We start from the raw sequence: 139,279 nt of genomic DNA, 5'->3' as shown, positions 1-139,279 counted from the left end.
AAGCAATTTTTCTTTCTGATTGATGATCTGGGCAGTGCTGATGGCCCAGTGCAATGGAAGGGCAAGCAGCGAGCCTTCCACTCGCTTCTGGCTCTGGCCTGGGCTTCCAGTGCAAGTAAGGTGTGAGCAGAGTAGGGGGGAGCTCTACAGAGACACCCAAGCACAGGCTGGGTCCAAAAGGCCATGGCGGCAGGGTATGACCAGCCTGGGGGAGGCAAAGCAAAGGGGGGCGTTTAATTACACCTTTGTCAACTTAAAAGGGGAGCAGGAGGCAGGCTCTTCCCTGCGGCATCCCTTGCAAAGCCATTCCTGCGCTGCCTTTCCTGGTAGGAGCCGGCTGGCAGGGGTGGCAGCAGCAGGCTGCTTTCCCCAGCCATTTTCTTCCACTGGCAAATGCTCCCAGCAAACGCTCGCTGCACATTTGTGCCTGGTCAGAATGCTGGGAACAGGTGACACTGCCGGGGGGGTGTTCTGCAGTCTGCTCCCCCTGGGCCAGCGGGCTCTGCCTGGCACTCAGCATCTGAGGGTGCCTGTGCCATAGGCAGCACCAGCCAGATGCTCAGGCTGGCCAAGGTGTCCTTCTGTCGTGGCTCCAGAGACACAGCTCAGAGCTGGCTCCTCATGAAGCACGCTGCCAGTGAGTGTCCCTTCCTTTGCCCTGCCAGGTGGCACCCATGCTGCTTGGGCATCCCTTGCTGCGCCCCCCCCCCCCCCCCCCCCGCCCCGGGACACGGGGCCCTGGATCTGGGAGCCACAGGGATGGGATGTGGGAGACAGGGCACCTCCTGGGGCATGGGGGATGGCCCAGGGTCAGTGGGCAAGTGGAAGCTTTTAGGGGTTTCTGAGAGAGGCTGGGGAGGTGAGGGGGACCCAGAAACCATAGGGGTGCCCCTGGGGTGCTCCCAGGATGGTGTTCAGGCAGCATCTGGGGCAGGGGCGGGTGGTCTTGGCTGGCAGCAGAAGGGGCTGGGCTGGGAGAGGGATTGGGGGTGGGGTGGGGGGATTAGTGGGTGCAGGAGGACTGGGCCAGGGTGAGGTGACCTGGGCAGAGCAAAGGCACCAAGGGAGGGCACAGGGGACCAGAGGGATGTAGGGGGCACTGGGCAAATGCCAGGGGACTGGTGTGGGGCAGGGGGCACTGGGGCAGGGGCAAGGGGCACCAGGGAAGGTGCAGAGGGGACTGGCATGGGTCAAGGGACACTGGGGCAGGTGCAGGGGCACCAGGGTGATACAGGTGACAACAGGGAAGGTGCAGGGAGGACCAGGACAGGGGTCTGGCATGGGGCAGGGGGGACCAGGGCAGGGGTCTGGCATGGGCAGGGGACACTGGAGCAGGAGCAGGGGGACTGAGGTGGGGCAGGGGACACCAGGGGGGTGCAGGTGACCCGAGGTGAAGAGGGATGCAGGAGGTGAGCAGGGTGGTGTTGGGTCCTGGGGCAGTGGTGGGTGTGGGGTGGGACATTACCAGGGGCCAGGACAGTATTGGGGGGGCCAGGGCAGTACCAGGGGCCTGGGACATCGTGGGGGTGCCGGGGCACCATGGGGAGGCTGGGGCAGTACCGGGCCGTGGCATCGCGGGGGGGGGGGGGGGGGGGGGGAGGGGGCGGCGGTACCGGGGACCCGGGGCAGTACGTGGACTGGGGGCGGTACCGGAGGGGCCGGGGCAGTACCGGAGGGGAGGGGCCGGGGCAGTACCGGGGCCGGGGCATCATGGGGGCGCTGGGGCAGTACCGGGGGGCCGGGGCGAGTACCGAGGGGCCGGGGCAGTACGGGGGGCCGGGGCAGTACCGGGGAAGCCCGGGCAGTACCGGGGCCCGGCGCATTACCGGGGGCCGTGGCAGTACCGGAGGGGCAGGGGCAGTACCGGGGGGCCGGGACAGTACCGGGGCCCGGGGCTGTACAGGGGACCCGGGACATCATGGGGGACCCGGGGCTAGTACCGGGGGCCGAGGCAGTACCGGGCCCGGTGGGGCGGGGAGCGGCGGGCGGGGCCGGTGGCGCGGGGCGTGGGGGGCCGGCCCGGCGCGGCCCCACGTGCGCGTGACGCGGGCGGGGGCCGGGAGCGCGGGGAGCGGCGGGGAGCGGCGGGGACGGCGGGGAGCGGCGGGCACGGCGCGGGGCCATGCAGCCCCCGGCAGCCTCCCCCGGCCCCGCCGCCCCGGCGGGCGCCGAGCTGCTGCGGTGGCAGTGGCGGGAGGTGCAAGCGCCCTGCCTGGTGGCCGCCTGGATCCTGGTGGCCAGCCTGGCCAAGATCGGTGAGTGTCCCCTGCACCGTCCCCCGTCCCCCCCGCGGTCCCCCCGGCGCTCCGGGAGCAGCTGCGCCCATCCCCGGGGCCGGCAGGCTGGGCTGCGGCGTCCCCGGCGGGCGCAGGGGCATCGGAGGCGAGGGATGGCACTGCACACCGGGACACGGGTCACGGGGACAGATGGCCAGAACCTGGCTGGTCACCACCCTTAGCGGGGCTGCGGTGGCCAGGCACGACCCACGCCACATCCTCTGGCCCCGGCCGCGGGATGATGAGCAATGACAAGGTGGAAGGACAAGGCGGGGGCCCGGGCCCGTTTTCCCTGCGACGGCCGGGTGGGTGGGCGCGGGGCAGGGAGGGTCGGGGGGAGCAGAGGAGCTGAGCAGAGGTGCCCAGCAGGGTGCCCCGTGCCCCGGCAGCTGGCACAGCACATGCGTCAGCAGGGCTGGAAGCTGTTTGATCCCCCCAGCCCCGGGAAGGGCTCCGTGGTGCCGGTGTTGGGCAAGACGTGTCCCCGGCAGCCAGGGGACGGGCCTGCGCCCGCGGTCCCCTTGGGTGGGTCACTCCAGATGTGCACGGCCTGGGGCTGTCGTGCTCCCCAGCACAGGGCCACGCAGCCGGGGGGAGGCTCCGCCGCGAGAGGCTGCGTGGGAAGGTGCAAGGAGGATGTGTGCGAGCTGCCGCAGGGCTCTGCTCCCCGCTGGCACCTTGGGTGCTGGGGAGGGGGCACCCACGCATGGGTGCTGAGCAGGGTCGCCGGGGGGTTGCTCCCCCACAGTGCCCCTGCCTGCCGTTGTGGGCTCAGGGGACGAGATGGTGACCTTGAGGCAGCTTTCCTCCTTGGGGGCCCCACTGTGGGCACAGCCCTGGTGGCAGGGGTGCGGGCACCCTCATGGTTTAGAGCTGGCTCAAGAAATGTGGGTTTGGAGTTAGGCAGGGGAGTCTCCAAGCAGCTGGGGACCAGCAGCTCTTGGTACACAGGGAACAGCTACAGCCGTGACCACCAGCTGGCCTCTGCTTGTCCCAGGCATCTTGGAAACCACCACCACGGACTTCATGCTCCTGTCTTCCTTGCCTTCTCGCAAGGGACACCTAAAGCATCACGAGGAATGAATTAAAGAGTGTCGTGAGCTTAAAAATACAGCCCTCTGTCTGCAGCTGTGCCACCTCCAGCTGCCGAGTGCATCCCTCCTACCTGCAGAAGATCAGAGAGACGATTCCTTTCCCTGGCTCTTATTTTCTTCTTTCAAACGCCTCCCCAGAGCTGCTCCCTGCACGGGTTCCCCTTGACGCACTGCCCTCACCGCCTTTCCCTCTGCCCTGGCAGTGCCAGCAGGTGTGGTGGGGCCTGAGCTGGGCTCATTCCCAAGCCCCCAGCCCCACCACACTCTTCCAGGCCTGAGGTGAGATGATGGCCATTCTCCCTCTCCATTTGGGAGACACAACCCTGATGGCTGGGAGCTCTGGGCTGCCTGGCTTAGTGCATCCGATGGGTCCGATGGATACTCGGATCCCAGAGTGACACCCAGACCTGGGGCAGGGCTGCGGGAGCCCACTGGCAGGGATGTCCCTGGAGGTGGCACGTGCGGTCCCCAGGGTGCATGGGAGCCCACAGAGGAGCTGGAGCTGGGGCGGAGGATGCTGGGGTGCGGAAGGGGCAGCGCTGGCCGCGGCAGCCATGGACGCCGAGCGTAGGCTGGCGCAGAGGAGTTGTTGCAGTTGTGGCGCTGGGCTGCCAGCTCACAGCCCTGTGACTGCAGGGGAGGAAGCAGCCCCACGCCTGGGTGATGGGGAAATGACACTGCGGGCTCTGTTCTCGGAGGCGGTCATGATGCCGGGGTGCCCTGAGCCAGCAAACACCCGGGGCGGAGAAAGGCTGGCTTGGGTGTTGCCTTCCTGCACAGCAAGGCACCATCCGGGCTTTGCTGCTTTTTCCGTACTTGGTCAGAGCGCAGACCTGCTTGGACGGGATGTGGGGAAGAGGGAAGTGACGAGCATTGCCCCAAACATACTCCTCATCCACAGCTGCCCTGTGGGCAGGGGTTTGCCAGCAGGCAAATGTTTTTCCACCCAGTGGCATCCCCATGGGTGGCAACCCTCTCTTGTTACACCATCACCTCTGTCCCCAGCTGCCTGGGTCTCGGTTTAGGTGGTTTGCCATTTCCCAAGCACCAGAGGAGTGGAGCAGGTTTTGGCCCTGAATCCTCCCAATGGCAAATCCTGTATTATGGATGCCTTGAATGTGGATTATGGTTCTGAAGTTAACTCACATGTGGCTAAGTTACTGTTGCTGTGGGAACCTTTAATGCTGAAATCCTTGACTAGCGCGTGTAAAATTAGAGCTTGTTCCACCCGTCCCCGCTGGCTGCTCCCAGCAGCACAGAGCAGCTCCTGTGCTGTCATTTGCTTGGGAGGGTGGCAGCATCCACCCTCAGCCAAGGGAGTTTTGGGCAAGCAGGGTCTTTCCCATCGATGCTGCTCCCTTCTTTGCCCAAGTTTTTGGTTCAAGGGAATGAGTGATGGATGACAGCCAGAAGCAATGTCCTCATGTGCCCATAGCATGTCTGTGGATTGTCCTGGGTCTCTCCAGCTGGCCAGGACATATCTCCGCAGCACAGGGAGTGCAGATGGGTTGCCAGAGCAGGGACTGGGGATCTTGGCAATGCTCCCGAGTGTGCAGAAAGGGGCTAGATGCCTCATTCCCTTTTTGAAAACTTCAGAGCTTTGTTCCCGTGGGAGGGAAGTGGTTTCGCCGCCTGCCGCAGGCGCTGCGCGAGTGCTGTTCACCCACCGGCGCTGCCTTCACCAGGCTCAGGTGGGGCGAATGGGGCTCTGCTGTGGCTTTTGTGATCATTTAGCAGGAATTTGGCTGGGCTGGAGTTCAGCCAGCCCTTCTCCAGGCTGTGGGTTTGCTTGGAGGGCTGTAGTGTCTGTATTGCCACTGTCTCCGTGGCTGAACTGCAGCCCCTGGCAGTGAACGGAGGCAGCTGGGGGCGAGGGTGGATGCCCTGGGCTCTGTGGCTGGGCCGCTTGGTCACAGAGCTACAGCAGAGGGATGGCCCTGGGTGCTCTGCGGCTCTTCCCCCTGGAGGTGGTCGGTGATGGAGTTGCAGATCATGCCACCCCCGCGCTTGCCACTCTGCCCTTGCCAGCTGCAGCTTTGTTGCCGGTGCGTTATGGCAGGGGAGCAGTGCTGGCGCTCACCAGGATGGCGTGGACAGGGCTTACGGTGCCAAGGAGCAGCGCAGGTCACTGTGAAGGTCTCAACGAGAGGAAGAGGAGTCCTTAGCCTGTGTGGTTGGTGGTGGGCTCGAAGATGTGTCTAGTTAGGGACCAGATCTTTGACACTGAATTATCTTCTCTAATTCAGTGCTCAGCTGCAGCAAAGGAAAGCAAATCAGCTAAGAGGTGTTAGGAAAGGAGAAAGCAAGAACATCATGAGGCCACGATCTCAGTTCCCAGGGTGTCCGCATCTCAGGGGCACTGGGACCTGTTCCAGAAAGGACAAAGGACTGGGACAGGTTCAGAGGAGAGCAAGGGCATAGAGACATGGAAACCAATGAATGCAGCACTGCCCATTCCTGGGCTCCTCTCCAGGTCTATGCCACTGGAGACAGGACCCTGGGCTAGGCAGACCTTATGGTCTGTCCATGGGGGTTCTTAAGGAGCGAAGAAGCCGAGTGACCCAGGGTTGATGTGTGACCACAGCACAGCTTTCCTTCTGGTGGGATGACTTGGCACAAGCAATGGGCACCTTTAATCCAGCTAAAGGGCTTCAGGGACTGGGTTTGTTGGTGTTGGCAGCAGGGCTGGGCTTGCAGCCAAGTGGTGGCTCAGAGGCTGCCCTGATGTTCCTTGTACCTGCTGGGTGCTCAAGGACAGAGGTGTCTCTGGGAATACCTGGAAGGACCCACTCCCCAGGAGAAGGTTTCTTCGTGTGATGGCCAAGTCATACTACAGACCTGGGTGGGATGTCACAAGTGAAGGCAGCAGAACTCAGTGATGGGGGGGTGGGCAAAACTGCTGTGACCAACAGCCTTTCTCCAAGCACTGCCCTTTTGGGGTAGCGAAAATACAGCACCCTACACGAGGGAGGAGAAATCTGCAGGGATGGGGCATTGCTCACCTGGAAGCTGGAATGATTTGGGATTACAGAGAACACCCTGGCCTTGGGGACAAGGCTGCCTGGAGGAGCATATCCCCTGTGCTGGCTGGTGTGACATCCTGCTGGCTTGTGCCTGAGCTGCATGCTCACTGCCACATTGCTGATGGGTGAATACCAGGGCATACTCTGCTTGCTTTAAAAAAAGATATCCTGTTCCATGGCAGTTTAAGATTTGGTCCAAATCTTGCATGGAGTAAACTGATTATTCAAAGCACCTCTAAATCCATAGCTCTCGTGTGTCTGGTTTTTGCATGCAGGTAGGTTAGCCTGTGCTGAGGAAGCTTGTGCTCTGGCATGGAGACTGGCTTGTGCTGCAGTGGTTTGCATGCTGCTCCGTCTGCTTGCTCAGACGGCTGCAAACAAGGTCACCTCATCACCAGGGCTGAGCATCCTCGTCTCTGAGTGGGGTGACATGTCCCAGTGAACCAGGATGCCTTCGCTCGAACAGCAGCCAGCACTGCTTGTGACACTGTGGACGTGCTCGCTGGCTGCTTTTACACTTTTAAGTGCAGATACCAGAGGCCAAGAAAAGCAAAATGCCTGGCTGCTTGGCTTATTAGAGAGTGGATGAGGAGCAGAGGGAGGTCCCAAAGAGTCAGGGACCTGAAATCCTGGCCTGGGAGTTAGCTGGAAGGTCTTCTGTGCACACATGGCCACGAAGCAGCCTTAGGTGCTCCCTTGTCTTCCCCAGGGTCCACCATGCATCAGCCAACTCTTCTGTGGAGGCTGTGAATCTGGGATACCCTGTCCATGTGCCTGTTTGGCTGATGATCTCATTCTTCTTTTTCTTCTAGTTTTCCACCTGTCAAGGAAGGTGACATCCATTGTCCCAGAGAGCTGCCTTCTCATCCTGCTGGGCCTGGGCCTGGGTGGCATCGTGTTGGCCGTGGCAAAGAAAGCTGAGTACCAGCTGGAGCCCAACATGTTCTTCCTCTTCCTTCTGCCCCCCATCGTCCTAGACTCGGGCTATTTCATGCCCAGCCGGCTGTTCTTCGACAACATTGGTGCCATTCTCACCTATGCAGTGGTGGGCACGCTCTGGAACTCCTTCACCACTGGCACTGCGCTCTGGGGGCTGCATCGGGCCGGGCTCATGGGTGGGTGCACAGGACCACCCAGCTTGGACCACATCCCTAAAAGATGGGTTGGAGGTGCAAAGCATCCCCACATTCAGAGCCCACTGCCTGGCCCTGTCATGGATTCCCAGGAATTATAGCAGGAATGAGGTCCTGGCATCCTGGGAATGGTTCTCTGGCAGGACTGTCAAGTGTGCAGGACAAATGGGTCCTCTTGGCACTGGGCTGACTCATGTCTTTGCTATTTTTGTCGCCGACCTTGGCTAGCTTTGCTGGCTTGCTGCTGTGTTCCCTGTCCTCTGCTGGAGCCACTGGCCCTGGCCAGCGTTCTGAGCTCTCTTGAGCTCTGAGGAATTGCTTGATGCCAGGGATTGAGGTGCGGCTGCTGAGCCTCCTTTGGTACATACCTGCCAGCAGGGCAGCGATGCACCTGGGTGCCAAGAGGGACACGCAGGCTGTGCTCCCCTCATGTTGCAGCAAGGATGTGCTGAGCCCTGCTTCGCCTGGGGGACCCCAGAGGTCTGGGGGCACTCTCAGGCTCAGCCTGCTGCACTCCAACCTGGGATGCTGCAGCCAAGTCGCTGGGAGCAGATGAGGGACAGGCTTGTTTCAGCCTGGTGAGAGGAGCTCTGGGGCAGATGGTCTGCTTGAACTTGGTCCTTCTGTCCTAGCAGATCCAGGCGTCGAAGCTGGGCTGATGGATTTCCTGCTCTTCGGCAGCCTCATCTCCGCTGTGGATCCTGTGGCAGTGCTGGCTGTCTTCGAAGAGGTCCATGTAAATGAGACCCTCTTCATTATCGTGTTTGGCGAGTCTCTCCTGAATGATGCTGTCACTGTGGTGAGTTGCAGTTTGGGGGACCCTAATGTAGAGCCTGACATGGGCCAGGGGGCTGGAGTCCCCCAGGATGGGCAGAGGACGCAGGTGACATCCCCAAGCTGGGGGCAGACCCATGCCATGCTCTCTTGGTCTTTCCTCTCCTGGCCCTGGGGGACTGTGCCGGCTGGGATGAGCAGGTGACACAACCTGGCAGATTTGCGGCAAGTGATGCCTCTTCTGCAGGGTCCCTCGGGCCTGCAGGGGCTGCCCCTCTCAAGGCAGGGCAACACTCTGCCTTCCCCAAAGGATTTGCCTTGCCTGCAGGTGCTGTACAAGGTCTTCAACTCTTTTGTGGAGCTGGGCCCAGCGCACATCCATGCCACAGACTATGTGAAGGGGGTAGGTGAGTATGTGCCCCACCAGCCCCTCCGCCTTTTCCTCCGGTGTGGAAGTGGGCGGGGCACACATGGGTGCTGTCATACTGTGGGGTGGGCATTGAGCACCACGGCTCTGTCATCTCCATCCCAGTGGTCATGTGCTGGCTGTCGTCATAGGATGGCTCAGTGGGAACACAGGTGGGAGCACAGGGCTCGGCCAGCCCGGTGTGGTATGGCTGTGGGGCACAGGAGCTGGGCTCGCTTGCTTGTGGTGCAAATGAATCTTCTCCCCGCACCAGCATCCTTCTTCCTGGTGAGCCTGGGGGGCACAGCTGTGGGGCTGCTCTTCGCCTTCCTCCTGGCCCTGATCACGCGGTTCACCAAGCGTGTGCGCATCATCGAGCCACTCTTTGTCTTCCTCCTGGCCTACGTTGCATACCTTGCTGCCGAGATGGTCTCGCTTTCCTCCATCCTGGCGTGAGTACCAGAGTGTCCCTTGGGGGGTCTAGGAAATGGGGAGTGCAGTGCTGAGCAGCAAGAGGCAGCAAGCAGATCCACTCCTCATCCCACCATAGGGTCATGCCAGCTCCTTCTGCCCCTCTGCAGAGTCACCTTTTGTGGGATCTGCTGCAAGAAGTATGTGGAAGCCAATATCTCCCAGAAATCCCGCACCACGGTCAAGTACACCATGAAGACACTGGCTAGCAGCTCAGAGACCATTATCTTCATGTTTCTGGGCATCTCGGCTGTGGACACCTCCAAGTGGGCATGGGACACAGCACTGGTGCTGGGTACCCTGTTCTTTATCCTGCTCTTCAGAGCTGTGGGTCAGTCTGCCTTGCTGTACTTCTGGCTGATAGTACCCAGCCCTTTTCAGGCCAAAAAGTGGTATCCCCCAAGAAAGGCTGGGGCATGAGGCCAGCCACAGCTCCTGGCTGGTGTTTTGTCCCATGTCCAGGAGCAGGTAGGGCTCTGCCAGCATTCCGTCCTCTCCTCCTTCTTTGCTAGGTGTTGTCCTCCAGACCTACGTGCTCAACCGCTTCCGCCTCATCCCCCTGGACAGGATCGATCAGGTGGTCATGTCATATGGTGGCCTCCGCGGAGCCGTGGCTTTCGCCCTGGTCATCCTTCTGGACAGGACAAAGGTGAAAGCCAAGGACTACTTTGTGGCAACGACCATCGTGGTGGTGTTCTTCACTGTCATTGTGCAGGTGAGGATGGCCAGTGTGCCCTCCTCCTGTGCCACCTTCTGGCCCCAGAGCTGGCCTGGGGTGCAAGTACCTTTTTGCCAGTGACCTTTGGTCCTCAGTGCATCCTGGCACCCCATCCATCACCAGACTGGTGTGTAGGACCACTGCAGTGACTGTTGTGATGATGGGACTGTGGCCCATGTTGTTTCCCCATTGGCCCCTTGTTCTGGGATGGGCTCCAAGAGCAGCGATGGCATGTGCCTGGCCAGGCCATTCTCTTTACACAGCTGCTGATGGCCCCCGGCTCTGGGTCTCCTGCACCCCAGGAAGGGGAGCCCATGGGGTGGATAGGTGCGAGCCTAGGGGAAGGGGGACTGGGAGGGTACAACATGGTCACTGCCTGCCAGGACGCAGGACCATTGCCCAGGTCCTGACTGCAGGGGGTCGGGTTGGTAGGGGCATGCACGGTTGGCACAGCTGCTGTCCCCGGTCACTTCGTGCTGCTTTTGCTCCCCGTGCCCCAGCCATGCACCCTCTCGCCCTCCCAGTCTTTCCCTTGCCTTCTCCTGCTGTTCCAGGGCCTCACCATCAAACCCCTGGTGACATGGCTGAAGGTGAAACGCAGTGACCATCACAAGCCCACGCTGAATGAGGAGCTGCATGAGCACGTAGGTGCTGGTGCTGGAACTGGGGGCTGGGTAAGGGTGATGCACAGCCTTGGCACCCCTGGGGCACCCACAGCCTTGCTACTGCTCTCACCCTCTTCTCCTCGCTCAAGGCCTTTGACCACATCCTGGCAGCGGTGGAGGACATCGTGGGGCACCATGGCTACCATTACTGGCGGGACAAGTGAGTGTCTTAGCCAGGATCCTCTGCCAGCCATCAGGTGGATGGGGGACACATGCCAGCCATGGGGATATTGCAGGGTCCCCGCTGGATGACACCCCTGCTGCAGGCAGAGCAGCAGGACCAGGAAGGCTGTATGTCTGTGTGTCAGTCCATCTGGAAGGGGACCATCTGGCTGCTGTTGCGCAGCGGACCAAGGTCCCAAAAGCATCCCAGAGAGAGGTTGGGCAGGTGTGGTTGGGGGTGCTGGGGGAGCTGTCATTGCTTGCCCATGCCAGCACTGCTGGAGGGCTGTGGCATGTCCATGGTGGTGTTGATGGCTCTGTGTCTCCCCATGGATGGAGCTGCTCCGAGCGCTGAGGGGGGAACAGCCCTGTTAAAGCCTGGGCAGTGTTTATCTGCAGCACGGTGACAGGAAAAGGATGCAAAGAGCCTGTTTCCTGGAGGGGAAGCACTCCAGCGGGGCAGCCACACCGGTCCCAGTCCCGCTCCCATCCCATCACCTCCAACAGACCCGCTGGTCTCTGGCTTCCCCTTGGGCAGAGACAAAGGGTCATTGTGTCCCTCCTACTGTCCCTGGCAGCGTCTCCCTGAGGAACAGCCAGGTCCTGCATGCCCAGCCCGCTTCCGCCGTGCTTTGGACACTCAGCCTTGCGTGGGTCCCTGGCCACGGTACCCTGTTGGGAGTTAAACCACCTGTGTTTTCGTCTCGTGGCAGGTGGGAACAGTTCGACAAGAAGTACCTGAGCCAGGTCCTGATGCGGAAATCTGCCTACAGGCTGCGGGACGAGATCTGGGATGTCTACTACAAGCTGAACATCCGTGATGCTATCAGCTTCGTTGACCAGGTAGGGGCACATGGTGGGGACTGGGTGGCAGGATGGCCCTGACAGGAGCTGGCTGGCTGGGGTGGTGGCCCCCCACCATGTATGGCCACACATGTACCCTCTGGCCAGGCAGTGGGGACCCCCCAGCCCAGCTGGGTTCTGGTCGCCCTGATGCCAGCCTTGCCCTTCCACATCCCAGGGTGGCCATGTGCTCTCGGCTGCCAAGCTGGCGCTGCCTTCCATGCCCAGCCGCACATCCATGTCAGAGTCATCGGTCACAAACCTCCTGTGAGTACAAGCGTTCCTCCGAGCCCCTGGGCAGACCTCACTGGACTCCCCATGGCTGCCCTTTTCCCTGGGGGTGGGTTGTGCTGGGGCTGGCAGGGGGCTGGCAGGATGCAGGCATGGGGTTCAGCCCCACCATCTCCATCTCCTCGCCAGGAGGGAGAGCGGGAGCGGCGCATGCCTGGACCTGCAGGTGATCGACACGGTGCGGAGCCGCCGGGACAAGGAGGATGCTGCCATGCACCATGTGCTGCGAGGGAGCCTCTACAAGCCCCGCCGGCGGGTGAGCCCTCCCTGGCCGTGGTGTGCGGCTGACCCCGAGGGTAGCAGCACTTGCAAGAGGATGCTCTGTGGGGCCAGCTGCTCACCCTGTGTCTCTTTGCCTCTCCCTCGGCCAGTACAAGGCCAGCTACAGCCGTCACTTCATCTCTCCAGATACACAAGAGCGCCAAGATAAAGAAGTCTTCCGGCAGAACATGAAGAGGCGTCTGGAGACCTTCAAGTCAACAAAGCACAATGTCTGCTCCTCCAAGAACAAGGCCAGGCTGAAAGAAAAGGGCAGGAAAAAGGCAAGCGTTCCCCAGCCTCCTGCTCCTTTCCTAGTTCTGAGATTTGGCCTCCCACAGGATGCAGGCAGTGAGGTCCTGTGGGGTGTAGGTGAGGTGCTGCAGGGCATTGGCAGCTCCAGAGCCAGCGGGGAAAGCAGCTCATCTCGTCACAGTTCTGTGTATGCCCTGTGAGCATGCAGGTGTCGCATGCCCTTGTGTGCCCCCCATGCCAGCACTGCTGTGGGGTGGTTCTTCCCTGGGCAAAGCAGTCCCAAGCCCCAGAGGACCCCCACGTTTGTTTTCCAAGAGCACTCAGCATAATGCAGGTCCAGGTTCAGAAGCATGGCATTGAGCCTTAAATTGAGCCTTAAGTGTCTTCTCTCATTTGGAGGCTTTTGCATGGCAGTGGAGCTCTTTGTTGTAGGGCCATGAAAGCACGATGCCTAAGGACTAGGAACCACTGACTGCCAGCTGCCATCTAGCTGGGGTGGGAATCTGTGTCCCTGGGGTCACCCTGGCTTGCAGGTCCCCTGGGTTGGGGTTAGGGGTTTGCATGGGGCAGGTCCCAGCTGGTCCCTCTTCCTTCACAGAAGAACATCTCTTTAACCAAAGAGACACCCAATGGGAAGACGCACAGAAACATCCCCTGGCAGGAGGCGGGTAAGGCCGGTGGCAGGTGACTTTTTCAGGTCCTGGCAAGGTGGGATGGGAGCAGTGTGTCTTCCCACTGCCAGCTGAGTGGCATGTCAGCACCCGGGTTGTGCTAGCACCAAGTCCTTCTTCCATGGGTGCAGTCCTTCCCCCACAGGGTAGCCCATCCTTCAAACCAACTCCATCCATCTGGCTGCAGCTCCTGTCCTGGTGATGGTCAGTTCAGAGGAGGAGGAGAGCGATAGCTCGGAGACAGAGAGAGAGGATGACGAAGGGATTGTGTTCATCGCTCGAGCCACCGATGAGGTTCTGCAGGGAAAGACAGCTCCTGGTAGGCACCAATGGTCCCATGCAAGGGCAGCTGCCATTGGGTAGCTTGTCCTTCCTCCACCTGGGGAGCCAAGTTGCCTTGGCCTGGGCAAAGCCAAAGTCAGCAGAGCATGAATGGGAGAATCACTGCTCTCTGTGGCTCTGGAGGCAGGGCAGAGCCTCCCCAGTGGCTCCTGCTTCCCTGGGCTAGCTGGCCATTCGATAGTGGTTGGTTCTGCAATGTTTGCAGGGCCCAGGAAGAGAGCAAGAGCTGTGCAAGATGCCTCTCACTGTCCCTTCTTCTGCATCCCCAGGCAGCCTGGACGTCTGCCCCAGCCCCTGCATCATCCCACCATCGCCCACCTTGGCAGAGAAGGAGCTTCCATGGAAAGGAGACCAGGCTGATCTGGCTGTTTATGTCTCCTCGGAGACCACCAAAATCGTGCCAGTGGATATGCAGAAGGCGTGGAACCAAAGCATCTCCTCCCTGGAGAGCATCGCTTCCCCCCCAGGCATCGAGAGCGGACCTCAGCACCGGAGATTTGCCTGCCCTGTGCTGGAGGAGCAACCCCAGTCTGCGAGCCAGGCGATGCCAGAGCAGAGCTCCTGCTTCCAGTTCCCCAGCCACATCTCTAAGAGCGGCCGGTCGCAGAGTGACAGCGGCCCCGATGGTGCTGAGCAGCAGGAGCTGCAGCCTTTGATGGCCACAGAGGAGCAGGGCAGGGTGCTGCCCCCCACCGCAGAGCCCAGGTGGCTGATGTTCAACAGAGCGAGCCACCTCTGAGGCACACTGTGGATGGGGAAGGGGCTAGGGGCTGCGACCGAACTGTGACCTGCTGACCGCTCTGCTGTCTTGCATTGTAAAGCTTGTGTGTGTCTCCATAAACGCCAGGAGCAACAGGAGAACCCAGTAGTCCTCCTGGAGCTGCACTCCAAGGTGGGCTTTGGCTATGCACCTAGTGATGCAAAACTGGTTGATAGTTGGACTTTGTGCTGCAGCAGCAGGTACCAGCCCCATCCACCCACGGAAGCACAGACCCAAACTTCGTTCTTCCTCTGTGGTCCCTACACATTTCTGAAGCTGGGAGACCAGAAATGTTCCTCCCAGGGCTGGGATCCCAATCAGACTTGATCCCATCAGGGCTGTGCTGCCCTGAGGTGCAGGGGTGCTGGCTAATGGGCTGTGGCTCGTGAGTGTAGGAGCATGAGCTGATCTCCAGCCTTGCTGTGAGTAGGAGACCTCCGGGGAGAGGGCTGGGAGTGGCATCCAGTGCATGAGAGCCCATCCACACCCACCGGCCGAGCCGTTGACTTCAAGGCTACAGTGCTAGTTCCTCACAGCATGCACAGAGCTCAGCCAGGAGGCCCCCTGCCACGGCAGCTCTGCGTTCCCCAGGTTATGGAAGTACCACAGAGGCAAGGCCGTGACCTTCTCAGGACTGGGAGCAGCGCTCCTGGGGTTTGGCTCCACCAGGAGCCAGACTGGTGAACCTGTACGCACAGGGACTGCTCTAGCAGCCAACCTGCTGTGCCAGCCTCACACCTGTTGTCTGGATGTGTTCCTGATTAGCTGAGGTGTTCAGCTTTCTGGCTTTGCTAGGAGGTGGCTGCCCTGCACAGCACCCTTGGCATTCATCCTGCCCATATCCCAGTCCCTCCAGTTGCCTGGGGCCCATTGGCTGGGAGGGCTGGTCATGGTGCAAGGAGTGGAGCGAGCAGCAGGTATGAATGTACATCAGGAACAGAGGTGATGGGTGAGAGCTGAGTGCATCTTCAAAGGTCTGTCCCCATCACCTGCCTCCCAGCCACCCCTGGTCCCTCCTGAGAGGGTGGTGGGACCCAGTGACAATGGCCCACACAGTGAATTTGTCCTGCTATGACCCCAAGGGCCAAGAATTGCTCCCTGAGAACGGCTCAGTACACAAGAGCTCAGCATGGCAGCTGGCCACTGGCAATGCAGGAGGGTTGGGGATGCTCCTCTTAGGGAGGAATGGGGACTCAGTGTATTAATCCCCCAAAGCAGGTAAATAACTGTTCCAGCTATGTGGGCATGGTGAGACAGCAGGTGTCAAGGGGACACTTACATGCACCAGGTGAGTGAGCCCATTGTGGGGCCAGTGAGCTGGTGGCACCCCCGGTACTGTCAGCCAGGCTCTGCAAAGGCCGTTCTGCTCTGTAACTGTTTCACCAGATGAGCATGAGACTTTTAAAAGGTTTTTATATAGTTTTGCATTTCTGGTATGCCTTATTCTGGATTTGATTTCTGATATTGGGCCATACTAAATCTCTAGCTGGGTCAGTGTTTTCCTTAGCCTTGGGCACCACAAATGACTCAAGACTTAATATCTTATTTGCAAGAATATTGTTTTAATGTGAAAATATATGCAGAGTATTTTGTAATGTTCAATAAATCGGAGTTGGAGCAGGTGTTGCAGTCTGGTCTGCTTCTGGGAACCTCTGCAGCTCCTGGTTCTTGCAGCTCCTGGTTGGTTCTCCCTCACAGGCACCACGTCCCTGTGCCTCTCTTCTTCTCCACCCAAGGCCACAGCCCCCCCTCTCAGACTCAACGTGCCTAACTGGATTTCCTAGTTTCGATAATATTTGTGGAAAATATGAAATTCTTTCCAAAGAGAAGCTTGCCTGCAGCCATCATTAGGCCATGCCACAGGGAGCAGCCAGCAGAGGCCAGCAGGGATCTGAGACCTGGCTGCCCGGTGTCGTGGCTGCCTGCAAGGCAGCAGAGTGCTGGGAGCCTAGATCTTCCCGTGGCCCTGCTTCCTCTCTCTTTGCCAAAAATATGGTTCAAAAAGGTCTGTTTCAGGGTCTTCTGGATCACAGGAATCTCCTTGCATCTGTGTGTACTGGCTTTGCTCTTCCTTCAGTCTGCTGGCCCCACTCCTAAAGGAGACTCAGTGTGGTTCCCTTGACTCACAAGATGGATGTTTGGCTTGTATTCAACCTGGCATCTACCACCACCCCTAGGTCCTTTTTGGCAGGTCTCTATACAGCTCCTAGCCTTGAGTCCCAGTGGAAGCTCTTGTTCCTCCCGGCACTCCCCATCTGCCCTACGTCCTACCAGCTAGCAATGCTGTCCAAGCCATGCTCTGTGTGCCGGACCTCAGTGCCAGCATCTCCTGCAGACACAATCACCTTGGCAGTGCAGCAGGTCATGTGGGCCAGGTTGTCTTCCTGGAAGTGGTGGATCTGTGTAATACAGATCCTCAGAGGAGGAAAAGCAAATGTCTCTGCTTTGGGAAGCGCTGGGGCTAGTTGCTGCTCTCACATGGCTCTCTAAGCTTAGCAGCTAATGTGTGTGCAGGCTCTTCATGCCACCAGCGAGCAGCTTGGAGCCTCCTCTTCACACCCTGGACCCCAGCCATGTTGTGGCCATGGATGGTGGCTCCTACTCCACCTTTCCCCACAGGGTTTTATCAGTATTTATTCTCGTACTCTCTGTATTTCACTTTACAGGGAGAGATAGCAGGCAGCATCCTGCCTGCACAGGACTGCTCTGATCCTTCCAGCACAGCAGAGAGCTGTCTTTTTCAGCCTAAAAATACTAAAGTGCTTCAGTGTAAAAACACAAGAACTGAGCCAAACCATGAACACATGTGCCTAAACCTCTGCTTCTCCAGGGCAGAGTAAGGCACAACCAAAGGAGCTGCTTGTCAGGCTGTAACCCAGAACGTACAACCCTCTGACTGTTATTATAAGCAACCCCATCCCAGGAGCTGCCTGACTAGCGCAGACCCATCATTTTGCACGCAGGCTTCTCCTTAGAAAAGCCTGCCATTAGATCTGCATGTTTTTTCCACAGTGATTTACTTTTTCCAGTGCTCAGCTCCTCCAGTCTCTTCATGGTACCAGAACTTGTGAAGTCAGCAGGGATGTAAGCAGCTCTGGTTACAGGGCATCAGCTGGATGGAAGAGCCAAGCTGTGGGCGATGAGTTGGTGTTGGCCATCTCCAAAGTCAGCTAAGTAGCAGTGTTGCACAGTCATCTTAAAATGACCACCTTGCCATTGGACAATGCATGTTGGAACATCATGTAAATTCTAGGCTGGAAGGGGCTCAGGAGGTCTACAGTCCAACCCTAGCTCCATGTGGGGCTGGTGGCAAAGCTAGAGCAAGGTAGCTCAGATCCCTGTCCTGTTGGGTATGGAGGGTCCCCAAGGATGGACGTGTCACCACCTCCCTGTTCCAGAGCTGCACCACAACTGCACTAGTCTTGCGCAGAATGATTTTCTCCTTATGCCCAGCAAGCATGTCCCCTGGTGCAGTTTGTCCCTGTTGCCTCTTGTTCTTCCAAGTGTGTCTCTCAGAACAATTGGGCTCTGGTTTCTCTGTGACCCCTCATAGGTAGCTCCCTTCTTTGCCTTGTCTTCCTAAAGTTGGTTCTCTCTGACATATACATATGCATATACATATTTCTGGGGAGCCCCAGATTGGAGCTAGTACCCAGCTGTGTCTCACAGGTACAAAGCCAAGAGGAATAATAATTCCCTTGAACCTGTCAGCTTCATGTTCTCCACTGCAGCAAAGGTGCTGTTGACTCACAGGCAACCTTGTGTGATTTTTCATTCTGCTCTATTTCTAGGGCATTTCTGATGTCCTCGTGTGATGTTTTCACGATGGCCTTATACAGGCACAAGCAGTGGGAAGCTAGTGAATGGGGTCTCAGCTTCTCACCTCTCACGTGGCCCCAGCAAGTGCAAAGCACGGCAGAGGCTTTGGCCATGCTCACATTTGCATACAGAAAGCAGGAAGGCAAATGCAGGAGAATTCAGGAGGGGTGGTCACTCTGTATCTGGTACACACATTTTGGAGGCATGGTCTGTTCTTTGCTCCTTCCTGCTCCTGTCCATCTGTTCAGGTACCCATCTCACTTGGATACAAATGCCTTCCCACCATTTGCAGCCATCCCTGCTTTCGCTGGAAGCCTCCTCTGCCTGCTGGTGAAGGGAATGATTCATTTTCACTCTGGCATTACCTCTGAAGGTGTGGATGCCAGCCCTGGCCCAGGTCTGCCCCACTGCGCTGGCTGATGAAGTCACAGAGAAATTGCTCAGCTGAGCTGTCTGGGGCCATAGAGCGGGTGGCTGGTGATGGAGCCGGGATCAGTCGGCAGCTAGGGTGGATAATGAGGAACAGATTTGCGCTGGGCAGTGGTTCCCATGCTACGTTCCAGGGCAGAGTGGCTGGGATGGGAGAGCCTTTGTGCTTTGCGCTGCGTCCCTCCGGTGCGTGTCGAGCCAGTCTCTTGGCTCAGCTGTGTCTCCTTGCCGTTCACTGGTGGTGAGTGTCCCTGGGCCCCCCCCAGAGCCGGGGACCCTCTCCAGTGGCTGTGCCACCCGCCAGGCTGCAGGGCTGGCCAGGAGGCTTTCCCCACACCCCGGCTGCACAGCGGAACAAGCTGCAGCGTGGACTGGCTGGGAACAGACCAGAGCAGTGGGATCTTTAGGTCAGCAGCAGCTGGGTGGGGTGATCCACACCCCCCTTCGTGGTTCAGATTTTCCTGCTTTTGCCTGGAAGAGCAAACGTGGCTGTGGGACTCCATGCTCTGGAGGACTGTATGGCCAGACTGCAGCTCCCGGGGATGGATGTCAACATAGTGAGAGCTTTGATTTTACAAGTACCCCAGATCCTAGAGTTGTGATCTTCCCTGCAGCCGAACAGAATGATTCATCACAGCCACAGGGAAGGCAAAGATCCCTGAAGAAGCTGCCTGGGCTCCTCTCACCTCACCTTCTCCTGGCATCTGCTGCCACGCAGCCAGGCTGCCCTAAAGGTAAATGTAACCTGTGGCGGGTTAGTTGGAGAGGGAGGATGCTGAGGACACTCTGGGGAGGTAGCCACCAGTCCAGTTGGTCTGGTCTACACAAGACCACAGGTTGTCCTGAGCCTGTGGGCAGCCCAAAAAGAAGGACTTGGAAAGGCCGTGGGGTACTGGTAGAGACCAGACTGTGGAAGGTGTTTGTGCTTTCCTCTCTCGCAGTGATGCGGGGCAATTCGCTGCCTTGTGCACAAGCTTAGCCTCCTGGAGCCCAGCTAAGCCCATACTGTTGGAGATCCCGCTAAAGCTTTGCTTTGGCTCCTTGGCTGCCTGGGGGGAAGCTGTTTTCTGGGCTGTGCACACACTTGGGGCCTCGCCGTGCGTGGGTCCCCAGCAGCTTTGGTGCTCTCAGGCTCTCACAGGCAGATGGATGGATCATGGGGTGAGAGCTGCTGTGAGAGCCCTCCCCTAGGCATGGCTGGCGCCAGGACCACCTGAGCATCACTCTTTCAGGGATCACCCCCTCAGGATTTCTCCTGGACACTTAAGGTCTGGCCTGCTTTCTCAGAAAGCCCCATCTCCCAGGGCCAGGGTGTTCTCTTGTTTACCACATACGTGCACGTAGATACACATATTTTCAGCAGACACCCCCACCCTCTCCTGTTTATGCATAAAGCTGGCAAAGGCCTCAGAAAGGTACTCCAGAAAGATGGGGGGGGATAGGAAAACAACTGGGGCCAAGAACTACGATGCTTGCACAGGCTGTGGCGCGGGGCTGGCTGAAGGGAGCCGGCCAGCTTCACCTGGCGTTTGCTGGGCGAGCAGGCTGGCCGGGCTAATGCCACAGGGCAAATCCATGCCCCCTGCCAGGCTTGCGCTGACCTTTGTGTTCTCCTGCTGGGGAGCAGACAGAATTGTTTTGTTTGATTTCCACCAACACCACCCCCACACCCCCCCTTAGCAAAAATAGCTTTTGAAGCAAACAGGAAATTACAGACTAAAGAGTGCAATAGTGAGAAAATTCTAGCAGCTGCCTGGTTGTGCTGGCATTTGTCCACAAATCCTGCTCCAGGTGAGGTGTCGCTTGACCGCAGGCAACCAAATTGCCCCGGAGGGCCAGCAGGCGGGGGGACCGTGCCCCCCTCGGCCTCGGGTAGCCCCGGGCCGGCTGCCTTGGGAGCGGGGCAGGGGGCGCACACACCGCGGAGGCTGCCGCTCGCAGGCTTTGCGGGGCGGAGGGGCCGCCGTGCCCGTGCCGCTGCGGGGCTGCACCCGGCGGAGCCCCGGCCCGGCCGCCCGTTACCCCGGGCCGTGCCTGAGGCAGCGGGGAGCCCGCACGGCGCCACCGCCAGGTGTCGCCCTGCGCCGAGGCCTCGCCCCGGGCCGGTGGGGCTGGCACCGCGAGCGGCGCCAAGGGCCCCGCGTTTCCACGAAGGGGTGGTCCTAAGGGGAATAAAATAATATATATCTATATATACATATATAGATATATATGGTAGTTTGTGGTGCCGGTGTGGCAGGGGAGCTGCTCACCCCATGCACGGCTGCGCTGTGCAGGCTGGTGCTCCCAGTGAGCCTCCGGCCAGAGCTTCCCCCCCCCAGGTGCCTTCATCTCACCCAGCAGCAGGGGCTGCCTTGGCCGGGGCAAAGAATGACCCAAACCCCAAAGTTTTTTTTAAAGAAACAAAGGAACCCTACAGCAAACCCCACGCAGCTGGCCCTGTGTGGGCTCGGAGGCGGTGAGGGGGCTGCGGCCGGGGCTCAGGGGGCTGGTTCTGCTGGGCGCTGGATGCCCTGTGCCGCCAGGAACACCTGGGGTCGGGTGCCTGGTGAGGATACTCCGGGGACAGCTGGAATATCAACTCTACGACTCTTGACCTGCTCATCCCACTTACTTCCAAGCTCCTTTGGAGGCACGTGGCCCCAAACAACAGGGACAATATGGGTCCTACATGGATGCTAGAGAGGTCTAAGCCTCCCGGTCCTTTCCCACGGCTGCCCTGCAGCTGGCCTGACCCTGCCGCTCCTTGGTCTGGGGGCAAGATCCCCCTGCAAGGAGGAGGAGAACACAGCAGTGATGGAAGAAGGCCAAGCGAGAGCAAGGCAGCAGACACCGATGACAGGAGGCATGAGCCCTCTGCCCTCACCTGCCTGAAGAGGAAACTGCTCATCTCCTTTAGGAGACACATTGTTATTGCTGCTGGTGGGATTAAATCATGCTATTTCCTGCTGGTGCTCTCCAGCCCTGGTGCCGTGGAGAGGAGGTGCCCATCCCAGCTGGCACCACGCTCACAGTGTGCCTGTTGGGTACTCCTGCTTGGTGCAGGGTCCTCTCCCTCCAACCTGCACTGGGAACAAAGGGTCCCTGGTACCGGACCCATGATCCACACCACACCACCTCCTCCAGGAACCCGCTGTGCTGTGTCGCACCCTCTCTGTGTTCCTGCCTGGCACCCTTGCTGTAGACATTCCCTGAGGTTCACTCCTCTAATTGCCAGCTATGGATGTTGTGTGGCAGACTGCTCCTATCGTCATCAAACCAGCCCTTCCCAGCAGCATCTGAGAATGCTTCCCATCACCTCCTGTGCTCTGGATCTGCAGTCAGCAGACTTGGCTTCAGATGCCCCTGGGGAGAAGACCCTGACCCCAAACTGCTGTTTGTCTGCTGCAGAGTGACTGGAACCTCAGCCTGGAGCCTTGCAGAACTGCTTTGTTGAGACTGAGATGGAGGAACCAGACCTTTCCCCACTGTTACCAGCAGGGCAAGGCTAGAGGGGGGCAAAGCCAGTCTTTCCTGTACCAGGGGAGACCATCACTCAGCTCTAAGCAGGTTGCCATTCCCCTGCTAGAACTACCAGCAGGATTAAGAGTACTTTGACAAGTACCTGGAGGACCCACAGTGAGACTGCCCAAGTTCAGTGGGAAACACAGCCCAGCTGTTACATGCAATGTGAGATCTGGTCCCAGGGAACACCCACACAGCTGTAAAAAGCACTGATTGCATGCCTGCAGCTGGAGCTGCACCTTGGGGCTATTGCTCTGCCCCAGTGAGTGCTGAGTTAACCCAGCTGCTTCTCTGTCTGCCTGATCTGGAGGAGCAAACTTCAGGCAGGTGAGAGCTTTCCTTCTCTCTGGAGAGACTCTGCCATGGGAGAATGGTTTGCAGGATCTGCTGGGATCTGCTGGGCACAGGCTCTGCAAGTGCTGGCTGTAAGTGTGGGGTTTGAGAGGGGCTGGGTGGGGGCTTGGCAAACATGCACCCAAGTGCAATAGCAGTCCTGGGGGTTGGAGCTCCTGGAGCAGAGTGAAGGAGGTGCTGGGGCCCCTGGCTCCTACCCCTAGGTGCTGGTCCTGGCTCTGCGGGCTGTGGGGCAGAAACTGCAGCCGGTGGTCCAAGGGGAGGTCCTTATTCCCCTGGAGCAGGGCGGTTAGAACTCTCAGCCCTCCCCCCTAGCAGGACATAGTTGGATTTAACCTGCTTTTGGGAAGAGAAGAGATGGTCTCCAGCTCAGAAGTGTGTCCCAGCCCTTGTCTGGTAATGGCTGGCACTTAATACCTACTCGAGGTGTCCACTGAGGGCTGTATCTGCTTCTTTTGCTGTGGGCTGGGCAAGTGTCTTGTGGGTGCTGGCTGCTCAAGTGTGAGCTGGGCACAGAGCAGTGACACAAATGGGGGGCTCCTGGTGGTGCAGAGGCATGGAGGGAGGGTGTCTGTCTGTCATCGCAACCATGCTCTGTCAAGCAGGCCTGGAGAGAAGAGAGGGCCCTGGTAGTTGCAACTGAGGATGGTATTTGCCGCAGCTGTAAGACCCTGTTCTCCTTGTCTCCTATGTCTGTGGGAGAGGAGCTGGGGAGGTGGCTGCCAGGCTGGGGCAGGAAGGGTGTAGGTGCCCACTGGCACGTCTAGCTTGGAGGTGAGTGTGCTGTCTTGGAGAGCATGGTAAACGTGCTGCAGGGACTAAATAGCATGCAGCATCACTGCCAGTGGGGAAGGTAAACAGGTGAATGACTTATGCCATTAAATATGTGGGAACTGGAAAGAGACAGGTCGGTTTTAGGCTGCTCTTCAGAGAAAGACAATCTGGTCTTCTGTTCAGAGACAGTGGTGAGTTTTGAAGCAGCAGTCCTGAAACCACAGCTGGATTTCTAAGGCAAGAGCACTTTGTCTTCAGGAAAGGCAGGCAGTGCCTAAACTCCAGGGAGACAAACAAGCAGCTCCTCTTAAAGGATTTAAGCTCTCTTAACTGGGTCTGCATCCACAGAGGCATGCCCCTGCCTGGCTCTGTGTCCTACAGGTCTCTGTTCCAGGCTCTCAGCGGGTTTGATGTCTTCTCTCCAGAATGGTTGCATCCTGCCAACCAGTGCACCTGCCTAGTGCTTGGAGCACTGGGATGCTGAGGCCCACACCCAAGCAGGGGAGTCCACTGCAGGGGGGAAACATCTCGGGGTGTGTGTGTGCTGTAGAGAAAATGTGCCTATTGGGAGGGTGCCTGATGGGGGCAGGAGACCTGGTTTCCGTCCAAGCCCTGCTCCTACCTGTACTGGCTGCATTCATAACTTTCACATAAGGAGAAGTCTCTGGAGGAGGCTTTTGTAGGGGTGTTAACCCGGGAGTGGTGTGCAGCGTGGCTGCTTCACAAGGCCTGGGGGGGGGCAGGGCAGGGCACCTGTGTCCCCCCAGAACAGCCTAGTTACAGAAGCCCAAAGCTGCTCAGCCTGAGACAAGTGTCTTGGGTGTATGCAGAAGCAGGTCTTCATCCTAGTGCTGGGCTGTTGCTGAGCCACGACCCTGGACACTTGGAGATGCCTGGAGCAGGCACTAGACTAGCAAGTGCTCTGCATGTATTGAGTCTAGCTGGCTTGTCTGGGAAGACACTGTGTGGCACAACCTTTGAAGACACTATGTGTCATCAAGGTGTGCCTTCACATCTGTGCAGAGAGGCTGTAAGGCTGGCATTCCTCCGACTGGACTGTTTCCCTGTGGGACTACACATGATAAGCTTGCCACATGCAAGTTCCCCGCCCCCCCCCCCCCCCAGCCCATGGTATTAGGGAGCCCAAGGTTGGGCTCTTTTTAACCCCAACACATGGGTATTCTGAGAGCACTAAGTGGGACCTTCCTGACTTCTGTACCTATAAAACATCTCCTGCAAAGCCTCCTGATAGTTAACTGCACACCAGGTTTGCACGTGGCCTTGAAACAACATCTTGAAGTGTAGCTGGAGACCTAGTAATTGAGTTGCTTCTGTTCCTTCAAATGGTGAGCGTGACCAGCTGTTGTTATGTAGTCTCTCTTCCAGTCCTTCTGGGAAATCACACCACGATTATATTTCTGGCTTAAGAAATTTTTTCCCTAATCAGACTGGGCCTCACAAAGAGGTTGCCACTTAGTGGTAATTACTTGCTTTAGAAGCCGAATGTCTCCTGAGGATTGCAAATAGGGGATTATCAAATTAATTAGTTAAACCAAGATGTGCTTTTGTAAAGCCACGGCCTGCTTTCCTTGTGATCTGAAATGACGGTTTCAATATTATTAAACTGCATACAACCCACTCTTGCCTCCCTAATGGGAAGAGAACTAACTTTCCTGAAACATTGTTGGTGCAAAGGGCTGCTTGCAGCTCCACTTGCTGCAGCACTTGTTGCTTTTCTTTGGCAAAGCCTGTTTCAAGCAAACATCACTGGTCTTAAGCACCTGCTTGTGCTGAGTGGGGTCTAACGCTGCTTCTTGGTGGCTTCCCATGTTTTCATAGACTGCCAAGTGGGAGGGTAATGAGGTTCACAGTGGCTATATTGGTGAGATTATAATCTATCTTTCCTGAACCTGTACTTTCGGGGCACAGCTTAACCCATGGGACGTCTGCATAGCCATGTGTGTGGACATGGGAGCTGGTGGAGAGCCCCAGTCTGGTGATGAGGAGATGCCTAGAAGTGAATTCGGAGGCATCCATCGATCAGTGGGTTAGCAGGGGCTGTGTGCTCTGGAGTGCTGCTCTGCCACACCCAGGCTCTCCCTTCCCTCCACAGTCCCTATGGCCACAGGAGCTTCCCAGTGCTGTGCTGAGGACCACACCAGTGATAGTGCTAAGCTAACATGGAGCGCATAAGGGTGTTTTCCTAAGAGCTCTTGGCACTGTAGCGCAGTCGTGTAGCTAGCATGCATATTGCACAACTTCCCCCAGGTCAAAAGATGTCTTTATCTGACATCTAAAACATCTGTCTTGTGTTTCTTCCAGCACAGCTGAGTCCTATTTGTGAAAGTATTGAGCTTTCCCTGGTTTGCACAACAGAACTCTGCTAGTCTTGACTCCAAGGCAGAGGTCCTTTGTCTGCCTTCTACCTCTCTCTGCCCGCACCCTCTCCCAGCTCTTGCGAGGCTCTAGGTTACCATACTGCTTCAGCAGGCACTTGAGAAATACTGCAGCTCCAGAAACCAGATTCAGCAAAGGGGAAGGGGACAGGGGCAAAGAGCTGAGGGGCTGAAGTTACAACCCTGAAGTTTTCAGAACAGTTTGTGTACTGACCCCTCTCCCATCTTATCCTCTTTCAACTCTAGGGAGGCTTCACAGCCTTCAGACTTTGGCTCTGCATCCTTCCTGATGTCAGCGTTTGTTGCCTTTTGCCATATTTCACCTCTGGGACGGGTTGTGCTTAGCAGTTCTCAGCTGCCACCACAGGCAGGTGCCAGAGCGGTTCCCTCGGTGTAAAACTGCCCATCAGTCCACGCAGAGGAGCTGGGTCTGCTGGATGGGGAGCTGGAGCACCCAGATCTCTACCAGCAGAGCTGGATGATGGCAGTCTTTTGCAGTGGCTTCAGCAATTAAACCAACCCTGAGGAAAGCACAGGCCTCATAAAGAGCGAGGAGCTGCTCCTGCGAGAAGACAGTGTGAGACTGTGCTGGGGAACAAGCGCAGCATTGTTGTCAGCCTCAGTCAAGAGGGGCTTTTTAACACCCACTGAAGTGCTGGCTACAGCTGTCTCCCATGTGCCTGTGTGGGAAATGGATCTACAATGCAGGACAGAAGGAAAAGGCCACTTAAAAAATTTTTTTTTTCTTTGAAAGCTATGTTAAGATCCAGCCATGATAAACAGCAGTGCGATGTTCCCCTCAGCACAGTGCTGTGGCACAGGCAATCATGTCACTGCCTCTGACTGGGACAGGGCTGAGCTGAACTCGGGCTCTTCAGCCCGGAAATACTTAATGGGGGATGCGCTCCTGAGCTTTCAGCACAGATAGAAAAGGGGGGAGGTGCGAGGTTGGGCTCTAAGATGCTTTTGTGTCAGACAACCCATTCCCCCTCTGCTTCCAAAAATGTATACCTACAGCCACTGACTTGCCTGCATCATCTTGTGTGATGGTGGCTTGGGAACTTGTGGAGAGCTTTCAGTTGTCATCTCCACAACTGAGCTGGCTGCTGCACTGCAAAAAGCCTGTGTTATGTAGTTTGGGTAGGACCTGGATAGCGAGTGTTGGCTGTAAGGTGTGGGGAGCACTTGGCTCTGTCCCTGGTCACAGAGATGGAAAATGTGTTTGTACAGTGCCCTCATCATCTGTTTATGGGGATGCTGCAAATTCCTACACCAGCTCCTGAAAGTGCTGCTCTTCTCTTTCTGGCCCTCAAAGAGCTGGAATTAGGTGGCTTGGCAATGTCTTACCTGCTGACTCGGAACTAAAGGAGATGGCAACCTTGTGCTCCCAGGCCTGTGCAAGCCACCTGAAGGGGTGAGGAAAGCCAAACGCTTCTCTCGCCCTGGAGCTGCTACCAGAGGTCTGGGCGCAGGAGACCTGGCTGGTTCAGTAACAGCATGGGAGCAAGTTCTCTGCTCCAATCCCTGTATCCCTATGGGCTCTCAGGTTGCCCCAACCCTACCTGGGTCTGCATGGCCTGGGGAGCACGCGTCTCTGCTCCAAAAGGTTTGGTAGCTCCCGGCTTGTGCAGTAGCCCTACGGCAGCAGCCTGTGGGACCCCTGCAGCCCCACAGCAGGCTTTCAATCAGACTGTACACAACTGTCTGGGGCTTTGGCCTGCTGCTGGAGTAGCCCTGAAGAGCGTCATCTCAGTACACAGGCTGCTGGCAGCCAGACTGCTTGGAAGGCTTCAGATCTCTACTCAGAGGCTGGACCCCCTTCAGACCTCAGGGTAAGTGCAGAGACTTGTTTGCTGAATAAAAATAGTCATGTGCAAGGATTTGGGTTAGCCCTAGGCAGCTGTGGCCTCCTGAAAGGAAACCTGCTGCAGTTGAAGAAACAGCAGGCAGATTTCCGTAAACACCTGGACATGAGAGGTGTGGTGAATCCCTTCTACCTCCTTTTACCCTGTGGTGGGGGGCCACGTCTCCAACAGAAATAGCTCAGCACCTCTGGTAGCGCGCAGCTGGCCGCAAAAAGCCTTGTGCTGTGTGCCTGCTGGCGGGCCATTGCTCTTGGTGCTCCCTTTCTTGAAGGGTGGCAGTCCATAGGGAGACTCCCAGCACCTGCCCGAGGATGTTGTAAAGATGTAGCCATGTGTGTGGGCTGGGAGATGTGTTTAGGAAACAGATGAAGGGCGCTACTTTGCAAGTGTAGCCTTGTGCAGATGGTGAAATCTCTGGTCTGAGACTCTGCTGGGAGGGTAGGCCAAGTTCTTCATCTTCCTGCTGTGAATATGAGGGGGAAAGAAAGGCTCTCCTGCATCCACAGACAAGATCACATATTCTTTTAGTTGTTGCAGTTGACAGCAACTAGGTAGAGTCTGTGCTGCATTGCTAATACCCTTTGCATTGGCAGGGATGCTCTCCTTCCCAGATTGGGATTACCAGATGATCTCACCTGACATGGGCTGGAGGTTCTCACTGCTATGGTGCACTGCAGGCAGTGCCCTGCTGCGGCAGGGAGAAGGTGACTAGCTGTTAGAGGCTGTGGGGGAGCCTCAGCAAGCAATGGCTCTTGGAAAGACAAGCACAGAACAGTGAGGCAGCAGCTCAGCCCTGGCGCACTGTCAATGTCTCATCCCTTTTACGAGGGGCATCTCTTTCTGCTTAAGGGAAGCAAACTGCAGCCCTGCAGGAACTGCCATCCATCCTGCTGCCCATATGAAACACAACAGCACGTCAAGCAGCTGGTGTATCGAATGGCTGGCTTTGGAACTGCTCAGCCCCTTGTTTGCTGGTTATGTCTGAACACATGCCAAGAGGCCATCGTGTGCAATGGGTTTTAGGACCAACTGTTGGCAGTTCTCCCTGGGAGATGATTATCTGAAGGTGTTCTTGAGCTGGACCGGCCCATGTGGGCCCTGCTGCTGGCCCTGTGGAGCAGGGCTTGGGTAGGCTGCAGGGGCCTGCCCCTTGAGCCAAGGGAGAAGAGGTGCTTGGTAGTGGTCGCGCCAGCTTCAGCAGGCAAGTACCCTGCACTCCTCTGCTGACCTTGTGCATGTGGGGGATGTCTTCCTCCTGTTCCAGATCCTCATGTCCTGCCTGAGTCACCCTTCCTCTTGGGATGGACTTGTTTGTGTGGCCTCTCCCAAAAGGGGGCACAGCCAAGTGCCAGCACCATGTCGTCTTTGATGGAGGGTGAGACCCCACCAAGGCTGCTGAGACCACATGCTGCTTGGCCAAGGCTGGGGAGGCAGCTCGTGGTCCCAGCCCCTACTGCCAGGCCCTGCACCTCATGCCCAGGGCTGCGAGGCTTCGCCTGTGTGTCGCTTCCCGCCCCGCTTCCGTTACATAGAGCCTTGGTGTGTCAGTAGATCCTGGGATGCCCTGCGGCACCTGCCTCTCCCCTCCTTCTCTGCCTTTGTGGCTCTGCCCTTTCCTGTTGTCACTTCTGTAGGCTGCTGCCCGCCTGTTTGGTGACCTTCCTCCACTACTCCCACTGCTTGGGCAGTATTTTGGCCCCTGGCCATCTCAAACAATTAATGGAGGGGTGGAGAAATTTGCCATGTTAAATTACTTCCTCCTTTGGGAGGGGTTGAGGTCTCCACATCTCTCGCCTGATACCAATGCAGTTTGTTGCTGTTGCCTGAAGCAGTCACTGCCTCTCTGTTTTCCTTCCAGAAGTTAGAAAAACAATATTTCAGAGTACTTTTTTTTTTTTTTTTTTTTAATTTCTCAGTGTTTTGCTTAACCTACAGCGCTGCCTCAGGATCTTGCGGAGTGCAGAAACTTCTCTGGACTTAGAGAAAACCAAGCCAAGAGGAGGCGGGTGGAGGATTTTGCTGGAAACCTCTTTGGGAAGCTGGAGACCTTCTCGGGATGCCTGCTGTGGGCTTGTTCTCCTCTAGCAGCTCTTCAGATCTTCCCGGGCAAAGGCAGCTCCCTGCCACGAAGCATCTGCATTAAGCAGGTCTGTGCAGAGGGCCAGGCGCTCTGAGGGACGCAGATAGCTGCGATGCTGTAACAAGCAGCCTGTGATCGTTGCTGGCTCTGCCTGCGTCCGTAAGGTCCCGGCAGGGCTGGGGAACGCAGCACCCTGCACTCACTGTGCCCCTCTGCCGTCCAGCGCTCGAGTTGGCTGTCAGAGAAACCTCCGAGGTCCCCTGCTCAGCCCCGGTAGTGTCATGAGTTAGATTAGTTGGAGCTGTGCTGGGGGCGGTGAGGGCTTGGATTACAGTCCAGGACTCAAAGTGCTTCAGTGGTTCAAGTTGGAGGGGAGAGACGGAGAGGAGACGCCCCATCGCACACATGGAGGAAAAAGAGAAAAACCGCTGCCTTTGGAAGTGAGGGGGAATAAAGGAGGCCAGGAACATGGTAAGGAAATCTCTGCAAAGGGCTCTCACCCTGGGCACGAGCAGGGCTGCGCGGGATGAAGCTACTGTCGGGGCAGCCTGCCTGGAGCCAGCGCACAGTGCTCATGCCGGGACTGGGAACCAGCTTTTCTGGCACTTTGCGTTACTCGGACGGCACTCTGTCCCCTTGGGTACCAGTCCCAGACGGTGGCTGCAGGGACACTCGGCTTTTGTTGGCACAGACCCCCTCCAGGGTGCCTATTGGGGTACAGTCCTGGAGTTAGGAGCTGGGATGGGGCAGGTCAGGCAGGGCCCTGTCTTTTGGGCTGCCTGCATGCTGGGCTTTCCTGCCTTCACTCTCTGCCAGCCCTGCTCTGGGGCTGTGGGCACTGCCCCCTTGCAGAGCCTGGGGAAGGGGAGAGCATCGGCTTCTTGTCTCCCACCCAGGCAGGGATCCTTCCCTTTCAGTTCAAGTTCTGCACATGGGGATTCTTCTTTGGGGAGGGGAGAGACTGGTGAGCCCAGCCGGGCAGCCGAGCACCCTGACTCCCTGGTGCTGCCCTGTGGAGGTGCCTAGCCCTGGGGTGGCAGAGGCTGGGGAGTTTGCTAGTCCTGTGGTGAGATCCCACTGAGAACCAGGCTGGCTTCTGATGGTTTGTTCCTGGGCTCAGGCTGGGATCCCTCTGCCCAGCAGCCCTCAGTCTCCTGGATGTGTCACACTGTGTCATGGGCTCTTTCTCCACAGCAGAGGGAACAAAGTCCATGAGGGGGACAAGCAGCTTGCCTTGCTGTTGTGCCTGGCAGTGACTTGCTCTTTAAAGTTCAGCTTTCGAGCCTGGAGAAGCTTGGCTTTCATTGAAGGATGAATTGCCCTACTTCTGGTTTCTGCAACCTGAGCTAAGCTTATAGACCCTTGTCTCTTCCCCTTTGCCACCCTCCAACTCCTTTGCAGAGGACCCTGTGGCACTCCATCTCCTCATGTGCCCATGTCAGAGCTGTGGTGTACTCCCCTTTCTCATGCTGCTCTGGAGACCTGCAGGCATCTTGCTTCTTCCACTTCTCCACCTCAGTCGGGAGACCTCTTTCCCTTACTCCATGCCTAGTATGTTCCTGGCAATTTTTTGGCTCTGCTGATTATTGTAGGAAGTTGAAATCAAAGGAGAGCACTGTCTGGAGCTGTGCAGGGTGGATGCCATCCCTTGCAGTCCCGTGGGCTGCATTTTGCCATAGGGGCTGGACCAGCAGTTGCAAAGCTCTGCTCCAGGAGGCCTGAGGCAGAGACTGGCTGCTGCTACTCTGCTCCTGCAAGCTGGAAGTGACTTTCTGATTCCCAAGTGCTTCATCCCCAGTTCAGGTCCTCCTTCACCTAGTTCTAATGTGTGATGCAAAAGCTGTGTGCAGCAGTGGCATGGCCAGTCCAGGTGCTGTGGTGGGTTGTGGGCATGCAGGGACCATGCATTGCTGCTAAGGAGGGATATGTGCCTCTCAGGTGCTGAGTTTAGGCTTGGCAGCTGCAAAGAGCAGGAACCAGAGACCAAGCTGCCACAGACCCAGCAATGGGCACTAGCCACACTACGGGTACCTGCGCTCCATGGCAGGTGTCAGTTCTCAATACTGGGCTAGACCAGTCTGCATTTTGGGAGGTACATTTTTGTGAGCAGCTGAGTTGTGACTGTAGCTCCAACCTGTTCTGTTTCACTTGAGTTTTGTGGTGTCCTGGTAAATCAATCAAACCCTGAAAGCAAAAGATTTGCATCTAAGTGAATGTGGGCCACTGTTGGCCTGTATGACACTTCCCCGTGGCCTCTGGCAGTCTGCAGGACTCCCAAAGGCTTGGCTTCTGATGGAGGTCTGGCACTGCGCTACTGCTGGCTGCCCTGTTCTGTGTGAGGCAGGCGGTTCCTCCTCACAGAGTGTCTGCCATGTTTCAGTGTTAGGGACGATATGGTGTGTGTATAGATGCGGAGGGTTGTTGCAGCTGGAGGATGCCTAAAGCACCAAAAGTGTAACATACCCTAGGCCAGAGTAGCCCACTTCCACTAGAAGTGATTTTTGCAGCTGTGAAAACCCCATGGTGCAAGCAAGGCAGGAGCCTGGCTGGGCTCTGCCTACCCTGGTGATCCCATCGCTGCCTTGATGGCTGGGGATCTCCCCTCATTCCCTCCATGGAGGGATTTCTTCCCCATGGGAGGTGGAGTGAGCTTCACCTTGCCTGGTGCCTGATGCTGGCTGGGGCGCAGGAGATGGTCAGGGCATATGGCCAGAACACAGTGTGCCCCACCTGAGGTGCATCCACCCAGGCAGATGCAAGCCCCTGTGCTCTTGGGTGGGTGGGTTGGTTGGAGGCAAAGCAAGCAATAGCCCTGCTCCTTCACGGCACGGTGCACGGGTCTGGTTCCTAGCCTCTATTCCCAGGCTGTGAAGGACAGCTTCCTCTCGAGGAAGTTGCTCAAGCTGCAGCGGCTGGCCAGGGAGCCCAGGGCTGCTTTTTCACCCTTGCTAGGATGATTGCTGCTGCTTTTCAATGGGAGCTGGGGCACTGTGGACCCAGTGTGTGAATTCAGTGAGCGTCCCACAGCTGTGCGCCTGGGCTGCTCCTTTCATATGGTGGCACGCTCCAAGTCTCCAGCCATCATGCAGACATGTAGAGCAGAGCTTGTATGTATCAAAAGGTGTGCAAATGCTGGTGTCTTCTCGCAGAGGAGTTCAGGTGGCACCTCTATGCTGGCAGGAGAGAAGATAGGTTTCAGCAGAAAATACAGTCTTTCTTTTATCCTCTGGTTATGTCTTCTCCTGGGGTGGAAAGGAAATGAGTCTAGGAATCACAAAGAGCTTTAAGCATTGGGGATCTTCTTTCTTTATTTCTGTGCCAAAGCCATGAGCAAGACGTTGGAACACAGACAAAGCCCAGAGATGTAATCCTGAGCACATGGAAGTGGTTTGAAAGCATCTTCTCTGGGGTAACAAGGATGACAACTTGTGCATTTTGCCTAGCATCTTTCAAAAAATGCTGGGCAGGTGAACATGCTGTTCATTGTAGCAATAAAAATAATGGCTAAATGCAGGTGACAGGCCAGCTGTGTCCATCTACCTCTTCCCAGCAATCGCCAAATATGTTCTGGTACCAGGTGGGAACGCAAGACAGCAAGTGCTTACGGTGAGATGCCACAGATGTCCAAGGAGGACTGTACGCTGAGTGTTGGCGCTTATTTTCTGAAAATCAGCATCCTGTAGCATAAGCACCTCTGGCCATGTTGCTGACCATCTACTACGTGCACAGTCAGCCCTGAGGGTATATCTTGCTAGCAGAAGAGATCATAACATGACAGCCTTGTAAGCATCTCGCTGCTGGTCGTTTCAGAAAAGATAGCCACTCAGCATGCCTGCTTCTAAATACTAGAGTACAGTCACAGACGTTCAGTTCCTGGAGCCTAATTTTCTAGCTTCACCTTGAACATAACCTTGTCTGGAGCCAATCTGTGCAAAACTGAACCATCCTACAGGCTGTGGGCACAGCCTAAACCTGAGCATCTGTGCTGAGTGTGGGAGGAAGTCACAGACACACAGGGGCTACAGGTCCCTTTGGTACTAAAGTGCCCAAAATCTCTGCTAAAACAGTCAAGGTGTCTTCTGTAGAAGCTATAAACTCATCTCACCTGTGGGCACTCAATATCAGAGCACCTTTTGTTCCTGTTCCTGGCTGCCTACTCATGATGGAACCCCCCGTCCCTGTCCTGCAGAGCTCAATGTAGCCAAGGTCTGAAAAAGCAAGCAGCAGCACCAGGGCTGGACGTGTTGCTGACTGAAGAGCAATAAAAAGCCAGGGCAGCCTGCTAGGGCAAGCTGCCGCTCCTGTGGTGGGATGCTCTGCGCTTTCTGCACAACTCATGATACCTGGGTTGCAGCTCAGAGAAGTGAGTGGATGTGCCCTTGCTGACTCTGAAGTTTTGACCATGCTAATACCTCTCTGCCACACAGAGGGCCTCATCTCTGTTGGCTGGCCTAGTCTTTCATTAAAAAATTAACAAAAGAAATGAGGCCTTTCTTGTGGTAAGTGCTCCTGGCTGGTTTCATACGTATCCCATTTTTTGCATCACTGGACACCAAGCTGAAACTTCCAAGATCAAAGCAGCACAGAATGAATCTGAAAGGCTTTCTGTCTGCTCAAATTTACCATCCTGCCATCAGGCTGGGATGCCCAGGATGAACCCTTGCTCCAACTGGTGCAACCAGCCATTGATTTGAATGGAATCAAATGGCTCCGCTGAAGAGAAGCAGGGACCAGGTAAAGGCTTGCATCTGCTCCTCCTGGATGCTGATGGGGGAGGTAGAGGGAAGCCTCCATGGGGCCTTGTGGTCACCCCCAGTGTGTTGCGATGCTGTGGCTGGATGGTGGTTTGCGTGGTGTGAAGAAAAGCTGCAGAAGTTCTGGTGATCCGAGCTAGGTGTCCACCTTGAGCTTTTCAGCCTGCGTTAGGTGTGGCATGTTTGCAGGAGAAGGAGTTGTGAGGCTTCCTGAGCAGGTTCCTTCAGGAGGACACCTTCCCTGAGGCTGCCTGTCAAATCTCAGCGGCTCCTGACAAAAACCTAGTGCTGCTGAGCCTCCAACATGGTTAAAGGATGTGGATTATTTGCTGTCTGTTGTCATCTTTCTGAATACATTTACCTTTTGAACAAGGTCCTTCTCATATGCTCAGGAGGCTGGTATGCAGACCCGTTAATGGATCAAGGGGAAAAATGCCTGTGGATGTATTCTCCTTTGTGTTTGGGCTTATAACCACCCACATTTTGGCATACATCCCTTCTGTGCACAAAGATGTCTTTTAGAAATCACTAGTTAAATCTCCACCCTCCTTTGATATGTATGGAAATAATGGGACACGTGAGACTGTTTTCTGTTTGGAAAAAAAACCAACCCTACAAAGAGAGTAGCTTTAAAAGCCTGTATTTACTCCTTTCTAACTCGGGAGTTTAGTAAAAGTAATGCATTGAATTTATAACTGATTTACTTAGCTTTCCAGGAGGCATACATTTAGCACTGTATCTGAATATAGGGGAAATGTTTTCATTCGGCTCTGAAGTCTCAGGCTTGGCTGCTCAGGGGCAGGAGAGCTTGAGCATGGATGTGTCAGTTCCCTAGTGAGCTTGGAGAGCCTTGGAGCAAATCTGGGGCCCTCTGACCAGGAGCACATCTCCCTGTGGGGCACAGACTGATGCTTCTTGTGGCAACCCAGGGCTGAGTTGGCATAGCCACTGTCACCTCTGGGCTGCCTGCTCTGTCCTTCTGGCTGATTCTTCCTCACAGCCTCTTCCTCAGAGGTGGTACCTGATCACTGCTGCCAGCTGCTCTCTCATATCAGAGGTGCATGGGGATGTGCTCCTTCAAGGAAGGTCCCTGCACACTTACTGTTTTCTCACGTGGTCAGCCAGCCCCTCCTAGGAATTGAAGAGTGGCTTCACAGCAGTTTCTGTTCCCTATTGATATAGCAGGACTTTGTATTTCATGAATACATGGTAATACAGTGCATTTAAGGCCAAAAGGAACTACGGATCATCTGTTATGGGATACTGTGTTACCTAGCTCCCACATTGAGTCTGGGAGCTCTTTATCTAAAATATGATCTTTTCTTGGAGGCATCCACCCTCAATTATGGAGGCTGCAAGAAATGGAGAATCCAGCAGTCCCCACAGGAGCCTGTCTAGCAGCTCATGCACCTTGCAGAGGAAGGGATGAGATCTAAATGTGAGCCTAGATGTGTGCAACGCTGGCACATAAGTAATAATCTAAATGCTGACCCTGTGGCAATCGTTTTTGGCACTTGTCAGCTGTCCTGCTGAAGGATTATCATTTTCTCTTTGAGCACAGGAGGCTGCCCATCTGTTGTAAGATGCCCCCAGATGGGTGTCTGAACACAAGGTGTTGGCGATGGCCTAATGCCTCTGACTAAAAGGTGTTAAAATGAGCTGAACTGTTTGGCTAAGACTTTACCCAGGGTATTTTATAGCTGGCTGGTATAAACAAATCTTTCATCTGCCTGGAGTGCGCTGTTATTTGATAGATGTTAGGCACGAATTGTAAGGGGTACAAGATGCTACTGCTCAGGTCAGCTTGCCAGATGCCTGCTGTTGAGAGTGGAGTAAATACAGTAGCTAATAAGGTGAACAAGCTCAAGCAATTTCTTCTGTTGGGTAGCAGAGAGAAAGATTTTAGTACATCTGCAAGAAGAGCCCTGTAAGGAAAGAGTCTGCTGTAATGTCCCAAGACTTGTATAGAAGTGGCCTGGGAAATTCTTGGCTCTATGATATCTAACAGAATTTAGCAAGCCTGTTGTAGGAACGTGACACTTTGAATGCAGAGATCCCTGGCTGGACCATGGCATGTGGCACTACGGCCAGACTGTCAGTGTCCAAGCCAGGGCAGCCTGTGCAGTCTGGTAGTGGGAATGAAGAGGACAGCCCTGCTCGATGAGGGGGAGAGGCATATGCAGCTAATGCTGGGCAGTGAAGCCACAGCTGCCACGTGCTCAGGCTCTTCCAGCATGAGTCTGTTGCTGGGAAAGGTGTTGTAAAAGTACCCAAAGCTTTGCATCACACGGAGTACGACTTTGCTAATGAATTGCATGGTTAGATCTATGCCAATGATATTTTAAAAAAATCTGTGCTTAGACAGTTATTTCAGATTAAGGACTTAATCCCTTGATTAAACTAAACCAAAATAAGCTGGTCTCCAGCTGTAGGATGGTGTTTTATACGCAGCTCTTCTCATCCACTTGCAGGCCCTTGTTTCAGCTGGAAGATGTCTGTTTAAAGACAGGGCTTTGGTCTGTTCTCTCAGCTGCCCTTTAAACACCTCTATCATCTCCTTGATCTATTGCTAATAGAAAGTAACAGGTCTCTGGCAGCAAGGCTCATTTGGTGCTCTGGATAAGACCTGCCTCCTGCTCAGTTCATTGAAAGCTCAGTTGCGAGCAGGACATCCCTGCGAGGAAAGGCTTACCCCCAATCAGTTCTGCTGCTCTCTGGCTATAAAATTACTTTCTTGGATTGTGGGTCAATGTTTCATCCCCGCTTTGGCCTCTTTAATCTGTTCAGCAGTTGTCTGCTGTGTTTCTGTTGTGTTTTCTGATGTGTTGGGTGTTGCACAGGCAAAGGAGAAAGTCACAGGCCCTGCTCCAGAGAAGCTGGAGTATGAAAATCTAAAGGAAAGGGTAGAGAGGAGTAATGTGAATAGAGAGCTCTGGTGGGAAGAGGTGCCAGACTGCTGTGTCTGAAGGCATATGGTACCATTTTCTTTGGGAAGCTGTGTTTGGTCAGGCTTGGTCCCCAAGAAGGTCTGGAGATGGTTGAGCAGCAGAGAGTTTGCTGTGCAAGCCGCCATGCGTGTCCGGCTTCCCTTGGGGGCACATGGAAGTGGAGGGCTGGGGAAAGCTCTCCTTCTCCAGGTGCACAGGCTTTCCTCCCTGAATGACTGTGCCAGGACACATCTTTGGCAAGGGTGAATATTGGGGTTTGGGCATGTTAAGAGCAGGTTTGCTTCTTCTGTCACTGTCATCACCCTGCTGGGCTGCAAGGGTCTGGGACTGGGGGAGCAGGCTCGGGTGACTGTTGCTGGTTGTGTTGCCATATTCCAATGCCTGCACTTGGCCACCTGAAGTGTGGTGCACAGCCAGGGATGTACCTGTACCAGGTTGCCTCTGCCATCTATTTCCTGCCTTTTGCTCCAGCATAAGGACTGTGCTGGCGTAGCTGTGCAGTAGCTCCAACCTTGAAGCTTGCAGGAGGTCATGCTTCGCTTTCAAAGCAATCTGGGATGACCCCCTTGAGTGAAAACAACCCAGCCCTGGGCTGGCAGGGGGATCGATCAGCTTTGGGCCTGCCTTTCACCAGCTGAGCACGCCCAGACCTACGGCATGCGCAGAGGCAGGACCTCAGAGACGAAAAGCAAATACATCATTTTTTCCCTTTGTTTAATTAAATGAGAGATCATGAGTTAATCGCTTCCAAGCGCTTGTTTTCCTGCAGTGCCTGGAATGATAATCCCGCACGCTGCCCAGTAGGAGCTGCTTTGGCTGCAGCAGCCACGTCAACCCAGAAAAGGGCCGGGGGAACAGAGGGAGGCATCTGGAAACGATTCTCTGAGCTCTGTGTGTAGAGCACCACTCCCTGCAAGGCTGTAGGAGCTGGTTTATCCACAGGCTGTGGAGCCGTCCTGCCTGCCCCAGTGGCAGGGGAGCCAAGCCGGGTACAGCTGTGCCCTGTGCAAGGGAACCCACGGCGGCGTGCAGAAGGCAGCTTGCTTTCAGAGGTAGCAAAGCTGGCCTGGGTGAGACGGCAAACATTTTCCTTCCAAGTGGAACTGGGTGCTGTGCTTTACTCCCTGAAAAGCCTAAAATAATAGCTCAAAGAGCAGGTAGAGCCATTCCTGGTTATCTCACAGGAAGGTGGTGTAATTACAGCAGTGGGAATGCCTGCCTATAGCTGCGCCACTTAATAGTACATTATTTTAGCGAAAACATCTAGAGGCAGGCAGGGTGCCGAAGGCAGGCGCCCTCCTCCCAGCCTCCCCTTGAGCCTCAGAGTGAGCAGCAGAGGGGGGAGCTGGCACTTGCTCTGGGAAGATTTTTCTCTCTTGAACTCATTGCCGCTGTGATTAGAGCGGCTCAGGAAATGAGGCTGGGAGGGCCCTCCTCCCTGCAGAAATGGAGTGGGAAATCTCAGATTTTGTCAGAAAAACAACCCTTGTTTTTAGCCAAAGACCTTCTTGAATACAGAAATGTCTCATTTTTAAAGGCAAAGAGGCCTGGCTTTCAGCTTTGTGTCAGAAAGTGGAAAGGCTTCGTGGAAAGCCCAGAGGTCTGTTTTTACTGGAAATGCGGTTTCTCACGTCAGCTGAGAGCTGAGCAGCCTCCAGCCAAGCAGTGCAGCTCAGCACAGCAGCCTTTGCTGGTGGAGGGACCAGCTAACCCGGCCCTGCTCAGCGCCTGCCGTGTGCTCCTTTTTCCCTCAGTCTCAAAGCTGGCTGGGGGCCGTGGGCAGGTGCTGCGCTGTGCTGCCTGGAGCTCTGCCTCTTCCCAGTTTCGCTGCTGTTTCTACTTTCCAGTTCTGGGGTGTGGGAGAGTTGGGTTGTCCCTTCCCTTGTCTCCTCTGTCCTGCCTTCACACTGGCTGTCCGTCAGTGCCTGGGAAAGAGGGGAGAAGGTGGGTGCATGCAGGATGTGGCCAGGCTCCGGGCAGCTGGCAGAAGGAGGGCAAAGCTGCGGGAGCTGCTGGAAGGCTGCCCTGCAGAGCAGGAGCCGAGGCGCTCAGTGACTTAGAGCTGGGCGTACCATGGCACTGCTCGCTGTGCTTGCAGCCTGCCCGCTCTGCTCCACCACCCAGCTATGCTCCTTGCTCTGCCAAGCCATGGCAAGCACTGGATTTCACTGGAGCATGTTGGGATATGTAGTTTCATTCTTCAGCTGCTCAGGTGGCAGTCCTGGTTTCTCAGAGCAAAGCTGCAGGTCCTTTAGCTAAATTCCTGTTGCAGGATGAATCCTCAGCATGTTACATGGGCCCGTCCAACCCACTAGAAATGAGCGCTGTCTGCCATAAGTCATGGTTTAATCAAACAGTTAGTCTGGCCTCACCATGCTAATAGATGTTAGGAGTCTCCAGACAGCACCTGGGCTGTCAGCAGGGAAGATCTGTGCCTCTTCATGGTCTCCTTGACCAAGACTTAGCATTTTATAGACAAAATTCTTAGGCAAGATGCTGACTTCTTATGAAGATGTTGGGGTAAGCTGTAGGGAAAGTGCTGCCAAGGTTTTGTGGGTTGCAGCCCGTCCCCGCACCGACTTGCACTGTCCAGAGCCACTTGGGTTACTGCCCCTGGTGCTTGCTGGGAGAGCACTGGTATTCTGATGCTGCACAAGCTCTGTAACCCTAGCGGTCTCCTCTCTGCTCCCCAAGCAGGCTGACTTCTTGGTCTCCAAACCTGTAGGAGGCTCTCCAGGGTTCAGACTTAATTGGTGAGCAGCAGGTCCCACAGAGGAAGAAGCTGAGTCCCAAGTCAGAAAGAAATGTAGCATGGCAGGAGTTCCCAGTGGCTGAGACTGCTATGTAGCTCTTTCTGTGCCCACAAAGGGAGGCATAAAATTCAATCCATGCACTGACAAAAGCCCAAGAAGCTCCTGGTTACTCCAGATGCCTCTTGGCAGGCTCCCCACCCATCCTGCAGTGGCTGCTTGCGCCAGGAGAGGTGATGTGTCCCCTGAGCAGGGGACTGATCCCGGGCTCCTCTTCCTGCTGCTGCTGGCGAGTCCTGGCTCGGGACTTCTGCCCAGGCCCTTGTAACCTCGTCTGTCCCCAACTCCTGGTTCTTGCTGCAGTCTGTGATGGGGAGAGGGGCTCTTAGGGCTGAGCAGCAGAGCTCTGCCACAACATCCTTTATTGCTCTGTTCATTTCACAGCATCTGTAGTTCCTGTTATATGCAGGGGAGGGAGGGCAGCCCACCCCACCCTGCTCATCTCTGCCCCTGTTCAGATCCAAGCCCAGTGAAGCCCTCCTGGGCTCTCCCTCCTCTCCTGCCTCGCCAGCTGGGACCGTGCTAGGTTGTTGACATCACACCGCTCTGCCCACGAAGTCCATCCCATCCCTATGTGCTGCTTCCCTTGCTGTGCTCCAGCCCCTGCACCGGCAGCTGGTTCCCAGCTGAGGAACAGTGAAAGCCGGTATGGCCGGACATGACCTTAACCTGGGCTTTATTTAGCGCCTTGATTTATGGAGGAGTTATTTTAAAAGCATGTTTCTGTTTCAGGGGGGTGGTGAGTGTGTGGCGGAGTGGTGGCAGGGAGCTGGAGTTCACGGGTCCTCCCATGCTATTGACAAAGCAGCATTTGAGTCCCAAAGATGCCTTTTGCTTGGAGAGATGCTCTTTGGCTTGCTTGGAAAATGCTTCCGTTAGCGTTTGTGCTGTGTGGCTGGAAAGGAGCAAGTGTCCAGGACCCTTCCTGTGAGGGGGATGTGGCAATGCTGTTGGAGGCAGGGAAGCCTGAGATCTGCAGTCCCCGGAGGAGGCTCCTGTGCTGGGCTCTGCCAGCTCTCAGGGGCTGCTATGGGCTGCCTGAAATGGATGTCTGCCAGGGCAGGAGTGCCCTGTCCTTGGATCCTTGCTGGGTTTAGCTTGTTCTCCTCTGCGGGTGCTGTCCTGGGTTGCAAAGGTTTCTCCTCGTTCCTGCTTGAGGATTGTGTCGCTGCCTCTTGAGATAAGAGATGTGGTTTGTAAGTAGGGTGGGCTCTAGACCAGGTTTATCAGGCACTGGAGTGCAGGATGCTATGCCTTTCTCTTGCTGTCTTGAGCTGGTTGGTATGAGCTCCCTGTGCCTCCAAACCATGGTTCCTACATGTGTGTGGCAGCAGGCACTGCCCACAGGCCAGATGTGTGAGGCTGGCCATCTGTGCTCCAGCATTAAACAGCCAGGACCATGCGGCCTCTTGCAGCCCTTGCAGAGGCCCTTTCCTCAGGCCACCTTGCAATCTGAGAAGTTAATTAGTAAAAATAAGCAGTCCCATCCCTAGGATTGTGCATTGGTTTAATGAGTCCATGATCAGAGGAGAATCTGCTGCTGTTGCAGGCTCCAAGCCATGTTTCACCCTCTGTGTTTCAAGGTGACTTCTGAGGCTCAGCCACTCTTCACCATCCACCTGGGCAGGACCTGCCCCTGGGAGATCACCCTGGGTAGGTGGGAGCACTGAAAAGCAGTGTTGCCTTTGTGTTCATCTGCGGCACACAGAGGCTGCAGCCATCCTTGCTCTGCAGCTGCCCAAGGATGCTGGTGTTACAATCACATGCAGCATCAGGGGATGTGGGAATTTGCTCCCTGTTTGGAGCTTTTCATGTGGAATTAGCAGAGACTGGTAAAAACATCTCCTTTTTCTACCAAATGGTGGACATTGAAACCTTCTTTCTGTCCCTTTTACGCCTGCACAGCTATCATGGCTCTGTGGTATAGTCTAGCCAGAGAGAGCTAAAGTCTCTGTGCTAAGGAGTGCCCTGTTAGCACTGAACTTTGCAATGGCTACAGGCTATGGTTATTCTGTATTTTACTAAGGAAAGGATAATATACGACTTGGTTTATTTTAACCATATAAAGGATTTTTGATTCAGTGCCAATGTTAATAATTGTCTTGTGAAGACTTTGCTAAGGCAGCAGGAATGGTGTGAGAACCTTAGAGCGATGCACTGACTCATGTGCAAATATTTTGACTTCTTTGTTTTATTTGCAAGAGTTAACTTAAATTTCATTGGTGGGGAGGATTGATATCTGAAAGAATTTTGCTCAAGCAGGGTACAGGGGCAGAAGATGGCACAGAACCAACCCCGGCTGGTTTTGATGATATTTTGAACCTGTGGGCTGTGGAAGGTCAGAGGAAAACCGTTGTCAAATGCTGCCAGCAGTAAAGCTACTGTGATAGTGGCCAAACACCTGGGTGAAGGCCAGTTTTGTCTGACAAGGCCACCGGCACTTGCTGGGACAGGCTGGTGTCAACAGAGGTTCCTGGAGCTGTGCTCACCTTCAGCTGGCTGCGCTAGGCCTCTGTCATTTCACAAGAGCTCAGGAGAGGAATGATGTACAGTGTTCAGTGCATTATGTCAGTATTTAGCGGTATTAGGTGGATGTCTAACTGACATGCTTTATGCTGGGCTCCATACCCATTTCCCTACCCTTCCCCCTCCATGCCTTTTCTAGCAGGTCCAGGATACCATGTAAAGGGAACATTTCTTATTTAGGCTGTCTTCTTGGGTCTGCACAACTCAGCCCACAGTTCCCATCAGCCTGCTTTCTCTTCTTATGTTTTGAGAACTCGGCAGAGTTCTCTCCTTGTAACCGTGCATGGGGACGGTCTTGTCCAGAACTGTGCAGAGAGCTGCAGGTTCTTGGAGGCTCTTGGAAGTTTTACGTTGACCCCCACGATATCTAGTGGAAGATTTTCTCTGAAGTCCTGTTCCTGCAGCAAAGGAAGTGCCTGGGAGCTTCCATGGTTTTCACTTCAATTAATGGAATAAAAGCTGAGGCTTTAGGTTGTTCTTTTCTGAGTGGAAAGAAGCTTGTTTAAAACAGCCTTCTCCTCCCATTTAGGACTGGGTTAAATGCTTGGTCCCGGCATTCAATGCTTGGAAGCGTGCACACAGGGCTCCTGCTTTTTGAGTCCTTGGGTTAAGAATATGAAAAATAGCTCCTTAATTTCTGTTTATCTGGTTGCATTGACCTTGAGGGGTATTGCAGGAGGCAGCTGGTCTCTTGGAAGAGTTGCGAGCACTTGAGGAGCCTGCTGCCATTTAGTCTTGCTTGTTGCTGACATCAGGGGAAACAGCAAAAAAAGTAACAAAGTGGTGCCGTGCCACGGGCAGTGTGTGGTTTGCCTGTCACCTGCGTCCTGCCAGCTCAGGGCTGCCAGGGATGGTGGAGGCGTTGCCTGGGCATTCTCATCTCTCCTGTGCAATCCTGCAGGCTGTCCTACAGGAATGCTTTACAACAGAGCAGGGAGTTTATATTGTGCTTCAAACACCCAAGCCTCTAAAGGAGGAATTTTAAGATCATTGAGCTGTGAGAGACGGGAAGGGTTCACCTCTGTTCTGGCTGCAGGTTGGTTCAGGCTTCTCTCAGACTGTTGCGTTTTCACAAGCCAGTGGAGGTACCAGGAGCAATGAACATGTGCTCCCTTGGAGTGGAGGAAGCGAAACGGTTTGCTTCCTCCTGATCCCTTCATCCTACTGTTACCCAGTGGCAGTATAAGCTGTTGTGGCCCTGCTTTGCTTAACTTTCTCTCTCAGCCTTGCTGTGGGACTGTGGTATATTTTCAAGCGTGTCCATGCAGCTGTTCCTGTTCTGCAGGAGGCTGTAGGGCTTCTGGGCCAGTGGCTGAAATGCTTTTCTTGTCGCTAGCAAAAGGAGGTGGATTTAGATCAGATGAGGATCTGCCCAGACACCTGAGTAAACTTTCATTGGTTTTGTAGAAAAACTCACTCCCAGTGGCTACCAGTTAGCCAGGGGGGTCCCCTCTAAAATAGAAAGGAAAGAGGGGATCCTGATCCTCTTTCTAGATGTGTACAGATTTATTTTGTTACTATTTTTTGGCAAGCTCTCTTGATTTACACCTATGCAGTAGATCAGAATTTGGCTTCTAGCACTGGAATTGGTCCTGACCTGTGGGCAGGGTCTGGCTGGCAGGTTCTCCTGAATAAAGGTGGAAGCAGGGAAGCCGTTGCCTCTGATACCCAAGCAGGAAACGGGCATCCTACGTACTGATGCGTGTGCTCAGGCACCAAACCCTGTCCACACGCAGGCTGTGGATCCTGTTGTGGGGCATCTCTCACTGTTGAAAATTCCCGGCTCCTGGAGTGAGCCTTTCATGACAGCCAAACAGTTGTGAATAATGAGGAATTGCACTGGTGAGTGGCTTTCACCAGTACCAGACAGCTCTGGCAGCTTATTCTGTGCAGGGACTTCAGAGCACAGCAGGCTGGGGAGCTTCAGCCTGGCTCTTGCCCCTGCAACTCCCCTTAGCCCACTGAGGAGCATAACAGTGGGCTTTAAGGTATCCAGGTGCTGGGTGGCATCTCCAGCCCCGGGTATCCAAAGCACAGGGCCTGCCGATCCGTCCGCCCCACGATACTCCTGCTCGCTCGCACGCGCTCACGTGCCGCGGCGATGGTTTACTGGCAGCCCCACCCAGCGCAGTCGGGACTTGCTGCGTAAGCAAAAGCTGGGAAATCTCGCCACTGTGCACAGCACTCTGCAAGCACTCCACTCGCGTTTTGGAAGAGCCTTTTTGTGTTTACCTGGAATCGCTGGTGCCAAAAGAAGCTAGAAAGGACAGCAGTTTGCTCCTTTGATCTCCTCTCCTCCTGCATTTGGAAGTGGCTGGGCTCCTGGGTTTGGCAGGGCACCGGAGCGTAGTGGCAGGGCACCACTAACGCTTTCTCTCTTGGCAGGACTCGGAGTCGCTGGATGGTTGCATTCAGAGTACGTTATCAGCACTCTACCCTCCATTTGAGGCTACTGCAGCCACTGTTCTGTGCCAAGTTTTTGATGTGGTGGAGAAGACGTACCGTGGGGATGGACTGCGCTACCTCATAGACTTCCTGATTCCAGCCAAGCACATCCTGCAGTGCATTCAGCAGGATGCCTGTGTGAGTACATCATGCTCTCTAAGGCCTATGAAGGCTTTCTCGGAGAGCTTTCCTTCTGCTCTCGTATGTAAAGCGGCTGGCAAAAAGTGCTCGCATCTGTGTGGCAGCCTAGGTGGGAGGGCAGGCAGACAATTGGGAAACAGTTGAGAAATTGTTACTGAAGCTCAACCATGCAGAGATCAGATGTGGAGTGGCACCCTCGCCTTCCATAACCAGGGGGCACCAAACAGAAGGCTTAAGGGATTCAGGGGAAGAGGTTTAGCAAAGTGTTTGCTGGATACGGCTGACTTGGGTGGCTTCTAACTCCAGCCGTTCCCTGGCCCTGTGGATGAATCTGTCAGGTGCCGCCTCTGGCAGGAGGACGTGCGGGGTGAAACGCTGCCAGTCGGTGTTTTTCCCAGAACTCCGGCTCCCCTTTGATGGTTGCTGGAACGGTCGCAAGGCTCAGTAGCCCCAAGGAGTTACGTTACATTTACTGCCAGAACGAGTCCAAGATTAACGTGCTTTACTGTTTGGAGTCTAAAATGTTAGAAACGATGAGTCAAATGCCTCCATCAGAAACTTGGCTCAAAGCCTGCAAGATGAAAAAAAAACCAACCAGCCCCAACAACCTAAAACTAGGGTTCGTTCTAGCCTTTTTGTCTCCGAACCTAGAAGGTGTGTGAGGCCAGGCTTTCAATAGAAGTCCTCATGTTGGAGGGCAAGGGACTTCTAGGATGAGGAAAAGCATTAAACAGAAGCTGAAATAGTCAGTTACTCAGTTGTCTCAAGGAGGTGAAATGCTGGAGGGAAACACCCATCGTACAAAGGATCCACGTAACAACCCCAGGGAGCTGGTCACCTGGCAAGTGTTTTGGTGCAGCTTTTGTCTTGCTGCGCTGTCACCAGCCTCAGCTTGGTGCCAGCTGTGTGTTTGTGAGCCCAGGAGAGTTCCAAGGCTGTGGGTGAGGGTTCTGGGGAGCAGCTCTCATACCCTGAACACTCAGGCGGGAATAACTCCATGGGTGTATGTAGCTGCAGTTTCCAATTCCATGGTGCATAGTGTGCTTTTTCCCCTTTAAAGAAACAAAAAGCTTTTAGTTTGTATGAACTGGTCGTTATCGCAAGAGGTTTCACAGCTTTCCCCAGGCAGCCTCCCACCTCGGAGGAGGCGAGTTAGCCATCTCCCCCCCCATCTCCTGAGCGCCCAGCGCCGCCCCGGCATGCGAGCTGGTGGGGGGAGGGGGCGGCAAGGCACACAGCCTGGCTTGCGAGTTGAGCCTGCCGCTCGGTCGGCGTGGCCCTCTGCCTGCCGGGGAGCTGGCCCACCGTGCTGCTGTCCCAGAGGGGAGGTGTGGGGGCAGGATGCCGGCGAAGTGTGGGGGGCTGCCGCTGCCACCCCAGGGCCCCCGAGGCCACGTGCCCACCAGGGGCCGTGGCTGCCCTCGGCCGAGGCCGCTGTGGGGTGTGGTGGCAGGGAGGGCCTTGTGCTGCCGGCAGCCAATGGGAGGACAGCTGCGGCTGTGACAGCCAATAGGAGTGCGGGGCTGTGTTGTTGGGCTCAGTAGCCTTGGCCGAGCCAGGGGCTGTCAGCAGGAGTTGCTCAGGCGGTGGGCCCTGAGGCGGGAGAGGTGACGGCAGGGGGCCCTGAGGGTCCCTGAGGCGGGAGAGGTGAGGGCAGGGGGCCCTGAAGGAGCTCAGGGGGTGCTGGCAGACCTCCCAGGCAGGCCTGGAGCATGGGCCCAGGTGCCGTGGAGGCAGGAGGGCTGGTGGTGGCAGAGGTGCCCTGTTGGAGGTCGAAAGCAGTGTGGTGGGGCTGTATTACACATGCAGTGCTGTTTGGGAGGGGGGGGCCGGAGTGCAGGGATAGGAGACATGCTCAGAGCCACTCTCCTGTCACAGACCCAGGAATAGGGGAGGCCTCAGGGCCTGCCTGGCACTCCCTGGCCTGCCCAGTAGCCACAAGGTGTGGGGCTGGTGGGGCAGTTGCCTCCAGTGAGGGCTGCCCAGGGCTCAGCATTAGGTGTCAGGAGCTTTTGCTGAAGTGTGAAATGTCTGGGAGAGTGGGCAGCAAGAGGCAAGAGTGCAGGCACAGACCTCTCAAAGAGCACAGCTGAATGCCTTGAGCCTTTCGTCCTTGTTTGTGACCCTTTCTGGCCTTGATTCATGATTTTGCACAGGGAGATCAAGGGAGGCTCTAGGTACCTTGTACGGTCTTGTGGGCCCAGGCTATTCCATATTTTATTTAGAAGTCTGCTTGTTTGAATTTTTATTACTGGAAGTTACTTCTTTCATTTGTTGTGAACTCGTCATCTCCCCTAAACTGTGTGCCCCTTCTTTTGTCTTCACTGTCTGAAATATGTAGGACTGTTTTTTGCTGCTTGTTCTTTAAAAGTTTTGTCAGCCTTTTAGAGAGTCCGAATGAAAGCAGTGTTTCCTCCTTAGTTTATAGTTCAGCTGATCCATGTGAGCTTTTTCTAAACACACTAAAGGGAAAAGTCTGAATGCTGTAGGAAATCTTGAGAGATAGATCTTTTGTCAGCCTCTGCAGTGACAGAAGTGTAAGTAGCTTTGTGAAGTGTTAGACAAGTTCATGGGCTTCAGCTGGGCATATTAAAATTACTGGCCTGTATGTGATTCTTAGGGGCTGGAGAGGGGCATGCCAAGGGGTCTGTCTCTGCTTAGCAATGAGTAAGAAACCATGTTTTTCTTAATATGACATCCTGAGCTAAATGGACTGTTGGTCTGTTCCAGCCAAGCCATCCCCATAGCTCTAGGAGCTACCGCCTTTGTGCCATCTTTGTTGTTGATGCCCAGCTCTTTCCTGAGAGGCAGATTTATTCCTGGCTGCAAATGCTGGGTGTAGAGAATAGACTCCTGTGATGAGCCTGGTTTGGCTCAGCAGAGATTGGACACAAGAAAAGCAAACACTTGAGCCTCAAAGTGAAATGTTAAAACAACTGAAATGAGCCTCTTTATGTAATCTTCTCTGTGAAGGTACTTTTTGGAGCAGGAGCAGCATGAGGATACTCCACTTCTAAAGCTCTAAAATTCTGAAATGTGTAGGCTATTGAAGGAGTTACGTTTCTGTTTGGAGGTTACTCTAGCTCTTGCTGCAGTTTAAACTGTGGGTTTGTAGGGTTTCTCAGGAACTTCATTGCATCCTGCGTTTTAGTTTTGGTGATTCTGTTGCTGAGGTTTCTTCCACTTGTCAGTCAGTAGGCATGCAGGTCATCTAAATGGTGAGGTTGGATTTTGGATTTCTTAATGTATGCATGGCTCCCAAATAAGTTCCTCTGCATCCAGATTAGAAAGAGAAAAGAAAGGGAGGTGGGCCTGCTCTGAGTTCAAGGTTAGAATGTAAAGGTAGTATTAATATGATCTTCAAACAACTGAAAACAAAGTAAGATTCAGTTTAGTAGTAACAGCATGTAGGTACAACAGTAAGGCAGTTGCACTGATTGAACAGAAATAAAACTGCCGTGACTGAAATGGATATAGAATTCACTATGTCGAAGAAAAGGGGCTGGCTGGTCTCCATCCTGGAATATGGAAGAAGTTACTATGTAATGCCAAATGTCTGATAGCAGGGATTTTTATTGAATCTGTTCAGTCAGGGCTAGTAACAAAACACAGAGAACAAGCTGAGTGTACAACAACATGCACTGAGCAAGGACTGAATTAACTGACCCATTAAAAACTGGGTAACGTTTTTTTCATGGGGTTTGCTCCATGGCAGGTAGTATAAGACTGCCCTTTTTCATAAACCAGCTCTCTCTAGAGAGAAAAGTTTCATTGCCTAATCTCTCTTGTAAAGGATTTATTATGGAGCCATATGGAAAATTAATTACTGTGTCAAAGGGATGGAGGTTTATGCAAGTATTGCAAGAAGAGTAACAAACTGGTGAAAGGGTGGATGTTTGTGCTGCAGTGCAAACTGAGTTGGAGGCAGGAGTCCTGAAACACACATTGATTCTCACCCATGACCTTGGCATAAAAAGTAAGAGTACACAAGTGGCAGGTAGGTATTTGGGGTGAAACCAGACTGGGAGACATCAGCAATAACCTAAAGGAGGAGGGTGATAAATATATTATGCAAGATGAGCTCTGAAACTTTGTACTTAAGTTTTTGTAACGGTACACTCAGAGGGCAAGCGTGTGCCTCCATGAAATAATAGGCAGGATTTCTTTCGTGAACTGGGGTTCACCAGTTTGGAAAGAAAAACTAACAGGTGACCGGATTACCATAGGGGAGTGACTAGAAGCCAAGTGTCATCTTAGCTTTAAGAGATGCTTCTAGCACAGTTGGGAAGTATTAGTGCCATTGTACGCAGTGTTTTGCAATGCCTTGCACAATGACAAAATCGGAATAATTAAATGTGGTTTTTCTTTTTTCTTTCTTGTGTGGTTTTTTTTTTGGTTTTTTTTTTTTTAAAAAAAGGCATCACCAAAGAGGTGCTTCAGGCAGGCCTAAGAGATTATCAAGGGAGGCGTGCTACGGTGATGTGACATGGCTTAATAATTTTAAGCAATGGGAACACTTCCAGAGAATTAGCTCCAGGGTTGAGGAGGAGGAATTATTGAACCTGAAGGATAATTTGGGCATTCAAGCCTCTGAACAACTTTGCATCAAGTGCAGTGAGGCTAGGAAACCTGGCTGGGCTGACAATAAAGCTTGATGAACATAGGAAAGAAATTACTTGATGCCATTACTTGTTGTTTCAAGGTGTGTGAGGATCCTGGAGGTTCCTTCCAGTCCTGTGGTTTCTCTACTATATGGCAAAATATTTGAATTAAAGTATTTTTTTCTTTCATCTGTCTGGAGATGCAGAATACAACATTTTTATAATTGCTTTCTTTTGTCAAGACTTCCATGTGGCCACATATTAGAAACAAAATAAAATGTCTGAAGTCTAATGCTGCCAATACTGAAGTCAGATGACAGCTTTCTAAGTATTGCATCAATACAAGTGAATCCTATCTAAACCCTTGTTGTGACCAGGAAAGATGGAATTAATCATGAAACTGATGGCTTATGTCATGGATCAATTTAAATCTTAGTTTACCCAAACATAATCAAGTTCAAATCAGTGATTTTATTTTTTTGAAGTTGTGATGAAGCTGTAAATAATTGAGTCAATTCAGTTCAGCCATGAAACTTCAGTTCTTTTAGTTGATTGGGATTTGTTTGAGACTTGTCCTGAGTGCTGCTGTGTTTTGGGAACAAGGAAATCCCTGGTACGCCAACAGTTCCTTGCAGCTGGCTGATGGCACTTGCTTTTTTTTTCTCTGTGGTTCTGCTATGCTTTCCTCGTTTGCTGCCTCCTTTCTCCTGCTTTGTCTTCGCAGTATCTGCTTCCATTCACTGGTAGGTTGCAGCCATCCCTTACTGCTGCATCCCATGTAACTTGTCTCCACCTGTCTTGCAAAGGCTCGTGTTAGCATGAGATGAGCAATGCTTTTTACCTGGCTCCATGCTCTTCAATTTGGCTTAACCGACATTAGGTGGAACATGCTGTGTATTCCAGCAGAGCATATTAGGGAATAGAAACAAGTCCTCAGACAGACCTTGGCATTGTCATGCTGCCTTCCCTCATCAGCAAAGCTTTTAATTACCTCCCTTCAGCAGACCTCAGTCTAAAGACCCAAGACCAGAGAAAAGACATTTTGCAGTGCCAGGCTGACTAGTGGCATCCCGTGTGATGAGGTTTCTGCACCTCCAGCCTCCTGGCAAGTTGGTATTGAGTGTACCTGGTACAACCTAGAGCTTACTGTGAATGTTCTGGAAATTATGCATATTATTTGCCACCTTCTCTGTTAAGGCTGGGGATGGTTTTCAGTTGAGGACAGTGGGTTTTGTCAGTGCATTGTAAGCAGACTGCTCTCTGCCTGTGTTTCTCTAATGGCACTTGGTTAGGGATGCTGTATGGTCTGAATTTTCACTTTCTGAGTCAGTCCAGTTGGCCCTTATGAGTCAGAAATGAGGTAGAGACAGGGTCTCCCAGCTTGAGCACTGGGACGTGGAAACTCCTGATTTCTCTGTGCTGGGATTCTGGGGCTTAGACATCTGCCTGTCTGCGCTGACCCAGTTTTATTACAGGGCTGAAACTTCTGGCAGCTGGTTGGTTCCTATTCAGAGATGCTGGTAATTTCTGTTGGTAGCTTTTCTTCTTTCTGCTTTTCAAAGAGAAGACCTCAGTATGGAAAACTCCCCTATGCTAATAACCAAAGACCCTAAATTCAACTGTTCTATTGGTACAGCTGTGAAAGAGAGGCATTGATTTCTTTTGTCCAAAAGCTTGAGCTGACATGTGTTCCTGATGTTGAAAACACTTTCTCTTTTCTCCATAGGTTCAGTACTGTGGCTTGCTGTTTCGCCATGAGGGCTGGCCCCTGTGTATTCATGAGAAGATTGTAGTCCAGCTGGCTTCCATTGATTGGCAAATCTTGAAGCCTGGTGACTTCTACCTCCAGGTGGTCCCCTATCTGAAGAAGTCTCCACGAATTGTATTGAAATGTTTGGCAAAAGACAAGCATAATGTAGAGGAAGTCGTGATTCCAGAAGTTTCCTATACCTCTATTTTTACTCTGCAATGGTTGAGTACTTTCAATGGAGAGCGAATGGGTATAGCACTGGAAAATTGTTTACTAACCACTGATGATAAAATATTTCGTGTCCCCTGGGATAAAGTGGTTAATCCTGAATTTATAAATAAACCAAAAATAATTGAAAACAATATAATCTCTCCAGAAATAACAGAGGAACGTTCGGCTTTGTGCCTCCCCATGGACCATGCTGAGCGCAGTTCACCAGAACTAGGATCTCAGTGTCTACAGGAACAAAGTCCAAATCAAGACGTGGTCATTAGCAGCACAGCTCCGCAGTTAAGTGAAGCTCTTGTCAATGGTGTCTGTATAAGTCCTGTGCCTCAAGAGAACTTGAAAAGTGACCTTGAAGGGGAGTACGTTGAGCTGACAGAAGTTTCATTGCCCAGGTTTGGGCCACAGACAGGCTCTTTAACCCAGTCACTAGCTTTAAGTTATCTAACTCAGCCCAGAACACGAGTGAATGCATCTAAAGGCAAGCATAGGTTTATTGTTATTCAAGACAGTACCTACTCCAAGAACTTAGTTCAGTCAGCACTTATGCAGAAGGAGCACTGTCAAGTGGACACTCTGAGGACTTCTTCTCCAGAAGTTCTCAAAAATGTAATTCCGTTGGAAAGCAACAAAATGATGGCACATGAAGAACTGTCTCCAGAAAGTCAGTTGTTACCAGGTGGTCCTGGAAACATGGGGAATAGTTTTTCTGTGGCTGAGTCTGCTGCCTGCAGTGCAGAAGATTTATCTGCAGAGCAGGAGGCCTGCAGTGAACACTTAATCGATTGGCGATATGCACTGTGCAGCTACAGTGACATGTGTGCTGGAGATGGTTTCAGCTGCAAAGCACGAATGCCCAGTGCTCCCCAAAACACAGAAGGAGAAAGTGATGATCCTAGTGGAAAACCTGGTGTTGAAATGTCAGAGCAGAGCCCAGAAACAATTGTACATGCTACTGCTGCTGAAGAGGAGGTTATACTGAGAGTACATGGAGAACCACTGACTGAGGGTCAAAATGAGGTGACACAGATAGGTGCCTCTCCTGTGTCTGTCCTAGGGCCTTCGGGACCACGTTGCACACTGAAGGAAGGTTCTCATGTTTCTTGCCAGAGTGTCAGTGAAAGTGTTGAGCCAGTCCAGGCCATCACATTGCTCATCACACCTGAGAGTTCAGATGTAGGCCTGGAGGGAGGCTTTCCTTTAGGGAACACAGCAGATGTAGGAGCAGTTGGTGCCTGCTGCAGTGATCAGGAAGCAAATCTTAGTTCTCCATTAAATCCTCCAGAACAGAACCAAGGAGAAGTAGGTGAATTCAAGCTGGGAAAAAGGGACAGCCCAGAGGAAGTCAAAGAGGTTGAACAAATACTGACTGTAAATGAGAGTCAGGCTAGTCACAGTCACTGTTCTGCTAAAGCTGCTACAGGTGGACTCTTGTCAGATGGTGAAGAGCAAGAGGTCTCTATCTGTCAGCATAAGAAAGCTGAAGAAGCCATACTGCTCCAAACTGCTCTGTCAGCAGAGGGTGATCAGATGGCAGAACAACTAAATAACAGTGACTCTTTGGGCCCTGATGCACAAGCAGAATGCTCAAGTCAATTCAGAACCCAGAGGTCTGGAGAGACATGTGAGGAACCACAAAGACGGATAGAAAACCAGAGCTATAAAAGTGAAGAGAATTCTTTGCTGAACCCACAGTGTGTTGCAGTACAGGACATGCAGGGAGGGGAGGAGAACCAAGGAAGCTTTTCTCATGGGGAAAAGTCACAGACTGTAGCCTTAAAAACACTGGAATCTATTGAAGAGGAACTGGAGGTTGGACCACTGTCCTCAGGACCCACTGAGGGGCATAAGGAGCCCACCGCTCTGTACTCCCACCAAGAGGCTGCTTCTAGGGCATCATCTCCTAAAGGTACAGCAATTGGATATTTATTTGTGTGTTTATCTGACAACATGGATCACAAGCAAAGCCCTCAGGAGGTACTGCTGACAAGTATGTCTGTTGAGAGGATGAGGGCTGGTAGCACAAACTACAGGAAAGTGATTAAGTTGTCATTTCTGTGGCTTGGAATTAGCTTTCTCTTCGCAGGTGTGTTTATTGGGGTATTTTGTTTAATAGTTCTTTGCAAATTTGCATCAGTACAGAACAAAGTTCCAGTGTAAGAGACTTTCCATTTCAGCTGATCTGATTGCTGGTGACCACCTGTTACATTCACATGCCCATTATGGATGCATGCCGTAGGAATGTGCGAGGAGAGAATGTGTAACTGTACCAGTCTTTCATAGTTGAAAATTGGCTTTAGGAAGCTGTTTGTGGCAAGAGGAAGCAGCGGTGGATGCCACAGTAAAATACTAGTTGTGTAACATGACCTGAAGATCAACAAATATGTGTGCAGGTAAACTGATTCAAGAAGCAAACTGAAGAGTTGAGGGATTCCCCCCCCGCCCCTTCCCTCCCTCTGGCATTCTTTCTTCAGCTTGGTTATGTTTCAAGTAGGAGCTGTTTAACTTGAGTGGGAGAGCACAGAGAAATCAAGCATCTAACTTAAACTCAAATGGTATGTTCAAGCAGGCGTTGACCTGCCTTCTTGATGCCTGAGTTCCTGCACTGGAGCTGTGCTCCTTCAGAAGGAATTGGGCAGGCCATCCAGGCCTCTCTGCCTACTGCACCAGACTGTAGGCAGGCAGAGTATAACTGCATGGACGTGGCATTGACTTTGCCTAGCTCTGCTGAGTCTGGAAAGCTGTATCTAGATATGCAGATCACACCGAGGAGCGTGTGTGTGGTGGGTGTGGGTGAAACGTGCCATTCCAGTTCAACAGCTCTCATTCCCCAAGACCCCTGGCTAGGAAAATTACCTGACTTGATTAGAGTGAGGACTCTGGAAAGGGTCGGTGGTATAGACCCACATTGGTAGAGTGTGTCTGACCCTGTGGAGGAAGAGATCGAGACCTGGTTGTCTTTGGACAGGCTGCCAGTGTAATGCTTGTGCTAGTCCTAACTGGTGTGGGTAAGAGCCTACACCACTGCTGCAGCACGGCTGTTTCGCTGCAAACACAGCCAAAGGGACACAAGTGTCCAGAAGTAAAATTTTACCTGATGCCTTAGTGTTACCTCCTAATGGAGCTAAAGTGGCTGTTGATTAAAATGAAATCTCATTAACAGCTGCAGCAAAACACTTTACTTTTGTAATTGGGCAAGCCCACGGTTGCCAGGTATTTCTGATACTTTTGGAGTGACAAGTATTTCTCTTCTCTGAAATGGAGGGATCAGCTCAAAAGTTTCTGTTTCTGAAGTGTGTGTGTCTGTGAGCATCTGCTCCCATGAGCAGGAAAAAAGAGGTCACCTCGTGCCTGTCCGTAGCTCTCGGGGCATGTATGCCAGTGTGTAACTATGCCATGGGTATCCGTTCCCCTGACCAAGCTGAATCTGGCTTGACTTCATGTTTACACAGGACCGGACCTCAGAAAACCTGGGCTGTATTGAGTGCTGGGTGTATGCTTTCCTCACGACTAGTGGCTGCTTGGTCAGTGTTCCCATCTCCTCTGTCTAAAATTAGCCAGGTCCAGTTTGCATATGAGATAGTCAGTGTGGTGTTCTTGCTGCTCCACAGGATAAGTCTTGGCTGCTGCTGTGGATTTCAGCAATGACGGACCCCTCTGGGGTATGTGTGGAGTTTGTTTTTATGAGAGACAATTTAAATGTTTCTGGGGGGTTTGGCTGCAGTGACATTTGTGGCCCAGTTCTGATGATGTTAAACTTTGGCATTGCAGTTAAAAAACCCCAACCCTGTTACCTCAGAATTTATAAAGCAAAAGAAACAACCTAAATCATCAGGAAAATGCCCCAAACTAACCAACCAAACACTTTAAGGCACAGGGCAGCTCAAATATCTGTTAATGCTGGGAGTATTTCTTAAACACTATAGCTGGAACTATAATAAACTTAATCCATTAAATTACATTTGATTGCTTTGAGATCCAAACAAGCCATCCCCTTATCTAGCCCCATTAAACCCTCAGAGATATAACAAGAAGATAATTCAGAGATAAAATTACAAAGTGAAGCAAATGTCCTACAAATTCTGGTCTTCTAGCTGTCTGTAGACAAGTTAAATTCTCTGTAACTGTGTCTTTTGGGGTCATTTTGCTACTATGATTGGAAGCTGTGGGTATCTTGCCTAAACTATAAATAACAACAAAGCTTAAGCTTTACTGGATCAATTCAGATCTGCAGTTCACACCTCAGCAGTAGTGGGCAGGTGCATGATTTGCGCTTTGAGGTGGAGGAACTTGCTTGTTACGGCAGACGTTGTCGGGTATGTCAAAAGTTACATTCAGAACTGGAACATCTGAGTTTGCTGTGTCTCCAGATTTTTCCTTGTCCCTTAACTCTCTCCCAGTGAGCCTATCTTCCACACAAATACAGTCTAACTTAGAAAGATTTTGAGGTAAATGTGAGCTATTTTGAGTTGGTAGCTAAAAATGTATACTATTCCATTTGCAGATAATGTGGCTGCTGTTTTTCCCTAATGACTAACTGTAAGTGAAAGTGAATTTTGAAACTTTGTGGCTCTGGAAAGAATTCCTGTAGTTTGGGGGTGGAAAGTATCTTGATATTGAAGAAATTGGCTGAAGAGCCACACAGGGGGATATTCAGCAGCACCTGTTAGGGCATTCCATTCCTGCTCTCTGTTACTGTGTGATGTTAGCATAGATGATACTGGTGCCGGGGCAGTTTGCAAAAAAATGCTAATGTCTCTTTGAAATGCACACAAGCAAATCCTCCTCTACCACTTCCTTAACCTGGGGGAAAGGTGGAACCTGCAAACATGGCAAATTCAGATGTCCCAGTTCTTAATTTGCTTTTTGATGTAATCCTCCGCATTGTACAATTTCCGCTTTAGTAAATGCCTCCACCCCAGTTTGCAAATAACAAACAGTGTGCTTGGGCCTGTTTGGAGAGAGGTGGCAGCTGCAGATCTCAACCGAGCCCAGGAAGCTTAGGGAAGAGGTTTGTTTGGGCAAGATCTATGCAGTCTGGAGGCTGCGCAACTCCAGTGAGTTTTCCCTGAGGCTGAAAAGCTCCAGTACCAAGACAGTGTCTGGTGAGCTGAGCAAAATGCTTCTCTTTTCTAGCTTGTGGGAGCTGCTGCCTCATTCATAAGAGATATTCAAAGCAGGGCTGCCATGTACATTTGTCTTTCTCTTACCCAGGTATAGTACCTTCAGTATAGCTATGTTCCCTTTCTTGTCTCCTATAAATGCCACCTTTTGGTCCTCTTTACAGGCTCTCTTCGTTTAATGCAGATTTCTTTAGTATAAACTGCATGGTTCAGCTTACTGCTAGGCCTTACAGCTCCTTGAGAAGATGATTCTGTGTTCTCCTAGAAAGTCTATAAGCCCTTAATGGGAAACCTTTGGAACACAACTTACATGACACTGTGGTCTTCAAGATACCCCATCTATGGGAGATCAGTGCCCCTCTAAAATGCTGCTGCAGGAAGGTCTAGCAGCATTGTCCAAAGTGAATGACCTCTGGCATCACTGGGAAGTGGAGACTGAGGTGGCACTAGGAACAGAACTGGGCTCTGATGTGTCCCAGAACTGCAGATCCCTGAAGCCATCGCAGCCACTTATGTGGCCAAATGCAGTGGATGCCAAGCTGGGTCCCAGGGATGCTCCCTCAAGAGGGGTGTTACCAAGGAGTAATGAGCACCCGCCCCATCATGGCCTTGATGGTGCAGAGCTTTGGAGCCCCTCCTAGTTTCCCCCCTGCTGTCAGGTAATTTTGCACAGTGAGCCATGCTGCTTAGGGCACTTCTCTCACCCACTTTAGCAATTTTGAAAGCAGTTTGGGCTGAGCCTCAACCTGTAAACCTCCTTCACTGCTAAAACTTGTATTGAAAGCCACTTCAAGGACTGCTTTGTTCCTGGTCCTGCTCTTTAATGAAGTATTGGAATCTGTTAGTAAATAAACTGAGTCAAGTGTCAGCATTGTTGATGCAGCAGGAAGGTAGGATGGTTGAAGTCAATTTTAAATAGCAATTAAGATGTCTGACTTCATAGCAAGCAAATAAATACCCTACTCTTATTTTCCTAAAGAAAGGTTGTTGTTTTTTTTTTTGTTGGTAGATACTGAAGTATCAGGATTTGCAGCGAAGTATAGCCTTTTCTTTAGTATATCTTTGTGCCAAACGGTAGGATAGCCAGGCTGTGTGCTTATGATGCTAAAGACGTATTGTTGAAGACATATTGTTGGCTTCTTATTCTTAGAATGTTGGGAAATGGGGAATAATTCTTCTTACACAGTAGGTATATATTTTTTTCTTCTCGCAGCTACTTTCACATGAAAATTGAAACTTGATAAAACTAGAGTTAGTTTCCATGTAGTAGCTAAGATACCAAAATCAGTTAGTTCTAAAATTAAGTAACTTGTACTTTAGAGCTGAGATGTCAGGCAGAGGAAGCATTTTCTCCAGTTCTCAGACAGAGGTGATTGGTGTAATCATCCTGTTCTTCAGGGTTTTAGAATAGGTTTCTGACTTCCACAATAACTGTTAATTAAAAAAGTCTGGACAAGAACAAGGTCTCTTTAGCTAATTTCCAGCTGCTTTGTCAGCCTCGAGTTGACTTCATATTTTCAGGAACTAATCTGAAAGTGGTGTTGGGGGAGTAATTCAGCTCTGATGGAGCAGTTCTCCCTGTCAGAAGCTGGTTTATCACTTCAGCATGCTCAAGCTGCTGGAGCTTAGCCAAGGACTTGCACCGCACCAGATTTTCAGGCTGTGAGCAGACATGTGCTGTTTGATATGTTACCTTTAAAAAATTATTTGACTACAGTAATCCTGATCTGAATTGAGTTTTTGTAACTTGCAAACTTGACAATAAATTGGTTTATTTTCTTGGTATTATAGTACTGTTGATGTTATAACCAGTTCTGGAACATGCACTCTGCTGGCATGAGGGCTGGAGGAGCTGCTGGGGCTGGGGGCACGTCCCTCCACAGGGTCCCACCTGGGACCTTTTGGGTGGAGCTGTGCCTGAGATTCTGGCTGCTGCTTGTCTTACAGGGATGGTGTCAGAGGGGGCAGAGATGAGAAAAGAAGCAACTGGCACAGATGTGTTGAAACCAGTGAGTAAAGTCAGTGCCCTGGAGGTAACCTCAACATCTATTACTCCCCCAACATCCCCGTCTTCTAGGACTGCCTGGGGTGGTCGGTCTGCACGTACCATAGCCAAGGATGTGAACCCCGAAGTGCTCAGGAGCGGAGTTGCCTGCCTGCCTGGTGAGTAGCTGAGCCAGAAACTGCCTGGGAAGCGTGGTTTGTAGGAGGGCAAGGGAGATGGGCCTCTGTTTGCAGCACTGCAGACTGGTGCCAATTGCATTTCTTTAACCCCAGACCTCTCCAGAAGCATCACTTCTTGAATCCTCTAAAGTTGCTGGATGGGAAGGGCAGGAAGTAGAACTTCCTCTCATGAAAGTAATGTTAACTTGTTCTTTGGAGTCTCAAAATGTTAACCAAGCATGTATGAGTCAGAAATGCCAAATCTGTGGGCTCACACCAGTAGTTCAGAAAGAGGAGTGAGGGTGCAGCTAATGATGGGCTGGTGGTCCTGACTTCAGACCTGGACGAAACAGTAGGAACTTGATTCACTTGGTAGGTAATTAAAGGATAGGAGTGTGGAAGATGCTATTTGACAGTGCTCTTGTAAAACCAGTTTTATTTTTGGTAATTAGAAGTTTGGTTGATTAAATGTAGCTGCCTAGATATAATAGATTTTTTGAAAACATTTGATTTCATGACACATAGTGTTGAAAGGAATATCCGAATGAAGTGTGGGTGAACAGCGTGTGGGATGAACAACAGCGTAGCTAAATAGCAGATGACAAAATGCTGTCAAGGGAGGACTTCCCAGAATTGTTCTGCTGAGATCAGTCGTAGGTCAGGTGTTAGTGTTTGCATCTGATATGGCAGCAAGTATCAAATTGCTGCAATGAAACTTCGGTACGGGACACAGGGTGGCAAACAAAGCTGAGGCTGTTGGACAGAGCAGCCGGGATCGCTTGGTGTATAGGACCCGCACAAGAGGTCTTTGTGCTTAACCAAATTCAAATTAAAGCAGAGGAGGCGAGATCTGCCTCTTCGGTGTGAAACAGCCGTTTGGCAGCATCTGCGTAAGCAGCCCCTGTGAGCTTCCTTCCATCCACAGCCCGGGAGAGGGGTGTCCAGAGTGGGGCAGGAAGATAGCTGCGTTCCATCGGCTCAGGAGCCATGTATGAGTTGAAACTTGGCTAGAGAGCAGAGGAGAGGTCAGGCGTACCTGTGCAGTGTGGAGAAGTTGGGAAGAAGAGCAGAAAGGCAGCACAGGGATCTCCTGCTCAGTGCTGGGGCTGCGAGACCGATTTTGACCTCAGGTGTGTAAAGAAGAGATGACTAGCCAGGATAAGAAGGTGATTTTTGCCTCTGCGTATTTGTTGGTGATGCCTCCCAAATAGTTTGGGCTGTTCTGATGCCTCTGTTATAAAAGGAAATGGTGAATATTGGAGGTGGTGCAGAGAAGGGTAATGACACTTCCTTGTACCTGAATTGGATGTCTTGTGGCAAGAGACTGAAAGGTTGTTTATCTCATAAGATGATTGAGAATGAGGTGGAAACAGCTTTGTACAGGGAAAGAGCAAAGGGAAATAAGACTTTTCCATGTGCAGGGAAGAAGGAAAGGGAAATAAAACTTTTCCAGCCTTCTGGAAAAAGGTGAAATGAGAAACCAAGTGCAGGGTGGAGTTATGGTACATTCAGACATGCATTGGGAGGTAAATTGTTAAAACAAATTGCAAAGAAGTATTTCTAATCTTCTGGTCTGCTGATCGGTTTGGACATTTTTATCATGTGTACTACAGCCAAAAAGTTACAGGATTTGAGAAGGGCCTTTCAGACAAGCTCGTAGTCCATGCTATTGTAGAAGCTTGACTATGTGAGCTAATGCTCTAGTTGTTTCCTTTGTCACAAATTCCTGTCATAATGTCCCTGGGACAACATACCTAAGGGAGGAATCATGTTTTCTGTAGAACCAGTATTGGATTTGACTGATATCTCTTCTCTCACATGTATCCTTTTGGATTTTGGTGGGCAGTCTTCACACCTGAGGGAGTGCACTCACCTCTCTGTTAAATGCTTTATGTTAGATGTTGGTAATGATATAATAATTGCATTAGAAATTGTAATTTCTATAATGAATAGTGAATAAGAATGAATTAATGAACTAGTGGCTGATGAAGCTAGGAAGAGATTTTCCTTTCAATTCTGCATTCTGCTCTTGAACCATCTGGTTATGCCACTATTGGAGACCTAGCCCTGGTGGATGGGGTTGCTTTTTTGACCTGGTCAGGCAATTCCCAGGATCCTGTATGGAAGTTCAAGGTTAATCAAGTTCTGGGGATGCCCAGCCTCCCTGATGGACAAAAGATTTTTCTTCAGAGTAAGAAAGTTTTTACTGAGCCTGGTTATTGAGCTAGTAATTGAGTGCCTTGCTTTTTTTATTTTCTGATGATCCCCTTAGTTTATTAGTTGCAGGTCAAACTTTTTCTAATTTCTCTCCTGCTCTTTGATTATAGTGTCCAGAATACAGCATTTCAGGAGTATTGAAACTCCTGAATCACACAGATGGAAGGTTTTTGTCCCTGATGTTAGCAGGAGAAAGCCTGTGTTACAGCCTTGTCACTGGGATGAAGAAAGCCCTGATTCTGAACGATGCCCATCTGTGTCTGTGGCCCTTACTCAAGTCACGTCCCAGTGACAGATTGAGATCACACCAGGGCAGTTTTCTGTGCTTGGGGCTGTCCATCTGTATCTCTTCCACCTGTCAACTCACATGCTTGTCCCTGGGATGGGGAGAGAGGTGGTCCAGGACAGTATGGTCTGTGGTAGCAATGAAGATCAGAAGAGACAGAAAGACAGCTTTCTCTAAGCCTCTGGTTTTGTCTTGTGCTTGGGATTCCACCCCCACCCCACCCACCCCCCACTCCCCATTTGTATGACAGGAAAAGGCTGCTGTTTTTGTGAATTACTTTTCACACAATAAAGGTGTAGTCCTTGCTGCAAGTTACACATCCCTTACCTTCTTGGCGACATGTGCAAGTGCAGAGCACTGGTCACCTGCGCAGGCTCGCTGCAGAGGCACTGCCTGCTTTTGAATGGCAGAGGCAGCTCTGGGTCGCTGAAGTGGTGTGTCCACCTGCTCTTTACCTATCCCTTGCATCTGGAGAGAAGGCTGGACGCAGTTCTGGCATTGGCACTGTTACATCTTTCTCTTCAGAGTTCCTGGTGCATGTTGTGGCTAAAGCCTAAAGCCAGGCTATCATTTAGTTTTGGGAGCTCGTAGAGTGGGCTTGATCCCTGTCATAAGCTGTGTCTTTGGGCTTTTGGAAAGCAGGGGGCAGAGAACTGTCTAACTGAAGCAGAGATGTTTCTCCTTCCTTGACATATCACAACTCAGCTGTGGTGCCCACTGTGTGCCAGCTCTCAAACTAATAAAACCTGGCACCGATTCTGCCCTTGTCAGAGCTGTAGATGGGCAAGAGTGTGCTCCTGGGCCATGTGCTCTGCAGCCTCTGAGGAGGAGCTCTGGGCTTCTGCTCTAGGGCTTTATCCCCAGGAGATGTCTGGTTATGTGCTAGGCTCAGCCTGTGGTGTGTGCCCAGTCTCATTAGGTAGTGCATGTTGTTCTGCAGACCTGTCTGCATTCTCGTCTGTCAGCAATGTGAATATTGTAACATAAGTGGAGGTCAGATTATTTATCTTGAGTTTATGACATTCTTGCTTTTCTCACAAGCCTGGGTTTATCATGAGCCAACTTATGCCGTATTTTATGAAGAATGGGTGTTTGGGTAGAAGAAAACAGTTGAAATTTAACACTACCGTGAGAGAAAGACAAGCAGAGCTCAGCTACTTCACTCTGGCACAGCATTTGGGTACTTGGGAGTATGTTTATAGCCTGCTACAATCTACAACATACGCTCTGTCAAGTTCTGGGGATCATTTCCAGGAAGGTGATGGGGTGGTAGTAGGGCAATATGAGGTATACACACCTGGAACCAGGCTCTGTTGACTTCCTTGTGCGACTTTCACATCCCCCCCCCGCTCTTTCTACAGGTACCAGAGATAAATCAGGACGTGCAGTGGCCATAATAACAACAAGGAACACAGCCTGGTTAAACCCCCACTGCAATACCACTGAGCTCGTACGCCTTCTTCTGTACTTGCATAGCATCCCAAGGTTTGTGACACTCCTGGCCTGACAAGGTGGACAGCTGCTGCCGTGTCCAATTTGCCTTTTGGGGGGGGTGGTGGAAGCTGAGGTGGTGAGTGGAACAGGTTGACTTTTATTGGCCTGGAAACCTGGTGCAAACAGTTCCAAGACTGTACAGATGGGGTCTTCTGCTAGAGTGACCTGGCTTATGTTCAGTAAGGACTTTGGCTGTTCTGTATGTGCCTTGTGCACACGGTGTGATATAATTAGGTATGTACTGAATGTTTTCATGCATTGCTGTGAATCCAAGCCATTCTTGCTGTCCTTCATTAGCTCAGAAAATGGGATTTGGGAGTTGTGATGGGGCAGTCATGCAGCAGGTCCATGATGCAGTGTTGTGACATGATATTTTAGGGCGAGGCCTCCAAACTGAGAGGGAGGGAGGATCTCCAAGGGTTCAGAAAATCTGTCTTAATGCCTGGCTGACAATTGTTTTTGGAGTCTGCAGGCTGGAGTTGGCTGCAGCTACACTTTCTTTCACTGTGACAGACTCTTCCCAGCTCACCTCAGGCTCTACTGAGACTTTGGTTCACTTTTAGACAATTAAGAAGAGGTAAAGCTAACTCTGTAGGTGATTTCTTTTTTTTTTCTTTTTCTTTTTTTTTTTTTTCTTTTTAAGCCTTTAAACCGTAGTTAAAGGGAACAGGCTTAACCCATGAGAAGGCTTCAGCTGCTCACACTTTGTTTCTTATGCTTTTCCCTTCAAATCTGATTGTGGGTGAGATAGGCTTCGGGTCTGATACAGAATGGCTGTTCTTGTGAAGCAATGTGGCTGAGGCCCAGCTTGTCCCTGAATGCAATTAGAAAGGACTGGTTTTCCTGTGTGGATCACCCAGAGCGGGTATCAGCACTTCTGCCATCAGTGAGATGTATCCTAGGAACTGGAGGAAAGGGAAGTTCAGGTGGAAATAGCAAAGGTAAAAACTAAGCAATCCAGATGGTGGCTTCCATGTATGTATTTTAGTTAGGCGAAGGTAGCCAGTTAGTTCCCTGGCCTTACAGAGCTATAATGTACTGTTTTTTTTCACTCTGTCATGACTACGGGTTCTGTTTCCATAGTTTTGTTGATTTTAATTGGTGACAAATGTGACCTCTTTTTCTCTGTTCTTGCAGACCAGAATGTCAGGCTTTGGGTCTGACTGTTCTTGTGGATGCTCGTCGTTGTTCACCAGTTCCTGCTCTCTTCAAGGCATTCAGCATATTGCAGGTGAGCTCTGAGCTTGGGCAAAGGAACACTAGTTGGCTTGTTGTCTTGGTTGAATGTTATATCTCCATCTGCTGCTTATGTCTCCACCTGCCACTTGGATTTCAGTTGGCTTTGAGAGGTGTAGTTATGCACCCAGCCCTGTTTTAGGAGAATGACCTGGACTTGCCAGACCATGGGCAAAGCAAAAACCTGAAGCAAATCTGAGTTAGGGGAGAACACCCCTCCCCACCCCTCCAAATTTGCTTCCATTTCTGTGCTGAGAACAGCCTGTACCCAAGTCTAAAGGCTGTCATGAATTATCAGGCTTGGAGATGTTGTCCATTGCACTGAGGGTTTGTGTGAAATATGCAGGGATTTTTGTCCATGACGGAGAGGGAGGAAGTGAGGCCTCTGCCTGCTATGGAGGGAAGAACACTGCCTGTCATGCCAGGTGGAAGAGCACATGCAGCTGTTGATGTGGCTGTCAGTGAATGATTGGAATCAGACATGCTGTAACTCTATATTGCTTCAGGTCAAAGGCTTTCATATCAGTCACTTGGAAAGCAAACAGGTTGTGTGGCCCCCCCTCCCAAATAGCTTCTATCTCCGGCTGTTAGAAAGCCAAGGAGTTGCTGGGTCGTGGCTATGACTAATCTTGTTTAAGCAGGTGTTCCTTTTTAAGCAGAGTTTAGGTCTCTCAGGACTCAAACTCTGCAGACTGGAACAGGGCAATGTTTTAATGAAGCTGGTGTCTCTGTGGTTTATGCACTTCAGTGCCACATCTGAGAGTTGGGGCTGAATCAGTCTGTACTCCTGCTTCCTGGGCTGGGTGGAGCTGTCAGCTCTATCAGTGGGCTCATTCTCCGTGGTGAAGGAGTAATCTGGTGCTCTGCTTGGTTCGGCAGAGGTAACGAGCGAGAATCTTCTCTTTTATGCTGTGCCCACACGCCAGTGGGCTTGCTAAAGCTTTTGAGCATTTCGTTGCTGATGTGAGTTGCATGGTCGTCTTAGTGGAATGGTTTGGAAATCAGCAACATGTTGAGATGGTCCCCAGTCTTGTACAAGCATGGCAGGAATAAAGCCATTCTAACCTTAAGTTTCCTAACCTCTGAAATGAAGGTGGGGGGTAAGTGTTTTGCAGTGCCTCTGTAATATCCTGCTGTGATGGCTGTTTGGCTCTGAGCACCTCGTTATCAGGGTGGTGCAACAGTTAGTTAACAGGGATTAATGTGCTGCAAAACAGATTGCTGGAGCTGAGCGTGTGCTCCAGGTAACAGTGACTGACAGAGGCTAATTACTCTGCTTGTGGTTTTTTGTTCCTTACCTTGACTCTTCTGCAGACTCCATAAAGGAGACCTGTTCAGCTAGCTCATCATCTGGTTATGGCACAGGAATAATTCCTGGGTTCCTCTGAGCCTTTTGGAGATCCTTAGCGTTTACCTCTGTGATCCCACAGCAGTACTGTCATCTGCTCTGAAGCAAGGATTAGAGGAATACAAAAAAAGCTGACTGTGACTACAGTGAGTTTTCTAGAGTGCAGCAGGGTTTGCTGGCCAGTGGATGCAGAAGCACAGTCTGTAAGGTCACAGAACAAATCATCTCTTCGGGGTCCTTTCTGAAATCCCTGACACATCTCCCAGTGTCTCTTAGCTCTGGCAGACTGTCTCTGGAACTCATTTCTCTGCTGTTCTACTGTCTACTTCAACAGGCTTTTATTTACACAGATTTTCTGAAGCCTACTATGATAATATTGGTAGAATCTGTTAAATGTTGAGACCCAGTGTTGCTTGTTCAATTTTGAAGGGTTGCTTCCCTCTTGACAGCCGTAAGGAGCACTGCTTCACGGTGGGTAAGCACAGGTCAGCTGCCCTAATGCAGAGTCCCTTCCCACTGCGGCGCTCTGGTCTGTTAATGCTAGAGAACCTCCCTGGGGAGGGGAGGCTGAGTCCACAGGTTTCTGGGTCAAGATCTGTCAGTGAAGAAATATTACTTTCACTTCTCCATCTTTCCAGAATGAAAGCATGAATGGAATTAAGTGCTAATAGCCAACTTTTGGTGCTTGCAGTTAGTTTTCCCTACAGCACTGGGACACTGACAGTTGCTCTGCGTAGATCCATGTAGTAAACTGGTGAAAGCTTCTCATCCTCTCTGCCTTTCAGGGTGGGGGCAGTTGTGTTCTGCAAGACTTTCTTCCCTCTTCCTTTTCAGAATATGAGTGGCTGGGAAGTCGTTTTGTCCCAGGCAGCGCTGGGAGCAGGGGCAGAATAAAGCGCTGCAGCAGAGTTAGCTCAGGAAGAAGCAGGAGGAATTCTGGCAGCTCTGTATGGAGGTGGAGGGAAATGCACAGTGCGTACGTGCTGCAAGAATAGATCACGCTTGTTCCTGTGGGAAGCTGCATAATGATGCTTTGGAGCAAGGGTTTTTGCGGAGGTAAATGCTGCTGTGATGTTTGGTCACAGGTTGTCACCAGTAAGCTCTGTGCTGGGGGGCCTGTTCAGAGGAACTTTGCTGCTCAGTAGCGCTGGGCCAATCCCTCGGTCAGTGAGCAGGCAGTGGACAGTGGAATATGTACAGTGGCTTTCAGTGAACAGGTATCTGTGGTATTTCCCTGTGCCTGAGTCTTTATAAAGTGAGATTCTTTCGAATGTTGCATATCGGCGTGAAAGCTTAATCCTGTAATTGCTGCATCTGTGTGTTGGATTGGGAAGGGAAGAGTCTCTTATGAAGACAAAGAAATACAGTAGCGGCTGAAAGCAGAAAAGTTCTGTGCAAACCTTTCTGCTCTAGAGGTGTATTTGCGTGCTGTGTTATCTGCAGAACAGAGGACCTTGGTCTGATGTTAAAGACCAGGAACTTCCTACTACTCCATTACAAGTGGTCACTTTAGGATTGAACACGGTATTTGGGGACTCTCCCATCTGCATTCCTGGCAACCTGCGCTTCAAACTGTGCCAGTGTTGTTAAGTCTGGCCGTGGGCCTCCATTTGGGTCAGGAAGCCAGAATACTGTTTGGAACTTCAGTCTGAGAAAGATGGAAGAAAGTACCTAATTCTGTTTTTAAAGATTAATAATAAAAGGATGGGGGTTTTACCCTGCTGCTTTCTGAGCTCCTGTTGATGCCCCACTATTCTATGCTGTCCACACTGTGCCTGTTTTGGAGGTGTGTGTGGGGAGTTTGTTTCTGTGTTTCCAGGCAGCTGGTTTTGTTAGCAAAGGTGGTAAGAGATTGTGCAGAAAGCTGCAGGAAAGCTTCCTGGGGGTAGCATCCTGCTGCTTCCAGCTCTGCCTGTCTCCCGAGGCACTCCTGTTTCAGTCAGTTTGGGTTCTGTCCTCAGTACTGGATGAGACCGACTTCTCTTCAGCTGATTAAAGGGGAAAAAAAAAAGCTGGAAAAAAACGTTATTTCTTTAGAAATATTACTTCTTGGATTGGAAAACCCAGAACTCCTCCCCTGACAGGTTTATTTGTGAACGGTTTTTCAGTTTTTATTTTCAGGAGTAGCAAACAAGCGAGTGTTTTGGCTGTTGTAATCTTGTGTTACACCATCACTACCTTTATCCCTTACTCTGATTGCACAGCTCATAACTGCTGGAGTAGAAGAGGGATTGTGAAAGAATAAATTTATTTAGTACCATGATCTGTCTTGAAACTGTGGCTGGTCTCCATCCTTCAGTACCTTCTAGCAGAGAAATTCAGAGCTGCTGATACAGCTCTAACACCTCCCCATCCTCTCTTCCGATGATGTTCAGTATTTACTTAATACAGCCTAATTATGCAATAAATTCTTTTTGGCCTTTTGATCGGTGTTCAAATAGCAGTGAAAGTGTCAATTATTTGCTTTGGAGAAAGGGATTTGAGAAGACTTAGAAACCTCTCATGGTTTTGGAAGGTGTTTCAGTTGCATTTTTTCCTGCCTGTTCAAAAGGACCCTGGTTTAAGACTAGATGAGAGAAAGGTCTTTTTCCCTCTGCTTTGGAATCACTGCCACTGATTTCACTCACAGAACTGGGTCTCCTTGTGTTGGCATTGTTTCTTAATTTCTGTACTGGGCCCAGTGTTGAGTTAGGTGACTCAGTCTCAGCTCGTCCACTTACCTCTCTACTCTGGCTCTGCTGCTCCTGTTGGATATTTAACCCTAAGCACTACTGGAGCCATTTATTTAAACAGGTTTCTGTTGCTGTGGTGGGCTGCTGTGTGGCTGGTTCCTTGCAGCTCAAGCAATACCAGAAAGGATTTGTTCCTTGACAGTTTCAGATATCTTTGCAGAGACAAAGACCATCTAGAAGACATCTAGATGGGATGGCTCTTACTTAACCATGAGGCATGACAGCTTAAACGGTTATTCTCCTTGCTCTCCCAGTTCAGGCATCATGTATGTAGTGGGCCTTGTCTCCATGGTCTGGATCTTTCTGCTACATCTCCCTCTTCCTGCTGTCGCTCTCTGTGCCTGTTTCTCACTTCCCTGTAGAATGCTTCTATAATCGGAGAGCTGCTCCTGGATCACAGAGTTTGAACTAGAGCTGCCAGACATCCCTTGTATTTGGAATTTCTGTCGCTTTAACAGTAGCAACAGGATGCAAGGCCTTGATTGTGAGTTGGCAGTAAGTAAAGACAAGATGACATTTTTGGCACTGTGGGGGGAAAAAAAACCAACTTCCTTTCAGTTAGGAGAAGTGACCAGGAAAGTTATGAAGAAAAACCTTGGACATTGAACATTTTTTTTTTTTTCCCCCCGGACTTACTTCCCTGTGTAGAAAGCAAAGCTTTTTTAGTACAGCCAACAACTGACCTCTGTCATTGCTTCCTGAAATACTGCAGGACTAATTGACGTGAAGCAAACCACCTTAAGGACATAGTCTTGGTGCTCAGTAGAATGGCTGTCCCTATACCTGGTGACTGACTTTCAGGCTTCGTAAATAGTTTTGAAGGATAAATTGGAATCTCATGTACAAACCTGGTATGGTACATTCTCCTTGGCATCCCAGACAGACCAGTAACGGATTTGCACTCTGTTCTGTTCTAGGACATAGATCCTCATTGTATTCATGGAGTACTGCTTCTGGTTGAAAGAGATCTGACTTTTCGGATGGAGAAGCCACCAGCAGGACAGGTAATGGAACCATTCATCCAGGAGTTTCTGGGGAGCTCTTAATATCCCTTTTTCAACTTTGCAAACAGCAAGTTCTCTGTCCGCTGATGTATGTTTATTCTCAAATGAAATCTCTGTAGTTGTTCTCTGTATTTTATGGTTGTGGTCTCTTATGGGTGTGGTATTTATAGGGTTGTAAAGTTTATGTGGGCTGAAGAGATCTCTGTCGTGCTCTGTTTATTGCCGAGTCCATCAGTGACATTTGCACCATAATTATGTCAGTCTGCTGGGGCCCTCAAGACACAGTGGGTTTGTTGGTAACATGGATAGCTATATGGAGGAGCCCTGGGTTAACAGACATGCTTTTCATGTTCTCCTGTTAACAAGGCGGGAAATCCTTGGGCAGGAAGAGATTGCATTAGGCTAAACCCTGAACTCCATCCTTTGAAGGTACTTGTTGCTTTCTGGGATTTTGCGTGTTTCCTGTCCTCGTAGCTGCTGCTGTCAGTGGCTGAGAAACTTCTGCAAGAGGAGGAGGAGATGGGTATGTGTGTGAGGTTCCCTTTGCAGCTGAAATGTCTGGGAAGACTAACAGGAGGTGCTAATGGAGGAAGGGAAATCATAACAACATCACTGAACACTCCCACTAGAAGTAAATCTGCCTTGGTATTCCATAGCTGGATAAGAAATGTCGGTTCCCAGCCACTCTGTGCTGAGTGAGTAGAACATCAGACTGCATCTTAGTCATCTCCCTTTTGCTCTAAGACTGTTACAAGCCACAAGACTGAAATTCTGTGCCTGCTGACACCCTGTAGACTTCAGAGTAGGCCAGGACCTCCCTTCTGGCTCCTGTGGATGAGGACACTGTGAATAGCATCAGGTTTGCCGTGGGTGTGGTGTGCCACCCCAAAAGGCTAAAGAATAACAAATGCTATTAGTCCATTTCCTCATTGCCCCCGTGTGGAAGAGTTTGAAGTTGGAATGGGAGCTGCAGGTGTGTGCATGCAGGGAGAAATACAGGAGACATTAAATAAACACAAAGTGTGTGGGAGGGAACAGAGCAAAGGCTAATAAAGACACGGGCATGCAGGAGGAATTGGAAGCATCATCACTATTTTGTAAGGAGGTGGAACCTTCACTTGAGGAGGGGTGGCACGTGGTTAGATGTCTGCACCTGAGTTTCTGTGTTTGGACTGGCTTCCATGTACCTGCAGGAGCACTTGTCTGTTTCTCTTGTGAGTATAAAAATGCTTTGAGGTCCTACAGACCCGCAGAAATCAAGTTATCTGTGACAAGATCCAGGAAATGCTTGGAGCAAGTAGCTGCTTTGATGAGTGGAGAGCTGAGGGTAGGGCAGAGGCTGCTCTGTCGAACACTTTTTCCAGGAAGTGAGATGGGGAAGCTGGGGGCTGGATTTAAGCTCTCAGACTTTGCAAACAAATGCAAATTGCAGCACAAGGTGGGAGCTCTGCTTATACTAGGAGGTACTGGCTCTGGAGAAGGCTGTCTGCTGCCAGACTTCCATCACAGATGTTCGGCTTGGTGACAGCATGTTGTGGCCTGCATTCCCTCAGGGTTCGCCCACTAAGCTGTACAGCAACCTGCTCTAAGATTGAATTGATTTCCCCCCGCCCCCCCCTTCATATGGTAGTGATATTGCAGCTATACACTGTGTGCTTTGTTTCTGTACAAGATAGATAAAGAAAAAAAGGATGCTGTCTTTCATTAACCTTCCCCTCCTTCTCCAGTACTCACAATCCAGTGCAAATGTGCTTTTATTTCTTCTATTCCCATGCAGTTTGAACTGCTCACCTCCATGAAAGCCCTCCATAAGCACATAGACAGCTCACAGCTGCCTCTAGAACTGGATGGAACTTTCCCTTATTGCCACCGGGACTGGTTAAGCTTCCGCATGGTGAGTAGGATGTCTTGTATCTTTTGGTATCTGAGAGCAGAAATGGCATGGTAATGGAGCTGAAGCAAGAGGGGCCTGTCAACAGCTGAACCTACAAGCATTAAGACAATGGTTCCTGTAATGCTTATGTATGCATATTATTCATTTATCAAAAAAATACTAATAACGTCTTCATGAAATGTATGCACACTGTGGCCTATTGGCCTGACTGCAAGAACTAAAATTTTAGGTTTTAACTCATCTGCTTGAAGTGCATCAATTCTTCCTTCCCTTAAAAATACAGTCAGATCTGAACTCTGTTTTGTTGTGGTATACAGTGGCACTTTTCTCCAGTTATACTTGGAGGCATAAGGGCAGACACTTAAAAACTAATTTTAGGAGAAGATGTTAGTATCATGTTGCCATTGAGCTAACAATTAATAACTTGAGCATAATAAAAATAGTTAGATCTTATTGGGTTTGGAGCAGGTTCACCAGACCAAGCTAAGAGCTCTCTAGTAAAAACTGCAGTCCTTGCACGAAGGAGTGAAATTTGGAAGTTCCTGATAATCAGTTCAGATACTTTGAGGATCTTTTTCCTCCTTTAGATGTAATTGACTTATTTACCGAAGCTGTCATCAAGAATTCTTTAGAAAGCATCTAAACAAAAAGTCAGAGAGGGTTCAGCATTTGGAGGAGCACTGTATTCCTCTGCAAGCGGTGAGGTGAGGAAACAAAAGCTTCCCCATGCAGATTCCATTCGGTGAGTTTTAGGAGAAGGTAACAGTAGGAGGCAGTACCAGCAATATGTTCCTTCTCGCTGTTTGGCTGCTTTGAGTACGCCTTGTGGTGCTGCTTGACTTTTGTACTTTTCTTCAGAAGAGTGGTGGATCGAGAGATCTACAGTGACCCGTACCCAGGTGTGGATCAGAAACAGCCCAAGGTGCAGGGAGGCTGACCGCTTTGTGAAAATGGTCGAGCTGACCCAGGTTAAACCTCAGAGATAGAAAGGTTGAAACTGCAGCACCCAGACACGGTTTATAAGGAAGGCAGCCCTGGAAAGGGCGCTGTAGGGATCAATAAGGAATTCTGCAGCTGCTGGTGCAGCTGATCTCAGGCAGGACTCAGGTGTTGCTGGCCACGCAGCAGTGTATATGCAGACTGCCAGAAGGCTGCAAAAGTAGCATCTCTGGCACCAATACCCAGCTCTGTGCACACTCACGATGTAGAGGGAGCATAAGTTCTGTGGATCATATGCCTGTTGAATCTTTAAAAGCTCTACTGAGAGATGCTTCACACACTGAGGCTAGACAGGATTAAATCTCTGTAAATCTGCACACAGATTGGCTGTCTTCACTTTGAGTTTGACTTGCTTACTCTGGTGGATGACAGAACCATCACCTCTGCTTCCAAAAGTTTCAGTGGTCCTTTGGCTCTGACCTCACTGCCCAGAGTGCTGCGTGGCACACTGCAGCATTGGAAGCAGGTTAAGATATCAATAATATCACTGTGTTGCCGGTGGCAAGCTTCAGCGGTTAGGCTTAGCATGTGCCAAATGTTAATTTATCTTTTCCACCTTTAGAACCCATTTTTAGAACTTGTTTCTAAAAGTACTGGTATGAACTCATCCTGGTGCAGTAGAGGAACAGGAGCCTAATCTTGGTGCTTAGGACTGAATTAGAGAATCTGAGGTTTGTTTGGCAGTGAGGAAGCAGAGCAGCTTTGCAAGAAGTTACGGATTAGTTTTGTGGACAGAGCTGAGATGCTCAGTCTGTGCAGAAGGGTAATTCTTGAAGGGAGAAGCATGAGATCAGGCTACTTCTTATTTGTCTTGCATCTTGACATCCAAAATGTTACAAAAGGGGGTTACTGTAGGAATTAATCTGTAGGGGTTGCCTATTTATACAACGTACTATGTGTGATAATGACCCGCATGCTCAACCCCTTTAGATCTGCAGCTGTGTGGTAAAGAGCATTTATTTCCTGTCTCAGTGATCTCACCTGCATCCTGCCTGCTAATCTGGCGCTGCTGGGGCTGTTCCAGCACTCCAGGGAGGACGGAGTTCAATTCAGTAGATTCAAACAGCTGCTTTTTTGTTTTGTTTTGAGCATGGTTGTTTTGGAATAGCTGTTTCTCCCTTCTCTGATTTCAGTGGCTAGAAGGTGGCATCTGACAGTATTTAGGCTTAATATCACTGACTCTTCATGTGGGTTTTTTTTGTCATGTTTCCCCCCACCCTGCCAGCCCCCTGAAGAAAGGAGGGATTTCAGATTTGTCAGTAAAGTGCTTGATTGTGGAAGCTTTCCAGTTTCCTAATCTTCAATGTAAACTACTTCTAACATGAAGAGAAATGATTTAAAGTAGAGAAATGCCAAGTACTTGTTCTGTATTTTGTTCCTCCAAAATTCACGCGGAGTGATTAATCTTAGTGGGAAGTTAACTGAAATGTGAGAAGAATGTGGGGACATAAATGAACTGCTTTTCTTTTCTGTAAAGTCTGACCTGTACAAGCCGTGAGTATGCAAGTTTATAGGGTCTGCGTAGAGGCCTTGGTATAGTGTGATGTATCTGAATCCTCTGCTGGGCCTCTCCTTGCTGATACAGCCTCACCGAATGGTACAATTGAGCCCTTGGGTTAATGTGTTTGATCCTGTCTTGATTTCTGCACTTTTAACCTGCTGCAAGCTGAAAAGACAGCTTTCCTGACAACTGTGAGGCAGTAATCTCCACTTTGGTCCTTTCTTCTTGTAGAAACTGGAACATTTGCTACAAGGATGCCAAGGTGCTTGTGCCTTCCTCCAGGGAGCTATTCATAAAGTGGAATCTGGAAAATTACCAGAAAGAGCTGAGGTAAGCTTGTCCCTCACCCCGTATCAGAGGTGGATCTGCGACAGAAGAGTGCAGGAGGCTGGGTGGCTGCAGAAAAGATGGAGCTTTGAGTTTGCAAGCTATAGTAGCAAAGTATTCAGAGTGCTGTGTGTCACTGTGGAGCTGTCAGAACAGCTGGACTAGTAGAGACTAATCCAAACACAGTGATGGAGGCTCCATGGGATATAGAAGCAGGTTCTCTGATCCCTCACCATCACCCAGGAGACCTCCTCTTCAGCTGTGCTTGCTGCTGATGGGTGCTTGCTCCAGCATTGGAGCGCATTCCTAGCAGCTCCACAGCTGTAGCTCGTCCTAGCTTTGGGTTGTCTAGTGCTGAGCAGCTGCCTCAGGCTGTGCCACACCATGTTTGTTTGAATGGCCTGGAATTAAGTTAGGTGACAACATAGTGTTCACCAGGCCAAGGCTGTGCTGTGGTTCCACCTTCGTTGCCTCCAGAACAGAGTGGGAAAGAAGAGAAGGGCATAAAGGCCAAGGCTGTGCTGTGGTTCCACCTTCGTTGCCTCCAGAACAGAGTGGGAAAGAAGAGAAGGGCATAAAGGCCAAGGCTGTGCTGTGGTTCCACCTTCATTGCCTCCAGAACAGAGTGGGAAAGAAGAGAAGGGCACAAAGGCCAAGCCTGTGTTGCGCAAAGGTTATATTCCCCTACCCTTAAGCAGCTGCTGTACCCCTGATACAGTAAGAAATTGCTGCCAGCTCTGCACTGGGGGTCCCAACAGTAAAGCAGCAGCAGCAGATCACAGTGGCCTCTCAGGCCCTTCCTGCACATACATGTGTGTCCACAAAGCCTTCATGTGCGTCTTGTCCCACAGACCGGAGCCGTGTGGGCCCAGGCTCTCAGACCAGCAGGAGCGTGCTGTGAGGGGCAAACAGGGCTGGAAAGCTGCTTCTTGGTGTGGCCAGGACATGGAGTGTGGACAATGATAGGAACTGAGTTTCGATTTTAGCCTGGTGGGGGAAGTACTGAGAGCACAAGGAGCTCTGTTTATCACTTAGGACTTGGCAGGCTTGAGAGAAACGGCTGTGGGAACCAACCTCCCTCTTTCCTAGGGTAGGCCAAGGTGAGATGTGGTTTGTGTATGTTTTGAGTTGGGTGCTGGTCTTTGCCTGTTCCTTCGTTGCCTGTAGGTTGCAGTAACTGCTCTTCTCACTCTTGCAATCCCTCCAGGAGGCAGCTGTGCTGCTGAGGAATTACAGACAGTTGATGAAGAATGTTCTTGAAGACGCGCGGCTGGTCAGGCTGCAGCTGGAGGGTGGAGCACTGCTGGCCAGACTAAGGAAAGAGGAGTCTTGTGTCACCCTCACCCATGACTACAGGTGAGCCCCAAGAGTGAGAGAAGAGGTGGAGATGAGCAAAAAGCAGGCAGTGGGAGTCTCTGTCAGATGACCCATTGTTGGTGTAGGCAAGAGAGCAGCTTTGTGTAGTATGTGCTTTTGTTGGAAACAGCAAAGGTGAAAAGCATAAGGGAATTTTACTCTTACCCTGACTGCTTTTTCCCCAGTGCAAAAACTTGTCTGGGTGGATTCACTTAGATGTTTAAAGTTATTTTTCCAAGCCAAATCGAACTAACCTTCTGTAGCGGAGAGAGGGGTGAATATTTTTGCATGCCTCTAAAACACAAGCCTTGATTGATGATGCTAGTGATGAATGTTTAGGTCCAGGCATTATCGCTGTGTGATTTACCAAGGCACGCCCTATGCAAGGGGATTTCCAAGGACCTTAACTGCGAGGAATGCTTTCTGACTGAAGCAAGCTCTGATCTCCTCGAACATTGGTGTGGTTTGCGCAAACAAATACCCGCTGCCCATGTGCAGAGTTGGTATGAGAAGTGGGGACTAAGAGAGACCAGCTGTTTGAAATCCACAGAGCATTGCACAACTCCTGTTTGTGCTGTTAAAGCACCTCAAGCCTATCAGCGCGTGAAGGCCTCTGTGCCATGTGCTGTGCAAACAGCAAGTTAGAAAGACAGCCCGTGCACCCAGGAGCTTCCAGGCCAACTGCAAGAGAAATGCTGGCATGTGGGTGCAGATGAGGGCGTAGAGGACAGCAGGGTGGCATGGAATGGCTCCGGGTGTCTGCAGCCTTGCTCTGGTTAAACTGTCTGTTGCCATTGCAAGCTGGGAGGTTTTAACGGGAGGGAATGGAGAGAAGATAACAAAATAGCTTATAGAGTATCCACCCAAACACTAAGAAAACAGCACTTCTCTTTGAAAATGCAGCAAGTGAATGACAGTGCAAGTTGCTACCTGTCAGTGGGAGACAGGGGTCGGCATTTCAGTGCCGAGTGAGGGGAGCGTGGGGACAGGCTGTGTGTTTCCTCTCCCTGCTTGCTGTGACTGCTGTCAGCAGCTGTGGCGGGCCGGACAGACGCAATTCTGTTGCTGAACTGGTGAAGTACGCTTTATGCAGTTTTGCATAGAATTAGTACAGTATATAGCCTTTCTATTCTGACATGATTTGAGAAACACACATTATGTAGGCTGTTGTTTTTTTATTTATGTTATTTTAAGCAACACATAGCAACTTCAGAGTCCTAGGAGCATGGGGAGAACATGCATGCTTTTTATGTTTTATTTTGGTTTTAAGCTAAGCCTGTGTTCTTGTGCAGGGAAATGATCAACTTTGAAACCTGATCTGGCAGAACCCCTAAGGGTAATTTTCTGCTTTGGTTGCCTTAGGAAGGGCAAGGGTGGGGGATACACATTTGATTGCACAGTGTTTGAGTGCTTGCGGAGGCAGTGTAGCATGTTCTCCATTTAATTTGGGTTATACGTGTTGCCTGCCAGTATGAATGGAGAGTGTATGCTGTGGGTCAAATGTATGTGGTGCTCTCCAGCCTGAGAAGCGTAAACGAATGTAGTGGGAGAAAGTCAGTCCTCTGCTAGCCTGTGGAGTAGTTGCAGAAACTAAAATCCATGCGGTGTTTTAACTGAGGAAATGCCTGCTTGTCGTGTAACTCAGAGCAGAGGACTAAAGAAGTCCACTTTTCTTTTTTCCAGGATCCTTTTAAATGGGGAAAACTCATCACTTGGCCATAGAACTCTGTATAAGGCACTGTTGGTTTTGGAGTCTCCATGATTCTGCACTTGTTCCTTCTCTTCAAACTGGCATGCAGATATTAAAGGTTCTGAGCTCTGCTAACTCTGTAAAGGCTTCTATGCTTATGATTTTCAAAGGCTTCTTTGAACAGATGAAGTCAAAGCAGGGCAGGAACAAAATATTGTAGTCAGCCTACTAAGCTAGCGTGGAGTGGCTACTGATGTGTGTGGGTCCAATATTAGATTTCTGACTGCTGATATGTGAAAATGGAACAGGACTGGTTGTGTCTGTGCACTCATCAGGGCCTGTTGTACTGCTTTTCTGAACTTTGAATTGTAAAATCTTAATCAATGCTTAAGCCTGTAATTCCACACCCACCCCCCAATACTTGAAATCTCAAATTATTTACTAGAGTGAGTCAAATTACTTTACCTTTCTGAGCCACCTTTTAGCTCTGTGTTAATCACATGTCCCATTATTTTAATGGTTTTTTGTTGTGGTGCAAAAGCCTGATCAAGCAGAGTCATGACTGCCAAGACTTTGTAGGCAGAAGCTGAGGCCAGCTGTGAACAAGTGACTGTCAAAATGTGCAAGAATTGCACATAAATTGGGGGGGACGGACGGACGGACACGACTTTAAGAGCATTTTGCTGGACTCTTAGCTCCACTTAATTAAAATATGCCAACCAGAAGTGCAGAACTAAAGGTGAAAAACATGATTTTTTTAAAGACACATAAAGACAAACCCAGCTGCACTGTCACCTTGGGATTAAACAAGCAAGAGATTGACTTGCTTTTTTTTGCAGGGGATATGTTTTGCCAGCTCTCACAGCTGACTTTCTTACTAGTTTGTGGCTTCATGTGGCATAAAGAATACCAGGAGGTGGTAAGAACAGAGATGGACAAACCCGTCTGAAAACGCCTGACTGCCGGTTACAGACATTAGGCTAAAACAGGCAAGGAAGCAGCCTTGTGCTGTATGCAGTCAGATGTTATCTGCCAAATACCTCTCAGGAGCATGCAGCAAACAAGGCTGGCTTTAGTCTTTCTTCAGTAATGAAACTCTTCCCTTGGGCTTGATTTTGGCATGTTTCCATGCTCTGCCCTTCTGGAGAGCTGAGATGCCCTTCGGAGTGTTTGATGACACAGGGCAGTGGGATCTCATTGCTGCTTAGGTCTGGCCCGAGCTTTGCGAGGGTTTTTGCTAAACCAGTGACGCCACTCCTTTCCTGCAGAAATTGAACTCATCCCATCAGAGATGTGGTCATGCAGGAGAGGCGTTGTGGTGTATCTGTTTGTTTCTCTGACAGATCTTTTAAGAGCCTCCAGGAGTCCTTTCTGGATGGTCACATCCTGAGGGGTGCTGTGGCACCACAGCAGTGACTTTGACTGGTAACACTACTCACCCTCTGTTCCCAGTGAGTGAGCTGACAGTCTCCATACTCCTTTCTCCACCAAGTACTGGTGTGAGAGCCTTGCCCATCCAGCTGCTGAGCCACAAAGGGAAAGAGGGACTTCCCAAGCAGTCATTCTGGATCTCAGCTTTTTCCTGGCTGAGAAAGGAGGAGCCGTCTTGCCAGAATGCGCATCCTGCAGGCAACCCATCACAGGTTGCTGGCTAAGGGGATGCGGTGTGCTCAGCTGGTCCCACAACGCACTCCCATCTCCAGGAGGACCAGGCTGATTTTGGACTAGAGTCGGAGTGGGTGTGGTACTGATGAGCCAGTATCTTTGTGGCGCCTCTGTAAGTGCTGTAATGACAGCTTTGGCGCAGGCTGGCCACCCAAAGGGGCAGGTGGACTGCTGAAGGCGGCATTGCCACTTATTCATTGTTGGTGGAACTGGCTGGCTTTATATTTGCCTTCACACCATCTGCTGCTTTGAAGGCTAAGCGCATCTCCAGGTCTGTTAGCTGGAGGATTCCAGGTTTTGCTGTCCCAGTCTTTCTGGGGATTGAAATGCAGAGCTGGTAGGCTAGCTGCAGTTCCTGTTGGTAAGTGTGGACAAATGCCACAGAGACATCCATTGCTTTGATGCTGTTACTACTTAGTTTTGCAGTTTTGGAAAGGAAATTTTTAATAAACATGGGTTTTTAACGTTACATAGAGTTGGCTAGCAGGTGTGTCTTTGGCTTCTGTGTATCTAGTGTATTGATCAACCAACGTGTGGCTCACAGGCAATTCACTAGGCCAGTCATGGAAGGTGGACTAATGCATTGCTTATTTTGTGGTAGATTTCAAAGGTTTCTCCAGGCTTATGATGGAAGTGTCAGAGAAACTGCCAGAAGCAAGGCAGCAGCAGTGAGAGCTATTACTAAAGTGAAGCAGTTGTGTGAGGCTGGGCAGTAAGGCAGGGAGACTTTTAACCTGGTTTTTAGCCAGATATTTTCCACTGTTGTTCTCATTATTATTGCTCTTCCAGCATAGTCAGGAGGTGGGAATGCTTGCCTAGACAAAATGTCCAGTGGTGCCTTTTGTCCTGTAGATATGCTATGAGTCAGAAGTGGAGTAAAGTACGATATAAACATTTTATATTAATATAAAGATGCTTTATACTAGTTGAACCAGAATATACCTGGCACATGTCCGGGTCTGCAAGTAAACCTGCATTCTCAGTATGGCACAGGAGCGGGATTGCATCATGCTCTGCATGTTGGTGGGCAAGATAGCCACAAGGCTGGATGTGAGAGCTGAAGGAAAGAGAAAAACCTCAAATGGTGAAGGAATGACCAGGTTGGGTGCTGAGCTCTGTGCAACATGGAACCAGAAAAAAACCAATCTCTTCCCCCAAGCTCCTCATCTGAAAAGAATTTGTGCTTGCAAGCTGTGAATAAGCAGCTTATAAATAGATGGAGGAGTGAATTCTCCTTTTGTTTGAAGAAGGCAGTATAGTTAGTCTCTGTACTTTGAGGGTGGAGTGGCTAGAGCCAAGAGCTAGTTTTGTGAGCTGGTTATTTTTAGTATGGCTTGGTGATCTGGTTGGAAGCTCAGGGTGGGGACCTGAGTTGAGCAGGGGCAATGGGCAGTGCAGAGCAGACTTCGGGAGCAACAGCTGCCAGGCTCCTGATGCTGGGCCTGACTCAATGACAGCAACAAAGACGGCGATCATATGGCTGACAGCCTCCACAGTGCTTGTCCCTGGCTTCCACACACAATGCTGAGGCACTAGGTCTGCTTGAAGCTGTGGTCAGTTAATGATGCAGTGAGTTATAGCTGTGTGGTGCTGTAGGAGCTCATGTTTGTGGGTCTTTAGGAAGACTCCTATCAGTAGCAACTCCTGGGATGCTCCAAGGCAGGCACGTGCCACTCTGCAAAGCGGTTTAGAGCTCCTTTTGGCAGAAGTAAACTCAGATAATGTACAGACTCTCAGGGGCTCCAGGAGGGCCTGCCTGGAGGACTGCACAAGCACTGTCTGAGGCTCTGTCTATCTGGGGTAGAAGCAGAGAGACTAAGCTGATCATCCAAAATGTGAGACAAGTTGGGGGTGAGGGTAGAGGGGAGACAGCTGTCTGGTGTGTAAGTCCCAGTCTGTGGAGACTGGGATGGCTGGCATTCTTGGTTTGGAAGGTGAAAGGTGTGCCCCTGCAAACTGACAGCCTCTGCCATACACTGGTGGTCACAGCCAGGCAACCTACATCGGGAAATCCTTCCTGGAGGTGTTACTGCCATCTGCCACCCCCTTTCTGCTTTAGAGGTGTGTTTGTTTCTGTCTGTGCTGTGGCCAGTTTGATGGTTGCTGCTCTATGTGTTTATACGTTTTCAAAATAATTCCGTGCTTGTGTAGTTCTCACTTTCCTGGTTTGCTGATCCAGGGTTTGCTCATCTTCCTGCCTCCCTGGGAGCTTGAGGAACCTCTCATGCTGCCACTTGCCATAGTGCACGTTCCTGACATGGTCCTCAAGAGGCACCTTTCATTGGTAGGTGTCCCATGCAGTTTTCCCCTGGGGACCTAATCCTAAAACCTTCACCTCTTGGGTAGGACAAGCTCTCAGTATACCTTGAAGTGAGAGGAAAAAACATACTTAGATCCTGGCCTCAAAGACATGTGTTCTGCCATGAGATGCCTGCGCGCTGCTGCTGGCAACACAGAAGAAGGTGACAGACACTAAAACCTTTGGCCCTTAGTGCACGGGTGGCAGCACCCTTCCATAGCCTTACTTGCCTGTGTTAGGTGGAGGGAGGAGCGCACGGCAACATTTCTATCCAAACACATACCGTGCTGCTTGGTATTCATTTTCATTACAGTCTAACCTGTTCCCTCTGTTTGTGTGGTGGTTTTAGCCTGGTAAAAAGCACTTATGCTTGCATTTAACAAACCTCATGGCTCTGCACATAAAGGAGCGTGGAGCCGTTGCCATTCTGAGTGTATGAAGGGCTGTATGGAGCCAGCTGTGGCATTTGCAGAGAGGTAAAAGATTGCAGAGTTCTGTCTAGGTAAGTTTTCATTGTTCTTTTAGGCTTTTCATGAAATTATCCCCCTCAGCTCCCTTTCTGCTGTTTATTTTCTGCTGTCTTATGTCCTAAATCTTCCTGGGTTCAGTGGGAATTTACCCAGAAGACTCTGGTTTTGCTTGTTCTTGTTTGCAATGTCTGTCGTGCCAACAGGGTATTAGGTAATTAATGACACACAGTGTGTTTTATCTGTTTAAAAATATTATGGAAAAAAATTGCAAAAATTTTCCAGCATAGGATGTTAACTGAACTGCCTGAAGTTCCTGGCTCAGCCCAGACCATCCCACAAGCGCTGTTTTTGATACGGCTAAGTTTGGGTAGATGTTTCTGTTGCTGGGGTAGTTAATAGCACAGTCACTGCTATTATATGTATCATAAACACTGGGAGTGTGCAAAAGGAGGACCTATCAGGGAAATAGGTATGTGGCTTTAAGTGACAGTGGGTATATATTTGAGCAGAACATCTTGAAGCCCTGGTGGTCCTAACTCCAGGAATGGAGCTGTTAATACTAGTGCAGTTGACCTAGATAACAAGTGTAAACATAAACAGGTTAGTGTACATGGGACGAGGTTTGGAGGTAGAAGCTGTTTACAGCTGGTAGAAGACCACAACTTGATGCTTGGTGTTCCCAGAACAGTGTTTCCACATCCTATCTCAGGCTCCACTGCAGGATGAGCTCTCCCCATAAGCATGCTACTTATTGGTTTGGGATTTCTTACAGTATTTTTTTTTCCAGTCAGTTTTATGAATCTTTCTGGGATTTAAAATCAACCAGAGTCTGAATGCAGTTTTATTGTAACTGAATGCAAGCCAGGCTGGGGAAAGAATCAAAGGTCATGGTTTGGGACTGCACTTGGACACTTCTTTAACTGTATGCATCTATCCCTTTGCTTTTAAAGGGACTTCAGAGTATGTTTCTGCTAAAAACATGTTTAAATGAGCCGTGCTCCAGAAGAGAATTCTCTCAGCAGTTATGGTCTGCGGTGTGTTGTATTAATTGGATGAGTTCCTCCCAGTGCAGGTGCTTGTCAGGTGGCCTGGTAAGGAGGGAGTCGGTCGGGTCTGTGGTCTCAGCTGGATCCACTGTTCACATCATGAATGGCTGGAATCCCACAGGCAATCCCAAACCTGGTGTTTGCCTTCTGTGCCTTTCTAAGGACACTTCAGGGTTCTAAAAACTGTACCCAGTTCTTTAAATACTTTTATTAGGTAATTAAAATCACTGTGGCACTTCATGTGCTGCAGAGAATAATTACAGTTTATTTAGCAATATCTGCATTAGCTTCATCATGGCCAGTTTGAATCTTAACCTCAGCTGCCTGTGAAGTTTTCAGCCTGGAGAGCAGGAGCGTGCATTTGAGGTTGACCACCTTTTTGGGGATCATTGCAAATACGGCAGTTATATAGGTTGCTACCAAAATGCATTAACGACTGAGAATGGCTCTAATGCATTGCTCTTCCTGTGAAACAGCTCTTGGGCACGCAAGACTTCCCTTGCAAAGTAGGAAAGATTTCTTCCCAAAGCATTGTTCAGGATGTTTAAACGATTTGTAGCCAAGGTATCAGCATAGATGATCTGGGCAACGTCCTTGGACTAAACCATCCTTTAAATCTCCCGGCTGCCAGAACCTATTAATTTTCTGCCGAATCCTGTAGAGACATCCACAAGGGCAGTTTGGCACCAGAAGTGGAAGACTAGATGAGGCCAATGTGGCAACATCTGACTGTGTTTCTTCTAGGTTACAGAATGATCAGGGATATCTGACTTTACAGGGCAAGTTAGCTGTGATATTCTTGCCTAAAAATCATCAAGTACGCCAGCAAAAGTCAGTTATGTGTTGTGTTTCTTCCATTCGTGAATTCTTGCCATTTAAAATTAATCAAGGTTAGTCAGAGGATGAGCTCTGAATTTAGCCCTCGCTTTAGATCTGTTATTCTTGCTGTTGGTTAGAGCAGTTTTTCAAGGGGCAGGCAGTAAGCTGCAGAATGGTGATGGTTCTGCTGCCTCCTTCCCTGCGCCTTTCTATTTGTGTCTCACTGGCAGCGGCAGGCATGGCTCATGCAGCACCTGCTTTTGCAAGCCTGCTGGATGCCTCTTCTGTGGCCATCAATTTTCAAAAATAAATCAGGTATTTTGCTTTGAAAACTAAAGTGTAACTCTCCAAGACTAGCTTTTTTTGAAGGATGGACTCAGACAGAAATGGTCTCTCTAAATTATAGGTTTAAAATTACCCTAGCATTATACAACAGCTTGGCGCTTCTCCAGAAAACTGAAGACGTTTGGAACCTTTTCCATTGAAATGATAATTGCCCAATGAAAACAGGATTTGGGGAAACATAAACTGACATCAAGCTACTCCTTGTTACTATAAATTATATTGACTCTGCAGTATTGCAAAATTACTTTGAATGATTTGACCATGGAAGAATGTAGTGAAAGACTTATTACCACACTCACCTGCGCAGGGAAATTGCAATGCATCCGAACAGATCTAAGCTTAGACAAGACTTTCCACTGACTTCAAACAACTCTACTTTTCTTCCTCACAGTTGCGCAGGCCACTATTAAAATATCTTTAAGGTGCTTAAAAACCAGGTGTTTCCCTTTGTGTGACAGGATGGAAGTCACTTTTTCTTCTTCAACCAATTTTTCACTATTTTGTTTAGTCCAAGCTGCCTTGAAGCCAGTGAATGACAGGGATGAAAAAGTCTGACTCTGAAAAAGAAATAGGTGTTTATGCAAGGTATCATTTACCCATGAAACTCCTGTTGCAGGATATTGCTGAGTTTACTGGCATACTAGAAATGATTGAGGAAGAATTTTTAAAGATGTGGATCAGCAAATGGATGGGTAAATAGGTAAACAGACATACAGAGATTTGGGAGAACATGCTTAATGCCCAATCAGTACCTTCTGTGAGCACTGGAAGTGCCGAAGTGAACTGCAAAAACAAACTTTCCCATGGACTGTGAGCGATGTCTTTGTTTGGCTCACTTTGCCCATCTACTTTATGCTACAGGGTTGGAAAGGCTTATATTTTCCTCTGTGTAAGAGAGTAAAAGATGGATGTTAGGGATAGAGCCCGTCAGGCTGGTAAAAGTGAACTGTCAGAAGCTGACAACGTGTGAATGGAGTTACCTTGGAGATGCAACGGAAGACCAGCAACTAGACGTTGAGGTTTTAATGAATGCCTGCCAAGCGAGGCAGAACATGTGAAATCAGCATGGCCAGACCCTGAAACAAAGAGCTGAGGTGCTGGGATGCTGGAGGAACTCAGCAGAGGAGGAGGAGGAGGAGGAGGGATGGTGGTAAGGCCACACCTGAAGTCCCTGTGGGGCTCTGAGCCCAGAGGAGCTGTTTGGAAACATTTTTCCTGGGTGGCTTGTGTGTAGTCACTCAGCAAACCATTGGCAGGACCAAGAGAAGAGGCAGCCTTGGGCTGTGCCCTGATAAGTCTATCAACAGCCTGCGCAGGCATTCACAGAAAATAAAATTACTTAAATGACAAGAGTAAGGGATTTTAAATAATTATATATATGCTAAACAGCCCCACTTACAGATAAAAAATAACTAATTTCCAGCCCTTTTACCTTAAATGAATTCTCTGTCCAGTCCCTGCTCATAGTATAAACTCTCAAATGCATCCTAGACTGACTCTAGTTTGAGCTGCCTATGGATCAGTAAGGTATTCCATGTGTGCATTCAGTAACAGGACATCACTTTTGGTACCCTTGAATCAGGGGAGATGGAGGGAAGGTAGCTGAGTATATGTAGATGTGTGTAGCTGCTGCATTTGCCAACACCTGGATCACATCTGATGGTGCTGAGGGCTCGGTTCTAAACTGGTAGCTTGCTTTTTCCCTGCCACTCTGCTGCACATGCAAGGAAGTCTTGGTCTTACTGAGATCTTTGGAGTCTGGCTCTTTATTAATATTTCCAATAATATGGCATAAATCCGTCTATGGAAAAACGTGTGTGGGGCCAGAAGAGCGCTGTCTGGGGTGGATTATTTTTTCAGTCCTTCAGCTCAGCAGCAGGCAGCTCACCCAAGCTCATTTTCTTCTCCTGAAGCGGGCTCCTCAGGGCTCAGGGGCTGGACTGGCAGTATTTTATTACTGCGTTTTTGAACCTGACTTTCCCTGGAGTGGTTTGCTGGTCATAAGTGTGCTCCAAGAGACTGGTCTTGTCCACAATGCCTATGAATTCGCCTCTGTACACAGTAGGCTTGTGATAGGCTTATTTCTGTTTCTGAAAAAATATTTGCATTTGTTTTGTAATCACCTCCTGTCCCTCTACCTTGAGGGTGATTTTTCCCACAGTTGCAGTGCTGTCTTCAGGAAAACCAGTGTTTTGTGACTGGGAAATGTGCTGCCTGCTGTGTATGAATCTGTAGCATTTAGAGCCTTGCAGCCCAAGTTATGACTGACTCCTGTCAAGGAAAACTAGTCAAAATTTGAGACAGCTGGGGTCCTGTTTCCTCCATCAGGCATGGAGAGGAGTGGAGTGGGACTCCCTGGCTTCCTGCCCCTGTATCAGGCCACACTCTGCGCTAGGTCAGCTAACGTAAGACCTGGAACTCTTGTTTCAAGTTTCTATGCCATGAGGTTACCAACTTGGAATATCTTGTTAAGCACTGAAACCACGTATGCTTTCTTTATCTTGGGCTTGGGTGGATGTATGGGCTCCCGTTACAGACAAGTGGGTCAATCTAGCTTGTTGAAAAGCGCCATCGGAGAAGTAGGATCAACACCAAAGTGATTTCCATGGAAGCTCAGAGAAAAGTTAGAAAAATATTTTGCCTTACGAGAGCATAACCGCAAATGTGTGCATGTAACAGCCTGTAATGTCTAAAGTTATAAGTGCTTGCTTGTCTGTGCCGGTGGGAGGAAGAGCATTTGCTGTGTTGCTGTGCTTTCCTGAGTGGATGAGAGCATTAAATTAAATTCCCCAGCAAGGACTTCAGAACCACGGGAGTAAGACCGAAGGGTGTCTACCTGTCTGGCCATCGGTACGGTGGTGCTTTATTCAGAAACTAGGACCTGACAGATACACTCTGCTGCACAAAACCTAACAGCATTAATGTTGTTACCAAATATAACTTTCAGCGATCTTCTGAACTGTTTCTCATTAGCTGTCCTAGCTGTGTCACTGCAGCTGATGGGAACTGGCCTTCAAGAACCTGCTTTGTAAACACACTTTTCAGAGCTCGGCTTGGACAGTGGTTATGGCTCTGCCGCTGGAAGCCTCCTGGGTTGGATCTGGGTCTGTCCCTGGGAAAGGATTACAAAACAGGAGGCTCATATCATCACTGTTTGTTTACAGTGGTTTTGGGAAACGCAGGAGCGGCATTACAGCTAGGATCTTTCCATGGAAGCTTGCAGATTCTCTGTAGAGAACCTGTCTCCTCTGCACTGCGGTAGCACTGATCTTAGTCCAGAAACAATTCGGGTATTTTTGGCTGAACTTTGGAGAAGTTCATTTGGTCTAATGGCATTTTGAAGAGGAAAAACAAAAGATTCTAAGAGCCTGAGGTTTGAGAAGTTGGCTGTTGTACACTGGGTGGAATTCTGAATGGAAAAATCCTGTGGATTTCTGCTATGCAAGAGCTAGTTGTCCAGACCCATTGCACTACCTCATGTCAGTTAAGTACTACCTAAGAACTGTGGGGTGGTTGCCACTAAATGCTCATATTCGGCTGCATTTCCTATGTTCAAGGTTGCCTGCAACCCAAGACATAAATAATCTGTATGCTGAATTGATTGTATTAATTTACATTTACAAAGCTTTAAGAGTTTTAGCTATCTATTTCATAAGTGCTTTTGATAATTTTAATAATATGATAAAAAAAGCCATGCTGTCATAAGCCAGAAGGTTGTAAGACAATTGCAAAATGAAAGCTGGTTTAGGGTGAGTATGGGAGATGGTCAGGTGGCTGAACACGCCAGCGCAGAGCACAGCCCAAGGAGGCTGTATTTTGTTGTAGGTGTCTGTTGAGTCCATATATAGTAAGAGGAGGGAAAATATAATTTATAAAGAAATATAAGAAAGAAAGAATAAGCTTGAATGCTGTTCTGTCTCTTGAATCCTGGGACAATTCACCCGAGCCTGTGTTGCACACATCTGACAGGAACTTGCTAACATTCATCATCTTGCCTAGACCCTGGCAAGGGGTCCAGCAGATCCAAAGGCACTGGGCTCCAGCCTGAGCCCCTCCATTCCTGCCTCTACATGAGGATGTTGACTTCTGCTGTGGCCGGGCTGGCAGGGAGAGTGCTGCCTGGTGTTGCCTGTTGGGCTTTGGTCGGCGCAACTGCCTGTGGAAGACGGGGAGCTCTGTCTATGAATCTTTCCAGTACGACATCATAAAATTGAATTTCTCTTGGTGCTGGAGTGCTGGACACTTTGCATTTTTGTTTGGCTGATAGAAATCCTAAGAGTGAGTGGAGCATCAGGTGCTTTATGTTGTTGTCACTCAGGAGAAATATGCTTCTGAGTCGTTGCTTATTTACTTATTTAAATTTAATTCAAATGGTGTTTTAGACACTGAGACTGCCTGACCCTGTGTTTTGTGAAAGCCCATTGAGGCAATAATCTGTATTTATGAAAAGCCGAGTATCCTGTCTGAAAGTGTGACAAGGACAGTAAATTTTGCAAGGAGCCTGGCTGGGAGGAGATGCTCTTGTCCTTCCTGCCAGGTTGTCTGCATTGGGATCAGAGTGGTGAGTCACAGGAATGTGCAGGGACCAGCATTATTCTCCTTTCTGCTTCTGTTCTCCGTAAGGAGATGGCTGTTATGGGAGGGAGGACGACTGAAGTGCTGCTGTTAGCCAGGTCACGTTTGCATGAAGTGCTGGGGGAAGGACCTAATGCAAAACCCCTGACCAGACTTGTGTCCCCTTCCAGAGACGCACTTGATGCTGCCAGTGTGCTTTATAATCGAGTTGATGAGGGCGTTCACCGGCTGGTGATGCTGTCAAACAAACGCATTCAGGAACTGGAACTGGTGATGGAGTTCGAGAAAGTGGAAGAGTGTTTTAAGGAGGTAAGGCCTGTCGGTTCCAGTGACTACCTGCTGCCACCCTCTGACCGTGCGTCCCGCAGCAGGTACTGGGCCTGTTGGTCTCCTGTGTGATGGTGTAGAGTGAAGCCTGTAGGTCCTTAAAAAGAACAACTGAACATAAGAATTTGACATATTTTTTTTCTCCAGATGTGAGATTTTTTTTTTCAGATGTGCTGAGAACCAAGGTACTGTTTTGACTTGTATCTCCTGATGCCAGGTGAAAGTCTCCTGGCTGCTCTTTAGGTGTGGGTCAGTCAAATGCCATAACAATCTGTGATGTTTTTCCATACTTGAAGACCACACTGTAGTGGCTCATCGGTAAGCTGTACACTTGGAGGCGGGATGTCTTTTTATGTTGTTGAGCAAAAATACCCTCCCAGCAAGACTATTGAGGAGCCCTTCTTCATGCTCCACCTTGAGAAGCAGCAGAGTGATGACAAGCTGGTGATGAGTCTGTGTGTCCCCTCTGGGCTGTAGGTCCTGCAGGGTTTGCCTACATCCTGCTATGGAGTGAGCCATGCACTGCAACCCCCACGCGAGCTGCCCATCCCTGCTGTGCACTGTGTTGTTTAGATTCCTGTGCAGTACTCGGGTCTCTGCTATCTGATAAGCCCCAGGCACACTCCTTCCCCTCTGGGTGCAGCCCCAGGCACACTCCTTTTGCCTCTGGGTGCAGCCCTGCACACAGGCTCGAGGCAAGGGAGCAGCCTCCTGTCCTTAGCCCAAAAGCCATGCTCAGCCCTCCCCACCTCTCTGCACTTCTGTGGGAGCTGAAGCTTCCCTTCACAGGGTGCTGATTGAAACTCTTCACAGCTGTGGAATGATTGAAGAAAACAGGCACTGGCTTTCAAAAAGACCTTTGCAACCTATAGCTGTGTAGGTAGAGGACCTTAAAAACTCATAAAGTAGCTCAGGCTGCCCGAGTGTCCCTTGAGGTCTGATCAGTTCTTTCAGTGTTACAGATGCCTAAGCCTGAACTCAACCTCGAGATTACGGAGTCGCATAGTCTCTGTTGCTGCAGCTTGTCAACAGTGAGAAGTTTTATTTATCACTTACTACCCTGTGTCTGTGAAGGGTTGTGTGCTCTTTGGAGCTCACCTTAGGAACCTGTGTCCTTAAAGATCAGTACTAGGACCAGTTTCGCCATTGCTCTTCTAGGATTCTGGGCTATTCTCCTCTGGAGAGAACTGAATTTGCAAAGGAGGCTGTAGCCTGCCTGATGTTTTCACAGGCCAAAGTGGATCCAAGAGTTTTAATGACTTCCCATTTGGAGGTAGACGCTCAGGCGCCATGTACTATGTGTTCAGGACAAGAAGTGTGATGCAAGAACCTAGAAAAACTGCCTTAAACACACAGGTTCCTAATACCAAACAGAAATGAAAAAATGCACAAAGGCAGGCTCTGCAGCCTGCCCCTGCTTTAAGCTGAACTCTCTTTTGATAGAATTAAGCAAAGCTAACTGCTCCTAGCTTACTTTGCTTGCAGATCACCAGTGATGGCAGCAGCTGCTCCTGCTTTTAAGCCTGCCTAGGAGCTCTAGGCAGCAGCTGCAGTAAGGGTCCCATTCTGGGAGCCCACCCCCATCTTCTCGTGGGCTTGGTCTGTGGGCACAGACCCTCTCTCAGTTCACAGGACTAGGAGTTTGTCCTTGACTGTGGGGCTGAGTTGAGATATGGATTTAGATAATACAGGAAAACAGGATGCATGGGAATTAAGAAACATTTAGCCTGTCCCTTCCCTGAGGTGCAGCTATGCCTGAAGCATTGCAGACCAGTTTACTGATGAGTTTTTAAAACCCACTGTTGATGGAGATGCTGTGTTACCCTGCCCGGCCTCCTGTGTCTGCTTTGCTTTTAGGACGCTTTTGTTAGTCTTCTATCCATGTTTGAGGATATGGACTTATAACTGCAGCAGTGGCTGGGCGCTGCTGAGGAACCTGCAGTTACTGCATAGCTTTGCAGTGAGCTGCTTTCAGAAAACCAGTAGGTGTGAGTCCTAGAGAACCATGAAACATTGCAGAAGGGGGAGAATCTGTCAGTACGTTCATACTGATGTAGTTCATGTCCTGCCAGTCAGAAGAGGGAAGTGATGTAGGAAATCTGGCTGCGGGGAGATTTTATCCCACTTGGGGGTAACAATAATAAGAACATAAGGCCAGCCTGCAGGTTGCAGAGCTCGCATTAGGTCATGGCTCACCCGAAACAGAGCCCAAGCAGCTACTTGCTGTGTTTATGCCTAAGGCTATTGAGCAATAGCAGAGCTTTGCAATTACTCAGTAACTTGAAGTGGAAAGGCTCCTAGCAGGAGGCTCAGGCTGAAATGCTAGGATGGGGGGAGAAGTGTACATGCACATTCTTTCCAGTAATGAAATGACCAGTTAAGAGAGCAGTTCCTTGCTCTTTCCACATGAAGGCCTGCCCTGGTGAGTAGCACAGGGTGACTAATAGTGGAGCTTCTCCCTTTTCTCCTAGGTCAGCGGTTGGATTGAGAATGTTGGCAGAAAACGGCTAAAGGAAACAATCAACCTGGATGATTCTCTGGAGATGCTGCTTCAAGCACAAAAGCAGTTCAGGGAGTTTGATCTTGTTGCCAGTGTAAGTGTTGTCTGATTGGAAAAATGTGTTCCCCAGGGTCTGATTTGGTAGCGTATGTGCCTTGTACATGCTCAGCCAAACCCATGATGCTAAGATGGCATTGGTAGAGGGTTCATCACCAAGGTGTGTGTCATTCCTTAGCACTGTTTAGCCTCCCTGCTCTCTTGTAGACAAAGCCACCAGCTCAGCACATTAGTAGATGGTATTTGCCAGTCTTCAGGAAAATAACTACTGTGATAGAAGATGGATTTTTTTTGGTTACTCCCTTGATGTGCTTGTGACGCTGCCTCTGATCTTAATTGACCGGTGGCCTTGCTGCATAGGCCTTTACAAGCTGCCATATAGGCCTTTACAAGCAGCTGTGTGGCTAACATAAATCATAAAAGAGGTCAGGGTTCTCTAGAATTATTCTGTAAACAAGTACACCCCTGCTCCTGTGATTTGAACCTTAAGAAACAGTCTAATTAGCCCTAGCTATTAATGACCTTGAAGACTTATCTACTGTCCGTGTCAGGTCTCTATCCTCAAACGCAATCCCATTTTGCTTTCAGGAATATTGCAGAAGAGGGCAGGAAGCACTAAAGAAGATGGATCGATGGGAAGACTTTCCGTCTGTGGATGTGCATTCTTACAGGGGAAAGCTGCAGAGCTACAAAGATCAGTTGGAGGAGTTCTGCACTCAACTGGATGAAAACAGGCACCGAATCTGTGAGACGGTCAGGCTGTACGAATTCTTTGACAAGGTAAGACAAGGCGTCTTCTGCACAGAGGACGGAGTAAAAAGCCTGCTTGGACTCAATCCAGAACTTGCTTGTTTATGAAAGGTGTGAAACAGTGTGTGTGCACTGACAGGGAGCTGGACCTATGACCTGTCAAAGCTCCGTCATGCTCATATGTCTGCAGTGATTTTTTTCAAGTCAGTATGTGGAAGAAAGGATGGATGTGTATTCAATAAAATGTCTGCATGTGTTAAGAACAGAGGTCTTCCTGTCTCAGCTGTAGCTTTAGGGCCCCTCTCATGGCCACAGCAGACAGGATTATGGTGGTGCTGGCTCTGACAATAAGGGCCAAGAGATTGGTTGCTTGTCTTGGTCACCATGCCAGGGTAGGCTACCTGCCTTGTGTTCGTGCTGTGTCCTTACACGCTGGTAAATTCAGCCTGTTGACACATCAGGAGTAGCACCCTGTGATTCAGCCCTAAATATAGCCCAGCTTCTCTCTCGTGGAGGCCTGTGTCAGGAAACGGAGCACCAGAACGGGGTGCTGGGAAGTGTGGCTGAGCAAACGAGGGGACTGGGTTGGCCCAGGCATCTGGAAAGCAGGAGGAGGGGATGTGTGTGGTGACTGTGCTGAGTGCCTGGCCTTCTCACCTGTTTGATTTAATGCAGATGCGCCCATTCAGCAGACCTGCAGTTGGATTTCGTGTCCTTTAATTTCTAAAGTTGCAGATGAATAAACAGTAGGATTTTCTAAGTGCATTTTAAAATACAGCTTTGGCAAGCACTGAAGGCCAGGGAGCCTGTACTCCATTTATTCCACACTTGTACAAACATTAGGTATTGAGGTTCTCAAATTCCAGAAAGAATAGACACTAAAAGTTAAGCTGTACCAGATGTAGGTGGCACTTAGCTGCTGTCTCTGAGCTGCCTTGGCAGCCAGAAGTGCTCAGAGGAGGGGGAAAGAAATTCAGTTAACATGAAAACATCGAGAAGCATCCTGTGCGAGGGAGGAAAGTAGAGAAAGCAGCCCAGAACATTGCTGTCAGGACATGTACGGATTGCGTTTGTTTGGTGATGCTCTGCAGGTCTGCTCTAGATCATCTGTACAGTTTCTTGTGAGGGTGCAGAACACTCTTGCTATGGGAATATGTAATTTACTTTTTCCTCCCTGCAGTGGAGAGAAAAGTGCCTCTCATGCTGTAAGAGAATGGCAAGAACCTGTGCTCTGCTCACTCGCTGAGCACAGACATTCAGGGCCTGCTCTGGTCCCTGAACACCCCTTGCCGTCATGGGGGGTACTCGGAAGGATCCTGCTAAGGATGGCTTTTGTCATTGTTCTTCTGATAAACTGGGCCACGTAAAGGTGCCAGCCCTGCTCGGCATATTGGCAGTTCCATGGCCAAGCCAAACGTTGGTCCTGTATGAACCCACCCCGCCCAGCCTGGAAATCTCTGGAGCACCAGACCTGGACTGTAGCACACGATGGCTGATCCATTCTCTGTTCAGGCATGGAAACCACATCACGGTGGCAGCTCTTGGGCTGCCAGGATAGTTGGTGATACGTGTTCTTCCACAGTTTCAAAGCTTTTCAAAGCCTGGGCCGTTCTTAGAGGCTCAAGTGTTATACAGACCCCAACAATGGCCCATTTCTTTTCTTAGGGCATCATAGCACCACTCATACAGCTTCTTTTTGGTGGATGACAACTGGGGATGCAGTCCTTGGCAGCAACAGCATCATCCCTCTTGGTTATGCCTTTCATGATGCACAGCCCCAGTGAAAACTGAACGATAGCAGCACAGTGTGTCTGCACACCGCTTTGGTGTGGAGGAGAGGTATCTCGCTTAGTGAGGGAGGAGGATTCTGATCTCACTGGTTTCAGAACTATAAACAATGCCAGTGTTGTAAATATAGCATGTGTGTATTCTGAGCTGATGGCCAACTGAAACCAGGGGTTGGGGGTTGGGAATACATCCTGCAGCTGTAGGATGAGTGCAGAAATTGCTGCGCAGCATGAAAGTTCTTTCAGTGCTGGTTATTTTGATCTTGATCTCCAGAATACTTTCTGCCTTCCCAAAGCAAAGTCAGTGGTGTAGTCTGGGAGGTGGGGGGAAAGCAGAAGATGTTATCTAAACTGATTTCTCTCTTCTGATGCTGACCTTCTCTTCTGCTTTGACCTTCCTGCAGTGATCTTGTCAGTGTCAGCCTAACCCTATTCTCTCTCCCCTAATATCTGAGGGGGATAACAACAGCAGAAGTCTGCACTAAGCAATGTCCTTGATTTTTCCTTCTTGTAAAGAGCCTGTGGCATGCCAGACCCCAGGATTTAGGGAAGAAGCCTGAAGATGCATAAGCAATGTACACTGCAGTAATGAGCTGGCAAGCTCAGATCTCTCCAGACATCTCAGCGTGTGCCAAGGGGAGTGGAGCACCCACCACGGGGATCATGTTATTCATCCCTCATGTACTTTGTTGCCTACTAGGAATGGGAGGCTCTGCTTGCTGGACTTTCTTGTGGTGGGGCAGTGTTTCATAGGGTGCTGCCTGTGGCTGCTGGACAGGCCATGGGACAGGACAGCACAACCCCATATGGTCCATCAGGAGGCTGTACCGTGTTTTTTCACTGCCTGACAGCTCCTGATGGCCTGTCAGAACTCCCTGCGGTGAGGCAGGCTGAGCTGGGCCAGACCACATGGAGCTTGCGCATGGGCTGGCAGGGTTCCCTCCCCAAGGCCATGTCCAATGCCAAGCTGGATGTTTCCATTTGTCCCCACTTCCTTTGTGGCAGGAGCTCTTGGTGCCTGACGGGAGCTGGATGACGGCTGGGCTGAGGCCGGCGGAGTGGTGTAGGAAGCTGCCTTCCCCATCTCTGACTGTGGACGGAGGATTGTTTTCCAGTACCACAAACTCAGTGCGGGCATACTCGGGGACCTGCCATCTTCCTGTGGCATCAGGCCTGCTCTGGCTGCTGTCCCTTGCTTACTCAGTTCCAAGACTGTTGGGATCTGGCACCACACAGTGCGTTGGGGGAGAACTGGGAAGCTGACCAAGCAGGGGTGTGTATGTTGTACCAAAAGCACTAATGTCTGCTTTTTTCTGGGGTGCTTGAAAGGGCATCCCCCAGTACCCTTCTCTCCCGCTGCCTGTCCTGGCTTCCCGGTAACACTGCCATAGGCACACCATCAGTGCCAGGAGGAGTTAAGAGCAAGTCTCCCTCTCCTTGCTCACCTTGTTAGCCTTCACATTTTTTCCTTTTTCAGCCTTTCTTTGGGTGAAATTATTTCCCAGGTCGCTCTTATATCCCAGGTCTTTGCATGCTTTTGACTTTACCATAAGCAAAGTGCCCAGCTGCCTGGACCACAGGCTTGAAACGGCCATGTGAGGGCTGTGCCCCCTGTCAGGACCGCACCTACCTAACTCGCAGCGGCATGTCTAATGCACTGGAGCACACAGCGCAGTATCTGCCAGCCCTGGGGTGACCACCAGTCCTACAGAAAGCAGTAGTGAAGGTGTGTGATACTTGCTGGCAAAAGTCACTCTGGAAGAAAGCAGTGACCCAACCAGAAAGGGCAGAGTCCCATCGCACCGGCTCAGCGTCTGCACACCCTGCAGCCATGCGGTGGTGTGGGGCCCGGAGCCTGCAGCTGAGCTGCCTGTATCATTACAGGAGGGCCTGAGGCAGCTCCAGGGGCTTTTTCCTGCTTGTCAGGATGTTGTGCAAAATGCTGCCTCTTTTGGTGCTTGGGAAAAGTATGGGCATTGCTCTGCCCTGGCCTTAGGAGCCTCGTACAGCTTGGGCCCTTACTTTGCATTTGCTTTCCGAGAGAGGCTCTTGAGTCCTGCTGCTCAGGATTCGTGGGTTGAGAAATGGTAGTGTTTCCGCTGTTGGGATTTCTTTGGGCTCTGCTCCGTGAGCTGTTCTTTCAGTGGTATTCTGTCAGCCACCCTTGGATCCCTTCCCTCAAAGGACCCCTGGCTATCAGCCTGTGCCGATTCTGGTTCCTCAGTAGTGATCTCCAGCCATCCCTGGCTTCTTTCTGCTGCTTACGAGCTCAGAGCTCTACTTGGAGCAGGCGGATTGTTGGCCCAAGCCCTCTCCATCTGCGGTGACATCCTCGAGGAGCAAGGACCGGGCTACCTGCGCTCATACGTGCATCTGCCCCCACACGGGTTCTCCACTCTCCTCCTCCGCTGGCTCTCCTCCTCCGCTGGCTCTCCTCCTCCGCTGGCTCTCCTCCTCAGACACTTCGTTCTTTGTGGCTTAGAAAACAAAGCCTTTGGCAAGTGAAGGAGGTGCCTGCCCTTCCTGGGGGAGGGCCAGCTGGCCTGCATTTGATTATGGCAGTGCTTCCTCATCCCTCCCCATTGTCCTTGCTGCTGTAGGAATGCCAGCCTTTTTTCATTCCATCCTGTGAACAAGTGTTGCTGCTTCTGGGGCCCACAGAGGGGTTGGGGCCCTTCTGCCCACCCCTCCTGCCCCGCTGGCAGGAGAGCCTCTGTGCATCTCCATGCACCTTCCCTCCGAGTCGCATACACCCCATCCTAACGCCGACAGCAGACAGACACTGCAAAAACCCTCCTGGAAGTACCAAGTGCCCGGCGCCCCAGCTGACGTGTGAGTTGTATTGAGATTGTTTAAAACAATGTAGAGAAGGCTTTTCACGCGGTTGCTTGTGCGCGTCTGTATGCATCCAGCATGAATCAGAGTGCTTTGTGTGCATCTTTTGTGCACTCACACAGAGCCCTGCGGGCTGTGTGCATCTTTGCATGGTCCCTCTGAATCCCAGGGTTGTGCTGTTTGTCCCTCAGTCTCTTTATTAGAGGTTATTGCATGATCGTTTCAGTGGGCATAATTTAACTGCAGCTAGAAAGTTGTTGCTGGGACTGCATGCCTCCAAACCAGCTGGATGTGTGCACGGGGCAGGTGGTACCCTTTGAGCTGCCTGGACTGCTGTTACAGGTTGTGGACAGCACAAGAGGAGGCTGCTGGCCTCAACTGCTCCAGGGTTTGCTGGGCTCCTGTCCCCTGAGTGACTGAGACCTGCTGGCACTGCATTCCCAGCTTCGAGAGATGGATCTGATCTTAGATGTGACAGCAGAAATCCAGGGCATGATAAATTAGCTGACTTCCGCAGATGTTGTTACTTCTCACTTCTCCCCAAAAGATTCAGAACAGCAACCTGCTGATGGCTCATTTTCTGCTGTGCTTCCTTTCTGACCATGTATGGATATAATGTTGCAGATGATGGTTTTGGGGGGGGGAATCAAGCTCCCTTTAGGTGATAAATTATTGGTGTTTCTTTTTGCTTAGGCTTTGATGAGGAAAAGGAGGGTTGTGAATGCTGGTCTGTGGGAAGCTGGAAAGGATCCTGGTGGCTGTGACCTGAAAGTGTGTTGTGTTGTTTTGTTTTGTTATTGCAGACTGTTTGGCACAGTTTGAGAATTTTGCTGAAAGGGTGTTGTTATGATTCCCCACTTGGGGAATGTACTTGGAGGAGAAGTGGAGAGTAGAAAAAGAGGCATTTGATATGTCCTTACTGTAGCACACTTGGTATGAACAGAGATGCAGGTGCCATGCTGCTTGTCTCTTGCTAGCAGTCATGCTCAGGTCAGAACACGGCTTTGCCCCCTAGCACCTCTGAGCAAATGAGGTTTTTGCTGTGACTTAAAATAAAGTCTCTGGGAGAGGCTTAATACATGCTGTTCTCTCTTCACCTCTGTGTAGAGATTGGCTTTGTTTCTGGGGCTGGGCTGCACAACATTCCCACATAACAGCTTTCATCTGGTGCAAGTTCTCAAGGTGATGAAGGAAGATCTGAGTAGCACAACGGAGAGGAATACATGCTGTGACTTCCTGATGCTGTAGGGGAAGGCACTGTTTGTCTGGCTTTAGCACTGACAGCAGCTGTCTGATCTCTCTCTCTTCCCTCTCTCCTTCTTCAGTTACACTTGTGAAGTCATGCCCCTAGACAGACATCTAGTCTGATTTGCGCTCCCATTTCAGGGGTGTTCTTTTGCATGTGCAGCCTGAAGCAGTTGGGGGACTGAGCCTCGAGGCTGGAAAATTGATCCTCTGGCAGAGTTCATGCAAGGTTAATGCATGCAATCTCTCCCTTCTCTTTCCCGACAGGTTTTTGCTGGAGAAGCCTTCTTGCAAGGTTAATAAGCTTGTAATGTTTACGTTCCCATCAAAAGGTACTCATGTATCAGAAAGTTTCTGCTTTGCCTCAGAGTTTGAGATAGCCCTCTTGCACAAACAAGAAGTCCTGAACATTTAAATGTGAACTGCTACAGCTCTCCCTTATTCTTCTGTCTTGCAAAATTAGTGATTTGGAAACTGTTCTGTTTTATGAATTCTCCAGTAATTCACTGCTAGATCTGCTGGTGCCCAGTCTATTTTCTTCTGTGTTTCATCAGTGAATTTATTGCCAAATTGGCATCACAGCAGTGCCCCAGGTCCCACACGCAAGCTCTGTGACAGTAGGCGAATGCTAAATGGTAGGTAGCATTCGCACTTGGTACTCCTTTCTAGTTGCACAACACAGGTGTTAGATTGGTGCATAAATTTGTCCGTCAGTATTACAGGGCAGCAGTAAATTAATTAGGGGTTTTCATGTGCTCAATCCAAGCACAATTTGCAGTTGAAGGTGAGGTCTTCTTGGGTTGAGATGCTTTTGGGCATCTGCCCAACACCTTGGGCTCTGCTTTAGCACAGTATGAGGTCTGTGTGATGTATTTGTGGCACGTGTGAGGTGGGGGCGAAGCCTTCATCTGCCTGGTGTCTTTCTGCCTCCTACTGTGCTGGCCACATTCTCCTCCTTGCTGGAGGGCACAGCAGAAAGAAGAGTCTGGGGGAGGCAGCCAGCGAATAGCATCTTTTGAGTAGGCTGATCACCCTTCAGCTGCCTTCCCAGATCACAGGAGTGCCAACATGTTCTGCCACCACTGTGTATGCAGTGGGGCAATGCTAGATGTGCTGAAAGCATCTTCTGTATTCATGTGTGGCTGCCACAGCACTTCTGTGTAAATATTCCTCGGTGTCCTTGGCTGCCTGTGAGCATAAATTGACAGTGGTCTGGGGGTCTGGAGCTCCCTCTGACTTGGGTGGGATTCAATCTGCTGGATGGTGACACTGGTAGCCGGTTGGTAATGGCAGAGAAGGAGCATTTCCTCCCAGCAGGTTTAGGGATTTCCCAGCTTGTGTTGCAGCTGTGCTGTAAAGGGAGCGCATTGCACTTGGTGTCAGATGTGATGCAAGCAGAGGGCTTTCCTCAGCTGACCCTAGCCCTGTGCATGTGTGCAAAATGTGGTCTTTGGGTGGGTTTTTTTCCACTCTGATCTTGGGTTAGGAGCTGTGCAGGGTGACAGATTTTCTGAATGTTCATGTGCTGGCATCCATCTGGATGCTCCGATCCTCCTGGAGGCTGGAATTCCCTTTAGTCACAGGAGTTAAATAGATCTGTTCAAGCAATCTGGACATGAAGCTCCCCTCAGTGTACAGATGGGGCTGAGGCTCACAATGGCTCCATCTGCATATCAAAAGCTGTGGACATATGGACAGGGCTCTCCCAAGCACCCGCTGCCTCTGACCAGGCTCCTTTGGCTGCTCCACAGGGGCTTCATCCTCCAAGCACATCTTAGCATGCTCTTAAACCAGGGAGCTGTTTCTGGCTTTGTCAGCCACCCCGAGGAAAGGCGGCCCAACAGATGTGCTGGGTGTCTGGGCTCAGTTTCAGCTCCACGTCTCCCAAGGCACAAGTGGCCGAACAGCACTGTGCAGAGAGGTCCCAGCCCATCACTGAATAATTAAGCAGTTTGGCTCAGCCTGTCACAAGTGAGATGTGAATTGAAGACCACAGAGAAAGCATCCACTTCCCCATGCAGGCCCAAGGGTGTACTGGAGGTGTCACAATCCCCTCCTGACCATGGAGGACCTCATTAAAAGGGAGCCAGTGCAGAGCAGACAGGGGACACCACAGTCCATTCTGTCCTCACTGGCCTGCGGTATACTATTACGGAGTGATATTTGTGCAGTGTAATGACGTGGCTGTCGGGACAGATGTAAAAAAGCGAAGCATGCAAAAATCCTCTGGAGGTGACATTAGTGTCTGTACAGAGCGATTTGTTGCTGTTGTGCAAGTTGCTGCATATCAAGTGACTGACGTATCTCACATCTCTGTGTGGCTTGATCTTGAATTTGGCTGGAACGTGAGGCTCTTGGCTCTCTGCTTCACTAAAAGAAGCCTGAAAACATGCTACCCTTTTCCTCCTCCTCCTCCTCCTCTAGGCAGTGGTCGTACATGCACAAATGCATATGCTCACTCCTTCATGCCTTCTGCTTTCTTACCCATCAGTGAGTTGCACTCAACATGTGTAACTTCTTTCAAGTCAATCTTCAAGATGGTTTCATAACTCTGTAGCGACTGATGTAGGCTGTAGCCAAATGAAGGACCAGCCACCAGATTCCAGTTGTTTAGGAGCAGCCAGGGAGAAGAAAGTGGCCGAAGGAGTTTTCAGCGTGCAGTGTGGGTCTGTAACCGGTGAAGCATCAGAAAGGAGGGAGGATAATACCGAGGCACTGAAACAGCATCTGCCCTTATTCTGGTAAGAAGGAGTTGTGAGCAGAATTTCACTGACAGAGAAGCTTTGCTATGGGTGCATGAAGCTGCTGAAACAATGGGCAGTGCCTCAGATGTGGGGAGGCTGGTATCCAGCAAAGGCAAACATAAAGTTTCTGATTTTACTGAGAGCAAACCCAGACCCCGGTCCTCTGGCTTGGGAGCTTTAAATGTTGAGAAAATTCCCTTGGTGGGACACAAAAATAGGGGGAGAAAAATCAGTGCAGACGCTACCTGAGGATGGAAAGTCCCTCATGGCTGTGGAGCAAAAAGGAAAAATGGAGTGAAAACTGCATGTCGTTGGCTGTTGGGAGGTTTTCTGCAGCTGCAGAGCAGTAGAAGCTGTGGGGAGGGCAAATCTCAGACGCTTGCTGCCCAGCTTCCTAGGCAGTCATTTTATACATATATACATGTATAAATACATATATGTTCATCATATAGACATATATGTGTGTCTGTATATAGATATATAGAGAAACTGGCATAGGCTGCTCTGTAGAAGCTCGGAATTGTACTTAAACAGGGGTTATTGCAGTTGGTTGTGATTCAGCGGCTGAGTCAGCCTGTCCCTCACACAGCTGCCCCAGGTGTTGCCTGGCGGCTGCGGCACCGAGAGAAGGGCAAGCGCGCGTCCTGCACATCAAGCGCGCGTCCTGCACGCCAGCTCCAGCACGAGCCACGTTTGCCCTTTGGGTCCTCATGCTGTCGTCAAGAGAGCAGAAATCATGTGCAATCCTATTTTATCCAATTATATTCCTCTGTAATTAAGACTCTCCTGGACTTGTCAAGCCTGGCTGCCCAGAGGGGAATCAAAGGGATTTTTGAGCTCTGTTCACGTTCACCCAGAGTGCTGCTGCAAAAGGATTTCCAAGTGCGTTGCTCTAACAAGCACCCTTTGGTGCTCGGGCTGTGGCGTGCCGAGACTAACCCTGCGCAGTGTTGCTTCCCTGAACTCTCGTTCTTTCCTGCCCAGCTGTGGGTATCTAGTTGTTCTCCTTTCTTATGCCTAAATCCAAGGAGTTTGCACTTCGCACTTGTCTCTCATCCTTTTGCCCTCCCACAGTGTTTGTACAGCATCTGGCACTTGGTAACAGGCAGAAATGCAAATACAGGGCTTAAAGTTTGTTTTCCTTAGCAGCTAGGTTTAGGCAAACTGGTGATTTTTAGTGGTCTCTCCTCGCTTGGAGAGAGGAGGGGAAGCACCAGCTACACAGCAACTCAGAAATGGTTTAGGTTTTTATGTCGAGGGTGAGTCCTTTCCTCGGTGTTCAAAGCTCAGCTTTCACCAGCTAAAACCCACGTAGAACACAGTTTTGATTAGTTTTGTTTCTGCTGCTAATGAATCCCAGGCAGGGCTTCAAATGCAATTTGGAAAAGTTGAATGCTGCAGGGTGGGGAAGAGAGGGAACCTCTGCGTAGAGAGATTACTTCTTTGTGGCTTTGCTGAAATGCCTGTGCTCTGCAGTTACATGGTTTCTTGTACGCCCCAGCGTAGCTGCCTGTTTGTAGAGCTGCAAATCTTGCTAGAAGTGAGCAGGAGCTTTGGCTTTTGGAGATGTGGAAAAAGCATTGCAAAGTCTAGGAGGCATTGTTTTCTCCAAAGCTCTTGTGTGTCGAGTGGTGGCTTGCTTTGAATTTTGCTTGAATTTGGGGTCAGTTGGGATGTTTTCTCTCCCTGTTTTTTTGCAGTGTGAAAGAAAGGGGATCTGGCCTGTGCCCAGTCAGGGTGTTCTCTGCACACTTCAGTAGTTCTCATGTGAAGTGCAGCCCCTTCCCCCTCCGCCTTGTCTCTGGTTACCAGGACTCCTCAATCTGGTATTTAGTCTAGCAGCGTTTGCTTGTGAATAGCTGGAGCTGAGGTGATGCACTGAAGCAGTGGTCCTGCCTCAGTCTGGCCATAGGGGATGGTAATGTACAGCACAGAGCTGGGTGCAGCCAGGAGATGGACCCCCTGTGTACAGATGGGAAGGTAGGATGAGGTTTATTTTTTAATGGATTCTTTTAACCCGACTTGTCAGGGGGACATCTGCAGGTCCTGAACTCTTGCTCTTTCCCTGACCCTTCCTTCATGGGCGCTATTAGTAGCGGTTGGTGGGAGCCTGAGGAAAGCCCAAAGCAGGTCCAAGTGAGTGGTGAGCCTTTCTGCTGTAACTACTTGGTCTCTGAGTTAGCAGAGAAACAGGCTTGTCACTGTTTGCCAGTTGGCAGCTCTTGTGACGTTAAGGTTTTAGCCTGGTTAATTTTCCTTTCAATATATTTTGATGTAAAATGGTTTTTTAACTGTGGTCTTTTTGAACTGTTAGCATATGAGGCAGCCTCCGGCCACAGGTCCCTGCTAACGGTGTGTGTGCAGCAGCCTGTGATAAGGGAGACATCAGTATTGTGAGCAGGAGTTGGTTCTCAAAGTGGCTTAAAGCCGTATTGGACTTAAGAGGGAATAAGCCCAAATGAGCACCTGTAGTAAAAGGAGCACACCTGGGAGCAGGCGTTGTCACGCAGGAGAGCAGTGTTTACTTCGGTCGTGTCTTCTGGTGAGGGCCCTGTCACTCTGCCCTTGTGCTATGAGTGCTGTGACTGGTGTCTCAGCTCTGCAGGGTTGATTGCCAAGACCTGGGGCAGCCAGCAGAGCAGGGTAGCTGGAGTCAGTGCCTACGTGGCATCGTGTATAGTCGCCATTGGGAAGCACATGGCTCAGTTCACAGCAGTACCGGTGATGCACTGACCTTTTCTGGCTGCACCGTTTCTGTCTCCTTTGCTGCAAGCCAACCTCATCTTGCTCTCCAAACTCACAGGTGAAGTTTAGGGCACCTAGAGTGGACATAGTGGTGGTGAGAGGTCTTGTTAAATGGGGAGTTGTACAGTTGTTTCTTACCACAAAGACCTGCAATTAGTTGTCTCTCACTAACAAACAGCAGGGTGGAACAGCTCACATGCAGGAGCTGCACGCAGGCTAGATCAGGGCTTGTTTGATTACATTGGTTCCTTTTTCTCTGTCCATGGCAACAGTTCCAGCTCTTGTGCTGCTTCCCTCTCTCTGTGTGGTGGAAAGCAGGGGAGTGAGTGGGCTTGCAGTCCTGGGACATCGCCACAGAAGGATGGGGACTTGGTCTCTTTCGTTGCAGTGCTTCAGTCATCATACCCACAGCTGTAGTGCATCCCTGCCTGTATTGTTGCTCCCATTGGGATCAGTCTTGGCTTTTCATCACCCCAGCCCAGCTCCCTTGTGCAGTCACTTCAAATTCAGAAGGAAACCTCGCAGCTGAGTTAGTCACCCACCTAGATGCATTTTTCTTCTGCAGAAAGTTGGGGAGTTTGTGATCCACTTACTCTCTGCCTATTCAGACACCCAGTTTCCTATTTGACAAGAGAAATACAGTTACAATCATTGTCTCCCCACAGAAAGAAGAGGTTTGGACAAAGGTAGGCACCCTTAAAATTGCCCCTTCTGGCATCTGTCTGCAGGTGCACAGTGTCTGTCTCCTGCCTTGGCCACCACAAAGGTGTCTTAGAGATCACTGGACCTTGGCCATCAGAGGAATCTGGTGGGTTTGTGGTAGGTTTGGGTTGGGGAGGTGTAATATCTGAGAGGTGGCTCAGGTGAGGATCTGGGACCCTCTGAAAGCTTTCTGTGCAGTGCTAGCAAGGTACCCTGAGCCAGGGTTGAGCAGCTTATCCTGGCCTGTATTTGCAGATGGCACTTCAGTGATGCCAAAGACAACAGACTCCAGGAGCTTCTGTCCCTGGTGCGCTGCAGGTCTTGCCCACGGTGAAATGAGCAGGGGCCAACACAGGGTATTGGGTTTGAGCGCTGCACTGTGCTCCAGTGAAGTCCCTGGCTCTTCCTTACGGCACAGCAGGTCCCTGAGAGCCCCTGCCTCCCCCCGGCAGCCTGGCAGGACCAACCTGTTGCTGACTCCCTCACGCAGCTGCTGGATAGGTCAGCTCTGTGTATGCAGGAAGCAGGTTTGTCTTTAATCCTGTAATTGAGAGTTTAAGTAGCAACTTGTCTGTAAAGATCAAAAGCTAAGGTGCAGGCTCCCTCCTGCCTGGTTCCAGATGTGGTTGGCAAGATTCAGCTTCGTCTCACACAGGTGCCTCCTCTTAGACATGAGCAGCTCTTGCAGCTCTGCAGAGAGGCTGTAGGGCTGCCTGCTCACCCGGAGCCCTGTGGCTGGAGGGAAGTGTCCTGGCTTGGCTGAGTGTGATTTGTGACCTTACTGGGACACAGATGACGGCAGTAACCCTGCCTTCATGAGGGTGTTCCCTCCTGGGTGCCTGGGCACACTTGGTCCCTGCAGGGGGCTGCCATTGCGTGTGTTAAAAGGGGCAGTTGAAGCGGATGGTGTGACTGGAGAAAGCCTTGGTGGCCACTTAGCATGGTGCCAAGCAAGCTGGGGGGTGTGGAGGGCTGCCCCCATTGTGCAGGGAACAAGGCTGAGCTATTCGCTGGCCTGCGACAGGCACTGGGTATAGAAGAAATGCCACCGAGATTGAGAGTCGTTTCTGTGCAGCCCTCAGAGTCCTCGCCAAGAGCAGACAGATACCATATGAAGATGAGAGGTGGCGGGGCTGCCTCCCCGTGTGGTTTGCAGCCCTGATTCCTTCAGACTGCGGCCCCACGCAGATCTGCAGAGCTTCCTAGAAAGAAAAGAAGCCTCTTTTCTCACTCTCCCATCTGTGCATGGAAGTGAGGTCCCCAGCCTCGGAGGAGGCCTTCACAGGGCTTCTGCCTTCCTGACTGGGTGCTGTAAAGGCTAGGCTGGCCTGCTGGCTGTGCCTCTCTGCACATGGCTCTCAGCACCCTCTTTCAGAGCCCCGTGTGCCTTTTGAGCTCAACTTTTCCCCTTGGTGATCGAAAGGGAGCCAGCATGCAGCCTTCAGTAGGATCACCCATTGATCTCCACAGCGAGAGACGTGAGACATGCCTTTAGTCCACATTGATGGCCAGCCCTTGCTGCGGACAGAGCTGGAGGGGGCTGGTGTCGGTTTGCCTACAGCTGGGGGTAGCAGCTCAAAGAGCCACAGCAAAACAGGCCGTCCGTCACTGCCGTGCGGGTCTGCTGGGCTCCGCTGCACTCAGCATTTCACCTCGCCCTGATGTACTTCTGCCTCCCAGGAATAACAGACCCTCTGCGTCATGGCTAAATGCAGGTTCTCACCAGGGTCTGGCGTATCCTTGGCCTCCGCACGCCCCTCCCAGCCCCCTGCAGCAGGCAAGTCTAGGGCATAAAGCTTGGCTCAAGAGAGAGGCGGGCCAGGGGCCTGTTGCTGCGCTGGGCAGGGTAACGGGAGGAGAGGGGGCTGCTGCTCGCTTGATTGTCCTGTGCTGTGGCTGCATGGGACTGTTTGAGAAGCATTTTCCCTGAGCAGCTGCTGGTGTTTCTGAAGCAGCTCCTTGCTCTGCATGAGTAATGCGACTGGCGGCACGCACGGCGTGCAGCTGCAGCTCAGGAGAGTGATGTGAACGGCCGTGGGAGCTCCTGTGGAATCTGTCCCTGGAGTGACGCCGCAAAATCCGCAGGCTGCCCCTCACGTGCTGCCATTCAGCTCTCCTACAGACAGTGGCACTTGGTTGTCATAGCTGTCCCCATCCAGGGGCTGGGTGCTGTGTGAATGAAGCACCTCCTGCCCTGCCTACCAACAGGGAGTGAGCCTGGCACCTGGTCTGTTTGACCACCATGTCCCTGATGGGGATGCAGTGTCTGCTCCATGTCTGCATAAAGCTTGGGTGGATTTTCTTGGTGTCTAAGGTTCTATTCTGCATAAAAATCAGTGCTTCAAGCTTCGGAGTGAAGGCTGTCATAAAGAGGCTGTGCAGCAGGTGGAAAATGGTCTAAGGCTGGTCACTTTGTTCCTGGCACCGAGTGGTGCTTCTCTGCAGAAACAGCAGGTGCACAGGGCCTGACAGGTGAAGTGCTAGAGATGGTCTGGTTTGTGTCAAGGGCAGCCTGTGGTGTTTCTGCACATCCACTGGTCCTGGGCGGTTGATGGAAGGTGCCAGGCAGACCTGTCCTGGAAATCGTTTCTGTCTTGGGCATTGGATTTTAACAAATAACTTTGTGTTTTCACTGATGAGCAGTAAGGTTCCCTGGGCAGGCCTATGGCACCAGTCACATCTTACTCGCTCTAAGGTTTGACCTTGTTTTATAGAGACCATGCTTTATAGAGAAAGTAGTGACTTACGAGCCTGAGTAATTCAGATATTTGTCTTTCCTCTCATTTTTATGAATGACAGACAGGTCTTAGCGCATGGTGCTTCATTAGCCCCTTCCCTGCCATGGTGGTAAGGCATTATTACCTTGCCTCTGTCACACTGAACCACATTTTGTCCCACTTTTCTTGTTCAACTTACATGGCAGAGCTGTTTTAGCGAGGCCAGCATTTGCAGTGCTGATAGAGCTAAGCCCCATGAAACCGCTTCCAGCATTCCTGGAGTATTAGAAACAAACTGCTGAGCTCTGTATTTGACCAACCAGGACAAGCATGTAGTGGACTAGCAAGCAGAGCCAGGCAGGTGGGCCAGGCACAGCACATCAGGCGCCAGCAAGTGCAGAAAATGCACAAGCTGCAACTGGGCTTGCATGGTGTCAGATCCCTGCTTGCTGCAAGCATGGCTCGGAGCACTCAGGGTGATCCACAGAGCCTAGCCGTGACAGAGCTCCAGGCCTCTGTGTGCTCCGGGGAAATGGCATGGGCAGCAGCAGTCCCGTTCCCTGCAGCTTACCTGCTGCTCCCTCAGCCTTCTCCTGTGTGGTAGTGGTGACAGTGGCTGGGCAAAGGAGGAGGGCAAGTTCCAGACCTTACACTGAGCAGGGCCACACCGAGGTGTGAATTCCTGCAGTCTTGGCAGCAGTGTCGCCTGCTCCCCCCTGCCCAGGGAGGACAAATTTGCTCAGCAGCGTGGGTGCCCAGCGTCACGGGGACCTGGCAGGGAGGTGGAGCTGTGGCAGAGCAGCCAGCACAGCTGAAGCCCTCTGCATAAGGAGCTGTTTGTGTTGCTGAATTGTTAAGCCCCATTGACAACAGCAGTCCCCCCTCCTCTCACACTCGAGGAACTGTGGTGGCCACATACTGATCCTTTCTCCTGTCTTCAGGCACCAAATTAGGGTTATTCTTCCCACAGTCCCTCTAACTAGCTGTTGCCTTTTTTTTTTTTTTCTTTCTTGCTCTCTGCAGGCGTACGAGTGGGCCTTGGAAGGGATGCGACACCTTGCCTGCATCAGCATGGAGGACTGCAGCTCTGCCGAACACTGTGCAGGTGTGATTAAGTGCCTGGAGAGTTACAAGGGGCAGCACCCAGACATCAGTGATGCCCGGTTCCAGGAGATGAAGGAGCTGGCCTGTGAGCTGAAGAGCAACAAGGGACTCAAGCAGTGGAAATTTGCATGGTCTAAATGCCAGGAGACCAAGCTGGTTTTTGAAAAGAAACTTGAAGCAGCCTTGAGAACGAGGAGGTCTCTGCTGTCAGACCAAAAACCAGCTGCAGCAGGGGAACAGCCCCAGGCTGGCAGCGAGGCTGGCAGTCTGTCCCACCGGAGGCACTCTGAGGGGGCCACCTCCAGGTCCCACTGGGACAGGACTTGCAGCGCATCCCACTGCAGCAACAGGCCCAGCTGCTCTCTGGGGTGGACTAAGGAGAAAGCTCCCTCACCCTCCCTGAGCTGCCCTGGTGATGTCAGTGCTGGGGAAGAATTTGCCTGCCAAGCTGCTCTCAGCCCTGTTCCTCACTCGAGCAGAGTTTCTTTTGCCAGTGGGGCCTCCAAGTCTCCAAAGCTGCCTGAAGAAAAGCCAAACCTGGAGAGCGTATTAGAAACCCTGGAGGTGAAGCCATCCTGCACATCTACTCCAGCTTCCGGGAAGCTGCCTCCCAGGAGGATGCTCCGGAAGGCCCAAAGCTTTGACCTCCCTTGCGGTGAGAGCCTGTGGTCAGGCTGCCAGAGGGCACTGAGCGAGCCGGCCAGATATGGCAACACCGGCGTCTTTATTAAGGGGCTAGAGGTGAGCAGCACCGAGCTGGTGGACAGGACTTTCGTGCTGCGGCAGCAAGCTGCTCACAGCTGGGCTGCAGACTGCCTGCCGGAGGGACAGAGGGGCTGCCTCTCTGTGTCAGAAGCCAAGAGCTGGGGCAGGTAAGTGGCTGTGAAGCTCGGAGCTCCGGTCCTCAGGGTGGTGAAAAGGCAGTCAGCAAAGATGCGAAGAGCTCTGCAGTAACAGTGACTTTGGCAATGGATTCAGGGCAGGTAGATGGAGGTGCGGCTCCAGCTTCCCTGCACACGTGTGCGTGGTGCTGAGGCAGTCCCACAGGGATGTCCCCACATAGCCTGGCACCTACTTCTGGGCAGGGCGGCAGGGAAATCGGATCTCTTGCTCTTCCCCTACAGCATGGATTGCCCCGTAAGAGGGGGAAGAGCAGTTCCCAAGCATGAGAGAGAGTCTCTGAACATTGCTGTTATTTGGAGGACGAGGCTTTGCAGAAACGTAGTACTTGGGGACTTGACAAACCAGTGGTACAGGTGCAGCGGGAGAGAAGCATAGTGCATCATCCTGGACACTTCTGTGGGGTGTTGTACCCAGGCTGGTAGAGAGGGCACTTCAAGTACCCGGTGACAGCAGCATCACAGCTAGCAGAGTGTTTGTATTTGCCCTTTGGGGCCGAGACCTCTGTTTGGGTGACCAACAGCTGGCTTTTGTTCTCTTCTTTCCCTTCTCTGTCCTTAAGGATCTCCACTTAACTTTGTTATGCTACAACATGCCTGGGCTATGGAGAACCCTGGGATGTGAGCTGTTCTTGAAAGGGGGTCACCAGGCAGGTCTTTTCAGCTGATCTCACTGGAAAAATTTTGAAAAAAAATGAAGATTGGAGGCAGAGATGAGAAATGAGTGCTGGATGCAGGGAGACTACAGATCTCCTCCACTGCTTCTGCTCTGAGTGGGATGGCTGGGAACGGTGAAGTCTTCTGGAAGGGGTCTCTGATATCCTAGCATGTGTCAGGCAAGCGCATGGCAGGGGATGAACACCAGCAGTTTGCTTCTCAAGGGAGTGTCGCAGTAGCCCTCCTGCCTGTGGGCACTGAGGCAGTTGCACAGTTCGGTCTTCTGAACAGCCGCAGTTGTTGGCTTGGGGAAAAGCTGAGAGGAAGGGAAGGCAGGAGTAGTTATGTTTGATGCTGCACTGCCTCACAGTGGAAATTTGAAGTACCTAAGAGTGATCCTGTCGGAGACGTGCAGAGCAACCTGTGCTAGGAACTGCTGTTTGCTGATGAAGTGATAACGAGGTTTGTTACCCACTCATTTTTGCTGGGACAAGCCCAACAGCACCTGGGTCCAGTGCTTGTGTTCTCTCCCGTGGTTACCATCACCTCCCACTGCTTCCAGTCATCAGGCTGACTCCTCCTCACAGAAGTTACTGTGACTCCTGCTGTCCCTGTTTTGGGAGCGCAGCCATTTGCGGAGCTGCCTGTTGCATCCAGAGCAGGGGCGGGGTGGGCCCAGGGATGCGTGTGTCCTGCTGAGGTTGGAGCAGGACTGCAGCCACCTGAGGCTTGCCCTTCCTGAATAGAAAAGCCAACAAGAGTTCCTTGGATCAGCCACGAGCTTTGTCAGTGCTCAGGGTCAGAGCTGAGACAGGCAGTTGTGAGTGTGAGCTTGGATGGTGCTGAGGGATCATCTCATCTCTGTGCTGGGTCTGAGGGGGACCTTCTTCCAGGGCAGTCCGGTGCTTTGCAGGCACTCCGACTGCCGTAGCCCTGCTGCAGTCTGGGTGCCTTCAAGGAGGAGTGTTTCCTATTGCAGCAAGCTGCGGCACATCATTGATGAGATGGTAACCACGGAACGGGAATATGTGAGGTCGCTTTGCTACATCATCGATAGCTACTTCCCTGAGATGGAGCGCCTTGACCTCCCCCAGGACCTGCGTGGGAAGCGCAGCGTCATTTTTGGGAACCTGGAGAAACTCTATGACTTCCACAGCCAGTACTTCTTGCGAGAGCTTGAGAGCTGCTGCAACCACCCCCTGCGGGTCAGCCACTGCTTCCTCCGACACGTAAGGCATCAGGACCTTCCCCCTGGGGCTGGGCTTCTCCAGAGATGTGCTGCTTTCCTATGCGCGGCGATGCCTGTACTTTTGACTACTCGCCTGTGTGACCCTCTTTGGGAGGGGGAGGACGACCCTGTACTGGCTTGGTTTGTCCCCTGCCAGTTTAAATGCTAGGTTGGGCTGGGATGGTTCTGCACAGTTGAGCCCGGGCAGTAGCAGATGCTCTTTGCCTTTCCTGTTGCTCTTTGCTACCAAGAGACACCGCCAGGGAAGCAAAATGTTTACTCCATAAAACCACCCCGTCTTCTGTCTGTGGTGTCAGTGTGGAACGGCTTCAGTGAGCAGAGAGGCACAGACCTGCTGCTGGGGGGAAAGGAGCATGGGGCACGGGTCTTAAGCTGAGCTGCCCCATGCAAGTTGGCTGCTACCAAGTGAATGGTGTCTGTTGGGGTACTTAAGGGGCAAGGGGTAACAGGACAACGGATTAAAAAGTCCTAGTTCCTGTAGGAGCAGGAGGACAGGAACATTCCCTGGCTCTTAATGAACCTGAAGCAAAGTCATTTGTGGTTCCATAGGAGGCTCTGGTGCAGCCTGGGAGAGGCAGAAGCACTAGAGTAACTGATGGTTATACATACAAAAGCATGGCTGCCCCTGTGCCCTGGGTGCGTGTTGGTCTCACATGGGGATCTTTTTTGCAGAAAGACCAGTTTGGGATGTACGCACTGTATAGCAAGAACAAGCCGAAGTCAGACTCGCTGCTGGCCAGCCATGGGAATACCTTCTTCAAGGTAAATTCCACTGCTTGCATCATGATTACTCTTGTGTTTGGGTCGCTGATTAAACAAGCTTAATTTCCCTGTTTGAGGCATGCTCAGCACTACCTCTGCTTTCCTGGCACAGCTGTCTGCACAAGTGTATGTCGGGGGACAGGGGCAGAGGTGCAGTGAGTGCTTTGGAAAGGAGCCCGGCACACAGCAGCGGTGGTCCTGTGGCCTTGCATTTCCCCACAGAGCGAACAGAGTAACCCAGTCAGGAAGAACTGAGGGTGTCAGTGCCTGCCGGGGGGCAGAGGATGCTCTGCGGGAAGCTGCTGCCTTCACTGTGCTGTGTCTCTCAGTTCAAGCAGGTGCAGCTTGGAGATAAGATGGACCTGGCCTCCTACCTGCTGAAACCCATCCAGCGGATGAGCAAATATGCCCTGCTTCTGAAGGACCTGACCAAGGAGTGCAGTGAGGCGCAAGAGCAGGAGCTGGGCTACCTCCGTGCAGCTGAGGAAATGGTGAAGTTTCAGCTCCGGCACGGAAATGACCTGTTGGCCATGGATGCTATCCGTGACTGTGATGTACGTTTCAGTGCCCTCCCCTGCCTGGGCAGGCAGAGCCACACTTCTTCCCCTTCTCTATACCTGGGATGTTTGGGTTGTATGGTGAGCCTTCCCTCAAATTCCCACAGTGATCAGGGTGCCGTCTGCCAGTACAGCATAGCAGGACTCCTGAGGCACAGGACAAGGGAACAGCAGGGCTTGGAGGTCTCCGTGATCTGCTAGGGCAGGCAGCCTGGGTGCTGTTACTTGAGCTGGGTGACATGTTTGTCGTAAATGTGCTCCCAGATGCTTCCTGGTGACGTGAGGCGACCTGGCAGCCCTTGCAGATTATGTCCTGCTGACTGCCTTGGGCCCTTCCATCTTCTTGAGCTGGTGATAGGAGGGCCGAGCAGTTTGCAAGAAGGAATTGAAACTGATGCTGATGCCAGGGGTAGGCCAAAGTCAGCTAGGTGGGACCTGAAGGAGAGGCATGCGAAGTACAGCACTGGAGGAGGAAAACCCCGGGGCTCATGGTGGGGGAAGATGGATGTGGGGCAGGAAGAACTGAGGGACTGGCCTGCTGACCCAGATGTGCTCCTGACAGTTTATGGGACTCCTTTCCTTTTCAGCTCTCCTCTTTTCCCCAAGAGAAAGCTCTAGCTGCTGCCTCCAGTCCCCACCCCAGGGGTTTGTCACAGATCTGCACAGGGTGGCAGGAGAGGGCCACCTATGGGTAATGTCTAGGAGAAAGGTGCAGCTCTCCCCTGAGCCAGTTGTCTCAGCCTGGTGTGGCCTCTAGCAAGCCATGCAGCCTTACCTCTCCAAGAGCCCTCCTAAGATGACAGGTAGCTGCCACTTCTTCGCCACCTGGGCCACAGCCGTGTGGGACCCTGCTCTCAAAGCCCAGGCCTGTGGCTGCCCGGACCTGATCCTGCTGGGGTCTTACCAGCATCCTTCCTTGTGTCCAGGTGAACCTGAAGGAGCAGGGGCAGCTGGTGCGGCAGGATGAATTCACCATCTGGCTGGGCCGTAGGAAGTGCCAGCGACACGTCTTCCTCTTTGAGGACCTGATCCTGTTCAGCAAGCCCAAGAGAATCGAGGGTGGCTTTGATGTGTATATCTACAAACGCTCCTTCAAGGTACGGGCAGCCCTGCAGCTCCCTCTTCTGCAGGAGACGTCCATGGCTGGTTTCCCCATGGATGCATGGATCTGAAATGGGAAGCAGGAGCGCTTCCAGCAGAAGAGTGCTCCCACCACTGCTAAACCTTCTCCAAGCCGTGCAGTGAAGCCAGAAGGAAATACTTCACACAGTAATGCCTGGGCCCCCTCCATGGCGTGGGATGTGGGGCCAAGGTCTTCTGAGGGAAGGGCAGTGTGCATGTGGCAGGGAGGTGGTGCTGACTGGCTGAAGCACTGGGAATTGCCTGGGCTGTCTCTGCTCAGCTGTGTGCGGATTGTACCTGCTCCTGTCTGGGCCCTCGGGCTCTGCTGAGCTGGGGGTAGCTCTGGCTCTGCTCCTGGTGGAGCCCTGGTTGACACTTTGCTCTTCCTTTCTCTGGCAGACTGCAGACATCGGGCTGACGGAGAACTCTGGAGACAGTGGCCTGCGCTTTGAGATCTGGTTCCGAAGGCGGAAGTCCAGCGACACCTACATCCTCCAGGCCAGCTCAGCCGAGACTAAGCAGGCCTGGACCAGCGACATTGCCAAGATCCTGTGGCAGCAGGCAGCCCGCAATAAAGGTGTGATTCCTTCCCGGGGCGTCTGTGCCGCAAAAGGTGCGGGAGCCCTGTTCAGCTCGTGCTGTCCTGAGTAGGTTTGGAGCCTGTGACCAGGCAGCTCTGTGCAGCAAGCGGCTGTGTGCCAGCATGCAGCCTCAGCAGCATGTGCTGGGCTTGGCTGGGTATGTCCCTTCCCTGCTTCTCATCTCCAGGGAACCTGAGCAGTCCAAGCTCTGTGTAACTGTGGACACCCACCTGGACTCCCTGAGAGGAACAGGAGATACTAGCACAGGGTTCCCCACCCTGTGAGCATGCGCTGTGCTCCTGAAAGGCTTGCTGCTCTCCCTGTGATCTAGGCTGCTACTCGAGTGGCAGCTGCCCAAGTCAGGCTGGCTGGGTCCCTCCACTGGCTTCCCACTTGGCAGGACTCTCCGCATGGCACTGAGCTACTTGGCCAGAGCAGGGCATGTCTGCTTGTCCCTGGAGACTCCTCAGCACTGAGGAGCAAGCAGAGAACAGATCTAATCTCAGCAGTTCAGGAGCAGCCTGGACCAGGAGTGCTCCAGCCTGGGGCTGAGTAGTGCCTGTGGCAAGGGCTGGGTCAACCTCACGATGTGGCTGTGGGTCTCTTCCTCTCCAGAAATCCGTATGCAGGAGATGGTTTCCATGGGGGTGGGCAACAAGCCGTTCCTGGACATCAAACCCAGTGAGGCAGCTATCAATGACCGTGCGATCGATTACATCATGAAAGGCAGAGGTAAGTACCAGCTGTGCCTTCTCCCTTGCTCCATGTGAGCTAGGCAGGACTGGTGCTCAGGGCTTTTTTGGTATGTTTTCTGGCAGGTGCCAGGACCAGAGCATCAATTGCAGTGTCTCTGTTTGACCATTCCAACCCGTACAAGAGGACGCAGGCGCAGCTCTCCACGGGCAGCACCCCTGCTGCATACAGCCCTTCCTCCTCCTCCCTGCTGGGGCCCCTCAACCTCCACATGTACCTGGACCAGGCTCTGCTGCCAGGCGTCCTGGCCCCCAGCCGCCCCTTTGACATCGGGACCTGCATCGAGGAAGATGAGCTGGAGCACGAGACCAGCAGCCAGCCATCACTGAGTACGTATGAGCCCGCTCTCTGCAGCGCGCCCCGGGCTGTGTGGGCTCATCCCCACACCTCGCACTGTGCTGCACAGCCGGACCAGGCTCGCTGGGGTCATGGCAGTCCCTGCCTTGTACCCAGACTGGGGCAAGGAGGGCCCTGCCCTTCTGTGCCAGCTCTGTCTCAGCTTTCATGGGGATACTTGGCTCAGGTGTGGGGCTTAGTACAGTGCCCACTGATCTGCAGCCATATGTGTGGCAGGCTTGGTGCCGCATGCTGGGGCTGCTGGGGCCTTGGAGACCAGTGCTCATGTCTCTGCATCTCTGGTATGAGGCACTCTGTCCCTTGCTCTCGCCAGCCTGGCCCGGTGACCCCTGGGCTTCCCCTCTGTGAGCTCCCCTGGCCAGCCTACACCGATCTCCAGCATTGCTTGCTACACTTCCTTGAGTCATTTTGTTGCCTGTGGCTTCAAAGAGGCCCAGAGCGGAGTGTGGCTTATCTGCGGGCTTGTGTGGCCAGATAGATTATCAAGTGTAGATGGCACAGGTTATGTAGGCCAAATTCGTGGCCATCAGAGCAACCTTCCTCTCTTCCCTCAGCAACAGAGAGCTCAGAGTCATCGCACTGCATGTCAGGCAGCGGCTCCAGCGGCTCCGACAGCGGCTGTGTCTCCAGCATCCCACAAGAAAGCTTCTGTGAAGACATGGGCTCACCCCCCTACGTGCCCCTAGGCTCACAACACAGCTCTGCAGTGGAGGAGAAACCCAGATTTGCAAACAGCCAGTACATTTCTGCAGTAAGTGCAAGTAGCCAAAATGCTCTCTTTGCTTTGCCTGTTCCTGCAACTGTCTCCCCGGTTCAAGCCACTGCCTCTCATGGGGGGACTGAAGATGCTGCTTTTGGGCTAGGGGTCACAGTGGGGAAGTGACAGTTCCTCTTGCAGAGACTTGCCTCCTCCAGGGCAGGTGAGGGCCCCTCATTTGGGGGAGCCTCCCCTACGGTGGCCCAGATCCCTGAGGAGATGCACTGGGAAGGACCTGCAGTGCTGGAGGCTACACCCAGAGGGGATGCTGCACACGCAGGAGCTATAACCTTGTCATGGGCTGGGGTACACACGTAACCTCCTGGGATGGATGGAGCTCTGCTGCAGATGCTGCTAAGCCCCTTTCCTGGGAGGTCTGGGCCTTTTTCGGGGAGCGATGAGCTGGAAGAGCGAGAGCCTGTCGCTCTGAGATGTCAGCGTGTCTCCTCTTACGTTCCCGAGAGTTCTCAGTGACTTCCCACTAGATCGTGTCCTGATGCTGTTGTCCTCTAACCCTGTACTAATGCTGGCTTCTCTCCTCTGCAGAAAGCAGGCCAGGTCACCATAAGTCCCTCGACAATAGTGTGACCCCTCTGCACGTGTATACCGCCTAAGGAAGTGGATTTGTTGTAAGTAGCCCCTGAAGGGGATTTTTCCAGCAGATTTGAGTGCTGGTAAGGTTTGGCAGTAGCTCTGAGACAGGAGAACCTCGCCTTCTGCTTCTCAATGAGCAGTTTTCCACACGCACTCCTGCCTGGTCTCTGAGGCTCTGATTCATCTAGTTAGAGAAGACCAGCTCCCTTAGGGCCGTCGCCAACAGCCAGTCTGAAGCCTCCCTGATTTGAAGAAGCAGAAGCAAACAAAGCAAAATCACCTCCAGGTAGAAGAGGTTTGAGCACAGCCTAGTCATCAGTGTTCAGATGAGCTCCTTTCCTCTGAATGCTGCCCAGCTGTCTAACCACTAATCTGTTTCTTGTGGCTGTTTTCTGAAGTCCTGCTCTTAGTCCCTCTGAACTGCCTTGGGGAATCTATGGCATTCTCCCCAAGCTGGATTTATTCCACAGTTTCCTTTGAATCTCCAAAGGAAACTGCACGTCACCAGGCAGAGCGACCTGCTAGGTGATGGTCGGGATGTCCCAAGGGAGCTGCCTGATGTTGCTCCTGTGCTTCCCGATTTCTAGAGGACGCCTTGTCAGCAAGGAAATCGCTGTGATCTGAGGAGGGGTGAGCCCTGGCAAGCAGGGCTCCCTACGTGCGGGTGGCAGCCCTTGGGAAGTCACGTCACAGCCCACTCCGACCAGCCTGCTTCTGGCTCAGCTTTTTCCTCGCGTCCTTAGGCCTGACCCGCCCTCCCATGGGAGTGGAGGGCTTGGGACGCTGGGGGCTGGGTTAGCACTTGAACGGTTGAGGCGCAGGGTGGTAGATGGCTCGTAGGTTTGGCACTGGGGGGTGTTACAAGTGTGTGGGCCCACGGCTTGTGATCTGCAGGTACAGGAGCTCAGGAACAGCTAAACAGAACCAGCCAAGGTTAAAATGTAAGATCCAGAACCCCTTCTGCGGAGGGCCATGGACGAGACTTTTGAAGTGGCTGCAGAAGCAGCAGGCTTTGCTGGCCCGTGGCTGCTGGGACAGCAGCCTGTAGCCTTTGGGCAAGCCCTGAAGTGCAGAGGCAGACCCCTGCATGGGGGAAGAGCCGGGCTTCTCCTGCGAGGCTCTTCCAGTAAAACGTTCTTTCCCCACCAAAATGCAGCTCTGACAAACGGTGGGTTTTAAACACTTAGCGATACCGCTGCTGGCCAGGACAGAGGGACCTGTGGGATTCTGCCACGCCGTGGGAGGGCAGCCAGTCTAACCCATTGCACGGTGCTGTGTTCCAGGTTTGACTGATTGCCATTTCAAACTCACTGAAGACCCCAGGCCTCTGACCAGCAGAAGGAGACAGTCTTCACCTGTGAAGATTATTTTTTTTTTTTTATACGTAATCAGGCTCTTTCAAACAGCCCAAAACCTGACCTCTGAGAGGGCGAGAAGCCCCAAGAAGGTTTCTGTCAGCTACTACATGTAATAGCTTTGGTGTTGGATGGGACCTTGGGCATTCAGATGTTGTTAGCCCTATATTTATGAGTAGTAAGTAACATAGCAGTTTGGGGGAAAAAATGTATTATTTTTAAAGCTATGAGCTGTACAGATTTTTGTTACAAGTGACTCTGTTACTATTTGTTCTGTAAACTGCACATTTTATAAAGTTTTTGGAAGGGCACGAAGAGAAACTGAGGTATTTAAGAAAAGTAGTGTAATGTTCTGTTTCAGGGTTATATTGACCTGGAGCTCAAGATTTAACGTCCTTCCTTATGTTCTAAATATGTCTATCATAGCGATAATTTATTTTCTTGGCTTAACACTTCTGTTTTAATAAAAACAATTTCATTGTTATAGTGAATTGTTCCTAGAGATGATTCTTGCTGAGCTTTACCTCTGTCTTAACCACCTGTCAGCTCTTCCCCTCTCCCTGTGCGGTTTCTGCACTAACCAGCTGCCAGCTAAACCATCTCAATCCTGACCGCGTCCGCCGGGAGAGCGGGAAGTTTCCCTGGGTGGAGACTTCGGTGCTGCCAACGGGAAAGCTGAGGCAGAGCCAGGAGTTCGGAGCTGCCAGCAGAGGTGTCACTAGAGTGAGGAAGAGGAGCTGGCAGAGGTCAGGAGGTACGAGTTACCAAAGTTCCTGGCTCTTAATTAAGCCACTTGCCCAGTGTAGCCGCTGCCTGGCAGCCAGCCTCTCTCCTGGCTGGGTCAGGTTCCAGTGGCACGGGGTGCAAGTGGCAAGTTCAAACTCCATCATGCCTTGTCCTGGCAGCCAGGCTGTGCCCTGGGGTTACCGGCTGCTTGCTTCGCCTCCGACTCAGCCCCTCTGTGGGTACTTCAGTCCCACCATCGGGGCTGGTTTGAGGAGCTTTGGGTGGTGGCGGCATCTGAGACAGCAGGTTTTGAGCATAGCAGGTTGCTTATAATGCTGAACCTGAAACCCCGTTGTTTGAAGCACCACAACGTGACAGGAGAACAAGCGTTCCCTGTGTTCTGAGGTGGCCTGTTCACAAGTGACATCAAGGCTTACTGTGTGGCTGTGACATCCTCCCCGTACTCTTGGAGGAAGTGAAAATTAGCATTTTTGGAAATTAGTAGTTACTTGCTGCCAATTTACTCCTGGTTTATGAAGTGCTGTAAATCAGGCTCCCCAGGTGTGAGAGAAGTGGTGTCGGGGTTTAGCCTGAGGAAGACAATGGAGGGAGCAGTAATTAATTAAACTGCGGTTTCCCGCTGCGGGGAGGAGCTGCCGGGCCCTTGGCAGTGCTGAAGTCTCTGGTGTTAAACCTGCCAGCCACCCGCATTACCCCCAGCGTATGGACCGTGGTCCTTTGAGTTCGGAAATTCCTGTACTGTAAATAAAACACTTGGTTATTTTTTATAAGCTGGATGTTTTTTAAATCTTGTTCTTTTTTAGACAGCAAAGAACATAGTTTGACACCTTTGTACAAAATTGTGTGGGAAACGGTTGCACAGGGAAGATTTTAGAAGTTGCTGTTTAAAATTGTTGAGTTCACGCAAGATTTTTGGGCTGTCAAGGCAGCGACAGCTCATGTCATGAGAGGGAGAGAATTTAGTAATGCAACAAGAGGAACATGAAACTTACTGAATTTCTCAGTTACAAAGGTTTCTGCATTGCTGGAAAACCCTTTAGTAATGTTTACCTGACACTGTTTTTTTCAGGGTTTGATTGATTTGTCTAATAAAGGTTATTTTCTTTATATGAATCTTGCTGGCATTGTGTCTTGATTTCAGCATGGGAGCCTGGACTGCAGGAGGGGGAAGAGGCATGTGCTGAGGGGAGCATGTGGCCCTGGGGCATCTGAATGCCCTCTTTGGAACACTGGTGGGAGATTGTAATAATGTTTTTCTAATCAGGCTGTTAGGGGGAAATAAACACCACGTGTCACTAACGGAGACATAAGAAATAAGGCAGAAGGCTGCTACCACAATTCCTGACCCAACAAAGTCACTGTTCAAAGTTAAGGCAGAGTAAAAAAAAAGGCTTTTCCCTAACCAGCAGCTGAGGTATGTACCCTCCTCCCTTCACCTGCCGCAAGAAAATAAAAAAGCAGTTCAGAAGGTAGCTAGGTCAAATTTTTATTAACGTTATGTGAACTTACATTTTCATTAACGTTACATGAACTTACATTTCCAAGACAAAATACGAGACCGATCTAGCAAACCCTCTCTGGATCAGCGAGTTGAGGCAGCGGCTGTACTTCCACGCAAATGGCAGGGAAAACTGAAAAAGCACAAGGCGACGGCTGCTCTCAAACCGCCTGTGGATGGCACAACGGCGGCATCACCCTCTCTTTCCGTTTAACAGCCATAGGAAGCTCCTGCCCACTCTTTGTGGGCAGCCTTGTAAGTGAGCAGCAGAATTTTCCATTAAGACTATACATGCCATTAGTCAATTCATGCTGTAAAATGTGCCCCCCCCCCCCCCCCCACCGCAACTTAAATCTGCCTGCAAACCGAGCTGGCAACAGGGAGCTAGTTTAAGCAGAAAGCCAACAGCATTTGGAAGAGAAAAGGCTCAGCCACGTAGATCGCCTGGTGGCAAGCGCTACTTACTTCCACCCACTGAAGGAGCTCTTTGGGAATGTTTCTGTCCTTTTTAAAATTCTCTGTGTTCAGTAAATCGGTAACAAACTCCCCAGGTGTGATCTGCCGTGTCTAAACAGAACACAACAGTGAGTTGTGAACAACGAGAGCAATGGTAGCGAGTGGGTGCGCTGGTAAGGTCTAGCTCACAATTAGCTGTTGGAGGGAGATGTTCCCTGTCCGGCCTTGGTCAGGTTAATTATTACTGAGATGAAAAAGAATTGGTGTGAGGTAGCAGGGCTGGAGTCAGTCACACACACACACACACGCAGAGGAAAAAGCAGGGGTGAGCGTCTCCCAAGTCCTCACCCCATTCTGCCCCTCTCCCAGAAAAATGCTTCTGGCTGGATCTCTCCCAGCAGGATGGCTGGGGAGGGGGTGCAGGTGAGATCTGTTACCTCCAACACAAATTAAAAAGCAACCCGAAGTTCCTGGCCCCTCGAGGACAGGCCTATATTTCTGCCACGGCCAGCCAGCACAGCCCAGGGCGGCACGGACAGCAGGCGGCTACTGCTGTGCAGGGGGCACGACGCTTCGTTCCTGAATTGCTGCGGGAGCAACGGGAGGCCAAACCTCACCGCCACACTGAGGGTGCCGTAGTGTGGGCTGCCCAGGGTTGACTCGCCACACCTTTGCTGCAGGGGCTACCCTTGGCTTTCAAAAAAGGGACCTGGAAAGGGACTCGTGGCACACTGCCCTGCCCCAGTGCCACGCTGGGGGCAGCCCCGTGCCCCCCCTCCTGGCCTGCGGCCACCCCTCAGCCCCCACAGCAGCCAGGCCGCTGGTGCCCAGCCAGAAGAGCTGAGTTTCCAGCCGCTGCCACCCCCACTGGGAGCCCGGGGAAGCTGAGCGGCCACGGCTCACCCGGGCTGCGAGCAGCTCGCACCTACCCACAGCCTGTTCACAAGGCTCCCGATTTTGGCTGTGATTGCTTTGGGATCCCTCTGCCTTACTGAGTCCAGGATGACATCGGTCAGGAAGAAGTGGCACTGCCTGGCGTAAAACATCTCTTCATGGGAGAGAGCAAAGGTCAGAAAGACGGTATCTGCGGGGAACCGTTGAAATAACACAAGCACATTAGGAAAGAGAAAAGGCTGTGGGTCAGCGTTCACCATTACATGCGAGCAGCGGTTTGGCTGCGATAACTTCACTACTCAGCGCTGGCAACAAACCATGGCAGAGGGAATGGTTTTCACACCAAACACTCTGCGGCGGGCTCTGAGTGCAGTCTGCCATCCCTTACCTCTGCACAGCGCTGGGGCACTGGGAGTAGCCAGCCGGCTGCCACCCGGCAGGGTGCTGTAAACAACACTCTCCTCATCGCTGCTGCAAAAGCCGTCGCTGCCTAAGACCGGAGGATGGTCAACTCTGAGAATCAGCCCTACATTTCTGTGGCCTGCCAGAACAACGCTGGTTTGCTGGCTGTCCCTTGTTCCTGTGAACGAATACGGTTTGAATTACACAGCAAAGCCTGGATCAGCAGCTACAGGCCAAACATGTTTGCCCATTTCTAAGTGGGCATGCAATATTGTCACCTTCTCGTCAGAGCTATGCCTCACTCTGTCTTTATTCTGTCATGTTTTGCCAGGAAAGATGAAACACCACTAGATAGTAAATTATTACCTTCACACCAAATAATCTGCAAACTTAGGTATAACATCACAGGTCTTCTCTACTCCCCTCTTCCACATGGAAAATTCAGACAGAGTAACCGTTACATACAGCTTAATGGAACCCAAGCATAATTCAGCCCAGGATTCTTTCATGGGCTATGAAAGAGGGGTTTTTTCCCATGAAAATAATAATTCTGCTTGCACTGATATAGTAACAAACCCATTCACAATCATTAATAATACATTTTGCTCTGCCAACAGTTCTGTGAAAACCCACCCCATTACCCCGGGCAGAAGCGGTGCCAGGTAAATCACATCCTCCTTGGGGTGTCGGAATGGGTCTCGGACTGAGACTTTCCACTTAGGTTTCTTGAATTTGCATTTAGTATCTTGGCTAATCAGGCAAATCTTTTTACCTCTTACATGTGCCCGTGGAAACTTCTGGGTTTAACATAAAAATCTTTCAGTCTATATGTTAAATTAAGGATACCTATATCCAAGTGGACAATTTAAGCACACCCAACCACAGCAACAAGGAGCCAACTAAAGAACAATTCATTAATGCCAGTGAATCTAAAAGCTGCTCCACCTTTCTGGCTAACACACTTTTAGTATCAAACTCTACATAGACAAGCAATAAAATCCAGCCCTTGCTTAGCAGCCGGCAATCAACTCACTGTCTTTTAGAGGGAGGGGTGTCACTTGCAAGGTGGTGTCTCTTCCTTCACTGGAAACACTTGCTACGAGCAGGAGAACAAGAAAAGGTTGAGCCTGTCACTCTCAAAGTCCTCAGCATGATCAAAGTATCTTAGCTATATAAGGCATTCAGTTAATTACTCCCACCACCTTTGAAAACAACAATCACAAAGCACTGGTTTACCTTCTGCTGGCTCCTTGCCCACATTCCCTGCACCATTTCCTGCTGCGGGGGGAGTTTTTACAGTGCCAAATTGGTACATTCCAGCACTTGGATTAACTTGCAAACTGTGTGTGAACACGTATTGCTCCAGCTGCTCACCTTCGGCCCTGACTTCATATTGGACAGTGGGATTGTTTCCTGGAATTGTAAAGCTGATTTTCCCAGGGAGAGAGGCGACAGGAGCCTTGGCGCCTCTGTGCTTTCCAGGACTGTTGCATCGAGACGCATGCTCTGTGGTACAACCAGCAGACCTTCCTATGTGCTGAAAATCACACCTCCTGGAGCTCACCGCCTCCCATTCCTTTGCCAATGAAAGTGATTTCTGGATGTGACTTGCTGAGGCTTTACTTTCTACTTTCTTTGTTAAACTTCTTCTTATTCCTCTCTCCCTTGGAGGGCTTGCCAAATGTTTGTAATAGCTGGAGTTTACCAGGCTGCCCGAGGATGCGTTGTATTCTCCAAGCCTATTCCTCCTTTTTGTCTCTCTCACCCCTGAAAACATTCTGGAATGCTTTGCCTTCTTCCCACTGGTATCTTGCTTTCCCTTCAGATCTTTTATCTTACTCCATGTCTTCATATGGCATTTACTGAAATCCTCAGCTGTACATGAGTACCCCTAAAAAACCAGTGAAATATTGTTATTTCTAATTGACATGAAACAAAGTGTATGTTTTGCCCTTCCTAATATAATATACATACAAAATAATATATTAACTGATATATTTTACTCATTCTAACACAGGCATTTAAGGACTGAGCTCTTAATCCAGGAAAATGCATTCTCACTTCCCTGGGGGATACAGTGCCTTAAGGCTCTGCATACCCAGCCGTGATAATTCAACGCCGACATTACACTGTCCTCAATGGCCTCAGCTCCTATCACTGAATTTTGCAGAATCTGAAGACAGACGTTGGAGCGGCCAAGGCACACAAGCAGCGCCCCAGCATCCTTGCTACCGCTACAGCTAAGATCATTTTGATTATCTGAACTGACAGCATCACGTTCTGTACAAGAAAACTGGTGTGGCAAACTAAAGCAAGCTGTGCGACCACTCTGCCATGGGAACACCAGCATTAAGCTACAGGGGACAGCAGCTCGGTACCAACATGTAAATGCAGCGGAGGCAGCGCTTACCTGTCACCCTTCTCTAGCAGACTGAAGACACCTTTCAGCTGCAGGTGTCCAACTAAGGACTAAAAGTATTCAAAGACTTGAGCAGGAAGTTCTTTTCCCCCTTCCACTGACTTCAAAGACTAGACAGTTCCTGCTGTCTTGCCCAAGTGCACTGCGTAAGCTTGCTGCTCCTGTCTTTACTACCTATAAACGAGGAGATCTGGCTTCTAGGTCCTCCTTGTCCAGAGGGGTCAGACCCCGTGTCTCCTGTGCCCCAACAAAGTGCCCAAGCCACAGGCTTGCCACCCGCCTTGGTGACAGAGATGCCCTAAGTAACCAGGAGTGTGAATGACAAGACCAAAAGAAGAGTTTCGAAGAGTGTGCAGGCTGTAACACTCAGACCGAGCTAACACAGGCTGGAGGATCCTGACCTTGTGCTTTGAACTGTATAATTTACAGCACAGCTTGGCTTTTTAAAATGAAGATGGTCTTTTTTAATAGAGAAATTTCCAACACTCGCATTGTAGCTGATTTTGGAGAGAAAAAAAGCGAAATGGTACTGTAGAATTAAAATTTGTCATTTTTCTAATTCAGACTGCTTTTAGAAGTGCATTGTGGCAACATATTCTGAAAACCAAACCTTACTTCTTTTGGGTCTTTGCTGAACTCCTGCTCTTCATTGTGTGATGCATTGTTTTGGATCCATAATCTAGAAAATGAATATTTACAGTTATTATAGAATTCTTTCCAGGGGCAACACCACGTCAACCTGTAAAAGGAGCTGTCAGGACTTCCAGTCACCACTGGACCCGTGTCTATCACACTCTAATATTATGAGTTACTTTTAAACCACTGGGGGGTGGAAGGCGTTCGCAATCAGCCCCAGCACACAACACGAGGGCAACAAAGGACCAGCAGTTTTGTATTGCCCACCTGCGGTAATGATTTCTGAAATGTGATGCTGCAGACACGCAAGAGAGAAAAATGATCCCTTGTCTCTGTTCCAGCATCCGCAGACCCTTGGCCAATGGATTTACATAAGCCTTGCTGATCAGCCCAAGCCAAGGCCACTTGACATCATATCTGGAGGGGGGGGGAGGGGCAGTTTTATTATGAAGACGTTCTAGACACTTTGGGGAGCTGGCTAGGCAGACCCAGGTCAACCATCTCTATTCATGGTTTCAAAATTGAATTCTGAGTCTGCTTAAGAAATTCAGCTCCTGACAGTGACTGCCTGAGCTGCGCAGCAGTTTCCGAAGGGGTGACATCACTCTGGGAGCGCTGAGTAACTGCTGCTCTCTGTCTCCTATAGACGGAGATTTGCTAAGACAGCCCACAGAGCTGGCCCATGATCTAGCAAAGAACTCCAGGGACAAATGCCTAACTGTTCTGTGTTAGAGGCCTTTGGTGTATGTGACAGAGACACTGACACCTTCCCTGATGGGAAAGCTCCAAAGAGCGGTGGAGGAGTGTATCTTAGGGTAGCGTTAATCCTTAGCTAAAACCTTCTAGGGAATGTAAAATGTTATCATTCCCATGTAGGGTGCTTCAGAGTCCCTCTGACATCCTCCTTTTGCTCTACAGGTATAGGAACATGACGTTAGGCTCCTACACTGGGATGGGGAAGTGGGGAAATGACATTTAGGATTTCTTCTTCTTAGACATCTACAGTAAAATCTAGGAAATGCTGTCACTACTAGTGGGATACTGGTAGCTACCACTAGTCTGTCCAACTACTTGTGGCAGTACCTGGTGCTAACAGCCCATGGCACTGGTATTTCAGAACATGCTGCAGCAACTTATGGTCTTCTGGGAAGATTTTGATGGATATATTTTTACTTTTAAACGCCTAAATGGCCTGTTAGCAGCCAAAGTAAGAATCCATTCACTTCTAGAGCTCTCCTACAGAATCACAGCACAGTTGGGGCTGGAAGGGACGCCTGGAGCTCCCCCAGCCCAGCCCCTGCTGAAGCAGCTCTCCCAGAATGGGCTGCACAGAGCTGCATCCAGGTGGGCTTGCATGTCTCTCCAGAGAAGGAGACCCCACAGCCTCCCTGGGCAGAAAATACTTGAAAAGATATTGAAGAGAGGGTCCATGCTAGGTCATCTTCTAAAGTACTCTGCAGTCAGGGGTTCTGCGGACTTTCCAAAAGGCCTACATTCTAAAATTTTCTCCATCCCTCTCATTCTAACATTTTCTCCTTCCCTCTAACAAGTACAGCAGAAAAGAAAACACTAGGGTTTGCAGATTCACAGATTTTATAGGACCAGAAGACCACTGCGATTATGAAGCCTGGTCTCCAGTAACACTAAATGCTAATTATTGGTTTAATAGAAAAACATCTTTTAGAAAAGCATCCAATCTTACTTTTACATTTGTCAGCAATAGAAAAATAAGTATCTGAGAAAATGTTCAATGATGAATTTGTATACAAAATGTTACAGCTTCTTTTCAACATTAATTCATCAAGATTTAAATTCCATCTGGTCTCAATCCTTTTCTGTGATGCTGCATCAAAGATACACCATTCTACGCTCTGCAGCACTGGTGAATCCTCCAGTGGGTCTGCAGAAACCGGCTGGGGCTTGGCAAAGCCAAGGCTGAGCCAAAGCTAAGAAATCTGAATGTCTCTGCTCAGTATGGTGTCTCCAGACTGGTTTTCAGCACACATTGCAGTATTCTCAACATCTGGGCTTTGGGGGAATATCTCAGTGCCTTTTTCCTTGGTTACCAGAGAGGCAACTGATCCTTGGCTCTGTTACTGTTCCAGCACCCAAATAACTGATGGGAAAAAATAGGGCCCAAAAGACAGTGGAATTGCCCACCCTCCAGCAGCTGTGCTTCAGAAGGAAAGGAGAAAATTGCATGCCTTTCAAAGGACAAGCACTGCTAGGGCAGATGAAAGGATGTTATATGACAGAAAAAGAAAAAGAAAGAAGAGAATTTTTACCTACCTGTATGCATCAGAGTGGTAAAGTGCCTCTAGAAGAGAAGGGATCTGGTACTCCTCTGCTTCTTGACAAAAGAGAGGCCATTCTCTGCAGGTTGTAAATAAACTGAACTGTAAAATCACTGAAAAATGATCCTACCAGATTATCTTTTCTAAACATCTATTGATATTGGAAGCTCAGGCAGTCACTACACAAAATGAAAGATGCATCACACAAATGATTTTTCCTATAACAGACAAATAGCTTATCATTTTAAATACTGAAAAGTATCCAAACTAATTTGTTGTTGTTGTTTTTTCATATCTGGCATCCAAACAACGAGAAAAAAATATCTGGTTTTATTGACATTAATAGAAATCTTACCATTGACTACCATTGACTTCCACAGAGTCTGAATTTTACATCAGGAATCCTGAATTAGATGACACATTTTTTGACAGGTGCAACCAAAATAAATGACCTTCTAAACCAGAGGGGTTTAGCAGCACCTTGGAATCTTGGCAAGCCTTGCTCTTTTCGATGCTTTTTCCAGCTATTGCCCTTCTATTAATTAAGTGAAAATGTCTGTCCTTTTTTTCTTTTTTTTTTTTTAATTGACCATGGGTATTGATGATAAAACCCTGAGAAGCAGGAACCCTACTCTGCTCTGTGCCACTCATGACATTTTTCTCATGTGCAAAATTTATCATGGCATTTTTCAAAGGGAACCCCATAAAGGGAGCTCATGGGTTTGATGGGCTACTGGGAAATCCACCCTTCCCAGAACTGTTCTTAGCCCTAGAACACGATTAACTCTGCTGATAAGCTGTTAGCATTGTGCCTGGCCCTGCCCAATTTACACTCTCTCCAGTAACTCCCAGGCACGGTTTGGCTGTTCAGCTGTTCCCGGGACCACTTGCAGCGGACAGGAGGAACAAAGCCACCTTCTCCGGGGGGGTTAAAGCAGATCACCAGCAGGCACCAGCTGGCCTCAGTGACCAGAAACATTCCCAGACATACTCAGTTTGCTCGTATAGATGTAACGCTGGTGCCTGACACCTGGCTTCCGATACCTTTGATGACAGGCACGAAAGCAACCAGTGGTTTCAGGATCGAAGAAGCCACTGGTCTAATGTCGCTGTTGACTTTGGGGAAAAGATTGCAAACACGTGCTCCTCCTGGAAACAGCTACAGGTGCTAAACGTGCCCACATCGGCTGGTGATCTGCAGTGGATATCCTGCCTACTAGAAACGAACCAACAAACAAGGGCTTCAGGAACTGAAGAGACCAAAAGATCTGACGCCAGCAGACCTTCCTTGCTGAATGCAAAGAATTCTAACATGTCGCGATGGCAGAAGCAGGGAAACTGCTACAAGAAGCCACAGCACCAAAACATCGATTCTGAGCAGTCTCGGGGGCAAGTGAAGCACATTGAAGGACTGTCCTTAGGAGACTGGTGTTTTAAGCCACCTCAACTGATGATGACTGATAAAATTTAGAGACCTAATACAGCAATGTGTGTATGGAAGGAAAATGCCTTATCTTTAAGCATCCCGTGTTCCTCCATTCTTAGGCCATTTGGAAGACATTTTTCAGCATTGGAGCAGAGGTACCAGCAGAGGGGGCAGATCGAGTATTTTTCAGCTGGACTAAGCAGATTTAGCTGTCTCTGCCATAAAAACCCCACAAAAATCTCAAAAGGGATGCAATGATCTCATTGATAAAAAAATTTTCCTGGTTGCTAAAGGTGCACTCACAGTGCGCCAATCTGTGATATACCCTGCAGTACCAAGTGGCTGGCATATTGATCCTTAAAATGAGGGCATACCTACTGAAACAAAACAGTATCTATTAATCTCTAGATACCAATAATTTATGTTTAGATAGAATAGTTCACTTCAGGACTAAAAGGAAAAGTCTTAATTCTTTTAGGTAATATTCCTGTGAAAATCAGAAGAGAAATCCCAATGCTTGCTTCCCCCACAGCCATCTAATAAAATAAAAAAAACGGACATGAATGCACTCTGCTTACTTAAATTCAGCTGGCAAAAATAACTTCCCAAGTCTTAGAAAGTTGAGAACATGCCGAAACATTTGCCCATCTCCGTGGATGAGAAGAGTTTGACCATATGTGATCCAACAGACTTTCTTGTCATTTGACAGCAGCTCTGGGTACTACAGAAATAAAAATATATTAAGACCATGTTTCTGGTGTTACAGAGGGAGAGAAATTCAAACAGGATGTTTCCTTTCTTGGTGAAAGAATTAAACCCGTTCCATCAAGTCTACTTGTATTATTAGCCAAACTAAGAAAGTGCTTCCTTGGGAAGCCCATGACTTATCTCCCTCGGGTGCTTGAACATACTTCCTTTAGTATAAAGTGCCCAGTCTACATGTGAGGTTCTGATAATTCCAAGTTTTCAGGTCAAAACCATTCTAATAATTCTTATTACTAGAAATATAGATTCTAGTCTGCCGAATTACAAATTCTGTCTAGGGGGGTTCATACGAAGGCAATGCAAGGACAATTAATTACCCATACCTTCAATAAAGTCCGTAAATAAGTTTCATACCAGTTACTCCCTACATAAACTCTCACGATCTGATGCAGTGAGCATACGGATACTTCTGCTGACCAGCCTGCGTCTAGAGATGGAGTAACAAATGGAAAGGCAGCAACTAAAATAATGACAAGTAGAAATTATAAGTAGTAATTGTTTTGTTATAGATAACGAATTAATGTGACATGGGATTTTACATTGAAATATTGCAAATAATAATTCTTGGAAATAGTGAAGTAATAGAGTGCACTTGCCGCACAGAGGTGGAACCCTGCCCTTTACCTGGTGCTCGTAGCCAACCGCAAGCAAAAGGCAGGTCAGGACGTAACGTCACAGCACAGCAGGCAACGTGGTCCACCCGTGCTGCAGCCAAACCACCTCTCCTCAGCGGATTTAAAAATAATTATAGCAAGAAGGCTACATGCATTAGCATAGCCATGCTTGCTCTACTAAGCAGGCACATTTATGTCACCTAAGGTAGGCGAGTCAAAGTATACTGTAACATTGCCACCAAAAGAAATAATTTATTTCCAAACTACTAGAAATAAGGGGGAAATCTGAAAGGTCTTTGCAAGCGAAGATGCAGCTTGTCTGCAAGTATAAAGCTGGTGGAATTCCAGGGCAACCCGGATTAGAGCTCCTGCACCGTTTTCCATCCTCTCAAGGAGCCCCACGTTGTTACTTGCTTTGAAGGTGACAGTATCAGGGCAGGTGCAAGCCTCAGATTGCTGTTCCTTACAGTGAGCGGGTGTAACATAACAGCTTTGGATATATTTTAGTCTGGGTTCAGCCCACATCTTTCTTACTTCAGTGTGGCAACAAATAGCAATCTGGGAAAGTTTCTGTTGACATCTTTAATAGTATAATTCAGATTACTGCTTATAGTCAGTAAGTTCTGGGACATTGTTCTAGGAAATGCAAAACACGTTTGCATTCAAAAAAATTGTTAAGAAAACCCCCAAGCCCAAAAAACAACTAACTCTGGAAAGGGCTTCAGATTGGAGAACTGTGTTTCTTACAATAGCCTTTACAGAAGGTAGGGGCAAGTCACACGTAATGTTACTTATAGGGCTATGGCTAATGATACGAATAGATTCTATCTCGAAACACTGATTCAACTATTATGCTTGTCTGATGTAGCTACTACAACGGGACTATCCACCTTCTATAAAATGTACGATTAAGGCATCATTTACTGCTGAGACATATGAGTCACAGAGTTACTTTTTCTAGCATGTATTATCCGACAGGCTACGCGATAATGGCACAGAACTCATTAACTGTTTCAACTTAAGTTCAAACCCTCTTTCTCGAGGGTCATAACTCCAGCTCAGAATTGATAGGATTCACTCCTTTCTGCATGCATGCTTTTTGCGTGGGGCAGGGAAGAACACTTCACCTTATTCAGGTGAAATATGCTGATGGCTTAAAATGGGAAGGATAATCGTCCCATACAGAAAGACTCAGAGGACCTTGAGGGTGGAGTAAACTGGAAGTAAGGTCACTACCACAAAATAAGAAGTCAGGTTTGCAAGCAACAGAAAATACAGTTAGGATCCTACAAGCTGAAGCCTGAGCCAGGACGCTTGTGCCTGGATGGGGCAGAGGGATGTCTGCATTCATTGATCCCAAAGCGCGTGCCACCAGTGGAACAAGGAACTGCAAATGAGACTGTGGGATGCACTGAGGGAGCCGACTCCAGCAGGATTGGTAGTAGCATAGTCTAAAATACTGGGGAGTATTCAACTGGATTACCTTGTGCAGAGTGTGATTAAATTTATCTTTCCTGGAGCACACAGCATACCAGAAAAGGCGGAGAGAAGCAGTTGTGTTCAGCCTTATTAAGAGCAGGTCAAAGGAAGATCTTACTGTCTGCAGCAAACGGAGGGTGTAGGGGAGACAAATCCTTGGAGGTACAAAGCACTAGGCCAAGAGGCAATGGAAAAAAAATTGGGAACATAGGAAATGACACATACAACTTTATTTAGCACAGGAGTACCCAAACATTGGAAGAGCAGTCCAGAAAGGCTGCAGGTTCTCCACCCTTGCAGATACTCAAAGCTTTTCTTGGCAAGGTCCTAAGCAACCTGACCTACTTGATCCTGGTCAGAGCAGAGAGTTGGACGAAATGACCTCCAGAGATGTCTTCTGACCTACATACTATGAATATGGGGAAACTGGGATAGGTAAAAAGAAAAATCACAATGTTAACCAGGGAATCGTATCAGCTCTTGTTAAGAAGCCACAATAAAAGCTGAGAGAAAAATGTCATGATTTTTTTCTATAAACGCATTAGAGGAAAAGAAGGGATAAACCAAAGCAGAAACAGCATTTAAGGTAGAGATCACTTTTAGCAAGAGTGAAATGTGGCTGTGAAGGATTTAGGCTGGAAGTTAGAAGTACATTCCGTAGTTTAATAGCAAGAGTTATAAGAACAGCCCCACATTAGAAAAATGGGAGCAAAAGAAACCTCATTTTTAAGGTAGAACATGTTCTGATGAAAGTAACTTGGATTATCTAAGCTTGAAGGAACTGGATTCCGCTAATTAGTTCAGTGATGAATAAGAGTGGCAAATTTACCAAGTAGTTACCCAAAAATATGAATAGTACTACCTAAATCGAGTGAAGACTTGCTCTGTATTTCATCTAGAACCTAACATTATTGCTCTAGTGTTCACTGGTCGGCCACAGCCGACCAATAGTCAGTGAGACCTTCAGCTCTTTTTTGTAACAACCCCTCAGAACTTGGTGTGGATCATTGACAGATTAACTGTATTCAGGCAACACTGCTCATTCTACTTTAAAATGAAGGAGCTCTTGAGAAATCTTGACTTACTATAATCTGTGCTCTCTGCTGGTGCCTGTTGTTTCAGATAGCATCTTAAAGCATCTTTCATTGGCTTGTACATGGCGTCCCTTTGGTCCAGATAAGTACAGAGCTCTTTGATTTCAGAAATATTCTTGGTGAGAGGAAGCCGGCAAGTTCCCAGCCAGTTCCTATCCAAAAGGAGAGGGAATCACTAAACCTTTTATCATTGCTTTATATTTTTACTGCTGATTTTTAATGAGCACAAGTCAGGAAATACGAATTCTCCTAAAAAAGATTTTTGCACCTGCTGAGCTTTACCTGTAACTTTCCACATCGTTTTTGTATGGAGAACTATGCAGCACAGACAAATAAAGCTGTTGCAATGGAGCCATCAAGTCATGGTCTGCAATAGTTTGGAACAAAACATTTAATGTGGTATTGCTCCTACACTGCATCCTTCACCAGTGCCAGCAGCAAGCACAGACAAGCTGTGGGGCCCAGAGGTGAGCTGACTGCAGGTTTGGGCTTCCAGTTGTGTTTCTGTCACCCTTTACAGACTGGGTGTTATCTGTTTGTGCTAAATTGAAAAACAGTTAAAAGCGCAGGAAGCTTCTCAGTGTGTGGTTGATGGCGATATGCATGGCTGAGCATCTAACTGTGCAGCGGGCTTGAATCGCAACCGATCCACTGTGACTTCCTTTGGTTTTCTTTATTCAGATCACAACAAGCAGGGCAAAGAAAATGGCACACCATTTTTAATAGAGAATATTAAAATGTGGGTTTTGATGGCTAGCTTTATGACTCATCTAGTAAGTGTCTGCATTTAAAAATAAAATATCCCTTGGTCACAGCAAAGATGCCTCACCTCTACATTTACATTTTCACTGATTTCAGGATAGAGGTGCTAATGATGCACTCAGGACCCATTTTCCTACACAATAGGGATTTTATTAAACTGGTACACCAGTATGGTAAGCCTGAGCAGTAATGCTACCATATGGAGAAACACCTCAAAGGATCAAGTTAAAACACAGTATTCGGAAATCTACATTATTTCTTGGACCAGAGATGTCAGCGTGACTTTTCTGTCTTCAAAAAGCCTGTACCCATGGGCATTTAGATGCTTTTGAAAATACAAAAAGTCTAAAATTAATGATAAATCTTAAGTTTCAAGAGCATGTGACCATTAAAAACCTCACATGAATTACTTCAGCATTTTAGGCTTACCAGCCTACAATAGAATAGAAGAATGCCAGCTCCTGTAATTATAGATACCTGCAAGTTTAGCTGAAAATGAATACTACAGATACTGAAGGGTAGGCTGCTGAGAACAGGGCTCCTTTTCGACTCCAAACCTGCCAGATAGTTCCTTGAAAGGTTTTATTGCTGTTGCCCGGTATGAAGGCAGGGTGGGTACCTGATGTGCTGGAAGAGGATGCCGTTGCCAGAGAGGTGCAGGTGGCTCCTGCCCAGGTCGCTGCCCACGCAGAGTTGTCCCAGAATCGAATCCGGATAGTTAACCAGCAGCCCCAGTGCCATGGCATAGAGTGGGGATGGTGACAGGGACACCCCTGCTGCCCCCTGCCAATCCCTGTCCCCCGCCGTGGCAGGGGACAGCGTGGAGCAGCCACCTGCAAGGAAAGGTGGTCAAGACCATGTTCCAGAAGGGCAGCAGTTAATAATCACCACAGTATATTCCACTATTCTCAACATTTATGGAAATAAGTTGATAAGACTATTCACCTCAGTGTTGATCATATTAATATAATTTGTTTCAGACACCCAGTTTCACAAGGTAACATTAAAACCAATGCACATAAGGAAGAAAATACATAGCTATGTATATTTTATTACCTCTGTAGGCCTTCACAGCATCTATAAGCTCAGGAATTCGCAGAATTAAAACTTCTTCCTCCAAGGCATCTATGTTGGAGAAGTCATCAGGTAACAGCATCTTCTCTGAGCGAAGAAAATTAACTTGAAAATAAAAATAAAATATAGGAAGTGTGTACTGACATCTTCTGTGCACCGCTCAGCTCTAGCAGAAACAGGCTGTTGCTCCCTTCGGTGTTACTATTCACGTATGCACATACAACAGCCGATCAATGGACACCAGGGAACGTTTTGTCTTTGAAAACACAATTCTAAAAACAAGGTTTATGCTAGAGAAGACCAGACACAGCATAAACTGTAGGGGAAGTGCAGAATTAAGTTAATTTTACCACAGCATCCTGAGAGGTTCATGTAAGAGGTTTCCTGATTGTTTGGCTGCTTCCCCCCCGCCCCCTTCCCAGCACAGTCCCATCCCACTGTGCATTTAAACATGGTTTTCCCATGTGCTAACATCAGAGGAATGGCAAAGCAGAACTGCACCAATTCCATATCTGTCTCATCTCATCCGAGTTCACAGAGGATGAAATACTGTGTTGATGGAGGACCTATGGGATCCTGCCATACTTTTGGAAAGTACTTGTCTTTTTGTGAGCTGAAAGTGTATTTAATGAATGAAACATGGATTTCTTACTATTGAAAATATACAAGACTGATTAAGTATTTAGAATCACCACGTAAAGCTTTCTCTACCTTAATTCCTGATTCTTGACTGATAAACAAGGTGGTAGAACTGGCAGAGAGCAAACCCAAACCAAGCCAAACCAAAAGATTAAAAGATTCTGATCTTTAACGATGTATTATTGAAGACAAGCAGAAACAGTTTAATACAAAAAAGTGATTTAGACATTTGCTGAATAATTAAAAAAAAAAAGAAAGCAGTTACCTATGAAGCGGAACTCACTGCAATTGCACTTGATCAGGGCTGCATTCTCAAGCAGCCATAACAAATTGTCATCATTAACTAGTACAGGATATTTTGCCACCAAATCTAGTGGCAAAAAGCAGTAATGCACTTTGTCTTCTGTATCTAATAAAGGTGTATCCACTAGCCCTAGGGGAGCTCTTTCATGTAACCCTAGGGGAAGAAAATCAGAGAAAAATCAAGACATAAGAAAAATGGAACTCAGATATACAGTCTGGAGACCTGACTAGTACAGCAAAGCCAATAAAAGCACACAAATCTTGTGCAACTTTTATTGTTCACTAAAGGATGAAGTCTTACAGCCCAGCACAAATGAATAAACATTTTCATGGGGTTTCCTCTTTTTTTAAAAAATAAAGAAGGCTAATGAAAAAAATACCGCGCAAAATAAACTTTGCAGGAGTAAAACGTTCCTGGCTTGCAACAACTGACAACAGCCTGTGGGCATTCCTAAGGAAGCAAAAGGATTTACCAGTTTGGGACACCCACCTGTGAATGCGGGACTGCTAGCAGGAATCTCTGACAGCATGCCAGTACGTTCCTCTGTTCTCCAGTAATTCAGAGATGGTTTTTCAGCTACTGGTGTATCTGCAGGCTGGACAGGTAAACTATATTTCTCCTCCTTCAAACCATCTAAAACCTAAGATATGTAAAGGTTTTCTATTTATTACTTCAATTCATATAATTAATCCACAAATCAAAAGCAGCCACAGGAAAGAGCCTAATACATCCCGTGCTGTATTTGACATCTACTGAAATACGCTGGGGAATATTGTGTACAGACAAGAACATTTATTAGATCCTGGGGGTTTGGGTACCTCAGTGTAACTGGAGTTAACTTGTGGAGAATGTTTATAAGTTGTAATATAATTAGAGCCATTCATATGCTCAAAAAAGCCAACCCTTTTTCAGAGTTTGGGTTTTAATGGCACTTCTTTGTATTCTAGCTCTGAAATTCAAGACAGCACAGTGGCAGGCATAAAAGCATACCACAACTGAAAGAGCCAAGAACCCAACACAAAGCCTGAAAGACCTTTTGGGCACTTTTTAACAATATCTTTATGATAAGCTATAGGAATTCGATGGTTAGAAAGGGGAATCAATGTTTAGCTCAGCGACTGGAGTAACTAACAGTCTGTAATTTCTAACCTTGTTACTGAATGCTAAATGAATTATTTCGGGCTTGGAACAAATGGTTACATACTGTTGTAGGATATGAAGTACAAAGTAACTTTAGCGCCTCGGTTCCGATTTCTAAAGCACATGTATAAAATACCTTCATGAGTTAATAACGTTATGCTCACAGGGACTTAAAGTGTATTTAGTGGACTGTTCGTGGCCATACCACGACAGGTCTGTGTCAAGCACGGGATCCTGTATGGTTTGTTAATACAATCGACTACTGAGGCTTGGTGGTCTTCCTCTACCAACCTATTTGGAGATACTGCATTTTTAAACACAGTCCTAAAAGACAATCCAGAAATCACTCATGTTAAACCCAAAATGTTCATATTTTGGGTTGAAAATATCAAGCATCACAGCATTTTTGAGACTATTCCACAAAAAAAGAGTATTAGAAACCAAAAGAAACTCAGAGTTCAGATTATACTCAGAGGAAATACAAACATTAATGAGTGGAAATACACATTTCATCCAACCGGGAAGCATGGACTCAACCTGCACGGGCACAATACAAACCCACACTGTAATTGCAATATAAAACACTCGTAGCTAAATCGCAAATGAAGTATTTGTTACAGATATTAATTTAACATTTCTGTTTATGCAGCTACAGAATAGGAGGAGAGGAAGAATCGCCATTTCCCATTTCACATGACGGTAAATTCCGCGGTGTGCCATTAGGAGTTCTTTGTTTTCAGGCAGATTGAACCTTCTCAGGGACGAACAGAAAGGGCAGTCCCACCTTCTTCAGACTGGAGCGTTCATTTTCAACAAGACTAGTCAGTATAATCATCGTCAAGCACAACAATTGGCAGATAAAAGCCTCTGCTTGCTTTAACTTTATTTAAAAGAAAGCGAGTGATGACTGTTGAATGAGCTCTTACAGAAAGGTCAGGCATGAAATCTGTAACATCTTCTGTACTCACCAGCTGAGGCAGATGAGTTGGAAGTGGCAATTATTTGTTTGGATATCTATCGCAAGCATTGATAAAGTTATATGCACAAACCCTTTGACATCCTTCTACAGACAATATTATCTAAGAACGGAAAAAAAAAAGATATAGAAAAGCCACAGAGAACATCCCACTTTACCTGTAATAAAGGTGTCAGCTGCAAAACAAATGCTTGCTCATACAGTAAATTCAATTCAGCACAGCTGAAAAGAGATAACTTTGAAGTCTGCATGTAATATTGAAGGTGCCTAAATACAAAACCATCTCGGTCAATAAATAATCTTGGATTTTCAGACTGATCTTGTAAAGAAGCTTCTTTCCACAACAGAGATTCAGGAAACTGAGCAACTTTACTTCTGGGAATTGAGAAATACCAGCCACCAACATTAAAATCAACTAACTCTTCTTCTGCAGATTCCATAACGCTTTCCAGATCCTTCAAACAGAAGAGGAAAACATATCAAGAGGCAAAAATGAACCTGTAAAGTATGAAACGAGGTGATATTTTATTTTAGAACTCCAATGGACTTTGCATTTTATTTGCCGTTCTGTGGTAGCTTGGCAAAAAATAAAGCACGGGGCAATTACCTTCCCGTTCAGTTGTGCATGCACATTCCTCAGTTAGTATGTGTTTATGGCCATGGGTCATGACAAGTCAGCAAACTGCAGGGTTTTGCATAATGTAATACTTACGGCTAAACCTTGGAGCAACCTGGTATACATGCATACCAAGCTTGTAACACAGAACAGCGAATGAAATATGACAAACGTCTTCCTTAAATATTCAAATAAAAGTAATAACATGCAAATAAATAAATGCCACATCACCTCCCACACCACCTGTTGCCCATGGACACACCATTCTGTATAGTTAGTTACTATTTTAAGGTGCAGATATTCATTACTATGTTGGTCATAACCCTCTTAAGACAGAAAAGAAAATAATGGTCCACAGGGAAGGGATGCCTGGTAAGGACATAGGTGGCTGTCAGCTAAGCAGAGAGAAAATTCACCTAAGGTGGGACGAGAACACACATTTCAGGCATGTAGGCAATTTTTTCACGTTGATTGTATCACACTAACATGTGGATTGATCTGTGGCCTACTAAAATGGACAGAAGAGTCAATTCAAGCCTGAAAACAAGAAAAGCTTGCCTGCCTTTGCCACGGCGGCTGGCCTCCGACACCAAGAGACAGAGTTTGTCTTGTCAATGGACAGCACAATTCTCAGCAGAAAAAAACGTGGTGGAAGATGGTACCTGATGTCTGCAATGGTTTTAGGCTATTTCTCATACAAGTGGCTACAGAAAAGGGAGTCGAAAGGAAACCTGAAAAAGGATGGAGGGGGGAAAAGCCACTCAATGCATGCAAGAATTGAACTCGGCTTCTAGAGAGAGCTTGTAGCTTCTAAGAGACACTCACAATCAAAACTAAAGATGGAGAACCTCAGTTATGTTGCCTTCAGAGTACACTTAGATGAGGCTTTTTCATAGGTATTCTCATCACCAACTTCTTCACACTGATACTACCCAGCAATTTCAAAGCAAATTCAAGAGTTGAATACAACACATGAAAAACACCCAACTATTCAAACAAGAAAGATTAAAATTTTTAAAAGAAAAACAACAGGATAGTAAAATCCTGGTATTTCTAAGGCTCATTGCCAATTATAGGGGATGGGGGGAGAGCGGCAGCACCACCAGGCCCCCCTCACTATCACCATCGCTCCAAGGACACTCCCTGCAGACACGGCAGAGGCGGTGGGCACAGCTCGGGCCGCCATTGCAGGGGTGTCAGCGCCGAGGCAGCAGCCCCACACCCAGCAAAGGGCCTCACCCCTCCCCCTCCCCTGCTGCCCCTCGCGTCTGGTGCCGCCCCATCACGTCAGGCCTTGGGCTCAGCCAAGTCACTCACAATAGGAAGAAACAATCCATTCGGGGGGGATTGCTACAGCTTTTTTGTTCCTCCAGTTTTCATGAGGAGGGCGTGGGTTTCCTTGGGGAGAGAGAGCAGCTCCCGCCAGGCAGTGGCCCCCACCTCACCTCAGCAGCAGGCCGGCCCCAACATGGCGGCAGCGTGAGGCAATGGCGGGAAGCCTGGGGGAGGACAGCCAGGCGCCATGGGGGGACAAGGCCAGGGCCCAGGGGGGACAGCCAGGCGCCATGAGGGGACAATGCCAGGGCACAGAGCAGGGGTGGCAGGTGACAGGACCCCATGGCAGGATGATGGGGGCACACGGGCAGGCCAAGTTGCCTGTCCCCACAGAGCCAGGTGTGAAGCTGGAGAGGACGGTGCTCATACAGCCCGAGGATGCATGATTAACAAATTATAAT

The 139,279-nt window shown here is 50.2% G+C and overlaps 3 protein-coding genes across 6 annotated transcripts; 2 read left to right on the top strand and 1 right to left on the bottom strand.

Annotated features, from left to right (window-relative positions):
- The first annotated feature begins 2,058 nt into the window (after positions 1 to 2,058).
- On the top strand, positions 2,059 to 15,764 carry SLC9A5 (solute carrier family 9 member A5). The gene is made up of 16 exons (XM_055726894.1): positions 2,059 to 2,255; positions 7,206 to 7,508; positions 8,162 to 8,325; positions 8,629 to 8,707; positions 8,981 to 9,158; positions 9,288 to 9,508; positions 9,690 to 9,892; positions 10,450 to 10,539; positions 10,650 to 10,720; positions 11,436 to 11,565; positions 11,744 to 11,832; positions 11,986 to 12,112; positions 12,228 to 12,398; positions 12,968 to 13,037; positions 13,228 to 13,359; positions 13,652 to 15,764. Exons 1-16 carry the CDS (start codon positions 2,123 to 2,125, stop codon positions 14,119 to 14,121), a joined length of 2,631 nt encoding a protein of 876 aa, XP_055582869.1. The 5' UTR covers positions 2,059 to 2,122; the 3' UTR covers positions 14,122 to 15,764.
- A 13,825-nt stretch (positions 15,765 to 29,589) lies between these two features.
- PLEKHG4 (pleckstrin homology and RhoGEF domain containing G4) lies at positions 29,590 to 119,168 on the top strand. 4 transcript variants are annotated; one of them, XM_055726888.1, is made up of 24 exons: positions 29,590 to 29,834; positions 44,787 to 44,984; positions 51,315 to 53,472; positions 58,634 to 58,849; positions 62,714 to 62,837; positions 63,984 to 64,077; positions 69,080 to 69,166; positions 70,944 to 71,060; positions 73,792 to 73,890; positions 75,095 to 75,243; positions 88,323 to 88,461; positions 90,951 to 91,073; positions 91,625 to 91,816; positions 107,585 to 108,537; positions 110,201 to 110,450; positions 111,143 to 111,232; positions 111,562 to 111,786; positions 112,716 to 112,886; positions 113,311 to 113,488; positions 114,108 to 114,224; positions 114,311 to 114,574; positions 115,157 to 115,353; positions 115,906 to 115,988; positions 117,237 to 119,168. In XM_055726888.1, exons 1-23 carry the CDS (start codon positions 29,832 to 29,834, stop codon positions 115,945 to 115,947), a joined length of 6,186 nt encoding a protein of 2,061 aa, XP_055582863.1. In that variant the 5' UTR covers positions 29,590 to 29,831; the 3' UTR covers positions 115,948 to 115,988; positions 117,237 to 119,168. The 4 variants fall into 4 exon arrangements, 3 of the variants coding, with proteins under 3 accessions (XP_055582863.1, XP_055582864.1, XP_055582862.1); XR_008735141.1 differs by having other exon boundaries at positions 115,157 to 115,988; XM_055726889.1 differs by lacking the exon at positions 115,906 to 115,988.
- A 419-nt stretch (positions 119,169 to 119,587) lies between these two features.
- Positions 119,588 to 137,763, bottom strand: KCTD19 (potassium channel tetramerization domain containing 19). Its single transcript, XM_055727046.1, has 16 exons — positions 137,086 to 137,763; positions 135,301 to 135,451; positions 134,773 to 134,964; positions 133,851 to 133,973; positions 133,414 to 133,627; positions 132,024 to 132,184; positions 129,169 to 129,272; positions 128,659 to 128,801; positions 126,650 to 126,733; positions 124,340 to 124,403; positions 122,542 to 123,196; positions 122,339 to 122,401; positions 121,292 to 121,483; positions 120,939 to 121,093; positions 120,019 to 120,120; positions 119,588 to 119,686 (listed from the first exon to the last, which is right to left on the bottom strand). Exons 1-16 carry the CDS (start codon positions 137,365 to 137,367, stop codon positions 119,588 to 119,590), a joined length of 2,784 nt encoding a protein of 927 aa, XP_055583021.1. The 5' UTR covers positions 137,368 to 137,763.
- Between the last annotated feature and the right edge of the window lie 1,516 nt (positions 137,764 to 139,279).

Source organism: Falco cherrug, chromosome 14 (genome assembly GCF_023634085.1).
Source record: "Falco cherrug isolate bFalChe1 chromosome 14, bFalChe1.pri, whole genome shotgun sequence".
NCBI lineage: Eukaryota > Metazoa > Chordata > Aves > Falconiformes > Falconidae > Falco > Falco cherrug.
Note: the sequence above shows the minus strand (reverse complement) of the source record. Positions and strands in the feature narration are given on the sequence as shown.

What these genes read in the sequence shown, in the direction of transcription:
- PLEKHG4 (XM_055726887.1), top strand. An exon ending in AGAAGCCACCAGCAGGACAG is followed by an intron (nt 69,167 to 70,943) that starts GTAATGGAACCA and finishes ATTCCCATGCAG; the next exon opens with TTTGAACTGCTCACCTCCAT. An exon ending in AATTACCAGAAAGAGCTGAG is followed by an intron (nt 73,891 to 75,094) that starts GTAAGCTTGTCC and finishes CAATCCCTCCAG; the next exon opens with GAGGCAGCTGTGCTGCTGAG.
- SLC9A5 (XM_055726894.1), top strand. Translation starts at nt 2,123, where the DNA reads ATGCAGCCCCCGGCAGCCTCCCCCGGCCCCGCCGCCCCGGCGGGCGCC. An exon ending in CCTGCTCTTCAGAGCTGTGG is followed by an intron (nt 9,509 to 9,689) that starts GTCAGTCTGCCT and finishes CTTCTTTGCTAG; the next exon opens with GTGTTGTCCTCCAGACCTAC. An exon ending in TCATCGGTCACAAACCTCCT is followed by an intron (nt 11,833 to 11,985) that starts GTGAGTACAAGC and finishes TCTCCTCGCCAG; the next exon opens with GAGGGAGAGCGGGAGCGGCG.
- KCTD19 (XM_055727046.1), bottom strand. Translation starts at nt 137,367, where the DNA reads ATGGAATCTGCAGAAGAAGAGTTAGTTGATTTTAATGTTGGTGGCTGG. An exon ending in AGCAGAGAGCACAGATTATA is followed by an intron (nt 129,273 to 132,023) that starts GTAAGTCAAGAT and finishes CTCCATCTCTAG; the next exon opens with ACGCAGGCTGGTCAGCAGAA. An exon ending in TCAGCAAAGACCCAAAAGAA is followed by an intron (nt 123,197 to 124,339) that starts GTAAGGTTTGGT and finishes CTGGTTTTTTAG; the next exon opens with GGGTACTCATGTACAGCTGA.